This window comes from Ranitomeya variabilis, chromosome 1, assembly GCF_051348905.1.
Source record: "Ranitomeya variabilis isolate aRanVar5 chromosome 1, aRanVar5.hap1, whole genome shotgun sequence".
Taxonomy (NCBI): domain Eukaryota; kingdom Metazoa; phylum Chordata; class Amphibia; order Anura; family Dendrobatidae; genus Ranitomeya; species Ranitomeya variabilis.
This window is the reverse complement of record NC_135232.1, coordinates 624812931-624957109: the sequence shown is the minus strand read 5'-3', so window position 1 is coordinate 624957109 and position 144179 is coordinate 624812931.

Below are 144179 nucleotides of genomic sequence, written 5' to 3'. Positions count from 1 at the left end.
GAGGAACTGTCCCTTAGGGATCCCCCTTTTCAGGGAAGTCGGGTGATGGCTATTCCAATGTAGCAGACTGTTGGTGCTGGTAGGCTTTCTGTATATATTTGTCGTCACTCCCCCGTGTGTCTCTTTTCTAATTTTCAAGTCCAGGAACACCAGCTCCACTTCACTGATCTCTGACGTAAACTTAAGGCCCACATTATTCACATTAAGATGTCCCATAAATGCTCTAAACTCCTCTTTGGTACCTGTCCATATCATAAAAACGTCATCAATATACCTATACCATATAGGTATATACTTAGGCCACCACTTATCCTCATCCCCAAACACAATGGTTTCCTCCCACCAGCCCAGGAACAAATTAGCATATGATGGGGCACAGGGACACCCCATCGCTGTGCCCCTGAGCTGGTGGAAGTACTTCCCGTCAAAAGTAAATGCATTATGGGTGAGGATGTATTCAAGTAGAGTCAGTACAAATTTATTATGCTCTCTACAATTCACTGACCTTTGTTGTAGGAAATAACTAACCCCATCAATTCCTGCTTGGTGCGGGATACTGCTATAAAGTGCTTCTATATCAATAGAAGCCAACCACGCATCTTGCCCCAAATGCACTTCCTCTAACTTGAGTAACAGATCCGATGTGTCCCTCAAGTAGGACGGGATAGACATGACAAATGGCCGGAGAACCTGGTCTATATACAACCCGCCATTCTGTGTTAAGGAGTCAAACCCAGACACAATAGGTCATCCCCGCAAGGGGTGGCACCCCTTGTGCACCTTAGGCAGTGCATAAAAGGTTGCAGTTAAAGGAAATTTTGGTAGCATAAAATCAAATTCGTTCCTTGAAATCAATTGGTGCAATAGAGCCTCCTCCAGAATCGGTCTCAGTACGCTCTTAAATGTCTCAAGTGGGTTTGTAGTGAGTGTCTCATATGTGGTCCTGTCTTGTAGGATACAATTACAGATTGCGCGATACTCTGGATGATTAAGGATGACCAGATTGCCCCCTTTATTGGAGGGTTTTATAATCAACTGGTCATTCCTCTTGAGACCATCAAGCGCTCTCCGTTCATTCGCCATAAGATTATCCTCAAAATTCCAACCAGTTTTTCTTAATTTCTTGAGATCCCTCTCTACCAACAATGCAAATAGATCAAAATTACTCATATCACCTTGTGGTGGCATTCTCTCACTTCTATTTTTCAATGTGGTAAAGGGGCCTTTCCCTACTTCCGGGGTCCTCTCGTTCTCTTGCAGTAGCCCACATAAGGCCTCAAACCCCTCCATATCCTCCTGGTTAAGCCCTAGCCTACCACACTCTTCTCGGGTGTTATGTTTAAAGAATTTTCTCCATTTGAGTTTCCTACAAAAGAGGTTGAGATCTTTTACCCACTCGAAACAGTTGAAATAGTTAGTTGGGACGAAATTGAGACCCCTCTGCAGGACACTATATTCATCCTTAGACAGCATGTGCGAGGACAGGTTGATGATTTGGTCCCTGTTCAATTGAACCGGGTTCTGAGGTCGTATCCCATTCTCGCACTCCGCTCCAAAAAAGAGACCGATGATGAGGAAGACGCCCCAGGTAGTTGACCAGGTCCCGGGCTGGGTGCCAGAAAGGGGGTCAAGGGACCTGCCCCATTCCTGTATTTTCCTCTCCCTCCCTTTCTCCCAGATTTTACTCTTCCGCCCTGCCATCTTTGTCTATTCTGCTGGCCTCTAAAAAATTGTGTGCTACTGCTGCTGCCTGTTCTCTCCGTTCTCTCGGTATCAGATATATCAAGATCAGACGAAGATGCCTCTGATTGCCTCACTGCCGTTGCACTCAGGGCTTGATTTTCCTTTGACTCACTCAGGTCCCTCTGAAACTGTAGATGTTTCCTTTCTTTTAATAAAGCCTGGTACCTTTCCACTGATGTCTGTGGCAGACCCTCCCTCCTGTTGAAGTCAGGATCTGCGTTATGCTTAAGAACCCGTTCTATAAGTTTATTCAATTGATCAGTAGATTTATCAAATACTTTTTTTCTCCTCTTCGAGGAGGATCTTCATAAATTTGATAGATGATTCTATGGATTCTTTTTGCCAGAGGGTCATAAACTCAGGTGATGCAATCCTCTGTGAGGGGACGATGTTAATCCGCAGTCCCCTTGGGACTAAGCGATTCTTAAGATAATTTTCTAATACCCTTATTTCCCACCAAGATTTCAAGTATTCTTTATACCCCCCATAGACCTCATTAAACAGATTTTTCAAAGCTAAGAGACCTGTGCCAACATCTTGTGTGCCACTTAAACTGAATGCCTGATTAGCATCTTCCAACCATAGGTCTGAATTAACAGGTCCGACTAAGAAACTGGCCATACCAAGTTCGGAACCATTATTATTAATCAGATACAAATTTGTACGAGGTAGGAACCATCAAAATCATATGAAAAACCTCAATACTAAAAACACTTTTTATTAATTAAAAACAAGCCAACCAACACCACTTAAAGTGATAAAAAAAACAAAAAACCAAAACAACATGTGCTCAACCAAAAATATAAAAGAGACTGATGGGGAAATCTATAGTACCCTAGTCGAGGCACCTATACTGCCCCTACCTGGCTGCGGATGTAGACGCCCTAGGGGGGACGTATTGGCGCCCCCGCTCCATGACGGCTATCCCTGTAGGTCCTGATGTGCCCTGCAGCCACTAGTGAGAACCTCTACCCGCACACTAAAGGTTCCACTACCGCTATACAATAAGCTACTATACTAGGGATGACCTAGTTCCCCAAAAGAAACATCCTGATATACATACATATGAACACAAATGGCAACAGGCGTAAGCTGGATAACAATTACTACACAGTGGAGAACATATTTCACTCTCTATAAGATGTGGGTTTTGTCCATCTATAATAATGCTAGTCGGGTGGACTGTACAATTTACATGGGCTCACATCCCAATCATGTGTCCCTTTCTACCACATTCCGGTTTTTATGAACACCCCCAGCCACGTGGTCAATTTGCCACATAGAGCAGTGTGTTAAGACCATAGATACTCATCTGTGCCACCATGCTTCACCAAACGCCATCTACAATGCACGCCTGTTGTGAATTTGGTTTTTGGGCTCCCCCGGTGGTCACTGGTGGTACTGGACTTGTGTGCTTCACTTTCTCTGTTCACCTGTTTCCATCAGGATATGGGAGTATCCTATTTAGCCTTGCTGCTCAGTTATTCTAGTGCCGGCCATCAATGTAACCAGAGCCTTTCTGTTGCATGTTCCTGCTTCTAGACTACTATCAGCTAAGTTGGACTCTTAGTCCTAAGTTTGTTTTGCATTTTTGTTCCAGTTCACAGTTATGTTATTTTTCTGTAGCTGGAAGCTCTTGTGGGCCGAAATTGCCACTCCGGCGTCATGAGTTGACACATGAGTCTTAAAGTAATTTCGGGATGGTATTTTAATAGGGTTTTCAGCTGACCGTGAAGTTCCCTATTGTATCTTCTTGCTATCTAGTAAGCGGACCTCGCTTTGCTGAACCTACCTTCATACTGCGTATGTCTTTTCCTCTGAACTCACCGTCAATATATGTGGGGGGCTTCTGTCTCCTTTTTGGGGGAATTTCCCTAGAGGTAAGCCAGGTCTGTCTTTTCCTCTATTAGGGTTAGTTAGTCCTCCGGCTGGCGCTATGCGTCTAGGGATAAAACGTAGGTACGCCACCCGGCCACTGTTAGTTGTGTGGTAGGTTTAGCTCACGGTCAGCTCGAGATTCCATCACCCAAGAGCTGTTCTGTTATTTATGTTCTCTGACGTTCCCTTGCCATTGGGAACCATGACACACGCCTCAACGCGTTTCGCCTATGCAGGCTCATCAGGAGGCCAGATAACATGATATTCTGTGTCACATAGGATAGTGGATAGCTGAATGCCCAATGTCAAATAGCTTACTTTTATACTCGCCGCCAGTGCGCTCCAGCCCAGGTGCCTCCTCTCCACTTCCTGTGGCGTCCCTTGGAGCCTGCAGCGCATGTCTGCACAACCGTGCGCAAAGAGAGCTGATACATCAAGCCACTGCGCATAACGTTCCTCGAACGCTAGGTGCTGCTGGGCCCCTCTGAATTTCCACCGCGCATGCACCGAACGTCTAACATTCCTCAAGCGCTCCGTGCCGCCGCGCATGCCCATAACCGGGCCCCTCTATACCTTCACGGCGCATGCCCAGCGTGGGACTCACAGAGTCAATGACGCTGCTTATCGCCACTCCATCGCAAATCACTGAAGGGAGGAACGCCCCCACATGCTCCGCCCCCTCCGCATGATCGCTAACCACAACCTCCAGTCACAGTTACAGGAGGCGGGGCTTAAACCGCTATGGAACATTATGGAGCGCGTCGGATTGTACCTTTCCACAACATAGGGAAATAGCGCAGTGAATCCTGCCTTTCACGGAGCAGATTAGTCACGCCCCTTTCAACATCTATCAATGATAATCTTATGATATAGACAGCCATATTCCCGCACGTTAGTAATCTGAGGCATTGAGCTCCCAATTATGTCCCTTTGGTGCTGGACTTGTATCTACTCTCCCCAGTACAGAGGGAATCTTGAAGGCAATTCTATTCAACTACATCACATGTCAGCCTTCCTTAGGTAGTTACGCTATGGCTGAATTTCAACTATATCATTATTAATGTATAGATGTGATCTCTGTAGGTGTTTGATATAATATCCAATCATATCAGTTACACACATATATATATAAGATCATAACTGCAAGATATGTGTACTAAATTTCAAACGCTCCAAATCCCATGTAGATTAACGTGTAGGAGAGACACCAAGTACTGTAACCATGGAGGGACATCTATATACATACATTTTTGGGACCTTTGGGGATCCTGAAGGGAAAAACAGGCAGCATGCATAATCAGATAAGATAAATATACCCAACAAATGATGAGCAACTGGATTTCCATGCCAATCCATGTGGGACCTCAGAAAGAGGACCCCATCGAACAATTGGTATCATCATGTAACTCAGCGGACCCATAATACACTTTACCATAACGTCACAACCTAAAATACCAAATAACTAAACGGAGTACACCAGGCTTTTAGCAGAGATCCATGGGAGGCAGGCATATGATATTAACTCATTGATTTCCTTCGATTTTTTGATCACTTTAAGTGGTGTTGGTTGCCTTCTTTTTAATTAATAAAAAGTGTTTTTAGTATTGAGGTTTCTCATATGATTTTGATGGTTCCTACCTCGTACAAATTTGTATCTGATTAATAATTAATTCTGAGTTGGCCACCTTTACCTAGCAGCAGGTTCCATCTCTGCACACTGGACCTTTTACTATTTTTATATTTATTCGGTGTGTTCCGCCAGCCCTAACAAGGTGTAGAGGAGCTTTTTTTTATTATTATTTATTGCCTTACATACAAATAATTATCCCGGAAAGTTTCTTAATATTTTTCCAGTCAAATCCATTTTAAGTGCAGTTTTGTATGTTTTATTGTCAGCCTGCAGAAGTAGCATGAATAGTCTGACAGCTTTGTTCTCAGCAGCGACCTGGGATTCAGAGATGCTACAAGGAGTCTTCTGCATTCTGGTTCCATGCCATTTCAGCACTGTTTCCATCATTTTCTGCAATTTTAAGACCCCCTCCAGACAGAGGCGTAGCTAGGGTTTTGGTTCAGGGGGGGCGAAGCTTCTGAGTGGGCCCCTAACCAGGTAACCTTGATTACAACTGGGTGACGGGCCCTAATAGTGGAGGAGAACCTCAGAAGACGACCGCGAAGTTACTGAAGATAATCTCTATATAACGACCAACATGGATATTACTGCCATATGGTCAGTGGTGGATACCAGTCCTACAGAAAATATAAGAGATCACTGCACAGTTACAGAAAATGACTTAACCCTGATGTCCTTTCTGATGGAATCGTTCATTTTTCCCGTCTTTTCCATCTGGCCCAGACAGACATGACAACTTCTTCCAGCTACAACTCGTCTGCAGAGAATACAACAAAGACACGTTTCACTTCTCACATTCCAGCCCCATCACCATCTATTCCCAACCTGCACAAACTCCTCATCCTACTGATACCCCAATGCTGAGCCGCTGCTGCCGTATGTGACCCTATTACTGCCCCTGATACCCCAATACTGAGCCGCTGCTGCCATATGTGTCCCTATTACTGCACCTGATACCCCAATACTGAGCCGCTGCTGCTGTATGTGTCCCTATTACTGCACCTGATACCCCAATACTGAGCCGCTGCTGCCGTATGTGTCCCTATTACTGCACCTGATACCCCAATACTGAGCCGCTGCTGCTGTATGTGTCCCTATTACTGCACCTGATACCCCAATACTGATCCGCTGCTGCTGCCGTATGTGTCCCTATTACTGCTCCTGATCACCAATACTGAGCCACTGCTGCCGTATGTGACCCTATTACTGCACCTCATACCCCAATACTGAGCCGCTGCTGCCGTATGTGTCCCTATTACTGCCCCTGATACCCCAATACTGAGCCACTGCTGTATGTGACCCTATTACTGCCCCTGATACCCCAATACTGAGCCGCTGCTGCCATATGTGTCCCTATTACTGCTCCTGATATCCCCATACTGAGCCGCTACTGCCATATGTGTCCCTATTACTGCACCTGATACCCCAATACTGAGCCGCTGCTGCCGTATGTGACCCTATTACTGCCCCTGATACCCCAATACTGAGCCGCTGCTGCCATATGTGTCCCTATTACTACACCTGATAACCCAATACTGAGCCGCTGCTGCTGTATGTGACCCTATTACTGCACCTGATACCCCAATACTGAGCCGCCACTGCCGTAAGTGTCCCTATTACTGCACCTGATACCCCAATACTGTGCCGCTGCTGCCGTATGTGTCCCTATTACTGCCCCTGATACCCCAATACTGAGCTGCTGCTGGCATATGTGTCCCTATTACTGCACCTGATACCCCAATGCTGAGTCCCTGCTGCCGTATGTGTCCCTATTACTGCACCTGTTGTGTGGTTTTCTGTGCTCTCTAAATTCTACAGCAACCCTCTATAATATAGTAATGCTGGGTGCAAGTGCCCTAGAAAACAATGCCCATATTTTGCCACCCAGAAAGTAATATTGCCCTGTGTGCCCCTTGGACAGTCACAGTAACCTGAGTTCCCCTATAACAATAAGTGCCCACTTTACATTTAACCCCTTCACCCCAAAGCCTGTTTTCGACTTCCTGACCAGGCCATTTTCTTTTAATTTGACCACTGTTAGTTCATGAGGTCATAACTCTGAAATGCTTCAATGGATCCTGGTGATTCTGAGAATGTTTTCTCATGACATATTGTGCTTTATGATAGTGGTAAAATTTCTTTGATATCGCTTGCATTCATTTGTGAAAACAAAAGAAATTTGGCGCAAATTTAGAAAATTTTGCAATTTTTAAACTTTTAGTTTTTATGATCTTAAATTAGAGAGTCATATCATACAAAATAATTAATAAATAACATTACCCACATGTCTGCTTTACATTAGCACAATTTTGGAAAAAAAAATTGAGTGATCAGCGATTTCTCATTTTTACAACAAAATTTGAAAAACCTTTTTTTAGGGACCAACTCACACTTGAAGTGACTTTGACGGGCCTATATGACAGAAAATGGCCAAAAGTGACACCATTCTAAAAACTGCACCCCTCAAGGTACTCAAAATCATATTCAAGAAGTTTATTAACCCTTCAGGTGCTTCACAGGAATTTTTAGAATGTTTAAAAACAATTGAACATTTAACTTTTTTCACAAAATTTTTACTTCAGATCTAATTTGTTTTATTTTACCAAGGGCAACAGGAGAAATTGGACCCCAAAAGTTGTTGTACAATTTGTCTTAAGTATGCAGATACCCCACATGTGGGGGTAAACCACTGTTTGGGCACATGGCAGAGCTCGGAATGGAAGGAGCGCCATTAGACTTTTCAATGCAAAATTGGCTGGAATTGAGATCGGACACCATGTCGCGTTTGGAGAGCCTCTGATATGCCTAAACAGTAGAAACCCCCCACAAGTGACAACATTTTGGAAAATAGACCCCCTAACGAACTAATCTAGATGTGTCGTGAGCACTTTGAACCCCCAAGTGCTTCACACAAGTTTATAATGTAGAGCCGTAAAAAAAAAATCATATTTTTTTCACAAAAATTATTTTCGCCCAAATTTTTTATTTTTCCAAGGGTAACAGGAGAAATTGGACTTCAAAAAATGTTGTGCAATTTGTCCTGAGAACGTTGATACCCCATATGTAGGGGTAAACCACTGTTTGGGCGCATGGCAGAGCTCGGAAGGGAAGGAGCACTGTTTGACTTTTCAATGAAAAATTGGCTGGAATTGAGATCGGACACCATGTCACGTTTGGAGAGCCCCTGATGTGTCTAAACAGGGGAAACCCACCACTAGTGACCCCATTTTGGAAAGTAGACTCCCTAAGGAACTTATCTAGATGTGTCGTGAGCACTTTGAACATCTAATTGTTTCACTAAAGTTTAATATGTAGAGCCGTGAAAATTAAAAAAATCATTTTTTTCCACAAAATTATCTTTTAGCCCCCAAATTTTTATTTTCACAAGGGTAACAGGAGAAATTGGACTGCAAAAGATATTTGTTGTCCAACTTGTCCTGAGTACACTGACACCCCATATGTGGGGGGGAACCACAGTTTGGGCGCATGGCAGAGCTCGGAATGGAAGGAGCGCTGTTTTGGAATGCAGACTTTGATGGAATGGTCTGCGGGCGTCACATTGTATTTGCAGAGCCCATGATGTACCTAAACAATAGAAACCCCCACAAGTGACCCCATGTTGGAAACTAGACCCCCCAAGGAACTTATCTATATGTGTTGTGAGAACTTTGAACCCCCTAGTGTTTCACTAAAGTTTATAACGCAGAGCCGTGAAAATAAAAAATATATTTTTTTCCACGAAAATGATATTTTAGCCCCCAGATTTTTATTTTCACAAGGGTAACAGGAGAAATTGGACTGCAAATGTTGTTGTCCAATTTGTCCTGAGTACGCTGACACCACATATGTGAGATCGGATGCCATGTTACATTTGGAGAGCCCCTGATGTGCCTAAACAGTGGAAACCCCCCCAATTCTAACTCCAACCCTATCCCCAATGTACCCCTAAACCTAATCTCAACCATAACCCTAACCACACCGCTAACCTGAACACACCCCTAATCCCAACCCTAACCATAACCCTGACCACACCCCTACCGCCAACACATCCCTAACCCTAATACCAGCTCTAATCTCAACCCTAACCAAAACCCTAACCACACCCCTAACCATGACACACCTCTACCCCTAATCCCGACTCTAACCCCAACTGTAAACATAATCCAAACCCTAACTTTAGCCCCAACCCTAACCCTAACTTTAGCCCCAACCCTAACCCTAACTTTAGCTCCAACCCTAACCCTAACTTTAGCCCCAGCCCTAACCCTAACTTTAGCCCCAACCCTAACTTTAGCCCTAACCCCAACCCTAACTTTAGCCCCAACCCTATCCTTAACGTTAGCCTCAACCCTTACCCTAACTCCAATGGGAAAATGGAAATAAATACATTTTATTAATTTTATTTATTTTTCTAACTAAGGGGGTGATAAAGGGAGGTTTGATTTACTATTTATAGCAGATTATTATAGCGGGTTTTTGTTTGGCAGCTGTCGCACGCTAAGAGACGCTTTTTATTGCAAAAAATAGTTTTTGCATCACCACATTTTGAAAGCTATAAATTACCCATATTTTGGGTCATGTGAGGTCTTGTTTTTTGCAGGACGAGTTGGTGTTTTTAGTGGTACCATTTTCGGGCACATTACATTTTTTGATCGCTTTTTATTCCGATTTTTGGGAGGCAGAATGAACAAAAACCAGCAATTCCTGAATTTCTTTTAGGGGGGCATTTATACCGTTACGCGTGTGGTAAAATTGATAAAGCAGTTTTATTCTTCGTGTTAGTACGATTACAGCGATGACCTCTTTATATCTTTTTTTATGTTTTGGCGCTTTTACACAATAAAAACTATTCTATATAAAAAATAATTGTTTTTGCATTGCTTTATTCTCAGAGCTATAACTTTTTCATTTTTCTGCTGATGAGACTGTATGGTGGCTTTTTTTTTGCGGGACAAGATGTCGTTTTCAGCGGTACCATGTTTATTTATATCCGTCTTTTTGATCACATTTTATTGCACTTTTTGTTCGGTAGTAAGATGATAAAGCATTGTTTTTTGCCTTGTTTTTTATTTATTTTTTTTTTTTTTGCGGTGTTCACTGAAGGGGTTAACTAGTGCTATATTTTTATAGAGTGGGTCGTTCCGGACACAGCAATACCAAATATGTGTACTTTTATTGTTTTTTTCTTAATTTACATAAATAAATGGATTTATTGGAAAATATTTATTTCTTTATTTTTTCTTTATTTGGGGATTTTTTTTTTTTATATACATTCTATTGTTTTTTTAATTTTATAACATTGCCCCAGGGTGGGACATCACTTTATTACATCAGATCGCTGATCTGACACTTTGCACAGCACTGTGTCAGATCAGCGATCTGACAGGCAGTGCAGGAGGCTTTCCGGGTCCTGTTCTCAGCAGGCGCCGGGAAGCCACCTCACATCAGGACCCAGAAGGAGCCCCGTGGCCATTTTGGATCCGGGGACTCCTTCCAGAACACCGGAAAAACGCAATAGCATCACCATGAGACCGCACGATTGTGCCGCCGTACTAGTACTGCGGTTTGCGGGAACTCAGTTCCCGCAGAGCAGTACTAGTACGGCGCATGTCAGGAAAGGGTTAATAATGTCCCGAGTCTCCCCTCCCCTTGTACAGCTTCCCTATACACAGCATGATGCTCTCTTATGCACAGTATAATGCACCCACACAGTATACTGACTCCTTAGTAGCCCCCAAACTGTTTGATGGCTCCAACAATGTATAATGACCCCTACGCTGTAATCTCCATACTGTATGATGGCACCCTAGATAGCCTCCATATACAGTAGCATAATGCACCAAAAAGTCCACAATATAGTATAATGCACTCCCCATAGGCAAGCTCTATAGCATACAGCAGCCCCCATAGGCAGACATTGTAATAAGGCAGCACCCCCATATAGGCAGACCCTGTAATAAGGCAGTACCCCCATAGGCAGACTCTGTAGTATAAGGCAGCACCCCCATAGGCAAACCCTGTAATAATGCGACAGACCCTGTAATAAGGTAGCACCCCCATAGTCAGACTCTGTAACAAGGCAGCCCCCATAGTCAGACCCTGTAATAAGGCAGCACCCCATAGGCAGATGCTGTAATAAGGCAGCAGACCCTGTAATAAGGCAGCACCCCCATATAGGCAGACCCTGTAATAAGGCAGTACCCCCATAGGCAGACTCTGTAGTATAAGGCAGCACCCCCATAGGCAAACCCTGTAATAATGCGACAGACCCAGTAATAAGGTAGCACCCCCATAGTCAGACTCTGTAACAAGGCAGCCCCCATAGTCAGACCCTGCAGTAAGGCAGCCACCATAGTCAGACCCTGCAATAAGGCAGCATCCCCATAGTCAGACCCTGTAATAAGGCAGCGCCCCCATAGTCAGACCCTGTAATGAGGCAGTACCGCCATAGTCAGACCCTGTAAAAAGGCATCCTCCATAGTCAGACCCTGTAATGAGGCAGCCCCCTTAGTCAGACCCTGTAATAAGGCATCACCCCTATAGGCAGACCCTGTAATAAGGCAGCACCCCATAGTCAGACCCTGTAATGAGGCGGCACCCCTATAGTCAGACCCTGAAATAAGTCAGCACCCCATAGTCAGACCCTGTAAAAAGGGAGCACCCATAGTCAGACCCTGTAATAAGGCAGCCCCCATAGTCAGACCCTGTAATAAGGCAGCCCCCATAGGCAGACCCTGTAATAAGGCAGCAGCACCCATTAAATAAAAAAAATACTCACCTCTCTTCTTCCTGGTTCCTGCGCTGCTCCCACTGATCTCCTGACAGCGGACGCCAGGCAGTGATGTCATTGTGCCCGCTGTCAGTGACGTCAGACGCCGACACTGACAGGGGGATGATGGTAGAAGGAGCGCAGAACTCCTTCTCCCATCATTGTGATCAGCTGTATCGGCTAAATGCCGGTACAGCTGATCTTCTGATGACGGCGGGGGGGCCCACTGCTGGAACCGGGCCCCCCCGCCTTCTCAGGGACCCATAGCGGTGCCCGCACCCTCTGTCCCCCAGGTAGCTATGCTACTGCCTCCAGACCTCCGGGGGTAAAACGCCAGAAAAATGCTCGAGCTTCCCATTAACCTCCATTATACTCATTACTCGGGTCGCACCCGAGCATAATGATTTGCTCAACTCGAGTAACTAGTATCCGAGCATTTTAGTGCCCACTCATGACTAGTAACAATCTTAAATGATTTCCTGGAAAGTCAGTGCCAATACTGCTGGAACAGAACCGACACCAAGGTGAGTATAGGTGTTCAAATTTTACAAGGGGGAAATATAGGGATTGAGAAGGGGTCGAACAAGTATTGGAAAACCCCTTTAAGAACAGCAAAATATCCACACTCCATTTTCAACCAATTTTTTTTTCTTAATAGAAAATTTCTATTAGATCCCTTGTAATGTGTTTTACATATAAGAGGAAGCTTAAGGGGGAATATTTCTCCTTTTCGAAGAATGACAAGCTGGCGTAAGGAGACATATAGGTCATGCACTGCTCCTGTGGGAATACACATATGCAAATAATCTCTTCAGAGGGGAATAAGAGAGGAACTCTAGTGCCACCTAATTCTAAAAGTCAATATTGGCCCCTAGTCACATTCAGTGTCGGACTGGGGTGCCAAGGGCCCACCAGTAGCATTGACATTAGGGCCCACTTTTCACCTGCATGCAAATATTACACTACGCTCATTCTCAAATTTACCTATATCTCCATATAATAATAAACTGGGTAGCGTGGTTAATGAGTGATGAGATGTTGCTTTTTTTCTGTACAGAATGAATAAATTGAATTATTATTATTATTATTATTATTATTATTATTATTATTATTATTTATTGTTATAGCACCATTTATTCCATGGCGCTTTACATGTAAGGAGGGATATACATAATAAAAACAAGTACAATAATCTTAAACAATACAAGTCATAACTGGTACAGGAGGAGAGAGGACCCTGCCCGCGAAGGCTCACAATCTACAAGGGATGGGTGAGGATACAGTAGGTAAGGATAGAGCTGGTCATGCAGCGGTTTGGTCGATCGGTGGTTACTGCAGATTGTAGGCTTGTCGAAAGAGGTGGGTCTTCAGGCTCTTTTTGAAGGTTTCGATGGTAGGCGAGAGTCTGATGTGTTGTGGTAGAGGGTTCCAGAGTAGGGGTGATACGCGAGAGAAATCTTGTATACGATTGTGGGAAGAGGAGATAAGAGGGGAGTAGAGAAGGAGATCTTGTGAGGATCGGAGGTTGCGTGTAGGTAAGTACCGGGAGACGAGGTCACAGATGTATGGAGGAGACAGGTTGTGGATGGCTTTGTACGTCATGGTTGGGGTTTTGTACTGGAGTCTCTGGGCAATGGGGAGCCAGTGAAGGAATTGACAGAGGGGAGAGGTTGGGGAATAGCGGAGGGACAGGTGGATTAGTCGGGCAGCAGAGTTTAGAATAGATTGGAGGGGTGCGAGAGTGTTAGAGGGGAGGCCACAGAGCAGGAGGTTGCAGTAGTCAAGGCGAGAGATGATGAGGGCATGAACTAGGGTTTTTGCAGATTCTTGGTTGATGAATGTACGGATTCGTGAAATATTTTTGAGTTGAAGTCGGCAGGAAGTGGAAAAGGCTTGGATATGTGGTTTGAAGGAGAGATCAGCGTCAAGGATTACCCCGAGCCAGCGAGCTTGTGGGACTGGGGAGAGTGGGCAGCCATTTACTGTAATGGATAGGTTCATTGGGGGGTTGCGTGAGATGGGGGAAAGATGATGAATTCTGTTTTGTCCATGTTAAGTTTCAGAAATCTAGCAGAGAAGAAGGATGAAATAGCTGTAAGGGGGTGTGTAGGTGGCTGGTTTGAGCCCTGCATTCCTGTGCATTCCTACCTAATGAAACTGGGTACTTTTTGTGTTTTCTGTGTGCCCTGTGTAGTTTATGATATTTGACACTGTTTAATATGATAATGGCTGACACTGTTCTGATATCTGTGTGTTAGGGACAGGGTTAGGGACAGGAATAGGGACAGTCAGTGGCAGTGGTAGGTCAGCACTGGTAAGGGTTATGGCAGTGTAGTTACGGGTTAGTGTTAAGGGGGGCACTGTAGAGTATAAGATTAGATTGTGTTGAGAACTGGTTTCAGTCAGAGTAGTGACAGTTGAGAAAGGGGGCGGAGCCAGTGTAGTGGCAGGGAGAGTGCCTTTCTGAGGTAATTTTTAGGTAGTGGGAGGAGCTAAAGCTGTGTGAGGAGAATTGTTCTAGAAGGACTTGGGACAGAAAGCTGAACAGAGCAACATTGTAGAGTTAAGAGAGCGAGGCAGCCTGGAAGAATCAGTGGCTAGTCTGTGGGTTACCTCCCGTGACGTCTAGGACTTACGGTCTGAACAGGAATTGCGGAGGCAACCTGAATTTTCACCGAAGATGGGGAAAGTGGATGGGGAGCACTCAGTATCAGCTAGCTCGATGGTTCAGGAAGCTGCAGGCCTGGGAGCCACGGTGCAGGAAGAAAAGCTGAGGGAGAAGACCAGGGAAAACGCAGGAAATGGATTACTCATGTATTGGGAAAATGGATGGACTGTAACTGTTATGAAGATGCATGAGTTAAGTAAAGTTTTATTGAAAATGAACTTGGACTTTGAGAACATTTGTGTGTGTCTGCGACGCATGGGAGCCCTGTATGCTGTGAAGGATTCTGACCCACAGGTGGGTGAAATACGTGACACACACAGCACTCCACAAAACGGACATGATATTTCTGTAGCGGAGCATCGGGGTGTGATGAGGAAGCAGCAGCAATCCCTCGGTACGGCTACCACCCTGACCCCCGTTACATAGCGGATAGACATTGAGGGATTCTGGTTAGTAGGGAGGTGATATCTGGTCCAGAGATGTAGATCTGTGTGTCATCAGCATAGAAGTGATACTGAAAGCCATGAGATTCTATCAGCTGTCCCAGGCCAAAGGTGTAAATGGAGAAGAGCAGGGGCCCTAGGTAATTATGCCAATTACTGCCCATACAATGGGGTTGGGGGCCTAGATCTGCACAGGGGCACACTGGGGGATTCCCCTGTTACCCTGTGGGCCAGTCCGAGCCTGGTCACACTTATGGCAGCTTGGCAGTATGCACAAAGAGAAATGTTCCACATTAGATCTCGTGCCAAAGCCCTCTTGCCCAGCCAATTCAGATCTCCTGCTTTTGCACTGAAGAGGGGCAAACACCCTGAAACACCATAACACATGTCTGTGAGTGGAGTTTCTGTTCTTATCCTAAGTTATATAGCAAGGCTCATTAAAGGGTGAAAATTGACTTTTAGGATTGCTAAATCCAATAGGTGGCAAGAGATTTAAAGTTCTCATCCTTTCTAAAGAAGCTATTTGCATTATTGCATATAAAACATACATACCTTATGCTTGAGTATAGCTTTTTTTTCAAGATTTTCATGATAAAATTCCCTTGATAGTGATCTGGTAGCTCAGGATTTTAAAGAGAACCTGCCAGCAGGCTTTCACACCCCAAACTACTTACATGCCCATGTAGAATTTTCAAATACAAATCCAGAAATAATAACAGACTACAGGATGTCTCAGGTAATATATAGAATTATAATTTGATTCCAGAAAAATATCTAATAATAAAATACAAGCCTTTACTTTTTTATTATTAAAACCTATTAAAGTAAAGGCCCCTTAACAACTAAATACATAATAACATACCGTAAATATTAATGGCTGTGACCAAAGGATCTTAATCTAGATAAATGTGAATCAATTTGCTTTTTTTATAGAGAGTTACCTTAAAATTATTGCACCCAGCCATATACAGTGACACACAGGTGTATTTGGCTGCAGAGAATAGCTATTTCAATTAAGACCCTGTAAAAGCCATCCTATCTTCCCCTTGACTGACCAATGGGGTTGGCATCTTAAAATTTTGATGTGATGCCCCCATTCACTGCCAGGTGTCTCTGAGAGTGTCTCTTATTATAGCCCTATTATACAATAACATATATCTACTATATAATTGTCTAAGGGTCACTTCTGTCTTTCTGTCTGTCTGTCTGTCCTTCTGTCTGTCACGGATATTCATTGGCCGTGGCCTCTGTCTGTCATGGAATCCAAGTCGCTGATTGGTTGTGGCAAAACGCCCACGACCATTGCCACGACCAATCAGCGACGCGCACAGTCCGGAAGAAAATGGCAGCTCTTTACTCCCCGCACTCACTGCCTGGCACCCGCATACGTCCCTCCGGTCACCGCTCACACAGGGTTAATGCCGGTGGTAACGGACTGCGTTATGCCACGGATAATGCACTCTGTTACCGCTGCTATTAACCCTGTGTGACCAAGTTTTTTACTATTGACACAGCCTATGCAGCGTCAATAGTAAAAACATCTAATGTTAAAAATAATAAAAAAAATAAAAAATGATTATATACTCACCTACGCCACCTTTCCCGCTCCTCGCAATGCAAGCGGCACATTCCGGTGGCAAGGATGGTCTGGCAGAAGGACCTGCCATGACGTCACGGTCATGTGACCGCGACATCATCACAAGTCCTGCGCGGAAAGGACCTGCCGTGATGTCACGGTCATGTGACCGTGACACGGTCACGTGACTGCGACGTCATCACACCCTGGGACTGGAAGCTGACGCCTGCACCCCACACAGGCGACAGAGCTACAATGCGCCTGCGGAAGGTGAGTATATGTTTATTTTTTATTTTTTTAACCTGTGTCATACATGGCTGGGCAATATACTACGTGGCTCTGTGCTGTATACTACATCACTGGGCAATATACTACGTGGCTCTGTGCTGTATACTACGTAACTGGGCAATATACAATGTAACTAAGCAATATACTACGTCACTGGGCAATATACAATGTAACTGGTCAATATACTACGTCACTGGGCAATATACTACTTCACTGGGCAATATACTATGTCACTGGGCAATATACTATGTGGCTCTGTGCTGTATACTATGTCACTGGGCAATATACTACATCACTGGGCAATATACTACGTAACTGGGCAATATACTACGTGGCTGGGCAATATACTACGTGGCTGGGCAATATACTACGTGGACATACATATTCTAGAATACCCGATACGTTAGAATCGGGCCACCATCTAGTCTACTATATAATCGTCTAATTCTGTCTGCTTATCTGTAACGGAAATCCCACGTCGCTGATTGGTCGCCACATAGTTCATTCACATTTACTGAACAAGTTCTGTCAGTGACAGTGCCACGCAGTTCAGTCATGTTTACTGAACAAGTTCTGTCAGTCACAGTGCCACGTAGTTCAGTCACGTTTAGTGAACAAGTTCTGTCAGTCACAGTGTGATGTAGTTCAGTCACGTTTACTGAACAAGTTCTGTCAGTCACAGTGCCACGTAGTTCAGTCACGTTAACTGAACACGTTCTGTCAGTCACAGTGCGACATAGTTCACTCACATTTATTGAACACGTTCAGTCAGTCAATGTGGTGTACAAAAATATTTTGCATTGATATTGTTAACAAATATATTATAGTTTCGATGTACTTCTTTTGTCCGATGATTTATTTAAATACAGTTAGATATTCATGTAATGGTTTATGTATTTTGATGATCTGTTTAATAATTTTGTTCAGTTCTATTAAGTTCTATGAGCAATAAAATTTAATGATAATGTATATATTTTACCTGGAAAATCCTGTGTATTCATTGCATTATTCTTAAATCTTCATAAATAAACAACATACATATTCTAGAATACTCGATGCGTTAGGATCGGGCCACCATGTAGTCGTATATAAACATTCTGATAAATGTTACACTTAGCTTTAGGAAACAGATCCCTTTTGTGGTTTAGGTTTATAGGATAGTTACAATCTCGTCTCCCCCGTTCCGACGCTTTCCCCCTATTATTAGATAGGTTTCATCAGGAGCCTTGTGTCCTTTCTTTGGCACAATTGCCAATGTATGAACAAAGGTACGGTGTTTTAACAAGAATGCCCCTATTTACATCTATTACCTATGGGAAACACATGATCAAATAAAGTAATCAGGCCATGTGACAGTGGAACGCATAAAGAGTTGTCTTATTTCCAGTGGTATTCTTTGTTGTCTCAGTTAATATATAAACACCCCTTCCACATCTTGGGATCCAATTCCCCTCCTCTTTTTTACATAGATCCCAGCGACAGGAACATTCCTCAAAGAGTTCCATATGTGAAATGCATTAGTCCATCATGCTGTATCCACCTGTGACATATTACTGCTCACCTGCGCCCCATCTACAATTATTCTATGTGTTTCAGTGGCGGAAGGCATGCCGGATATGGGCGTACTCTCCATGTGTGGTTTATTATCTTGGCCACATGCGTTCCAAGGGTGGAGCACAAATCCATGATACTGCACTACACAGGGAATTATGATTGTGTAGCAACTCACTTAGGAAAATATGTACTAAATAAAAAATGAAACTGGCCCTTCTGATGCCTGTAGAGATTAGACATCTTGACCCTAGTGGCCTCTGCAAGAGCTGAGATAGCACTAACCACAGATTAGCTGATGGCAACTCGGACCTATGCTGCCTGAAAGGCGTCAAGCGCTACACGTTCCTACTAACTGCCGGAAGGCAGAGCAAATTGTGAATTACCTGCAGAAAGGAAAGTGTGCTGCAATTGAAACCGATTCCAGAGTGAGTAAAACAAACCACGAAGTACAAAATAAAAGACTAAGTATGTACTGTTAGATAATATGCCGCCTACTTGCTATAAAGAAACAGAAGATAGTTGTAGGTAAAAGAACACAAACAGATAAACTCTAGCTGGTCTTTCACTGACTAGCTTAAACTACAACAGTAAATCTGGGATCCAAGAAGTATCGTTTCTCCTTGCGGAGAGTGACATGTTAAGCATGTCAAGATGAGGAGACTTAAAGCCGCAATGCTCCTCTGAGAAATATGCAAATTGTCTCTTCAGAGAGGAAATCTGGAAATTCAAATGAAGCGATCCAAATGAGACTATCACCAGCAGGAAATACCAGCAAAGGGAAAGTTTATAAATCCGCAGCTGAAAGGTTACAGGGCAGCCAAATGAGTAAATGAGAACACCTGTTACTCTAAAAAGACTGAAGCAAAGAAAACAGAAACTAAACACTCAGAGATAAGGTATATCTGCTGTGGCTCAGTGGACAAAGAAGCTGACCACAAAATGTAGGCTCAAAGGTTCGAACATAGACGCATGATAGGAACCCAAACTTCACAGCTCTGAAATAATAGATTTATATTAATGTGTTCTATTAATGCACAGTTTTATGGGTATCTGTAGATTTTAAACGACATGCGCCGTACTATTACTGCGCATGTCCTGTCTCCCCCTTTGATGTGGGCTCCGGCGGTGAGCCCACATCAAAGTCGCGACATGTGAGCTGTTTTGTATAGCTGACATGTGCGCGCAATAGCGGCGGGTGAAATCACGATTCACCCGCCGCTATTAACCTGTTAAATGCCGCTGTCAAACGCAGACAGCGGCATCTAACTGGCGCTTCCGGCCGGGCGGCCGGAAATGAGCACATCGCTGACCCCGTCACATGATCGGGGGTCGGTGATGCATCAGGATGGTAACCATAGAGGTCCTTGAGACCTCTATGGTTACTAATGCCGGCCTGCTGTGAGCGCCCCCCTGCGCTCACAGCACACCTGCAATTCAGCTACATATCAAAAAGGAGGAGGACAAGGAGCATACCATGAGATAATATATAAACAGATCTTTATTGATATACATACAAAAGTTAAAATTTCAATCAGTAGTGCGTCATATTACATAGGTTCCAATACAAAACAGAAGAGAAACTGCCACTCCAATGTGCCCCAATAGTACTACAACAAAGAACCCACAATATACTCCCCATATAAGATGTAAGGACAGGTAAGCCCAGAGTAGAGGAATAGATCCAGTATGCCAGTTACATGTATAAGCCCATACGTAAAGTGCACATCTATCTAGAGTATTATCTACATAGTAAAAGGTGGGCTTACCAGCAGAGGGGTGCAGAGGGGTACAGAGGAGGGACACAGCCGGAGGAAGGACCCCCGACACGCAGATAAAGAAGGACATGTCCCATGATACACAATTTATGGCTCCATAAAAGAGCACAATGCACGAAGATGTAGGTGGTTATATAGATGCACAGAAGTCTATTAACACATATGGATGTTTATAAACATGGAGGCAGCACATTTCTTTATTCATGATGCAAGTCCATATTTGTAGGTAGCGTAAGTGCGAATCAACGGAGTCCACAAAGAAGGCAAAAGGCGGCCCATAGGGAACATTACTGATAATGAAAGGAAAAACAACCAATTAAAAACATATGAAAACAGAACGGTAACTCCAGACAGAGATGGTGGTACACAACAGATTGGAGGAACGGGAGAACAGGAGAACAATAAACCAATGGGACAATCAAATTATAAATACGGAGCAAAACTCAAAGATTCATTAAGACCTCGAGGGGTCAAAGTGTCCAGCAGGACAATCCACTTGGTTTCAATCTGGGCGAGGCATTTTTTGTTATCGCCCCCTCTAATGCCCAAATGGAGTACATCTATCCCCCTAACAGAGAGTAACCTCCCATCACAGTTATGATGTGACTTAAAGTGATGGGGGATCATCTTTAAATCCAACGTAGTGGGGGCTGTCTTGGCCGTGCCAGTGTCCTGCACATGCTCACGTATACGAACACGAAGTTCACGTGTTATAAGACCTACATATACCTTTGGACACGGGCAAGTGGCATAATAGATAACATTAGTGGTCCCACAGGTTATACATTGTCTTGTTTGAAATTCTTTCAACCCGTCGCTAGAAGTAAAGTTCGAGCAGCGCAGGACATTGGCGCAGGCAAGACAACGCCCACACGGTATGGAGCCTGGACGGGGTCCAATCGTGCCAAAAATATTGCTTGAAGCAGGAATGTAGTGGCTCCTAACCAACATATCGCCCAAATTTTTACACCTTTTGGGAGTTATGAGGGGGAGGTTACCCAGGGTGGCACGGAGAGAGGGTCCAGTTTGCAGGACAGCCCAATGCTTTTTCAAAATAGAGCGCATGCTCTCCCGTTCGTGGTTGTAGGTGGAAATAAACCTAATGGGTGCATTCCCATCAAGAGCACTACATCGTTTAGTAGAGTGTAGTAATTGATCACGGGGGGGGTTTCTGGCACGATCGTATCCAGCCTTAACCGATCTACGGCTATAGCTGTGAGCCAGAAACCTCTGTTTCAGGTCATCAGCCCGTAATTCGAAATTTGCTTCAGAGGAGCAGATGCGCCGCATCCTGAGGAACTGTCTGACCGGGACGGCCCTAATTGTGGCTGGATAGTGAGCAGAGGTAGCGTGCAATAAGGAATTTACAGAGGTAGGCTTCCTGAACACGTCCGCCTGGATGCGCCGGTCAGAATCAACCTCCAGGCGTACGTCCAGGAAGTTAACCGTAACCGCATTAGATGTATATGTAAGTCTTATATTGCAGGCATTGTCATTAAGACCCCTCATAAATTCTTCGAGCCGGCCGACGGATCCTCCCCACAAAAACAGAATGTCATCAATATAGCGATACCAGCACAGCACATGGGCAGCGAGCGGTGGGCCCCCGTCGCCAAAGATGTCCCTCTCCCAGGCGCCAAGGAAGAGGTTGGTGTACGAGGGCGCACACGCCGCGCCCATGGCTGTGCCGCTCTTCTGCAGATAGAAATTGTCTTTAAAGACAAAGAAATTGTGGGTGAGGATAAAGTCAACCAGCTCGAGGATCAGCTCACACAGAGGGCCGTCCAGGTCGGAGGTCCCCAGGAAACGGCAAACAGCACCTAATCCCTGGGAATGGTGGCTACTGGTGTACAGACTCTTGACGTCGGCTGTGACGAGAATTGTATCATGGTCCACAAGGATGCCATCAACCCTCGACAGGACGTCTGTGGTGTCTCTCACATATGACGGTAAGGTCTCTACCAAAGGCTTAAGGTAATAGTCAATAAATTGACAAATGGGATCACAGATCCCGTCAATACCCGACACAATGGGGCACCCTGGGGGGTCAAGGGCATCCTTGTGGACCTTGGGTAACAAATAGAATGTTGGAACCCTTGGCGATTTGACCATCAAGCCCTCAAATACCTGTTGTGTGATGGTATTGGCCTCAAGGGCTCTAACAAGGATACTTTGTAACTCCCGCAAGTAAGGGACCGTGGGATTGGAGGACAGCCTGAGGTATGTATTTGCATCCCTGAGTTGACAGAAAGCTTCCCGCTCATACTTCACGCAGGGCCAGACCATCACATTCCCCCCCTTGTCTGCCGGTTTGTAAACTACGTCATTAAAAGATTGTAGCTGATTAATAGCTTGACGCTGTTTGAAAGTCAAGTTATCATGTTTCCGCCGGGAGGAAAGTTTTTTAAAATCCTCACTTACCAATTTGGTAAAAATTTCTATTGCCGGGGAAAGAGACAAGGGGGGGAACCTGGCAGATCTCGACCGAGCAGAAGGGAGGAACTTACTTATAGTAGGTGTGCATTGTTCCTCAAGCAAGTCCTCCAAGTCACAAAGTGTTTGTCTCTCTATGTCACTCATCTCCTCAACGGTGTCTCTTTTAGTATGGAGCTTCTTGAGGATTAACTTGCGGGAGAACAAATGAAGATCCTTTAACGCTGCAAAGTAATTAAAGGCATTAGTGGGAGAGAAGGTCAAACCCCTACTCATAACATCCAACTGATCCTCCGTAAGGATATGTGCCGAAAGATTAAGCACCTGTATGCCCCCTGTATACACACCTGGGCAACCTTTCCACCCAATGTTTTATTTTTGGTCTATTGCCTCGTGGCCATTCATTTGTTGGTTGGTCCAGAGGTAGATGGAATCCCAGATTGGGACATGGCACCAATATCCTCGTCACCCATAGATCTATTACAGCGTGTGGAAGTAGATCTAGATCTGGAATAATTGGTACTCCTAGATTTGGCCCGAGATCGTCCAAATGGATTTTGCCACCTATACACCCTGGATAACTGTTGATCCTGAACATCACGCTGAAATTTCTTTGCTTTGGTGGATTGGATATCGCCAGCCCATTTCTGGAGCTCGGCGTCCACTTCGTCATTCAATTTTTTGAGGGCATCACTTGTCAAATCTTTTTGTAAAGTGGTCTGTAGGCCATCAATCTCTGTTTCGATGGATTCCAGTGATTCATGGTTCATCTGTTTAAGAAGGACCATAAAGCCCTTAGAACAGGTGTTAGCCAACTCCTCCCATTTACTCTTAAAGTCCTCATTGGTTATGGGAAAAGAGGGGAAGACCTGAATGCGAAGGCCTCGTGGAATGAGGTCTTTTTGTATATATTGGTCCAAAAATTCATGGTTCCACCAAATGCGTGTTCTTTTACGCAGTAAATCCTTGAAACGAAAAATAACCTCCTGTATTTCTCTGTTGGACCCACCATTGCCCCCTTCTGCATTATCATGGAGCACATCGTTAAGCTGTGCACGCCAGGCATGATCACGTGCACGGAAGTCCATTTTTATACTGGGATCAACTGTGAAACACACAGAAACAATTAGTAATATGCAAAATCCCAAAACCATATTGACAGTCTGAGTAAGGGAGCACTAAAATAGTGCACCCCCAGACAAATAAATCCGCTCCATAGAATACATATCAAAAAGGAGGAGGACAAGGAGCATACCATGAGATAATATATAAACAGATCTTTATTGATATACATACAAAAGTTAAAATTTCAATCAGTAGTGCGTCATATTACATAGGTTCCAATACAAAACAGAAGAGAAACTGCCACTCCAATGTGCCCCAATAGTACTACAACAAAGAACCCCAAAGAGAGGGGAGAAGACACAATATACTCCCCATATAAGATGTAAGGACAGGTAAGCCCAGAGCAGAGAAATAGATCCAGTATGCCAGTCACATGTATAAGCCCATACGTAAAGTGCACATCTATCTAGAGTATTATCTACATAGTAAAAGGTGGGCTTACCAGCAGAGGGTTGCAGAGGGTTACAGAGGAGGGACACAGCCGGAGAAAGGACGCCATGCCGCCTTCTCAAGGGGATGTGAGTATAGATCTAACAGGACCTTCTAATAACCCCCAGCGATCTGATGATCGCTGCTATGTAGCTGAGCCGATCGAGTGGTGCCAGCTTCTAGCCTCCCATGGAGGCTATTGAAGCATGGCAAAAGTAAAATAAAAATGTTTTTAAAAGTATGAAAAAAATAAAAAAAATATGAAAGTTTAAATCACCCCCCTTTCGCCCCATCCAAAATAAAACAATAAAAAAAATCAAATCTACACATATTTGGTATCGCCGCGTTCAGAATCGCCTGATCTATCAATAAAAAAGCATTAACCTGATCGCTAAACAGTGTAGCAAGAAAAAAATTCGAAACGCCAGAATTACGTTTTTTTGGTCGCCGTGACATTGCATTAAAATGCAATAACGGGCGATCAAAAGAACATATCTGCACAAATGTGGTATTATTAAAAACGTCAGATCAGCACGCAAAAAATAATCCCTCACACGTCCCCATAACACGAAAATTGGAGACGCTACGGGTATCAGAAAATGGCGCTTTTTTTTTTCTTTTAGCAACGTTTTGAATTTTTTTCACAACTTACAGTAGATAAAAAATAACCTAGACATGTTTGGTGTCTATGAACTCGTAATGACCTAGAGAATCATAATATCAGGTCACTTTTAGCATTTAGTGAACCTAGCAAAAAAGCCAAACAAAAAACAAGTGTGGGATTGCACTTTTTTTGCAATTTCACCACACTAGGAATTTTTTTCCCATTTCCTAGTACAATACATGGTAAAACCAATGATGACTTTCAAAAGTACAACTCGTCCCGCAAAAAACAAGCCCTCACATTGGCTCTGGGAAGGAGGGGAGCGAAAAACAAAAACACAAAAACGAAAAAGGGCCGCGCATGAAGGGGTTAATATAGCTATTAACAATAATGCATGATTTGTTTTAAGATGTGGGTTAGCTCAAGCCCATCACACCATTTAGCAATGTTATTATTCAAATCATTGGAAAAATAGTAAAACAAACAGTAATTAGCCTACTATGTAAATGCAAAAACAACACCCACTATAATTATGGGGTTCAAAGCAACATGATACAACAATTTCTGCATTGGTCCTCTTATTTTTCTTGATGAAAAACAGAAACCACTGTGAACTGCTCTTTTAGGAGCTTCGGTTGTACTGACTGAAAGCGGAAAATCCACTGGCATTCCATCCAGACCACTTTTCTTAATGATGGGGTAAATACTTCAATTACCTTAAAAGATAACTCAAGGAGGTTACCCCGATGTGTAGATCTAAAGTGTTTCACTAATCGGTATCTCTGGCATTTCTGATATCCCCTTAATGTTACCCCACATGCCTTCAGAATTCCCTCTTTGTTTTGCCAATCTAATCCATGGGACAAGCCATATAGATGACTCCCCTGCTTGTACAAATGGAAAAATCACGTATTGTAAAATTTATCCCTATAGTAGCACAAGTTACATTTTACATGGAAAGATCCAGCTACAAAATTTAGAGTGACCACTTCTGTACATACCCAAGATTTTCCTGTACAGCCTTGTCCCCTGTTGTTTTGGCAGTTGATAAAAGCTGTGGTGCACTAATCGGTCACCTATCGATCTTCTCCTTCTGTAGGTAACCATAGCATGGTCATGAATCTCTCAAAATCCAAATCAGCTTTTAGTATACCTCAATGACCAATACATTTACATGGCCAATAAGTTCCAATACCTTTACATGGCCAATAAGTTCCTCTGTTACTGAAAAATTTGATTTTAAAATGAGGCTAAAGAGTTATTATTAGTGTTGAGCGATACCTTCCAATATCCAAAAGTATCGGTATCGGATTGGATCAGCCGATATTCGAAAAATATCGGATATCGTCGATACCGATACCCGATACCAATGCAAGTCAATGGGACCAAAATATTGGAAATAAAATAAACCCTTTCTTTCCTTGTAGGTTCTTTCTACATGAAGGAAAACAACTAAGAATAATGTAGGATGTATTGGGGGAGGTGGAGGAGACATAAAAGGCATAGAGATTTAGCCCAATCAAATGGAATAGCAGGAATTACTATTATTTTTTTTTAAGACGTTCAGAGTTACAAAGATATTGACTATGTTAAGATTTTTTATATTTTGTCAGATATTGATGTTTCACTAATTCCATGCTCTTCACCTTATTTTTTACTTCTCCGACACTTTCTTCCTCATCATCCTCAGCAGCAGCATCTTTTACATCAACTTCTTCTTCACCTTATTCATCTTCTTCTTCACCTTCTTCCTAGTATTCATTTTTGTTACATTCCTCATATTCTTCTTATTAAACTAGTATTCTTCTTCATATTCTACTTCTTCATCATATTCTTATTTGTGACAGGCATTCCTGTAGTTGTTATCTGTAAAAGTTTGAAGATTACACCTTCCGTTCTGCCTGTCACAAAAGAGTTACAACTAGGGTTGAGCGACTTTTCATTTTTTGAGATCGAGTCGGGTTTCATGAAACCCGACTTTCTCAAAAGTCGGGTCAAGTGAAATCGGCCAATCTTATTGAAAAGTCGGGGTCGGGGATCGGCCAAAACACGAAACCCAATGCATTTCAATGAGGAAGCATACTTTTTTAATATTTGCTTCAGCGCGATAATGTTGAAAAGCCGGTAATTCAATTGCCGGCTTTTCATTTTTCCTGCCTAAACCCGACATGATATGAGACATGGTTTACATACAGTAAACCATCTCATATCCCCCTTTTTTTTGCATATTCCACAATACTAATGTTAGTAGTGTGTATGTGCAAAATTTCGGCGCTGTAGCTATTAAATTTAAGGGTTAAATCGCGGAAAAAATTGCCGTGGGCTCCCGCGCAATTTTCTCCACCAGAGCGGTAAAGCCAATGACTGACGGCAGATATTAATAGCCAGGAGAGGGTCCATGGTTATTGGCCCCCCCGTGGCTAAAAACATCTGCCCCCAGCCACCCCAGAAAAGGCACATCTGGAAGATGCGCCTATTCTGGCACTTGGCCACTCTCTTCCCACTCCCGTGTAGCGGTGGGATATGGGGTAATGAAGGGTTAATGCCACCTTGCTATTGTAAGGTGACATTAAGCCAGATTAATAATGGAGAGGCGTCAATTATGACACCTATCCATTATTAATCCAATTGTTTGAAAGGGTTAAAAAACACACACACATGATTAAAAAGTATTTTAATGAAATAAACACACCGGTTGTTTTAATATTTTATTGCTCTCTCAATCCATTTGAAGACCCTCGCTTGGCAAAATAATAAACCCACAATATACATACCCTCTGATGAACTGTCTCGTCCCACGAGGTAAATCCATCTGAAGGGGTTAAAATATTTTACAGGCAGGAGCCCTGCTAATGCAGCTGTGCTCGTGCCTGTAAGCCCCGGCGAATGAAGGAAATGTAGGTCAATGACCTATAGTTACCCTCAGTCGCGGTGATGCGCCCCCTGGTGGATGTCATCATATGACCTGGAGCGTGGGAAAAAGTTCCCAGGCTGCAGTTCATGAGGACATCCAGCAGGGGGCGCTGTTATGACCCGGTGGTTAAGAGGCCGCACTGATATGACCTGGTGGCTAAAACGCAACATGGGACGAGCTCTGAGAAGGTGGTATCTCTACTGACCGCAATCCCTAATCCTAACAACAACACTAGTAATAGCCGTGGGATGTTCCTGACTCTCGCTAGACACCTCTTCACAGCCTAAGAACTAACTACCCCTAAAGAAGGAAATAGAAAGCTATCTTGCCTCAGAGAAAACCCCAAAAGGAAAGACAGCCCCCCACAAATATTGACTGTGAGTGGAGAGGGAAATGACGTACACAGAAATGAAATCAGGTTTCAGCAAAGGAGGCCAATACTAAACTTGATAGACAGAGAGAAAAGGATACTGTGCGGTCAGTATTAAAAACTACAAAATCCATGCAGAGTTTACAAAAATGAACTCCACACCGACTCACGGTGTGGAGGGGCAAATCTGCTTTCCCAGAACTTCCAGCTAGCCTGAATATGACATAGTGACAAGCTGGACAAAAAGAGACATATTTGCAGAGCAATAAAGTCCAAAACAAATGGACAAACAAGGACTAGCAAAAACTTATCTTTTGCTGACAAGGACAGGCCATATGAGAAATCCAAGGAGAGAACCAAATCCAACCAAGAACATTGACAGCTGGCATGAATTAAAGCCCAGAGCAGGTTTAAATAACAAACCCAGGCAAGGCGATTAGTGAAGGCAGCTGCTACAGCCACCTAAAGGAGCAGCAGTTCCACTTGAAACCACCAGAGGGAGCCCAAGGGCAGAACTCACAAAAATACCATTAACAACCACAGGAGGGAGCTCCAGAACAGAATTCACAACAGTACCCCCCCCCCCCTTGAGGAGGGGTCACCGAACCCTCACCAGAGCTCCCAGGCCGATCAGGACGAGCCAAATGGAAAGCACGAACCAAATCGGCAGCATGAACATCGGAGGCAACAACCCAAGAATTATCCTCCTGGCCATAACCCTTCCACTTGACCAGATACTGAAGCTTCTGCCTCGAAAAATGAGAATCCAAAATCTTCTCCACCACATATTCCAATTCCCCCTCAACCAACACCGGAGCAAGAGGATCAACGGAGGGAACCATAGGTACCACATATCTCCGCAACAAGGATCTATGGAACACATTATGAATGGAAAAAGAAGCTGGAAGGGCCAAACGAAAAGACACCGGATTGATAATTTCAGAAATCTTATAAGGCCCAATGTCATGGTTCTCAATGGCAAGAGAACATAGTAAAGCATACAAAAAGGACTAGCTCTTGGAAGATGGGAACTCGAGCTGACTGTGAGTTAAACCTACCGCACAACTAACAGTGGCCGGGTAGCGTGCCTACGTTTTATCCCTAGACGCCCAGCGCCAGCCGGAGAACTGACTGACCCTAGCAGAGGAAAATACAGACCTGGCTTACCTCTAGAGAAATTTTCCCCAAAAGGCAGACAGTAGCCCCCACATATATTGTCGGTGATTTCAGAGGAAATTGACATACGAAGTATGAAGATAGGTTTAGCAAATTGAGGTCCGCTTACTAGATAGTAGGAAGACAGAAAAGGGAACTTCACAGTCAGCTGAAAACCCTTTCAAAACACCATCCTGAAATTACTTTAAGACTCTAATATCAACTCATGACACCAGAGTGGCAATTTCAGCTCACAAGAGCTTCCAGCCTCAGAAATAATCAATCACAGAGAACTGGAACAAAAATGCAAAACAAACTTAGGACTACAAGTCCAACTTAGCTGATAGTAGTCTAGGAGCAGGAACATGCAACAGAAAGGCTTCTGGTAACATTGTTGGCCGGCATAGAAATGACTGAGGAGCAAGGTTAAATAGAAAACTCCCACATCCTGATGGAAACAGGTGAACAGAGGAGATGAAGCACACAAGTGCAGTACCACCAGAAACCACCGGGGGAGCCCAGAAACCAAATTCACAACAGTACCCCCCCCTCAAGGAGGGGGCACCGAACCCTCACCAGAACCACCAGGGCGATCAGGATGAGCCCTATGAAAGGCACGGACCAAATCGGAGGCATGAACATCAGAGGCTGTCACCCAAGAGTTATCCTCCTGACCGTAGCCCTTCCACTTGACCAGATACTGAAGTCTCCGTCTGGAAACACGGGAGTCCAAGATCTTCTCGACAACGTACTCCAACTCACCCTCAACCAACACCGGAGCAGGAGGCTCAACGGAAGGCACAACCGGTACCTCATACCTGCGCAACAATGACCGATGGAAGACATTATGAATAGAAAAAGATGCAGGGAGGTCCAAACGAAAGGACACAGGGTTAAGAATCTCCAATATCTTGTACGGGCCGATGAACCGAGGCTTAAACTTAGGAGAAGAAACCTTCATAGGGACAAAACGAGAAGATAACCACACCAAGTCCCCAACACAAAGACGAGGACCAACACGACGACGGCGGTTGGCAAAATGCTGAGTCTTCTCCTGGGACAACTTCAAATTGTCCACCACATGCCCCCAAATCTGATGCAACCTCTCCACCACAGCATCCACTCCAGGACAATCCGAAGACTCCACCTGACCGGAAGAGAAACGAGGATGAAACCCCGAATTACAGAAGAAAGGAGAAACCAAGGTGGCAGAACTAGCCCGATTATTGAGGGCAAACTCCGCCAAGGGCAAAAAGGCAACCCAATCATCCTGATCCGCAGACACAAAACACCTCAAATAAGTCTCCAAGGTCTGATTAGTTCGCTCGGTCTGGCCATTAGTCTGAGGGTGGAAAGCAGACGAAAAAGACAAATCAATGCCCATCCTAGCACAGAACGCTCGCCAAAATCTAGACACGAATTGGGTTCCCCTGTCAGAAACGACATTCTCCGGAATACCATGCAAGCGCACCACATTTTGAAAAAACAGAGGAACCAGCTCGGATGAGGAAGGCAATTTAGGCAAGGGAACCAAATGGACCATCTTAGAGAAACGGTCACACACCACCCAGATGACAGACATCTTCTGAGAAACAGGGAGATCAGAAATAAAATCCATGGAGATGTGAGTCCAAGGCCTCTTCGGAATAGGCAAGGATAACAACAATCCACTAGCCCGAGAACAACAAGGCTTGGCCCGAGCACAAACATCACAAGACTGCACAAAACCTCGCACATCTCGCGACAGGGAAGGCCACCAGAAGGACCTAGCCACCAAATCCCTGGTACCAAAGATTCCAGGATGACCTGCTAACGCAGAAGAATGGACCTCCGAGATGACTCTACTGGTCCAATCATCAGGAACAAACAATCTACCAGGCGGGCAACGATCAGGTCTATCCGCCTGAAACTCCTGCAAGACCCGTCGCAAATCTGGGGAAACAGCAGATAATATCACTCCATCCTTAAGGATACCTGTAGGTTCAGAATTACCAGGGGAATCAGGCTCAAAACTCCTAGAAAGGGCATCCGCCTTCACATTTTTAGAACCCGGTAGGTAAGAAACCACAAAATTAAACCGAGAGAAAAATAACGACCAGCGCGCCTGTCTAGGATTCAGGCGCCTGGCGGACTCAAGATAAATCAAATTCTTGTGGTCGGTCAATACCACCACCTGATGTCTAGCCCCCTCAAGCCAATGACGCCACTCCTCAAAAGCCCACTTCATAGCCAAGAGCTCCCGATTACCAATATCATAATTTCGCTCAGCGGGCGAAAACTTACGAGAAAAGAACGCACAAGGTCTCATCACGGAGCAGTCGGAACTTTTCTGCGACAAAACCGCCCCAGCTCCGATTTCTGAAGCGTGGACCTCAACCTGAAAAGGAAGAGTAACATCAGGCTGACGCAATACAGGGGCGGAAGAAAAGCGGCGCTTAAGCTCCCGAAAGGCCTCCACAGCAGCAGGGGACCACTCCGCAACATCAGCACCCTTCTTAGTCAAATCAGTCAACGGTTTAGCGACATCAGAAAAACCAGTTATAAATCGACGATAAAAATTAGCAAAGCCCAAAAACTTCTGAAGGCTCTTAAGAGAAGAGGGTTGCGTCCAATCACAAATAGCCTGAACCTTGACAGGGTCCATCTCAATGGAAGAGGGGGAAAAAATGTACCCCAAAAACGAAATCTTTTGAACCCCAAAAACGCACTTAGAACCCTTTACACACAAGGAATTAGAGCGCAAAACCTGAAAAACCCTCCTGACCTGTTGGACATGAGAGTCCCAGTCATCCGAAAAAATCAAAATATCATCCAGATACACAATCAAAAATTTATCCAAATATTCACGGAAAATGTCATGCATAAAGGACTGAAAGACTGAAGGGGCATTTGAAAGACCAAAAGGCATTACTAAATACTCAAAATGGCCCTCAGGCGTATTAAATGCGGTTTTCCACTCATCCCCCTGCTTAATTCGCACTAAATTATACGCCCCACGAAGATCAATCTTAGAGAACCACTTGGCCCCCTTTATTCGAGCAAACAAATCAGTAAGCAATGGCAAAGGATACTGATATTTAACCGTGATTTTATTCAAAAGCCGATAATCAATACACGGCCTCAAAGAGCCATCTTTTTTAGATACAAAGAAAAAACCGGCTCCTAAGGGAGATGACGAAGGACGAATATGTCCCTTTTCCAAGGACTCCTTAATATATTCCCGCATAGCAGCATGTTCAGGCACAGATAGATTAAATAAACGACCCTTTGGAAACTTACTGCCCGGAATCAGATCTATAGTACAATCGCACTCTCTGTGCGGAGGTAGTGAACCAATTTTAGGCTCCTCAAAAACGTCACGATAATCAGATAAAAATTCCGGAATCTCAGAGGGAATAGATGACGAAATGGAAACCAAAGGTACGTCCCCATGAGTCCCCTGACATCCCCAGCTTAACACAGACATTGCTTTCCAGTCGAGGACTGGGTTATGAGATTGCAGCCATGGCAATCCAAGCACCAACACATCATGTAGATTATACAACACAAGGAAGCGAATAATCTCCTGGTGATCCGGATTAATACGCATATTTACTTGTGTCCAGTATTGTGGTTTATTACTAGCCAATGGCGTGGAGTCAATACCCTTCAGAGGTATAGGAACTTCCAGAGGCTCTAAATCAAACCCACAGCGTTTGGCAAAGGACCAATCCATAAGACTCAAAGCGGCGCCAGAGTCGACATAGGCGTCCGCGGTAATAGACGATAAAGAGCAAATCAGGGTCACAGATAGAATAAACTTAGACTGTAAAGTGCCAATTGAAACAGACTTATCAACCTTCTTAGTACGTTTAGAGCATGCTGATATAACATGAGTTGAATCGCCACAATAGAAGCATAACCCATTTTTTCGCCTAAAATTCTGTCGTTCGCTTCTGGACAGAATTCTATCACATTGCATAATCTCTGGCGCCTTCTCAGTAGACACCGCCAAATGGTGCACAGGTTTGCGCTCCCGCAAATGCCGATCAATCTGAATAGCCATTGTCATGGACTCATTCAGACCTGTAGGCACAGGGAACCCCACCATAACATCCTTAATGGCATCAGAGAGACCCTCTCTGAAATTCGCCACCAGGGCGCACTCATTCCACTGAGTAAGCACAGACCACTTACGAAATTTTTGGCAGTATATTTCAGCCTCATCTTGCCCTTGAGACAGGGCCATTAAGGCTTTTTCAGCCTGAATCTCTAAATGAGGTTCCTCATAAAGCAACCCCAAAGCCAGGAAAAACGCATCCACATTGAGCAACGCAGGATCCCCTGGTGCCAAAGCAAATGCCCAGTCCTGAGGGTCGCCCCGGAGCAAGGAAATTACAATCCTGACCTGCTGTGCAGGATCTCCAGCGGAGCGAGATCTCAGAGACAAAAATAATTTACAATTATGTTTGAAATTCTGGAAGCGAGATCTATCCCCGGAGAAAAATTCAGGTAAAGGAATTCTAGGTTCAGATATAGGAGCATGAATAACAAAATCCTGTAAACTTTGAACCTTCACAGCGAGATTATCCAAACCTGTAGCTAAACTCTGAGGATCCATATTATTCAGGTGAAATCAGAACCATTCAAGGATTAGAAGGAGAGAGAGACGAAGGCTGCAGTAAGCAGAGATGCAAGTGAATCATCTAATGAGCAAACTCAGGAAAAAAAAAAAAAAAATTCTCTGCAGAGTTCTTTTCTCTCCTTTCTTCTGCCAATTATTTTAACCCTTGGCCGGCCAAACTGTCATGGTTCTCAATGGCAAGAGAACATAGTAAAGCATACAAAAAGGACTAGCTCTTGGAAGATGGGAACTCGAGCTGACTGTGAGCTAAACCTACCGCACAACTAACAGTGGCCGGGTAGCGTGCCTACGTTTTATCCCTAGACGCCCAGCGCCAGCCGGAGAACTGACTGACCCTAGCAGAGGAAAATACAGACCTGGCTTACCTCTAGAGAAATTTTCCCCAAAAGGCAGACAGTAGCCCCCACATATATTGTCGGTGATTTCAGAGGAAATTGACATACGAAGTATGAAGATAGGTTTAGCAAATTGAGGTCCGCTTACTAGATAGTAGGAAGACAGAAAAGGGAACTTCACAGTCAGCTGAAAACCCTTTCAAAACACCATCCTGAAATTACTTTAAGACTCTAATATCAACTCATGACACCAGAGTGGCAATTTCAGCTCACAAGAGCTTCCAGCCTCAGAAATAATCAATCACAGAGAACTGGAACAAAAATGCAAAACAAACTTAGGACTACAAGTCCAACTTAGCTGATAGTAGTCTAGGAGCAGGAACATGCAACAGAAAGGCTTCTGGTAACATTGTTGGCCGGCATAGAAATGACTGAGGAGCAAGGTTAAATAGAAAACTCCCACATCCTGATGGAAACAGGTGAACAGAGGAGATGAAGCACACAAGTGCAGTACCACCAGAAACCACCGGGGGAGCCCAGAAACCAAATTCACAACAGCCCAATAAAGCGAGGTTTGAACTTAGGGGAAGAAACCTTCATAGGAACATGACGAGAGGACAACCAGACCAAATCCCCAACACGAAGCCGGGGACCAACACACCGACGACGGTTAGCAAAACGTTGAGCCTTTTCCTGAGACAACGTCAAATTGTCCACCACATGAGTCCAAATTTGCTGCAACCTGTCCACCACAGAATCCACACCAGGACAGTCAGAAGGCTCAAGCTGCCCCGAAGAAAAACGAGGATGAAAACCAAAGTTACAAAAGAAAGGCGAAACCATTGTAGCCGAACTAGCCTGATTATTAAGGGCAAACTCGGCCAACGGCAAAAAGGTCACCCAATCATCCTGATCAGCAGACACGAAGCATCTCAAATAGGTTTCCAAGGTCTGATTGGTTCGCTCCGTTTGGCCATTTGTCTGAGGATGGAATGCTGAAGAAAAAGGCAAATCAATGCCCATTCTAGCACAAAAGGACCGCCAAAACCTAGAAACGAACTGGGAACCTCTGTCAGACACAATATTCTCCGGAATACCATGCAAACGAACCACATGCTGAAAAAATAATGGAACCAAATCAGAGGAGGAAGGCAACTTAGGCAACGGTACCAAATGGACCATCTTAGAAAACCGGTCACAAACCACCCAGATGACAGACATCTTCTGAGAAACAGGAAGATCAGAAATAAAATCCATGGAAATATGTGTCCAGGGCCTCTCAGGAATAGGCAAAGGCAAAAGCAACCCACTGGCACAGGAACAGCAAGGCTTAGCCCGAGCACAGGTCCCACAGGACTGCACAAACGAACGCACATCCCGCGACAAGGAAGGCCACCAAAAGGACCTAGCCACCAAATCTCTGGTACCGAAAATCCCAGGGTGACCAGCCAACACCGAACAATGAACCTCAGAAATTACCCTGCTAGTCCATCTATCAGGAACAAACAGTTTCCCCACTGGACAGCGGTCAGGTTTATCAGCCTGAAACTCCTGAAGTACCCGCCGCAAATCAGGAGAGATGGCAGAAAGAATCACCCCCTCCTTGAGGATTCCAGCCGGCTCCAGAACTCCTGATGAGTCAGGCAAAAAACTCCTAGAAAGGGCATCAGCCTTTACATTCTTAGATCCCGGAATATACGAGACCACAAAATCAAAACGGGAGAAAAACAGATACCACCGAGCTTGTCTAGGATTCAACCACTTAGCAGACTCGAGGTAAATCAGATTCTTATGATCAGTCAAGACCACCACGCGATGCTTGGCTCCCTCAAGCCAATGACGCCACTCCTCAAGTGCCCACTTCATAGCCAACAACTCCCGATTGCCAACATCATAATTACGCTCAGCAGGCGAAAACTTTCTGGAGAAGAAAGCACATGGTTTCATCAAAGAGCCATCAGAATTTCTCTGAGACAAAACGGCCCCTGCCCCAATCTCAGAAGCATCAACCTCAACCTGAAAAGGGAGAGAAACATCTGCCTGACGTAACACAGGGGCAGAAGTAAAACGACGTTTAAGCTCTTGAAAGGCCTCAACAGCCGCAGAGGACCAATTCATCACATCAGCGCCCTTCCTCGTCAAATCGGTCAGAGGCTTCACCACACTAGAAAAATTAGCAATAAAGCGGCGATAAAAATTAGCAAAGCCCAAAAATTTCTGAAGGCTCTTTACAGATGTGGGTTGAGTCCAATCATGAATGGCCTGGACTTTAACAGGGTCCATTTCAACAGCCGAGGGAGAAAAAATAAAACCCAAAAAAGAAACCTTCTGATCTCCAAAGAGGCACTTAGACCCCTTCACAAACAACGCATTAGCACGAAGGACCTGAAATACCATCCTAACCTGCTTCACATGAGACTCCCAATCATCGGAAAACACCAAAATATCATCCAAATACACAATCATGAATTTATCCAGATAATTCCGGAAGATATCATGCATAAAGGACTGAAATACCGATGGAGCATTAGAGAGCCCGAATGGCATCACAAGATATTCAAAGTGGCATTCGGGCGTATTAAATGCTGTTTTCCATTCATCACCTTGTTTAATACGCACGAGATTATACGCCCCTCGAAGGTCGATTTTAGTAAACCAACTGGCACCCTTAATCCGAGCAAACAAATCAGAAAGTAAAGGTAAAGGGTACTGGAATTTGACCGTGATCTTATTGAGAAGGCGATAATCTTTACAGGGTCTCAAGGAGCCATCCTTCTTGGCAACAAAAAAAAATCCCACTCCCAGCGGTGACGAAGACGGGCGAATATGCCCCTTCTCCAAGGATTCCTTTACATAACTCCGCATAGCGGCATGCTCTGGCACAGACAGATTGAAAAGTCGGCCCTTAGGGAACTTACTGCCAGGAATTAAATTAATGGCACAATCGCAGTCCCTATGAGGAGGCAGGGAACTGGACTTGGGCTCATCAAATATATCCTGGAAATCCGACAAAAACTCAGGAACTTCAGAAGAAGGGGACGAGGAAATGGACATCAAAGGAATATCACTATGTATCCCCTGACAACCCCAACCAGTTACAGACATAGATCGCCAATCCAGCACTGGATTATGTACCTGTAACCATGGAAAACCCAGCACAACAACATCATGCAAATTATGCAACACCAAAAAGCGAATATTTTCCTGATGTGCTGGAGCCATGTACATGGTGAACTGTGTCCAGTACTGAGGTTTATTCTTGGCCAATGGCGTAGCATCAATCCCCCTTAAGGGAATAGGACTCTGCAAAGGCTCCAAGGAAAAACCACAGCGCTTGGCAAATTCTAAGTCCATTAAGTTCAGGGCAGCGCCATAATCCACAAATGCCATAACAGAAAAGGACGACAATGAGCAAATCAGGGTAACAGACAAGAGAAATTTAGGCTGTACAGTACTTATGGTAACAGACCTAGGGACCCTCTTAGTACGCTTAGGGCAATCAGAAATAGCATGAGCAGAATCACCACAGTAAAAACACAGGCCATTCTGACGTCTGAATATCTGCCTTTCTGCTCTAGTCAAAATCCTATCACATTGCATAGGCTCAGGACTCTGCTCAGAGGACACTGCCATATGGTGCACCACCTTGCGCTCACGCAGGCGCCGATCAATCTGAATGGCCAAAGACATTGACTCATTCAGACCAGCAGGCGTGGGAAACTCCACCATAACATCTTTAATGGCTTCAGAAAGACCCTTTCTGAAAATCGCTGCCAGGGCATACTCATTCCATTTTGTGAGAACAAACCACTTTCTAAATTTCTGGCAGTATACTTCTGCTGCTTCCTGACTCTGACACAGAGCCAGCAAAGTTTTTTCTGCCAGATCCACAGAATTAGGCTCGTGATACAGCAATCCGAGCGCTTGAAAAAATGCGTCAATATTGAGCAATGCAGGATTTCCTGGCTCAAGGGAGAATGCCGAGTCCTGCGGGTCGCCACGCAGCAAGGAAATAACAATCTTCACCTGCTGAATAGGGTCACCAGAGGAACGGGGTCTCAGAGCAAAAAACAATCTGCAGTTATTTTTAAAGTTCAAAAATTTCGATCTATCCCCAGAAAATAAATCAGGAATAGGAATTCTAGGCTCTAATACCGGAGTCTGGACAACATAATCTTGGATACTCTGTACCCTTGCAGCGAGTTGATCCACGCGCAAGGACAGACCCTGAACCTCCATATCAGCACCAAAATCCTGAACCACCCAGAGATTAAGGGGAAAAAAAAGACAAAACAAGCTACAAAGGAAAAAAAATGACTCAGAACTTTCTTTTCCCTCTTTTGAGATGCATTTAACACATTGTGGGCCAGCTGTACTGTTATGACCCGGTGGTTAAGAGGCCGCACTGATATGACCTGGTGGCTAAAACGCAACATGGGATGAGCTCTGAGAAGGTGGTATCTCTACTGACCGCAATCCCTAATCCTAACAACAACACTAGTAATAGCCGTGGGATGTTCCTGACTCTCCCTAGACACCTCTTCACAGCCTAAGAACTAACTACCCCTAAAGAAGGAAATAGAAAGCTATCTTGCCTCAGAGAAAACCCCAAAAGGAAAGACAGCCCCCCACAAATATTGACTGTGAGTGGAGAGGGAAATGACGTACATAGAAATGAAATCAGGTTTCAGCAAAGGAGGCCAATACTAAACTTGATAGACAGAGAGAAAAGGATACTGTGCGGTCAGTATTAAAAACTACAAAATCCATGCAGAGTTTACAAAAATGAACTCCACACTGACTCACGGTGTGGAGGGGCAAATCTGCTTTCCCAGAACTTCCAGCTAGCCTGAATATGACATAGTGACAAGCTGGACAAAAAGAGACATATTTGCAGAGCAATAAAGTCCAAAACAAATGGACAAACAAGGACTAGCAAAAACTTATCTTTTGCTGATAAGGACAGGCCATATGAGAAATCCAAGGAGAGAACCAAATCCAACCAAGAACATTGACAGCTGGCATGAACTAAAGCCCAGAGCAGGTTTAAATAACAAACCCAGGCAAGGCGATTAGTGAAGGCAGCTGCTACAGCCACCTAAAGGAGCAGCAGTTCCACTCGAAACCACCAGAGGGAGCCCAAGGGCAGAACTCACAAAAATACCATTAGCAACCACAGGAGGGAGCTCCAGAACGGAATTCACAACAGGGCGCATCACCGCGACTGAATCTTCCAGATGTGCCTTTTCTGGGGTGGCTAGGGGCAGATGTTTTTAGCCACAGGGGGGCCAATAACCATGGACCCTCTCTAGGCTATTAATATCTGCCGTCAGTCACTGGCTTTACCGCTCTGGCGGAGAAAATTGCGCGGGAGCCCACGGCAATTTTTTCCGCGATTTAACCCTTATTTTTAATAGCTACAGCGCCGAAATTTTGCACATACACACTACTAACATTAGTATTGTGGAATATGCAAAAAAAAGGGGGATATGAGATGGTTTACTGTATGTAAACCATGTCTCATATCATGTCGGGTTTAGGCAGGAAAAATGAAAAGCCGGCAATTGAATTACCGGCTTTTTAACATTATCGCGCTGAAGTAAATATAAATATATATATATATATATATATATATATATATATATATATATATATGTGTGTCTCTCTATGATATATATATATATATATATATATATATATATATATATATATATATATATATATATATATATATAAAAAATGAAACCCGACTTTGGATTACAGATTGTGTACCGCCGACCCGATCCCAGAGTGGGATCGGGTCGGGTTTCACGAAACCCGACTTTGCTAAAAGTCGGTGACTTTTGAAATGTGCCGATCTGTTTCGCTCAACCCTAGTTACAACAGGATTTGTCCGCGTTCAGTTTGGCCTGCAGCAGCAGGCTTTTTCCAGAGGCACCACGAGGAGGAATGGACTCACCCCCATACACTGCTTAGTCTTCTTCTGCTTATAATTTAGATAATATCTTTTGCTCTGATGTTTAGTCTTATGCTTATTGTTCTTCTGCTCTGTGTTCTGCAGCTTCTTGTTCTTCTGCTTCTCGGTCTTCCGGGTCGTCGTCTCCGGGGTCGTCGTCCTCATCGGGGAGTTCTTCAGGGTCGTTGTCTCCAGGGTCCTCATCTCAGAGGTTGTCGTCTCTGGTGTCGTAGTCATCTTAGGGGTGGTCTTCAGGGTCGTCGTCTTTAGGGCCTTGAACTTGGAAATGTAGCAGAAGGTACAAGAAGGCTGAGAAAATGCTGAGAACCAGCTGATGGAACTGGAACCCGGATGGCTACCCGAAGGTCCAAGAGCCAATGGAACTACCGAGGACCAGCTGACATTACTGGAACCTGGTTACTAAGCAGGAGGTACCCGTGCCAGAAAGCACTAGCAAGGACCACCTGACGTTGGTGGAACTCGGATACCCAGAAGGAGACATCTAAGCCAAAGGCTCTGCCCGGAACAAGCTGACGGTTCTGGAACCAGGGTGTTGTGAATTCTGATTTTTGGGTTCCCTCCGGTGGTAGTAGGTGGTAATGCAGTTGTCCCTGGGTTGCAGTTCTGGTCAGGTGTGTCTGCTCATTGCAGTTCTGACTGGGGTATTTAGGTGTGCAGGATTCATTAGTCCTTGCCAGTTGTCAATTGTTGTTGGGAGGTGTTGGACCTCTGCCTGGTTCCTCCTGCCTTTCTGCCAAAGCAGCAAAGATAAGTGTCTGGTTTCTTTTTCTGTGGCACACATGCTGTGTGCTTCACAATTCAGTGCTATTCTTGCGTTTTCTTGTCCAGCTTAGATTGTGTCAGTATTTTCTCAGTCTTGTTGGATTCTCTGGAGGGGCAGATATACATTTCATGTCTTTAGTTAGATTGTGGAACTTTTTGTATTATCTGCTGTGGATATTTTTGGAAGGGTTTTAATACTAACCGCCTAGTAATCTGTCCTATCCTTTCCTATTTAGCTAGAGTGGCCTCTTTTGCTAAATCCTGTTTTTTACCTGCGTGTGTCTATTCTTCTCCTACTCACAGTCATTATTTGTGGGGGGCTGCCTATCCTTTGGGGGTCTGCTCTGAGGCAAGGTAGCATTCCTATTTCCATATAGGGGTATTTAGTCCTCCGGCTGTGTCGAGGTGTCTAGGGTTTGTTAGGCACACCCCACGGCTACTTCTAGTTGCGGTGTTAGTTCAGGATTTGCAGTCAGTACAGGTTCCACCGACTCCAGAGAAAGTTTCATGCGGCTCCAAGGTCACCGGATCATAACAGTACAACTGGCCGATAATGAGTTAAATGCATCTCAGAAGAAGGGAAGGAAGGTGTTGAGCCATTTTTTTTCTGCAGTCTGTTTTGTCTTTTCTTCCCTCTTTATCTATGGGTGGCTGAGGAGTCTTGTGCCAGCATGGATGTTCAGGAATTAGCTTCTCGTGTAGACCAGCTTGCTGCTAGGGTACAGGGTATTTCTGATTATATTGTTCAGACTCCTGCTTTAGAGCCGAAGATTCCTACTCCTGATTTGTTTTTTGGTGATAGGTCCAAATTTTGGGGTTTTAAAAACAATTGTAAACTGTTTTTTGCTCTGAGACCGCGATCCTCCGGTGATTCCATTCAGCAGGTTAAAATTGTCATCTGCCTGCTGCGTGGCGATCCTCAGGATTGGGCATTTTCCCTGGAATCTGGGAATCCGGCCTTGCTTAATAATCGGGCTAGTTCGACTACTTTGGTTTCGCCTTTTTTTTGTAATTTTGGTTTTCATCCTCGTTTTTCTTCTGGGCAGGTTGAGCCTTCTGACTGTCCTGGTGTGGATTCTGTGGTTGACAGGTTGCAGCAGATTTGGGCTCATGTGGTGGACAATTTGGTGTTGTCTCAGGAGGAGGCTCAACATTTTGCTAACCGTCGTCGGTGTGTTGGTTCCCGGCTTCGGGTTGGGGATTTGGTTTGGTTGTCTTCCCGTCATGTTCCTATGAAGGTCTCTTCCCCTAAGTTTAAGCCTCGGTTTATTGGTCCTTATAGGATTTCTGGGATTATTAATCTGGTGTCTTTTCGATTGGCGCTTCCGGCCTCTTTTGCTATCCATAATGTCTTCCATAGATCTTTATTGAGGAAATATGTGGTGCCCGTTGTTCCCTCTTTTGATCCTCCGGCCCCTGTTTTGGTTGATGGGGAGTTGGAGTATGTGGTTGAGAAGATTTTGGATTCTCGTTTTTCGAGGCGGAGGCTTCAGTACCTTGTCAAATGGAAGGGTTATGGCCAGGAGGATAATTCTTGGGTTTTTGCTTCTGATGTCCATGCTGCTGATTTGGTCCGTGCCTTTCATCTGGCTCGTCCTGATCGGCCTGGGGACGCTGGTGAGGTTTCGGCGACCCCTCCTCAAGGGGAGGGTACTGTTGTGAATTCTGCTTTTGGGTTCCCTCCGGTGGTAGTAGGTGGTAATGCAGTTGTCCCTGGGTTGCAGTCCTGGTCAGGTGTGTCTGGTGATTGCAGTTCTGACTGGGGTATTTAGGTAAGCAGGATTCATTAGTCCTTGTCAGTTGTCAATTGTTGTTGGGAGGTGTTGGACCTCTGCCTGGTTCTTCCTGCCTTTCTGCCAAAGCAGCAAAGATAGCAAAGATAAGTGTCTGGTTTCTTTTTCTGTGGCACGCATGCTGTGTGCTTCACAATTCAGTGCTATTCTTGCGTTTTCTTGTCCAGCTTAGATTGTGTCAGTATTTTCTCAGTCTTGTTGGATTCTCTGGAGTGGCAGATATACATTCCATGTCTTTAGTTAGATTGTGGAACTTTTTGTATTACCTGCTGTGGATATTTTTGGAAGGGTTTTAATACTGACCGCCTAGTAATCTGTCCTATCCTTTCCTATTTAGCTAGAGTGGCCTCTTTTGCTAAATCCTGTTTTCTACCTGCCTATGTCTATTCTTCTCCTACTCACAGTCATTATTTGTGGGGGGCTGCCTATCCTTTGGGGGTCTGCTCTGAGGCAAGGTAGCATTCCTATTTCCATCTATAGGGGTATTTAGTCCTCCGGCTGTGTCGAGGTGTCTAGGGTTTGTTAGGCACACCCCACGGCTACTTCTAGTTGCGGTGTTAGTTCAGAATTTGCGGTCAGTACAGGTTCCGACTCCAGAGAAAGTTTCATGCGGCTCCAAGGTCACCGGATCATAACACCAGGGGGACCTATTCAAGATTGTCTTCCTAGAGCCCCAACTAGCGGTGTTGGAGCCCAGGGTCAGCAGGGGGAGCAGAGTGTAGGCCGAAGCCTGCACTTGAGGCAGTTTAACATCTGTAGGAGTGTCAACGTGGCGGTCGCAGGACACATTGCCGGCTACACAGCAGGGGAACAGCTGACATTACTGAACCCCCACTGACACAGTGGCGAGTTTTTTTCTCTGTGCAGCCAGCACTTCTGGGCACCAACTGGCGGTGTTAGAGCACAGGGACAGCAGGAGGAGCAGAGTGTAGGCCGAAGCCTGTACTGGAGGCAGCTTATTGTCTGTTGTGTCTGCGTGGTGTTTGCAGGACACGTTGCCGGCTACACAGAAGGGGAACAGCTGGCGTTGCTGAACCCCACTGACACAGTGGTGAGGCAAGTGTTTTTCTCTGTGTAGCCAGCACTTCCGAGATCCAACTGGTGGTGTTGGAGCCCAGGATCAGCAGGAGGAGCAGAGTGTAGGCCGAAGCCTGCACTGGAGGCAGCTTATTGTCTGTTGTGTCTGCGTGGCGTTTGCAGGACACGTTGCTGGCTACACAGCAGGGGAACAACTGAAGTTACTGAACCCCACTGACACAGTGGCGAGTATTTTTCTCTGTGCAGCCAGCACTTCCGTGCACCAACTGGCAGTGTTGGAGCCCAGGGTCAGCAGGGGGAGCAGAGTGTAGGCCGAAGCCTGCACTCGAGGCAGTTTAACATCTGTTGTGTCTGCGTGGCATTTGCAGGACACTTTCCAGGCTACACAGCAGGGGAACAGCTGGCGTTACTGAACCCCACTGACACAGTGGCGAGTGTTTTTCTCTGTGCAGCCAGCGCTTCCGAGCACCAACTGGCGGTGTTAGAGCCCAAGGACAGCAGGAGGAGCAGAGTGTAGGCCGAAGCCTGCACTGGAGGCAGCTTATTGTCTGTTGTGTCTTCGTGGCGTTTGCAGGACACGTTGCCGGCTACACAGCAGGGGAACAGCTGACGTTGCTGAACCCCACTGACACAGTGGCGAGGCTAGTGTTTTTGCTCTGTGTAGACAGCACTACCGAGCTCCAACTGGTGGTGTTGGAGCCCAGGGTCAGCAGGAGGAGCAGAGTGTAGGCCAAAGCCTGCACTGGAGGCAGCTTAGTGTCTGTTGTGTCTGCGTGGTGTTTGCAGGACACGTTGCCGGCTACACAGCAGGGGAACAGCTGGCATTACTGAATCCCACTGACACAGTGGCGAGTGTTTTTCTCTGTGCAGCCAGCACTTCCGAGCACCAACTGGTGGTGTTAGAGCCCAGGGACAGCAGGAGGAGCAGAGTGTAGGCCGAAGCCTGATTGGAGGAAGTTGAATGGGAACCTTTAACCCCCCAAGGCGTTTGTAGCTGAAAGAGCCATCTTGTGCAGCACTAATGATGCAAAAGGAAAAGGTGGCTGTTTTAATTATGCTCCTTGCAAACGCAGAACTAAACACTAGTCCCCTGATACCGTGAAACCATCCCGGAGGTGGGACTTTCCTTCAAAATGGGACGCAGCACAGCCATCATTCCTACCCCCTTGGCGCCGTGCGCTGCCTCCTCAGCGTTGTTTGAATCTGTCCCGTAGCCTGCGCTGTTATGTTCAACCTTGGCCATGCGCAGTTAGCGCAGCCCGTCTTCTGACATCATTTGGTGTCAGGCTGGCTGCGCCTGTGCGGCCACGCTGCCCGAGATCCCGCCTGGCAGTGTCGTCTAATGTAATCACACTGCGGCCCTGGGATCCCTGGGCATGCGCACTGCATTACTGCTGCCCAAGGTGGCTCTTTCAGTAACAAACGCCTGGGGGAGACAGGTTCCCTTAAATTTCATTAGTTGTGTCAGCGTGGCGGTCGCAGGACACATTGCTGGTTACACAGCTGGGGATCAGCTGACATTACTGAAACCCAATAACACTGGGTCATGTGTTTTTACTGTGCAGACGGAACTTCTGAGCATCAACTGGCGGTGTTGGAGCCCAGGGATTACATTTCAGGCGGTAGAAACATGAACGCAACAGGAGACCTGGATACTGTAGCCAACCAACTTTTTAATCTGGAAGAGGAGTGGCAAATTCCTGCGAGATCCAAGCCTTGTTCATTTTCAGAAAAGTAAGCCGGTCAACGTTATCGGAGGATAGTCGCATGCGACGGTCTGTTAGTACACCACCTGCGGCACTAAAGACACGTTCCGATAATACACTAGCAGCAGGGCAAGCCAGCACCTCCAATGCATACTGGCTTAGCACTGGCCATGTATCCAGCTTTGAGACCCAAAATTTGAAGGGGGAAGAGCCGTCTGGGATTACAGTAAGAGGGCAAGACATGTAGTCTATCACCTTCTGATGGAAACGTTGCCTCCTGCTGACTGGAGCCATATGTGATGGTGTAGACATGTGTGGCGGGCGTGTCACAGTTGGGCCATAGTGGTCTTGCCTTGAGCTGAGGCACTGCTTCTGCTCCCTCTTTGTGCAGAGCTTCCTCCACTGCCTCGACGCACTGAGCTGCTTTGTAATGCACTAGCAGCACTGCTCTCAGTTGGACTGGAGAAGATGATGGAATTCACCAGTGTGTCTTGGTACTCCCACATTTTACGCTCCCGGTTCAACGGTGTTATGAGGTTTTGTACGTTGTCCCGGCAGCGAGGATCTAGGAGGGCGTACACCCAATAATCAGCCGTGTTGAGAATGTGGGCGATGCGGCGGTCGTTTCTCAGGCACTGCAGCATGTAATCAACCATGTGCTGCAGACTGCCAACTGGCCAAGAAACGCTGTCCCCTGCTTGAGGCGTGATCTCTGCCTGCTCTGCATCACCCCACCCTCGCTCTACACACTGACTACTGGAGAATTGTGTAACTCCCTCCTCTGGACCGATGTCTTCCTCCTCCATTGACTCCTCCTCATCCTCCTCACAAAGTGTCCCTTGCCTAGGACTTTGTGAGGAACCACGTAGCACTGACTGTCCAGAAGCTGATGGAATTGGCGACTCCTCATCCTCCACCTCTTCCACAACATCATCCCTTAGTGCTTGCAGTGTTTGTTGAAGCAGGCAGATAAGGGGGACAGTCATGCTGACTAGTGCATCATCTGCACTCGCCATCCGCGTGGAATCATCGAAGGAATGCAAAACCTGGCAGACGTCCTTCAAAGTGGCCCACTCAGTGGTTGTGAAGTCTGAACGGCGCGGAGAGCAATTTCTTTGCGCCTGATGCAGCTGGTACTCCATTACTGCTAACTGCTGCTCACACAACCGCTCCAACATATGTAATGTGGAATTCCACCTGGTGGGTAGGTCACATATGATGCGATGTTCCAGAAGGCGGAATCAGCGCTGCAGAGCTGCAATGCGTGATCTTGCCATGCTGGAACGCCGCAAGTGAGCACACTCTAGGCGGACCTTGTGCAGCAGTGCATTAAGATCTGGATAGTCCCTCAAAAAACTCTGCACAACCAAGTTGAGCATATGTGCCAGACATGGGATGTGAGTGTGGTTGCCTAGGGCAAGAGCTGCCACCAGATTTCAGCCATTGTCACACACTACCATGCCAGGCTGGAGATTCGCTGGCATAAACCACTTGTCGCTCTCCTGCTTGATGGCATTCCAGAGCTCCTGCGCAGTGTGGCTTCAATTCCCCAAAGAAATTAATTTCAAGACGGCCTGTTGACGTTTGGCCACAGCTGTGCTCATGTCGGTTGTAACAGGTAAACGTTCATCACGGGTCCATGTGGAGGTGGACTGTGACTGCTCCTGCAGCGATGATTCTGAGGAACTTGTGTATGAGGAGGAGTCAATGCGTACAGACTGGATTCCTGCAATCCTTGGAGTTGGCAGAACACATCCTGCGCCACTCGCACGATCTGTACCCAGCTCAACAACATTAACCCAATGGGCAGTGAGGGAAAGGTATCGCCCCTGTCCATGGTGACTGGTCCACGCATCGGTGGTGAGGTGGACCTTGCTACTGACGGCGTTCAGTAGCGCGTGTTTTATGTGTCCCTCCACATGCTTGTGCAGGGCAGGGATGGCTTGCCTGCTGAAATAAAAGTGGCTGGGCACATTGTATTGTGGGACTGCCAATGCCATCAAGTTACGGAAGCTGTCAGTCTCCACCAGCCTGAATGACAGCATTTCAAGGGACAGTAGTTTTGCAATGCCAGCATTCAGAGCCTGTGCTCGGGGGTGGTTTGCCGAGAATAGCCACCTTTTCTCCCATGCCTGTGCTACCGATGGCTGTAGACTGGGCTGGGAGTGTGAGGAAGACTGGGAACATGGTGCTGTGGGTGGAATTACAGTGGGTCTCTGGACAACAGTGCCAGAGGTTCTTCCATGGCTATCCTGTGAGGAAGCCGAACCAGCTGTGTGTGAGCTGGAGGAAGAGGCAACAACACGAGCTGAAGAGATGGTAGGTGCCGCTGTTGGTTGGCCAAGGTCTTCAGTGTGTTTTTGTAACTCCACCGCGTGCTTGGTCCGCACATGTTTCCACATATTTGTGGTATTGAGGTTGCTGACATTTTTCCCTCTTTTGACTTTCTGATGACACACCTTGCATTTGACAAAGCAAATGTCATCTGCAACTGTGTCAAAAAAGGACCAGGCACTGCAAGTCTTGGGAGCACCCATTTTGGCTTTTGGAAGAGGCGTGCTCCTAACGGTGCCGAAGTGGAGGCTACAGGCTCCGCAGTATTCCCCCTCCCTCTCCCTCTTTGGCCCATTCGGGGAATCTCTTCCTCAGAGCTGCTCCCACCACCTTCCTGTACCTCACGCCACGATGGGTCAAGGACCTCATCATCTACACTACCCTCTGCCACCAACTGCTTCTCCTGGGTAGTCTCGGCAGCACAGTATGCACCAGAAAGTGGCACCTGAGTCTCATCATCAGATGCGTACTGCGGTGTGGTGACCGGAGGCACTGGCCCACCCGTCTCTTCAGAGTCAGAGAGACAAAGCTGTTAGGCATCACTGCATACTGCCTCTTCTTCCATTTCTCCAATGCTGCTTGGCTGGCCCCCTGTTTCCAAGCCAAGAGATTCAGAGAACAGAAGTAGAGATGGCTCCTGTCCTGGGCTCTCTGACTGCCTGGGCAATTTGGCAGGTGGTGAAGAGACAGATGGGTGCTCTCCAGTGCTCTGTGCCTGAGAGGATGTGGCACTAATTGAAGTCGATGCGTTAGCTGCCATCCATCTGACAACGGCTTCAATTTGTTCTTCACGCAGCAGCGGTGTAAGGCGATCTCCTACAAAGCTGCTCATGAAGGACTGTTCCCTGCTGAAACTGGGTGATGATGAGTCACCGGTGCCCGCAGCAGGCACAGAATCCCCACATCTTCTCCCTGCTCCAAGCCCACTCCCACGCCCACGTGCCTTACTCCCTGCCTTCTTCATCTTGGTTGACTGATAAAGATAAGCAGAAAAGTACTAAGAGCTTAGTGTGCTTATTCCTGAACAGCTCCTAACAGGTATAAGAAACACTAATTTTCTAAAGTGTGGACTAGACTTTAATATGAGCTAATGTGGCCTACACAACTGTAAAGTGGTGTGTTTGGTGAACTTTATTATTTATTTATTTTTTGCAGAACTGACTACAGAGTGAGCTGCACTCACACACAGACCGTGCAGACAGCAGTGAACGGCGCTGCAAGGCCAAAAAGCACTCCTCTATGTAATCCTATATAGTGTTTTTCCACAATCTAGCAGGATACGGAGGGAAAGCCACTAATAGGAAATATTTGAAAAAATGTGCAGCAGGCTGCACTAATTGCAAATAAGGACAATGGATAGAATGGTATGAGGCAGTGACGCACTCTGAGCTGACTACAATCGGCTGTGGCTGCCGACAGACTACAGAGCGATGTGCACACACACACACAGAGACCTTGCAGACAGCTGTGAACAGCGCTGCAAGGCAAAAGCAAGGATCTCACACAGCGGTTGCTAAATTAGCCTGGGTAAAGCACAATGAAGCAAATCACTATCTCTAAACTGGCCCTCAGTCAGAACACAGCGCCCTGTCCCTAACTGAATTCACAGCAGAGTGAGCCCTAAATGGCGGCAGTGACTTTTATAGTGCATCATGACATCATTTCAGCAGCCAATCACAGCCATGCCAGTACTTACATGCCCACCATGCAGAACAGGATGTGCCCACACTTCTAATCATTCCTCATTGGCTGAATTCGGGCACTTTGAATTGTGGGAACTTCCAATTCCGGTATCCGATATACTGAAAATATCGGAACTCGGTATCAGAATTCCGATACCGCAAATATCGGCTGATACCCGATACTTGCGGTATCGGAATGCTCAACAATAGTTATTATAGATCTGAAGTTTCTGTCACTCAAGGTCTCTTGAGCGTCACCCAGCGCCACCTCCGCATGCTTGACTGATGGCACTTTTGCTTGAATTTACACAGCATATATGTTGTTAGCCAACCAGGAGGATCAGCGCTGGGTGGGGAATAGAGCTGGAGTGACAGAGGCTTTAGATCTCTTTTAGCTCTTCAGCATCATTTGCATATTCATTCATATATTAATTTCTTAATAATGGAGGAACAGACTGTATTTGTGAAAGTGTGTGTCTTTGAAAGAGTTATAGAGTGCATTTAAATAGTTTTGGGGTTAAATCCTGCTGACAAAATCCCTTACAAAGGTCACTGATCATCATGGCAATTAATAAAAACCCTGCTATATTTCTACAAGACATACATTACAAGATAAAGGAAAAAAATGAATGGCTGTTACGACTGCAAATATTTATAGGGAAGATAGGTAGGGAATTTTGTCATAGGAACAAAGGCTAACAAATAATTTGACATAGAATAATATAGATCAGCTCTTCATGGAATAACATTGACGGGCGACATTTCCACACTGATATCTGGTAAATGAGACCCGTGATTTTTGCGATTTGATTACAGACAGTAACTCCATCTGAGCAACATACCGAGGACTGTGTACACAACATGACTCCAGGAATATTCATCTCGGCTTTGCTGCTCCCCTTATTGTCAATATAAATATTCCTAAACAATAAAATATTCATAACCTATTTCCCAATTTGAAATGACTTTTTCCTTTTTTGATCTGCTGCCTGTGATTCCTTCTAGTTATTAGCTATTATTATATAGGCTGCACATACAGAGTCTTATGTAATCTGTATTAACATGCTAATAACCATGCCTAAAGGGCCTTATTTTTTAGTTTTTAGCCGTCTCTACAATCATAACTTTTTTATTTTTTCACTGAAGAGAATTTGTTTTCTGAGAGACCAGTTGGATTGTTTTTTACCACTGTCTTCTTATATATGCACATTAGTGATGAGTGAATGTGCTTGATGATACTCGGATATCACTCGAGAATCTGGGTGCTCTAATGTGCTCGGCACTCATCGAACATTAGTCTGGTGCTCGGACTGAATGCTTGTTGGGGAGCTGCAGATGTGACTTTCACCGCATCAAGCGGGATGGAGAGTCTGTACCCCAGTATATTAATGCATTACAGGAGGTGAATACACATATTGTTAAGCAGAATGATGTGGGGGCTATAGGACCACCTGATGTGATACTGAAGGATCAGTTTGTGTCGGGTCTCAGGGATGCGCCGCTTAACCAGGCTTTGCGACAGCGCCTGCGTACTAGCCCACGTATGACTTTCCTAGAAATAGGGGCAGAGGCGCGCATGAGAGAGCAGGAACAAGGAGTGGCAGCCCTAGAAGTGATGGTCCAGAGCAATGAGGTACCCACCCCACCCACAGGTGAGCCGCAGAGGGCGCAGGAAATCCGGAGAGAAATACGAGAAATGTGGAAGAGTGGTCCAGCGTTAGAAGAGTCCTTTCTCCAGCCCAAGACACTTCGAGAGTGGCCCCCTCATCCAGAGGTAGGAGTGATTCTGAAGCTGGCTTGTCCATCGAGCCTCACTAGGGAATGAGACAGTCCAGTGCAGAATGGGATCCGACTTGCTACCGGTGTGGGAACACAGAACACTATGCACGAGGCTGTGCGAAACGAGGACTGTCTCTACCTCAGCAGCCATTAAACTAGTGGGCTCCATGGCTGAGTGACCCAGTCCGGAGCCCAAAAGACTAAGGAAGAGAGACGAGAGTCCCGGAGGTTTAATTCCTGTGAGCCCTACCATCTGGGCTGAAGTAAATGGGCGAACTGTTCATTGTTTAATTGATATAGGGTCGCAAGTGACCACCATGCCAGAAGCTTATTCTAGACATCATTTCCCAGAAGTGTCGCGGCCAGAGTAGGGGCCGTTAATCAGATTGACGGCAGCCAACCAGTTGCCCATCCCGGTTGCAGGAGTAGTCTGGATGGAGATCAGAGTATGCGGAAAGGATGTGGGCTGAAAAGGGGTCAGACTCATATTAATCGCTGGGGATGTTGGCAGCGGGTGCGTAATGACTCTTGGAATGAATGTACTGAGAGAGATTGGATCCATCCTGATTAGTGAGCCACAAGAGGCCTTTTTGGACCGGTGAAACCCCCAAACCCCACAAGGAAAGGTGTTCCAGCAATTGATTTGAGCTGCCCAGGGTCAAGAAACGTTGAGTGAAGGAAAAATCCTGGGGAAGATGATGGTTCCTGCAGCTGCTAAACTTACTCTACTGCCAGGTCAGATGGTACTCACATTGCGGGATGGGCTTGTACGCCCCTTGAAGGAGTAGAGGTGCCGATAGAGCTGACATCGGTGGATCAGGTACCCCTTGGACTCCTCATAGCCTGGACACTAGCTATAGTCCATGACGGTAATATAGTGCGGTGTGTCAACCTGGGAGAAAATAGCCTCACCCTCTCACCTAAGATTGAAGTGGCTCAGGTCCTGGGAATGCTGGAGAAACTGGTACAACCCGTGGCTGTGCAATTGGCAGTAGTGCAAGGAGATCCCTGGACCCTAGCTGTCACAATAGCATCAGAACATTCATCTGGAAATATGAACGAAGGTCGTCAAATCTTAGAGCAGATGCGGGCTGAATTGACAGGACTCTCACCTCAACATGTGCAACAAGTGGAGGCTGTGTTAGAGCGTTACCAGGATGTCTTTGCACACCATAAAGATGACTTTGGGTGCACCAAGGCCATCACCCATGAAATCCCTACGGAATGTGCCACACCAGTTCAGGAAAGATATCAGCAGATACTTCCACAAATGTATAAAGAAGTGAAGGAGATACTGGCTCACATGTTGCATAGCGGAGCAATAAGGGAGAGTCAGAGTCCGTGGGTGGCTCCCATTGTTCTAGTTTGGAAAAAAGACAGAAACATGTGTTTCTGCATTGAAAACAGATGGCTGAATGCTTGCACAGTGCAAGACTCCTATCCATTGCCCAGGATTGAGAAATCCCTATCACCCTTGGGAAAGGCCAAGAACTTTTCCTCCCTTGATCTAGCCAGTGGGTGTGGGCAGATGCCCATGGCTGAACATGACTGACCAAAGAAGGCGTTCATATTGCCCATGGGACTGTTTGAGTTTAACTGGATGCCCTTTGGTCTCACCAAGGCCCCCGGGACGTTTCAGAGGTTGATGGAGAGAAGCCAGGGGGACTTGAATTTTGAAGCTACCCTTATTTACCTCAACGACATCATCGTCTACGCCGCCACGTTAGAAGAACATCTTCAACTGCTGGAACAAGTGCTAAGTCGACTTCAGAGTCTTGGCCTGAAGGTAAAGCCACAGAAATGTCACCTCTAGGGTTGAGCGAATTTTATTTTTATAGGATCGGGATTTTTATACGCCACCGTACTTCCTGCTGGGTTAAGCAGGTGACATTTAATGGGGAATTTTTGTTAATCAGTTCTTTAGTGATTCTTAGTTTAACTCTGGTTTACCTCCCTTTTACTCCCTGCGAGGAGATTCCTCACTGTAATCATTAAATTATCCCTTGGACTGTGCCTCTGTGTCAATGCATCCAGTAACTTTTGTTACACCATTGCGACCAGGTGGTCGGTTGGATAGCAGATAATACTTCCAGCATGCTTGCGAGCACCACCCAGTCTTCGACACGGTCTAGTCTCTCCAGCCAAGAGTCTGAATCACTTAATCCTTTCCCTGATACTTCTTCCTCCCACCATGTCGAGTCCCAGGAGATGTGCAATTGCCCACTAGGACACTCAGAGGAGATCTTTACTTCATTTCTGACATGCTGTTTAGTGATGGACAAAACTTAGAGCAGCCACAGACACGAGAAGATGGTGGTGAGAAATGTCAAATTTTGTCTAAAGAGGTAGATGATGATGAGACACTGTTGCCAAGTAGTCAGGTTGTCATTAAGTCACCAAGTCACAAGGTCCAGGATGTGGATAAAGAAGTCACTAACCCAACCTGGGAAGCTGGCATGCATAATGAGGCCAGCAGCGCTGAGAGGGAGGGATTGGCAGCACCAAAACAGGCAGGAAGAGGCAGTGAAGTTATAGAATAGCAGAAACGCATGATGTAGTGACTAGAAGGAGGCAGAGCAAGAGTTAAAGGGTTTATTACAGGGGATACTCCACGCAGGGAGAGAAAGGGTTAAGAGGGGAGTTAAACTGGATATTATGTCAGGGTAGGAACAAATTGTTATGCAACAGGTAAACTTATCAGTCTGATGGTTTGCGGCCTGTTGAAGCTTGAAATCCCATGGTGGCACCGTAAGTGATGCATGAAGTCTCTGGCCTGATCCTGAAGAAAGTTGATGCACTGTCTCCTGACGGAAGTGGCGTATCCTGGCTCACCGAGGCAAGGTCCTGTGTTACCGGGATGACGTCCATGCTGTGAAGTAGTCTGTAGTACCGCCAAAATGTGTCTCAGTTCAGTGGTGGAGGCAGGGATGACACTACCCGGCTGGTCTGACATAGGCCGGGCATTTGCGGCAGTAAGCGGAATGGTGCAGGACGGATTCCCAGAGACAGGGGTGAGTGGTGTGATGCAGTGACCCATGTTACAGCCAGGGCGCGCTGTGTGTGCGCTTCAGGATTCGCTTGGAGGCATAATTATGATGGTGAATTAGGGACTGGCAATATTGTAAATGGCCAGTATGTGTCGCAGAGGTTCTCTGCGCTGTAAGCCCAAAATGATATGGTTATGCTGGGACTTATAGTTCCACAAATGTTTATTGTGTTTACTTTATAAGGGGGGATTATAGGGTTAGTCAAAGAGCAGGGTGGGAATTGGCTAACCACACATGCACCGCCCATCCATGGGGGGTGGTTACAACCATATAATGTGATTGAGGTCTGGTCACATGATGAGAGTGTTTGGACCTGAATGGTCTGTGTTGTAGGTCCTCAAAGAGGTCAGGTCTGTGTTGGAAGCTCCGGCGAGTTGAGACTTCTTGAAGAGCATGAGGAGAGACCGTGGATCTGAATGGTCGGTGTTGGAAGCTCCTGTGAGTGGAGACTTCCTGAAGCACCTGGTGAGACCATGTACCTTCTGTGTTGGAAAAGACAGGACTGACAAGGAGTCAGCCTGTGGAGCAGGAGCTCCTGAGAGGTAACCCCGGGTATGGGGAAAGAACTATATGCACTGACAAAGGACAGTTACTGAACTGTGCAGTCACCCGGTGACTGGAGAGAGACAGGCATGACTAGTGATTGCTTTGTAAAGCGATACATGATGAAGTAATGGACTTTGTGTAAGCTGGTGATGTGCAACTTGGTTTACGGTGCGGTTTATGACGTTTAAATAAACCATATGGACTGTTTTGTGTGAAAAAACGTGCCTTACTACGTTAATCCGCTGTCAAGCGAGTGTTCCCCAACACAAACAGTAGGTGCAACGCCACATTTGGTGCAAGACTGCTGGCAACGGTTCAGAAAGCACTTATGAGGTGTTTGCTGTGGCTCGGCGGTGTCACAAAGTTGTTTTTCCTCAAGTCAGCTTGCTGTCGCTCGGTAGGATCATGAAGAGTACAAGCATCTGGCTGTAACTTGGTGGGGTTACGAAGAGTTGCTGTGGATCGGCAGGTCCAGGAAGTCTGTGGTGCGGAGCCGTGCAGAGCCTTGTGGAGAGTAGCTGCAGGTGCAGCAATTGGTTCTGCAGCAGCAGGAGCTGCAGTTGCAGCAAGAGGTTTTGCAGCAACCGGAGCTGCAGTGGCGGCAGCAGCGGCTTGTGATCAGTACCCCGGGGTGCTGGTGGTTTGTGACTGCAGCAGGAACTATGGTAGCGCCAGCAGGAGCTGATGAGGTGTCATAAAAACATTGTTGGTCCAGATCGTGCACACTCTTAAAGGGCCAGTGCAAGCCCAGAGACATATTGGTGTACTGTGCGAACTGGGGCCTGAGAGTACCGAGGTGAGTCCACGGGGTGTACTCCAGGGAAGGGATGATGTCCCTACAAGGGGTGGTGTTCCCAAAAAGGGGGCGGTAACCCAAGCAGGGATGGTTGCCAAAAAAGGCGGAGTCCCAAAAGGGGGCAGTATTCCAAAAGGGAGTAGTTGCCCAAAAGGGGGTGGAGACCAAAAAGGGGTGGTGACCCTAAAGGGGGCAGATTCCCAAAAGGGGCGGTAACCAAAATAAGGGTGGTGGCAAAAAAGAGGTGGTGGCGAATGCACCATTGGCTGTAGCTGGGAGCAATGTAGTTCATGCTATGTAGGTCCATGCTGTGCTGTGGGTTGCTTGACCAATAAGGAGTCCTGGGAAGTGGCAGTTACCCAAAAAGGGGCAGAGCATCCCAAAGTTAAAGGGGTGGTAAAGACGAACTGTTGACAGAGATAATGGTACTATGCATATCCAATCTGCCATAAGAACTACCCTCCTGGCCATAGGCTATGTGGGTGTGTTCTTGAGTTAGATACAGAGGTAGAGGATGTATTTTGTCTGGTCTATTCAGGGAGCTCGGTGACCCTGGTAAAGTCTGCGTTGGATCAATTTGTAAGGTCCGAAAAGATTGAGGTCACCTGCATCCATAGGGACACTAAGGTGTATTCAGTGGCCAGTGTGCACCTCAAGACGGTCAGGGGCTATACAAATCTTGACGCCGCCATAATCCCATACCTACCCTGTCCTATGATAGTAGGCCGGGACTCTAAGTTATTCTCAGTCTTATGGGAGGAGGGCGTTCCTCTACAGCAGGAGGATGGAAGTCTCTATACTGTTGCGATGGCATACATTAAGACAGTAATACCTCCCAAAATTGACAGGTCAGACATTGGGTTGACCAGTGGGAAGGGTGCATCTGCCCAACTTACTGACATGATGTCACTTGACGTGTACCACAAGATGACTGCTAGTGATGTGGTAAATAAAACCTGTGGAGCTGACACCCGGTTAGAAAACAACAGGAGGGTTCACCATACTGTGGGGTGTAACACAAACTCCGGGGGTGACAGTGACATGTCATTGTAAGTAGCAACCATTAGGGATAAGTACAATGTTGTGCAGACAGAAGCTTGGACACAAAGGAATGCCAGTGTTTCACAAGGTGAAGACGGGGAACTCTAGGAGTAGGGTTCAACACCGTTAGAAATGGGGGCCGCTGGTTTCAGGATGACCGATCGGGTGGTGGTGACTCCCATTCAGATGGTGACGGCAGTGGAAAAGAGGGCAGTAAAACTGACTCGGGTCTAAATGGCAAGTCTTCCTCCCTTCGCCGGAGGCGTAAAGGCCAAAAGGGGGCTGAACAAACTGCACCAGGTGCCCACAGGCTTAGTGTCCTTTAGAAAGCAGTTATGTTGCCACCGGCAAAATCTAGCACTGAGGTAGTCAAGGACGTGAGAAACATATAACTGACCCAGGGTGAGGGTAGGGTTCCAATAGCTAAAATAGCAGGTGGAGAACAGCTCCCAGACAAAATAGAAAAGCTGCCGGAGAAGCTGACCAATTCGACCGCTGTCACATGGCAACTAGAGGAACAAATCGACAAGCTGACAAAGGAAATGGCATGTGGAAATAGCGGGCTGACAATTTCCACCAGGTAGAAGCACATCTCCAAATCTTGGACAAAAAGCGGGAAGAGGTCTGTCAACAGCTGGCGAAGGAGAGTTTGAAGGTGGCAGCTTTACAGGCTGAAGTAAAGACAATAAAAGAGTATGTCGGACAAGAAAAGGCCCTGAGACAGATGGCTCAGGGCTGAGTGGATTGGCTGGTGAAGAAAATCTCAGAGGTCAGAGGTCACCTGTCAACATGGCAAAGTGTAAATGAGGCCTTAAGGGAAGTTGTGGAAGTGCTCAGAGAAGCCTGAAGAGTGCAAAACTAAGGAAGAGTGTGCGCTGAGAATGGAACAAAACAATCGCCTAGTCATAGTAGAGGTCTTGATGGAAAAGTTCGTGGCCAAGCGGGAGCCTTCCGCCAATGAACAGAGTGAGCAGCCCTTGATCTTCAAGTGCATGATAGAGGTACCCGTAGAGGTACAAGAAGCCTGTACCAGTGAGGGTGTGCATGAGGCCTTTAAAAAGGCGGTTGTAGCATGTAGGGTGCACTGGACACCTGAGACTTAGCAATTGGTCGTACTGTCGACCAGGGAAGACACAGTGAAGCAGGTGGCTGTCCTGAGGGACATGCATATACAATATCTCCACACGAAACAAATGATCATGTTGAGGAATATGAAAGCCGCTCGACATCTGGAGCTTGCGAGGGAAGTTAAAAATCGGCTGGTCTTAGTGGAAGATGTAATTCCGGTACCTAGACAGCTGGTAGGGAAAGTCATTGGAAGGCGTGGAAAAGTCATGTAAGAGCTTGTGAATAGATCCGGTGTGGCGAGAGTGAGGATCCCACCTGATAATAAAGTCCAGGTAGCTGGTGAAGATGGCATGGTTCCAATCATTGTTGTTGGCTCCGTGGAAAGCCTTAGGAACATCCGAATGCTCCTGGAATATCGTGTAACGTACCTGAGGGAGAGGGACCTGAGGGAGCAGCTAAGACTGTACTGACTACAGATTAATAAACAGATGCAGAACATGAGATGGCGGCCGCCTTCAACCCGAGGTATAAGGACCAGAAGGGACCCTCCAAATAATGAAATAGCATGTAGTCGAAGACTTTCAGCAAGGCAAGAACGTCGAGAATCTGCAAGTGGCAGTTCTACTCTCAGACTGAGACTGAGAGACCTAGACAGTAGCTCCTGTGATGTACTAGATGGGTCAGACTCAGACCAGACAGTCGGCTCGACTGTAAGTGGGACTTATGACCGTACCAACCGGGGAAGCCGGCCATAGAGAAAAGTCAGGTGACGGGGCGTTCGGGAAAAGTGTGGAGACTAAAAAGGGTCTGGTGACACAGACAGACTCTGACTTGAGGGCCAAAGCTCAAGGCCTACGTACGGACTGCTAGGGGTGGGGAAAGTTTACCAAAATGACAATGGTAGACTACGTCTCGGGAACAGACATTCGAAGACGACTGAGAAGGCCTTCTTGACAGGCAGGGCAAGGTAACATGTATACCCGGTCTTGAGTCCCCTGGTTTATGTCAAGTGTTCAACCCCACAAGTTTGAACAGAGGGAGAGGATATGTGATGCAGTGACCCATGTTAGAGCCAGTGGGCACTGTGTGTGCGCTTCAGGATGCGCTTGGCATAATTATGATGGTGAAATAGGTACTGGCATTATTGTAAATGGCCAGTATGTGTCGCAGAGGTTCTCTACGATGTAAGCCCAAAATTATGCGGTTATGCTGGGACTTACAGTTCCACAAATGTTTGTTGTGTTTACTTATAAGGGGGGCTTATAAGGGTTAGTCAAAGAGCTGTGCGGGAATTGGCTAACCACACATGCACCGCCCATCCATGGGGGGTGGTTACAACCATATAATGTGATTGAGTTCTGGTCACATGAAGAGAGTGTTTGGACATGAATAGTCTGTGTTGTAGGTCCTGAAAGAGATCAGGTCTGTGTTGGAAGCTCCTGTGAGTGGAGACTTCCTGGAAGCACCTGGTGAGACCATGTACCTGCAGAGCCTTGAAGAAACTATGAACTATGTGCACTGACTAAGGACAGTTACTGAACTATGCAGTCACCGGTGACTGGAGAGAGACAGGCGTGACTAGTGAATGCTTTGTAAAGCCATATGTGATGAAGTAATGGACTTTTTGTAAGCTGGTGATGTGCAACCTGGCTTACGGTGCGGTTTATGACGCTTAAATAAACCATATGGACTGTTTTGTGTGAAAAACCGTGCCCCACTACGTTAATCCGCTGCCAAGCGAGTGTTCCCCAATACAAACAGTAGGCGCAACACCAGATTGGGAACACAGATATGCGTTCCTCATAGTCAGTGTGCTCAAGGGCTGGGGAGCTGCAGTGCAGGCCTCGACTATCGCATCACCCCACAGAGAGCGAATTAACCTTCTCCTGCTGTGTGCTCTGTCTTCCCACCAAATGTCCCGCTTTCCTGCACACCGACCCTTTTATCCCTGACATACCTCCTACAGTTGAGTGCAAAGGTCTGTCCAGGTCAGAAAGCTTTCCCCCCAGCAACAATGGTGACAGCCCCGATAGACCGACCCTAGAGAGGCATCACCGGCCCGTTCCATCTTCCTACAGAGTGACCAGAGGCAGTTCCGCAGGGCATCGACACTTGTGAATTTCTCCATCAAAGAGGTAGGTGTTCCCGAGTCTGGGACTTTATAAAGAGAGTTCTGAGACAAAAAAAGATTATTTGCAATCTGTGCAGTGCCATGAACAGCAGAGTCCTGACCACTAAAAGCCTAACAACCATCGTCATTATGAGGCACATGTCATCAAAGCACCCGCATTGGTGGACCGAATACATGGGTCCACAATTTGTGCCAGTGAGTAACACCACTGCCTCTTCCCCTGTGCTAGGTGCTTGCCAGTCCCATGTCCATGCCAGTGGCGCATATGCCTCCTAACCTGCACCTGGTTGCTAGCGCGACAGATGCTAGTACCCATACGAGCTTTGTCACATCTTTCCTATGTGGATAGGGGAATGAGGGGAATGAGGAAGAAGCAAAAGGGGATGAACAGGAGGTGGAGATAGAGAGTTGTCATCATAGTGGAGACAGAGAAGTAATGCTGCCTTTTTTTCAACCCTCGCTTTATATTCATCTTGGCCAAAAAAGAGTACTGGTTGTTCACTCTGCTAGACCAATGCTACAAGGAAAACCTTGCATGGATGACCCTCCTTTTTTTCTGGTTTCGCACTGTGTGCAGAGCCTTTATGAATGTAAAAGGCACTATAACTGTAGTTCAGTTACAGGGGAAAAATGATTTGTAAAGAAAAACAAAATTTCTGATAGACCAATGTATGTAAATATATATATATATATATATATATATATATACAGTATGTAATGTACATGCTGTATATGTATGTATATATATATTTATTTACTTACATTGGTCTATCAGAAATTTTGTTTTTCTTTACAAATCATTTTTCCTCTGTAACTGGATCAATCATAGGAGCACAGTTGCAAGTAATAAAAATTGCACATCACATTCTTGTAACAGAAACAACTGGTAGTGCTGATTTTGGTCTGCTAGGAACCAGCAGCAGACATCCAGCAATTGTGGTCATGCTAACCATGTTTCTCTACACTACATAACGCTCAGTAAGCACCTTTTAATTGGTGAAATAATAGACAGATGCTATAATAAAACACTTCTGTCTTTTCCTCAGGGTCTCTGGCTTGGTTTGACAGCTGAAAACACAACCTACCTCTGCCAAATTGCAGGGGACAGGAACTGCAACAAATTTACAATGAGGTGGGGTTAATTCCAGGACTAAGAGCTGTATATGGCACGTGGCATTTTTGAGTGTCAAAGATCACATTCAGAGGGGTCGCACTAAACGTACCACACAGTTATCTTTTTGTCATGAACAGCACTCTGCTGCCCTCTATCTTGAGGACAATTACACAATTGACTGAATATTAACGGATGAGAGGCTTCAGGTGTTACCACTAATAGGTCGGTTATTTGAGAAGTAAATGTGAGCGTATGGTATATACACCTTTCAATCCAATGCATGGAATATATAAACCCCGTTGTGGTCACTGATAACTCCACGATCACCTAAAAACGACTCACTGCCACTACCTATCATTTTTTACAGACCGATCAAATGCCTGGTTTCTGGTAGCATATGGCTTTCAGGAGTGTGGTTTACAGAACAAAAGGAACATAATTATTTCATTTTATATTTAATCCAGAATGATAGGCAGTGTTTATAAAAAAATATACAAAATATTTTACAAAGGGTACAAGCAATACAGCATATACAGGTACATAAAATAAAATAGGTTAACAGAGAAGCTTATTCACTGAGATGCCTCAGCTTAGCGAAGAAGAGCACTTCGATTGGAAACATCCAGTGTACATGGATCATGCATATACTAACATGTATCTCTATGCATGGAATCCAGATTATAATTTGCCTTGTCCTTTTATCAGCACCTAAGCTAAACCCTCACACCTCCCCTTGATGACTCATAAAAGAGCTGGTCAAGGGATGTAGCTTCAGATTCAGAAAATTATAATATTCCCAACATTCACAACATCCTCTTTCCTGACGATCACAAGAGTTTGATATCGCCGTCATATTTTTTTATCGGGATTTTTACCCTTTCATAGGAAAGAAACATGGCATGGCTGTTGTCAGTGATCTACTCACTATTGATTTGGGGATTATAGGTTGGTGTCAAAGTTATGAAAAAATATTCTTCCATTATTAGTCCTGAAGTTTAATTTGTATGTCCCATTAATATAGGATCTATACAAACCCTAATCTTCATAACTGCACATTGAAGGCAAAGTCTGGGGGAAGTTCCTTGATCCTAGTAGCTCATCTTGCAGAAGAGCTCACTGCTCCTCCCTTAATCAAGCGAATCCAAGATGTCATGCCCATTCCCTGCAAATATACCAGTCTTAAATATCTGTCCATACCAGGGAGTCTGGATTTCAAAAGTAGTTTGAATTAGTTTTGCAACGACTTAGCTAACGCTGTTCTCCTTTTTCCCCATATGTCAATTCTACTTCAAGGAGGCTCTTAAATTGTAAGCTCTTCTCCTTGAGAGATTCTATGTGAAAGAGGAGGGGGATGAATGCCCCCTCCCTTGAGATGTGTTATGGATTTTAATGTTTTCTATGACAGTGAGGTTAATAAATTGACTATCTAAGGGCATAACTATGGTTTTACAGGAAACACTGCAAAGTTTGGAACTTGTCCTGCATCACTACCAGAATGTTGCTAATATGAATGGGCTTCAATAGCTAGAGTCTTCAAGGATATATGTTCGTCCACCTGTCAAAGGAAAAAAAAAACAATAATAGTAAAACCAAGCTATAAGATATTTTTCTACTTACATTATATATTTCTAAATGTAACAGTTATACAATTGTGAATTAAGAAATATTATTACCTTTCTGTTAGTGAACAATATCCACTATGCTAAGACCAGAATTAACAATAATACTCCTTATAAGAAGGATAAGTAATATTGCCACAACATATCATATTAACATAATATACAGTAGTGACTAAACAATTCCACTTTATAAGACTGTCATGGGACCAATATTCTATATCTAAATACAAAGAAAAATACATTAATCTGAATGGGGATTGGAGATTTTCTGTTGTCTATTGCAAATCTTTTCTTGCATGTATTTTAATCTGGATTTAATCAATTTTCAGAATAGTAGGTCTTTCTATTACATTCTTGCTTTGCCGGTAATGTATTACTGTGTGACATCATTCATCTTCACAGACTATATATACTTTGATTGTAAATTCTGGACTAAGCACACAATTTTTATTGACCAAACTGATAATAATCATGAAAGTCAGTAGCGTAGCTACCGGGGGGCAGAGGGGGCCATCGCCTCGCCCTGGGCCCGGTGCTTGGAGGGGGCCCACCCGGAGCTACGCTACTGTAACTGTATCGGTGCGCGCAGAGCGCTGATACAGTTACCTTCTGCAGCAGAGCAGGGAGAATCAATCTCCCTGCTCTGCCGCCCACCATGGGCGATGCCATTAGTGGGCCCCCCGGTCGTCACCTCACTGATGAGGGAAGGAGCGCTGCGCTGTTTCTCCCATCAACCCCCTGTCAGCTTCTGGTGTCACCGACGCCGATGCTGAAAGTGGGCGCAATGACGTCACCACCCGGCACCCACTGTCAGAAGATGAGCGGGTGGTCGGAGCACCGCTGGAACAAGGAGGAAGAGAGGTGAGTATTTATTTATTTTTTATGGGGGCTGCCTTATACTTCAGGATCTGCCTATAAGGGTGCTGCCTTAAACTTCAGGATCTACCTGTAGGGGGACTGCCTTATACTTCAGGATTTGCCTATAGGGGGGCTGCCCTATACTTCAGAATCTGCCTATAGGGGGCTACCTTATACTTCAGGATCTGCCTATAGGTGTGCTGCCTTATACTTCAGGATCTGCCCATAGGGGGGCTGCCTTATACTTCAGGATCTGCCTATAGGGGTGCTGCCTTATAATTCAGGATCTGCCTATAGGGGTGCTGCCTTATACTTCAGGATCTGCCAATAGGGGGGCTGCCTTCTACTTCAGGATCTGCCTATGGGGGCTACTTATACTTCAGGATCTGCCTATATGGGTGCTGCCTTATACTTCAGGATCTGCCTATAGGGGGGCTGCCTTATACTTCAGAATCTGCCTATAGGGATGCTGCCTTATACTTCAGGATCTGCCTATAGGGGTGCTGCCTTATACTTCAGAATCTGCCTATGGGAGTACTGCCTTTTACTACATGGTCTGCCTATGGGGGGCTGCCTTATACTACAGGGTCTGCATATATGGGTGCTGCCTTATACTTCAGAATCTGCCTATGGGGTGCAACCTAATACTACAGGATCTGCCTATGGGGTGCTGCCTTATACTACAGGGTCTACCTATGGGGTGCTGTCTTATACTACAGGGTCTGCCTATGGGGGTGCTGTCTTGTGCTATAGAGTCTACCTATGGGTGCTGCCTTGTGCTATAGAGTAGGCCTATGGGGAGTGCATTATACTATATGGAGGCTTATGGGGAGTGCATTATACTGTATGGAGACCTATTGGGAGTGCATTATACTATATTTAGGGTGATCTGGTGCATTATACTATATGGAGGCCGTCTAGTGGGCCATCATACAGTGTGGAGATTACAGTGAAGGGGCCATCATACAGTGTTGGAGCCATCAAACAGTTTGGGGGCTACTAAGGGGTCAGTATACTGTATGGATGGTACTATACAGTGAGGGGGCATTATACTGTATAGCGGAGCTGTACAGGGAGCAGACTCGGGACATTATTAAATGTAAAGTGGGCACTTCTTGTTATAGGGGATCTCAGATTACTCTGACTATCAAAGGGGCACACATGGCAATATTATTTTCTAGGGAGCAAAATGTGGGCACTGTTTTCTAGGGCACTTGCACCCGGCATTACTATATTATAGAGGGGTGCTTTAGAATTTAGAAGGCACAGAGAACCACACAGCAGGTGCAGTAATAGGGACACATATGGCAGCAGCAGCTCAATATTGGGGTATCAGGGGCAGTAATAGGGACACATATGGCAGCAGCGGCTCAGTATTGGGGTATCAGCAGGATGAGGAGTTTGTGCAGCTTGGGAATAGATGGTGATGAGGCTGGAATGTGAGAAGTGAAACGTGTCTTTGTTGGGTTCTCTGCAGATGAGTCCTGGGTGGAAGAAGTTGTCATGTCGGTCTGTGCCAGATGGAAAAGACGGGAAAAATGAACGATTCCATCAGAGAACATCAGTGGTAAGTCATTATCTGTAACTGTGCTGTGATCTCTTATATGTTCTGTAGGACTGGTATCTACCACTGACCATATGGTGGTAATATCCATGTTGGTCGTTATATAGAGATTATCTTCAGTAATAGCGCTGTCATCTCCTGAGGTTCTCCTCCTCTATTAGGGCACGTCACCGAATTGTAATGAAGGTTACCTGGTTAGGGGCCCACTCAGAAGCTTCGCCCTTCTGAACCAAAACCCTAGCTACGCCTCTGATGAAAGTTCATTACCATCACATGCTTAGAATAAAGCTGAGGAGCTCTTCTTTTAATATTGAAATTACTGTGTAGACTGGGGGTTTAAAGGCAAAAATAAAGTTTTTGAAAATTTCATAAAACAATATCAGAACATCACAAAGTGGAGTCCATGAGCTCTGACAGCTACAGCATCCAAACATTTTTGGTTCAACAATGAGATGTCCATTTGTGGTCCCCAAGCTAAATTAATGTTGGTCTCTTGATTAGTGATGAGCGAGCACTAGAATACTCAGGTATTCATTACTCGAGTCGAGCAAATCATAATGCTCCGGTGTTCAACTCGAGAAATGATTATAATGGAAGACAATGGGAAACCCAAGCATTTTTCTGGTGGGCCCCCGAAGATCTGGAGGGGGTCTAAAAATTGCTGAAATGGCATGGGAACAGCATGTGGAAGATGCCTGGAAGCATCTTTAAATCCCAAGTCGATGCTGAGAACAATGTTGTCAGAGTATGAATATTACGCCACTTTTACGGACTGACAATAAAAAATACAAAACCGAAGATAAAATGGATTTTACTGCAAAAAAAATGTTAAGAAACATTCTTTGTAGGATCATGACTTGTATATAAGGCAAAGTAGATAAGAGGAAAAAAAATGCTCTTCCACACCTTGGGCTGTGCTCACACGTAGTGTTTTTGCTTCTTTTTCGCACATTTGCATTGCTTTCAATGGTGAAAAAAACATTCAACAGGATATGTAATTTTATCATTTTAATACCTTATTTGTCCATGCGGTGTGTGAAACATGATCAGACACATCCTGTTTAATTTATGAAGGAGGGACTCTGAAAGTCACAATTTTTCTTAGGGCCGTCAGGCGCAATCACTATTTGTAGAGGGCAATCAGGCAGCCCTCACTATTGCCAGTTGGCCCTCACTCTAATTTTTGAAGGCCAGCAGCCAGTCCTCACAAAGCATAGCCGTATATTGCTGCTGCAAAATAATTTATCCATCTGAGGTGGGCAAATATTATTTTCCGTATTAATACTGTAAAGTTTAAAACTTGGAGGGCCAGCAGGCAGCCACCACTATTATTAGAAATGGACACATTAAATCAGTTAATTTTGCCTGCTTTAATGAACTTCTGAGTACAGATTACCATTAAAAAAATAAATCAATCCATGAGTGCATGGAACAAAACAGCACCAAGGCCTAAAATTTATAAGGCAATAATCCTTGACTAGATGGCTGTCATATGCTATACCTACTGCCACAACTCACCCTACACGAATTGCAGATAAGAGCATATTATTATAACAGATTAGAATCTATTTGAATTAAAACTGAAAAAAGCGATTAGTTTAACCTAGCAACATCAAGGACTGTTATTTCATCAACCTTGCTGGAGAATCTAGTGGAGCGTTTCACATCTACTCAGCCTGATATGGAGGAGACAAGGATCTTCTGTACTTACTGTACAAACTCTTCAGTCCCAGCTGTGAAATCCTGTATGCAATGTGAGAACTCCATATGTGATGACCACCTGACAGCCAACAACACGGCACTGAAACATATACTAATAGAACTCTTTTGGTTTCCAAAAATTTTAGCACATCTAGAAGGTGGAGCCTCAGAAAAGCATTTTTTCTCATTAATAAGGAGAGGTTCTCCTACACTGGTAAAGGCTATGCACTAAGTACAAGGGATGGCAAAAATTAGAAGGAGGCACTCAAATACCCCATTGAAGATACATAGTGGAGGGCTTCAGAAATTTTTTCCCATTATTAATGAATGGGTATCCTAGACTGCTAATACCTATGCACTAAGTGCATGGGCAGAAAAAAACAGTTACCAGTGGGGGGTATACATATAAAGGAATGTTCGAGGTAAGTCTCTAAAAATTCAGGCATCATAAACACCCTTAAAAAAATTTATAGTGAGGCTAGCATGATCATCCTGTTGATATAGCGATGGAGGAGGAGGAGGACAACACAAAAAAGATGTAATACTGAAGCGTTTACCCATGTTTGGATGGGAAGGGGTTCATGGAAATAGACGAGAGAAAAAAACCCAAAACACTGGATTTGAGTTTATGTTCTACTGCTGTCATCCGGTGGTGTAGAAAAGTCTGGCCCAATCCAGCCCTTGTTCATTTTGAAAACAGTAAGTCTGTCAACATTTTAAAATAACAGGTGGATGCACCTATTGGATATAATACCCCCGGCTTCACTAAAAACCCGCTCTTTCAAAACGTAATAGGCAGGGCAGGCCAGGACCTCCAAGGTGTAGAGAGACAGTTCTTGCCACATGTCTAGCTTGGATACCCAATAGTTGTAAGGCACAGAGGAATCATGGAGGATGCTGGTATGGTCAGCAAGGCACTCATTCAGCATCTTCCCAAACTTTTCCCTCCTTGTCAGAGTATCCTATGCATCAGGGCCTCATCAGTGGGGAGGTCTGAGAAAACTGTCCCAGACCTTTGAGAGTGTAACTCTGCCTCTGATGCATCTAGTGTGTGTCTCACTTGTCTCATCTTCTTGGTTGTCTAAGGAACTGTGACCTCTGCCGCCAGCATTGTCAGATGTGATTTTTTTAAATAATTCTTCAACTAGTGCCTTCTGGTACTGCAACATTTTATAAGATCTCTCCACCACGGGAAAACGAGATGTAAAGTTCTTTCTGTAGCATGGGCCTAGAAGGAAGACCAGCAGTAATTAGTGTTGGTCAAAATGTGCACAATGCTAGGGTCACTGGAAATGCAGCAGAACATAAACTCAGCCATGTGTGCCAGACAGCCAACAGCCAGGACTTCCATATCCCCACCAAGAGGACGACTGTCCATGTTGTCCTCTTCATCCTCCATTTTCTCTTCATCTTCAGGCCATCCACTCTGAACAGACAGGATGAAGGTGGTGTGGGTAGTACTGTCTATAGTGCAGGCAACCAGCTCCTGTTCCTCCTCATTATCATCTAATCCATGTTGAGAAGATGAGATGAGGCTGGGCTGTGTAGCATCACCAAGTGTAGTTTCTTGCTCCATCTCAACTTGCTCCACCTGCAAAGCCTCCTCTTTAATTGTGAGCAGTGAGTGCTTCAGTAGACAGAGAAGCAGGATGGTGACACTGATTATGGCGTCATCACCGCTCACCATCTTGGTTGTAGCCTCAAAGCTTTGGAGAACCGCACAAATGTCAGACATCCATGACCACTCATCAGCTCATATGCAAAGACTGACCGGATTATCAATGGGCATGGTATAGCTGGTATTCAACTATTACCCTCTGCTGCTCACGAAGCCTTGAGTTCCAACATGTGGTGATATTGCACACCAGTTGGTGAGCTGGAACTTGCAAATGCTGCTGCAGCACAGCCAGGGCAGTGGCAGCTGTAGCTGACTTGTGGAAAAGGGCACACACATGGCTTACTTTCACAAGTAGCTGAGTCAGATCTGGATAGGTTTTGAGAAACCGCTGAAATACTAAGTTGAGCACGTGGGCCAGGCATCATACATGTGCAAGGTTGCCGAGCTTCAGAGCTGCTACCAGGTTATGGCCATTGTGACACACGACAATGCCTGCTTGCAGGTTCAGGGGCAAGAGCCACAGATCAGTCTGGTCTGTTAAACTTTTCAACAACTCTGCAGCAGTGTGTGCTTTGTCACCTTCAGAAGAGCTTGTTAATGCTTGTCTGAGGCAGTGCTGCAGTACTTCCAGCTTGCGACTGATGTTGACTTTTCAGAGATGAAGGGTGAGGAGGAGGTGCAGGTGCAGCAACTGCTGTAGAAGGTGGGAGATACCTTGATTGAACCAGGGCCAACAATCATCGGTGTCACTAGCAAGTGTTCGACTTTCACAGTGTCCGACTGGGTCCCGGCTTCTACAATGTTCACCCAGTGTGCTGTCATAGAAATGTAGTGTCCCTGGCCACAAGGCCACAAGCACTTGTCCAGGTATCCCTGGTTAAGTGGACCTTCCCAGAAACAGCGTTGGTCAGGGCACTGCTGTTTTTTTGGGGACACGTGCTTGTGTAAGGCAGGAATGGCATACAGGGAAAAATAGTGGAGCTTGGGACTAAGTACTGATGGACAGCCACAGCTATGAAGTCGCAGAAAGCTTCATCTCCACAAGCCTAAATGGCAACATTTCCAGGGCAAGAAGTCTGGAAATGTGACCGTTCAGTATTGTGGCCTGTGTGTGGGTGGGTGTGTATTTATGATTGCATTCTAAGCACTAAGGTAGGGACAACTTAATGCTGTGCTGGGACAAGAACATGGACATGGTTGCTGATGGTGATTGCAAGTGTGCAATGACAGGTGAAGGGTGGGAGGTATCTTCGCCTATGTAATGGACAGGGGATTGGCGTGCATGTAGAATAGGAGAAGAGGCAATGGTATCACCTGCAGACACTGTTTGGACCCTGGCGTTCGGCCCAAATAGTCGAGTACTTTGCTTTCATGAGCATGGTGGTGGTCAGGCTGGTAGTTGTGCTGTCCCTGCTGATGCTGGCTGTTATGACCCCAATGGCGAGGGTCTCAGAGAAATAGGTAAGTCTGCGAAGTACAAAAATCCAGCTCATAGGGCAGTGGTAACTGGGTTGACCATATATCTACTCCTAACGCCAACACTAGAAGTAGCCGGGGAACATGCCTACGTTGGTCGCTAGATGTCTCGCGCCAGCCGGAGAACTAACTACCCCTAGAAGAGGAAAACAAAGACCTCTCTTGCCTCCAGAGAAAGGACCCCAAAAGTAGGATACAAGCCCCCCACAAATAATAACGGTGAGGTAAGAGGAAATGACAAACATAGAAATGAGCTAGGTTTAGCAAAGAGAGGCCCGCTTACTAATAGCAGAATGTAGCAAGATAACTTATATGGTCAACAAAAACCCTATCAAACATCCACGCTGGAAATTCAAGAACCCCCGAACCGTCTAACGGCCCGGGGGGAGAACACCAGCTCCCTAGAGCTTCCAGCAAGGACAGGATACAGATAAGTACAAGCTGGACAAAAATGCAAACAAAAACAAATAACAAAAAGCAAGAAAGCAGACTTAGCTTAATCTAGCAGGAACCAGGATCAGTAGACAAGAGCACAACAGATTAGCTCTGATTACAATGTTGCCAGGCATTGAACTGAAGGTCCAGGGAGCTTATATAGCAACACCCCTGAACTAACGGCCCAGGTGAGCATACAAGGGATGACTGACATATCCAGAGTCAAATCACTAGTAACCACTAGAGGGAGCAAAAAAGCAAATTCACAACAGTACCCCCTCCTTAGTGAGGGGTCACCGAACCCTCACCAAGACCACCAGGGCGATCAGGATGAGCGGCGTGAAAGGCCCGAACTAAATCGGCCGCATGCACATCAGAGGCGACCACCCAGGAATTATCCTCCTGACCATAGCCCTTCCACTTGACCAGGTACTGAAGCCTCCGCCTGGAGAGACGAGAATCTAAGATCTTCTCCACCACGTACTCCAACTCGCCCTCAACCAACACCGGAGCAGGAGGCTCAGCAGAAGGAACCACAGGCACAACGTACCGCCGCAACAAGGACCTATGAAATACGTTGTGAATGGCAAACGACACCGGAAGATCCAGGCGAAAGGACACAGGATTAAGGATTTCCAATATCTTGTACGGACCAATGAAGCGAGGCTTAAATTTGGGAGAGGAGACCTTCATAGGAACAAATCGAGAAGACAGCCATACCAAATCCCCAACACGAAGTCGGGGACCCACACCGCGGCGGCGGTTGGCAAAACGCTAAACCTTCTCCTGTGACAACTTCAAGTTGTCCACCATATGATTCCAGATCTGCTGCAACCTATCTACCACAGAATCCACCCCAGGACAGTCAGAAGGCTCCACATGTCCCGAGGAAAAACGAGGATGGAAACCAGAGTTGCAGAAAAATGGCGAAACCAAGGTGGCGGAACTAGCCCGATTATTAAGGGCAAATTCAGCCAACGGCAAGAAGGTCACCCAATCATCCTGATCAGAAGAGACAAAACACCTCAAATAAGCCTCCAGAGTCTGATTAGTTCGCTCCGTTTGTCCATTAGTCTGTGGATGAAAAGCGGACGAAAACGACAAATCAATGCCCATCCTGCCACAAAAGGATCGCCAGAACCTGGAAACAAACTGGGATCCTCTGTCCGACACAATATTCTCAGGAATGCCGTGTAAACGGACCACGTTCTGGAAGAACACAGGAACCAGATCGGAAGAGGAAGGCAGCTTAGGCAAAGGAACCAAATGGACCATCTTGGAGAAACGATCACATATCACCCAGATGACAGACATGCCCCGAGACACCGGAAGATCAGAAATGAAATCCATAGAGATGTGTGTCCAAGGTCTCTTCGGGACAGGCAAGGGCAAGAGCAACCCGCTGGCACGAGAACAGCAAGGCTTAGCTCGAGCACAAGTCCCACAGGACTGCACAAAAGACCGCACATCCCTAGACAAGGACGGCCACCAAAAGGACCTGGCCACCAGATCCCTTGTGCCAAAAATTCCCGGGTGCCCTGCCAACACCGAGGAATGAACCTCGGAAATGACTCTACTGGTCCACCTAGCAGGCACAAACAATCTGTCAGGTGGACAAGAGTCAGGCCTACCAGCCTGAAATCTCTGCAACACACGTCGCAGATCCGGAGAAATAGCTGACAAGATAACTCCTTCCTTAAGAATACCCACAGGTTCAGCGACTCCAGGAGCATCAGGCACAAAGCTCCTAGACAGAGCATCAGCCTTAACATTCTTCGAACCTGGTAAATACGAGACCACAAAGTCAAAACGGGAGAAAAACAATGACCAGCGGGCCTGTCTAGGATTCAGGCGTTTAGCAGACTCGAGATACATCAGATTTTTGTGATCAGTCAAAACCACCACACGATGCTTAGCACCCTCGAGCCAATGACGCCACTCCTCAAATGCCCACTTCATGGCCAACAACTCCCGATTGCCCACATCATAATTTCGCTCTGCAGGCGAAAACTTCCTAGAGAAAAAGGCACAAGGTCTCATAGTAGAGCAACCAGGACCTCTCTGAGACAAAACGGCCCCTGCCCCAATCTCCGAAGCATCCACCTCAACCTGAAAGGGCAGTGAGACATCAGGCTGGCACAAAACAGGCGCCGAAGTAAACCGGCGTTTCAACTCCTGGAAAGCCTCCACGGCAGCAGGAGCCCAGTTAGCTACATCAGAGCCTTTCTTGGTCATATCCGTCAAAGGTTTAACAACGCTAGAAAAATTAGCGATAAAACGACGGTAAAAGTTAGCAAAACCCAAGAACTTCTGAAGACTCTTAACTGACGAGGGCTGAGTCCAATCATGAATAGCTCGGACCTTGACTGGGTCCATCTCCACAGCAGAAGGGGAAAAAATGAACCCTAAAAAGGGAACCTTCTGTACACCAAAGAGACACTTTGAGCCTTTAACAAACAAAGAATTTTCACGCAAAATCTTGAAAACCATCCTGACCTGTTCTACATGCGAGTCCCAATCATCAGAAAAAAACAGAATATCGTCCAGATAAATGATCAAAAATTTATCCAGATACTTCCGGAAAATGTCATGCATAAAGGACTGAAAAACTGAAGGCGCATTAGAGAGCCCAAAAGGCATCACCAAGTACTCAAAATGACCTTCGGGCGTATTGAATGCGGTTTTCCATTCATCTCCTTGCTTAATGCGCACAAGGTTGTACGCACCACGAAGATCTATCTTGGTGAACCACTTGGCACCTTTAATCCGGGCAAACAAGTCTGACAACAGCGGCAAAGGATACTGAAATTTGACAGTGATCTTATTTAAGAGCCGATAGTCAATACAAGGCCTCAAAGATCCGTCCTTTTTGGCCACAAAAAAGAATCCCGCACCAAGAGGGGAAGAAGAAGGACGGATATGCCCCTTCTCCAGAGACTCTCTAATATATGAACGCATAGCGGTATGTTCAGGTACCGACAGGTTAAATAATCTTCCCTTAGGAAACTTACTGCCTGGAATCAACTCTATTGCGCAGTCACACTCCCTATGAGGAGGCAGTGCACTGGACCTGGACTCGCTGAAAACATCCTGATAATCAGACAAATACTCCGGAACTTCCGAAGGCGTAGAAGAAGCAATAGACACGGGCAGGGAATCCCCATGATTTCCACGGCATCCCCAACTTGACACTGACATGGCCTTCCAATCCAAGACTGGATTATGGGTCTGCAACCATGGCAACCCCAAAACAACCAAATCATGCATTTTATGCAAAACAAGAAAACGTATAACCTCCCGATGTTCAGGAGTCATACACATGGTAACCTGTGTCCAAAACTGCGGTTTATTTTCTGCCAACGGCGTAGCATCAATACCCCTAAGAGGGATTGGATTTTCTAATGGCTCAAGAACAAAACCACAGCGCCTGGCAAATGACAGATCCATAAGACTCAGGGCAGCACCTGAATCTACAAACGCCATGGCAGGATAAGATGACAGTGAACAAATCAAAGTTACAGATAGAATAAGTTTAGGTTGCAAATTACCAACGGTGACAGGACTAACAACCTTAGTTAGACGTTTAGAGCATGCTGAGATAACATGTGTAGAATCACCACAGTAGTAACACAAGCCATTCTGGCGTCTATGAATTTTCCGCTCATTTCTAGTCAGGATTCTATCACATTGCATTAAATCAGGTGTTTGTTCAGACAGCACCATAGGTGAATTTGCGGTTTTTCTATCACATTGCCTTAAATCAGGTGCCTGTTCAGACAACACCATAAGGGAATTTGCGGTTTTGCGCTCCCGCAACCGCCGGTCAATTTGAATAGCCAGGGCCATGGAATCATTTAGACCTGTGGGAATAGGGAAACCCACCATCACATTCTTAATGGCTTCAGAAAGGCCATTTCTAAAATTTGCGGCCAGTGCACACTCGTTCCACTGAGTCAGCACGGACCATTTCCGAAATTTTTGGCAATACACTTCAGCCTCGTCCTGGCCCTGAGACATAGCCAGCAAGGCTTTTTCTGCCTAAATCTCAAGATTGGGTTCCTCATAAAGTAAACCGAGCGCCAGAAAAAACGCATCAATATCCGCCAATGCCGGATCTCCTGGCGCCAGCGAGAAGGCCCAATCCTGAGGGTCGCCCCGTAAAAAAGACATAACAATTTTCACTTGCTGAGCGGAGTCTCCAGATGAACAGGGTCTCAGGGACAAAAATAATTTACAATTATTCCTGAAATTTCTAAACTTAAATCGGTCTCCGAAAAACAATTCAGGAATCGGTATCTTAGGTTCTGACATAGGATTTCTGGTAACATAATCTTGTATGCCCTGCACACGAGCAGCAAGCTGGTCCACACTTGTAATCAAGGTCTGGACATTCATGTCTGCAGCAAGCTTGAGCCACTCAGAGGTAAAGGGGAAAAGAAAAAAAAATGAGAGAGAGAAAAAAAAAAAAAAAACTCAGAATTTTCTTTCTTATAATCCCGCTTCTGCAATGCATTTAACATTTAATACTGGCCTGGCAAACTGTTATGACCCCAATGGCGAGGGTCTCAGAGAAATAGGTAAGTCTGCGAAGTACAAAAATCCAGCTCATAGGGCAGTGGTAACTGGGTTGACCATATATCTACTCCTAACGCCAACACTAGAAGTAGCCGGGGAACATGCCTACGTTGGTCGCTAGATGTCTCGCGCCAGCCGGAGAACTAACTACCCCTAGAAGAGGAAAACAAAGACCTCTCTTGCCTCCAGAGAAAGGACCCCAAAAGTAGGATACAAGCCCCCCACAAATAATAACGGTGAGGTAAGAGGAAATGACAAACATAGAAATGAGCTAGGTTTAGCAAAGAGAGGCCCGCTTACTAATAGCAGAATGTAGCAAGATAACTTATATGGTCAACAAAAACCCTATCAAACATCCACGCTGGAAATTCAAGAACCCCCGAACCGTCTAACGGCCCGGGGGGAGAACACCAGCTCCCTAGAGCTTCCAGCAAGGACAGGATACAGATAAGTACAAGCTGGACAAAAATGCAAACAAAAACAAATAACAAAAAGCAAGAAAGCAGCCTTAGCTTAATCTAGCAGGAACCAGGATCAGTAGACAAGAGCACAACAGATTAGCTCTGATTACAACGTTGCCAGGCATTGAACTGAAGGTCCAGGGAGCTTATATAGCAACACCCCTGAACTAACGGCCCAGGTGAGCATACAAGGGATGACTGACATATCCAGAGTCAAATCACTAGTAACCACTAGAGGGAGCAAAAAAGCAAATTCACAACAGCTGGCATGGCAGATGTTGCAAATGAGCTTTTTTGGGTTAATTGAAGTGTCTTTAAAAAAGTATCAGACTTGGGAACACCTGGTGCTCTGGGGAACAGTTGCCAGCCTTGTGTCTCTGGCCACCCCACTGCCTCTTGTTATCTGTTGTGGTGCTGCGGATCCCTCCCCTTGTGCGCTGCTGTCCAGGTTGGGTTAGTGACTTCATCATCTACCAGCTCATCTTCCACTTCCGCACCTTGGTCCTCCTCTTGACTTGCTGATGGAACAACATCACTTGTTGGCAATTGTTTCTCATCATCATCCACCTCTCGGAACAGTAATTGCATTTTCCCACTGTTGCCTTCTTATGAGCATAGCTACTCAAATATTTGGCCATCGCTACATGTGATCTCCTCATGTCCTGCTTGAAATGGGCAGGTTGAGGGGCCAGAATCTATAAATTGAAATGTGAACAGCTCTTTGGAGTGTCTCCAGGCACTCGTCATAGTGGGAGGAAGAAGGATCAAGGTGAGGATTATGCTGTCCAGAAGTACAGCTACTGAGACTGGACTGTGTAGAAGACAGGGTAGTGCAGGCAAAGTGAATGGAAGCATTATCTACTATCCATCAAAAAACTTTTTCACTCTGGTCTGACTTCAACAGTGGTTTTCCCCGCCCTCTGCACAGTGGGATGGAAAGCTAGATCGATATGATGTGTGTGTTTGTTGTGCTCCCGCGGCATGCACAATTTCACCTTGCTCACGGCCGCGGTCTTTCCATTCACCATCAGATTTACGTTCACTTCCCTGTCCCTTACCATGAGCGGTGCCCATTTTAAATTACGCATTATATATCCCTGTTGAGAAAACTTTGCAGTATTACTATCGGAGAAAAATGTGCCCACCTCAAATGGCCTTCTTATTACACAGTATCAAGATAGTGATGATATTCATAATCAACCAAGTCTGTCTTTTTTGTTTTGATGCACAACTGGAGCAGTATAAATCCTGTAAAATATTTCACAGCTGAAAGAACTTTTCAGTATTACTAATGCAGGAAAATTTGCCCACTTCAGATGGACTTGTTACTGTGTCGAACCAATATTACAATGCTGTTTCTAAAAAAACAACCCTGGCCTTTTTATTTCGATGCACAACTTAAGCAGTATAAATGGTGTATAATGTTTGTATGCTGAAAAAAAATTGGCATGGATACTAAAACACACAAATATTCTCACCTCACATGACTTATTACTGTGCCGTACCAATTTAGTGATGCTATTTCTAAAAAAACAACTCTGGCTTTTTTATTTCGATGTAGAACTGGTGCAGTATAAATGATATATAATATTTGTCTGCTGAAAAAAAATGTCAGGAATACTAGAACACACAAAATTGCCCACCTCACATGGACTTACACTGCAGTATCAATATAGTGATGATATTGAGATCCAACCAAGTCTGGCTGTTTGCTTATGATGCACAAGTTTTGCACTATAAATGCCGTATAATATTTTACTGCTGAAAAAATTTACAGCATTACTAAAGCTGGAAAATTTGCACACCTCAGATGGACTTCTTACACTGCAGTATCAATATAGCAATGCTATTAAGATTCAACCAAGTCTGGGTGTATGCTTTTGATATACAACTGGAGCAGTATAAATGGTATAATATTTTCCTGCTCAGAACAATTTGCAGGATTAAGAGCAAAAATAATATTATTAGCTCTGAGAAGGGCTTCTGGTATGAGTTGCAACAGGAAGGAAGTGCAATTAGCCCTGTCTTGTCCTACACTATCTTTTCACAACAATCTTTCCCTAAGTGCTGCTAACAGTGATATTACTATTGATTATCATTAGCCCTAAGAAGGGCAGTCGTTTTAGATGAAAAAATATAAATATGGTTTAATCCCTGCCTATATGCAGCTCCAATTTTGTCCCTCATTCAGCACCACTTCTTCCTGATCTGCCTGTTTCCGGGTTAGTGTGACGACCATGGAGTCCCTGGTCTTATATAGACCCGATGATGCTATACGGGCAGTCAATCACAGTAAGCCGCAACCAAGATAGTCACGGCATTACATTGACTGGCAGGCAATCTCTGCATGTTTATCGGCTGTCTAAAAAGTGCCAAACATATGGGGCGGTGACTCGAGCACTCAGAAAATACTCGCCGATCAACGAGCATCAAAAGCACACTGATGCTCAAATGAATAACAAGTAGTGATGAGCACGCTAGCTCATCACTACCCTTGATACAAAAAAAGATGGTAATCAACTCATCCACCTATTCCCAAATTTAGTCATAAGTAGGAAAGTTTGATGCTCATACACTGTCGCTCTGCACTGAAGTCTTTGGGACTTATAGAGACAACCAACGCAATGGCTCCATTGCTTACAAAAATAGAGTTACAGAGATGTGTTGGTACCAACTATTCCTCAGTCTCATGAGATAGTATCTTAACCCCTTCCCGACATTTGACGTACTATCCCGTCGAGGTGGGGTGGGCCCGTATGACCGCCGACGGGATAGTACGTCATAGCCGATCGGCCGCGCTCACGGGGGGAGCGCGGCCGATCGCGGCCGGGTGTCGGCTGCATATCGCAGCTGACATCCGGCACTATGTGCCAGGAGCGGTCACGGACCGCCCCCGGCACATTAACCCCCGGCACACCGCGATCAAACATGATCGCGATGTGCCGGCGGTGCAGGGAAGCATCGCGCAGGGAGGGGGCTCCCTGCGGGCTTCCCTGAGCCCCCCGCAGCAACGCGATGTGATCGCGTTGCTGCGAGGGTCTTACCTCCCTCCCTGCCTGCTCCAGACCCGGATCCAAGATGGCCGCGGATCCGGGTCCTGCAGGGAGGGAGGTGGCTTCACAGACGCCTGCTCAGAGCAGGCACTGTGAAGCAGCCTGTACTTCTCGCAGATCGGTGATCTGTCAGAGTGCTATGCAAACTGGCAGATCACCGATCTGTATTGTCCCCCCCTGGGGCAAAGTAAAAAAGTAAAAAAAAAAATTTCCAAATGTGTAAAAAAAAATAAAAAAAAATATTCCAAAATAATGAAAAAAAAAAAAAAATATTATTCCCATAAATACATTTCTTTATCTAAATTTAAAAAAAAAACAATAAAAGTACACATATTTAGTATCGCCACGTCCGTAACGACCCAACCTATAAAACTGCCACACTAGTTAACCCCTTCAGTAAACACCGTAAGAAAAAAAAAAAAAAAACGAGGCAAAAAACAACGCTTTATTACCATACCGCCGAACAAAAAGTGGAATAACACGCGATCAAAAAGACTGATATAAATATCCATGGTACCGCTGAAAACGTCATCTTGTCCCGCAAAAAACAAGCCGCCATACAGCATCATCAGCAAAAAAATAAAAAAGTTATAGTCCTGAGAATAAAGCGATACCAAAATAATTATTTTTTCTATAAAATAGTTTTTATCGTATAAAAGCGGCAAAACATAAAAAAAATGATATAAATGAGATATCGCTGTAATCATACTGACCCGATGAATAAAACTGCTTTATCAATTTTACCAAACCCGGAACGGTATAAACGCCTCTCCCAAAAGAAATTCATGAATAGCAGGTTTTTGGTCATTCTGCCTCACAAAAATCGGAATAAAAAGCGATCAAAAACGGTCACGTGTCCGAAAATGTTACCAATAAAAACGTCAACTCGTCCCGCAAAAAACAAGACCTCACATGACTCTGTGGAGCAAATGTGGAAAAATTATAGGTCTCAAAATGTGGAGACGCAAAAACTTTTTTGCTATAAAAAGCGTCGCTGGTTTCACACTTGCGTTTTTGTCTGCAGCGTTTTTTGCACAAAAAAACGCATGCGTTTTTTCCCTATATTTAACATTGAAAACGCATGCGGTTTTTTTGTACGCGTTTGGTCGCGTTTTCAAACGCATGCGGTTTTTTTCTGCATGCGTTCATTTTCAGAAATACAACCTGCAGTATTTTCTTGCGTTTTTAAGCACATGCGTTTGTTTGCGTTAAAAACGCATGCATTTTTATCGAAAAAAAAACAGAAAACACACTGAAAAGCCACCCACCACCATCAAGGTGATAAAGGGATCCAAACCCTAACCCTAACTCTACCCCTAACCTCACCCCTAACCGTTTAATGAACATTTTCTGACAGTCATAGTGCCACGTATTTCAGTGCCACGTATTTCAGTGCCACGTATTTCAGTGCCACGTATTTCAGTGCCATGTATTTCAGTGCCACGTATCACGTATTTCAGTGCCACGTGTTTCAGTGCCACGTATTTCAGTGCCACGTATCACATATTTCAGTGCCACATATTTTAGTACCACGTATTTCAGTTGCACGTATTTCAGTGCCACGTATTTCAGTGCCACGTATTTCAGTGCCACGTATCACGTATTTCAGTGCCACGTGTTTCAGTGCCACGTATTTAAGTGCCACGTATCACATATTTCAGTGCCACGTATTTCAGTGCCACGTATTTCAGTGCCACGTATTTCAGTGCCACGTATTTAAGTGCCACATATCACATATTTCAGTGCCACTTATTTAAGTGCCACGTATTTCAGTGCCACGTATTTCAGTGCCACGTATTTCAGTGCCACGTATTTCAGTGCCACGTGTTTCAGTGCCACGTGTTTCAGTGCCACGTATTTAAGTGCCACGTATCACGTATTTCAGTGCCACGTATTTCAGTGCCACGTATTTTAGTGCCACGTATTTCAGTGCCACGTATTTCAGTGCCACGTATTTAAGTGCCACATATCACATATTTCAGTGCCACTTATTTAAGTGCCACATATTTCAGTGCCACGTATTTCAGTGCCACGTATTTCAGTGCCACGTATTTCAGTGCCACGTATTTCAGTGCCACGTATTTCAGTGCCACGTGTTTCAGTGCCACGTATTTAAGTGCCACGTATCACGTATTTCAGTGCCACGTATTTCAGTGCCACATATTTCAGTGCCACGTATTTCAGTGCCACGTATTTCAGTCACGTTTAGGGTTAGGGTTAGGGGTAGGGTTAGGGTTAGGGCTAGGGTTGGAGGTAAAGTTAGGGTTGGGGCTAAAGTTAGGGTTGGGGCTAAAGTTAGGGTTAGGGTTTGGATTACATTTACGTTTGGATTAGGGTTGGGATTAGAATTATGGGTGTGTCAGGGCTAGGGGTGTGGTTAGGGTTACCGTTGGGATTAGGGTTAGGGGTGTGTTTGGGTTAGGGTTTCAGGTAGAATTGGGGGGTTTCCACTGTCCAGGCACATCAGGGGCTCTCCAAGCGCGACATGGCGTCCAATCTCAATTCCAGCCAATTCTGCGTTGAAAAAGTAAAACAGTGCTCCTTCCCTTCCGAGCTCTCCCGTGCGCCCAAAAAGGGGTTTACCCCAACATATGTGTTATCAGCGTACTCGGGACAAATTGAACAACAACTTCTGGGGTCCAAGTTCTCTTGTTATCCTTAGGAAAATAAAAATTTGGGGGGCTAAAAATCATTTTTGTGGGAAAAAAAAGATGTTTTATTTTCACGGCTCTGCATTATAAACTGTAGTGAAACACTTGGGGGTTCAAAGTTCTCACAACACATCTAGATAAGTTCCTTGGGAGGTCTAGTTTCCAATATGGGGTCACTTGTGGGGGGTTTGTACTGTTTGGGTACATCAGGGGCTCTGCAAATGCAACGTGACGGCTGCTGACCAATCCATTTAAGTCTGCATTCCAAATGGCGCTCCTTCCCTTCCGAGCTCTGTCATGCGCCCAAACAGTGGTTCCCCCCCACATATGGGGTATCAGCGTACTCAGGACAAATTGGAAAACAAATTTTGGGGTCCAATTTATTCTGTTACCCTTGTAAAAATACAAAGCTGGGGGCTAAAAAATCATTTTTGAGAAAAAAAAAAATTTATTTTCACGGCTCTGCGTTATAATCTGTAGTGAAACACTTGGGGGTTCAAAGCTCTCAAAACACATCTAGATAAGTTCCTTAGGGGGTCTACTTTCCAAAATGGTGTCACTTGTAGGGAGTTTCAATGTTTAGGCACATCAGGGGCTCTCCAAACGCAACATGGCGTCCCATCTCAATTCCAGTCAATTTTGCATTGAAAAGTCAAATGGCGCTCCTTCCCTTCCAAGCTCTGCCATGCGCCCAAACAATGGTTTACACCCACATATGGGGTATCAGCGTACTCAGGACAAATTGCACAACATTTTTTGGGGTCCAATTTCTTCTCTTACCCTTGGGAAAATAAAAAATTGGGGGCGAAAAGATCATTTTTGTGAAAAAATATGATTTTTTTATTTTTACGGCTCTGCATTATAAACTTCTGTGAAGCACTTGGTGGGTCAAAGTGCTCACCACACATCTAGATAAGTTCCTTAGGGGTCTACTTTCCAAAATGGTGTCACTTGTAGGGAGTTTCAATGTTTAGGCACATCAGGGGCTCTCCAAACGCAACATGGCGTCCCATCTCAATTCCAGTCAATTTTGCATTGAAAAGTCAAATGGCGCTCCTTCCCTTCCAAGCTCTGCCATGCGCCCAAACAATGGTTTACACCCACATATGGGGTATCAGCGTACTCAGGACAAATTGCCCAACATTTTTTGGGGTCCAATTTCTTCTCTTACCCTTGGGAAAATAAAAAATTGGGGGCGAAAAGATCATTTTTGTGAAAAAATATGATTTTTTATTTTTACGGCTCTGCATTATAAACTTCTGTGAAGCACTTGGTGGGTCAAAGTGCTCACCACACATCTAGATAAGTTCCTTAGGGGGTCTACTTTCCAAAATGGTGTCACTTGTAGGGAGTTTCAATGTTTAGGCACATCAGGGGCTCTCCAAACGCAACATGGCGTCCCATCTCAATTCCAGTCAATTTTGCATTGAAAAGTCAAATGGCGCTCCTTCCCTTCCAAGCTCTGCCATGCGCCTAAACAATGGTTTACACCCACATATGGGGTATCATCGTACTCAGGACAAATTGTACAACAACTTTGGGGGTCCATTTTCTCCTGTTACCCTTGGTAAAATAAAACAAATTGGAGCTGAAATAAATTTTGTGTGAAAAAAAGTTAAATGTTCATTTTTATTTAAACATTCCAAAAATTCCTGTGAAACACCTGAAGGGTTAATAAACTTCTTGAATGTGGTTTTGAGCACCTTGAGGGGTGCAGTTTTTAGAATGGTGTCACACTTGAGTATTTTCTATCATATAGACCCCTCAAAATGACTTCAAATGAGATGTGGTCCCTAAAAAAAAAATGGTGTTGTAAAAATGAGAAATTGCTGGTCAACTTTTAACCCTTATAACTCCGTCACAAAAAAAAATTTTGGTTCCAAAATTGTACTGATGTAAAGTAGACATGTGGGAAATGTTACTTATTAAGTATTTTGCGTGACATATGTCTGTGATTTAAGGGCACAAAAATTCAAATTTGGAAAATTGCAAAATTTTCAAAATTTTCGCCAAATTTCCATTTTTTTCACAAATAAACGCAAGTTATATCGAATAAATTTTACCTTTAACATGAAGTACAATATGTCACGAGAAAACAATGTCAGAATCGCCAAGATCCGTCAAAGCGTTCCAGAGTTATAGCCTCATAAAGGGACAGTGGTCAGAATTGTAAAAATTGGCCCGGTCATTAACGTGCAAACCACCCTTGGGGGTGAAGGGGTTAAAGGTTAAAAGAGCCAAAATTTCCCTGTCAAAATAGTTAACTTTTAGGCATATAGAATATGGTTTGCAAGGCAGATTGAAATAAAATAAACTGGCCTAGCAAAAAGAGTGATGAGGCCCCTTAACATGCTCAAGGTGACGGAGTTATAGATGACCATAAACCTTGTGCTCCAATAGTAATCTGTCTCACAATGGCTTTATTGGAAACATTGTATCAGACATTACCATTAATATATTTAAGGAATGAGCATTCTAAAGAAAGAAACAGTTCCTTGGAAATCAGATCTCAAGTCACTTGATCTCTGATATATATATATACACTCACCGGCCACTTTATTAGGTACACCTGTCCAACTTCTTGTTAACACTTAATTTCTAATCAGCCAATCACATGGCGGCAACTCAGTGCATTTAGGCATGTAGACATGGTCAAGACAATCTCCTGCAGTTCAAACCGAGCATCAGTATGGGGAAGAAAGGTGATTTGAGTGCCTTTGAACGTGGCATGGTTGTTGGTGCCAGAAGGGCTGGTCTGAGTATTTCAGAAACTGCTGATCTACTGGGATTTTCACGCACAACCATCTCTAGGGTTTAAAGAGAATGGTCCGAAAAAGAAAAAAAATCCAGTGAGTGGCAGTTCTGTGGGCGGAAATGCCTTGTTGATGCCAGAGGTCAGAGGAGAATGGGCAGACTGGTTCGAGCTGATAGAAAGGCAACAGTGACTCAAATCGCCACCCGTTACAACCAAGGTAGGCCTAAGAGCATCTCTGAATGCACAGTGCGTCGAACTTTGAGGCAGATGGGCTACAGCAGCAGAAGACCACACCGGGTACCACTCCTTTCAGCTAAGAACAGGAAACTGAGGCTACAATTTGTACAAGCTCATCGAAATTGGACAGTAGAAGATTGGAAAAATGTTGCTTGGTCTGATGAGTCTCGATTTCTGCTGCGACATTCGGATGGTAGGGTCAGAATTTGGCGTAAACAACATGAAAGCATGGATCCATCCTGCCTTGTATGGAGCATCTTTGGGATGTGCAGCTGACAAATCTGCGGCAACTGTGTGATGCCATCATGTCAATATGGACCAAAATCTCTGAGGAATGCTTCCAGCACCTTGTTGAATCTATGCCACGAAGAATTGAGGCAGTTCTGAAGGCAAAAGGGGGTCCAACCCGTTACTAGCATGGTGTACCTAATAAAGTGGCCGGTGAGTGTATATCTAGTTAATGTCACAAGACGATTTTAGCTTCAGTTGACTTTAATTCAGTTTGTGCAGATGGAGGAAGAAATATTTTAACCCTTTTGTGCCCGGGCCTGTTTTTGCCTTCGTGACCGGGCCAATTTTTACAGTTCTGACCACTGTCATTTTATGAGTTTATAACTCTGGAACGCTTCAACGAATCCTGGTGATTCTGAGAATATTTTCTCGTGACAGATTGTACTTTATGTTAGTGCTAACATTTCTTTGATATGACTTGCGTTTTCTTTTAGAAGAAAATCAAAATTTGGTGAAAATCTTGACAATTTCGCAATTTTCAAACTTTTAATTTTTATGCCCTTAAATTACAGAGTCAAATCGCACAAAACAGTTAATAAATAACATTTCCCACATATCTACTTTAGATCAGCACAATTTTGGAGTCTAATTTTTTTTTGTTAGGACGTTATAAGGGTTAAAATTTGACCAGTGATTTTTCATTGTTTCAACAAATTTTACTAAACCATTTCTTTTTAGGAACCACCTCATATTTGAAATCACTTTGAGGGGTATTTATGAAAGAAAATACCCAAAAGTGACACCATTCTAAAAACTGCACCCCTCAAGCTGCGCAAAACCACATTCAAGAAGTTTATTAACCCATCAGGTGCTTCACAGGAATGAATGGAATATGGAAGGAAAAAATAAACATTTACTTTTCTTTCACAAAAATTTTCCTTTAGACCTTATTTTTTTACTTTCGCAAGGGTAAGAGGAGAAAATGGACTATACATTTTGTTTTGCACTTACTCCTAAGCATGATGAAAACCCATATGTGGGTGAAGTCTACTGTTTGGGCTCGGAAGGGAAGGAGCGCCATTTGACTTTTTGAGTGTAAAATATGCTGGAATAATTAGCGGTTGCCATGTCGCGTTTGGAGAGCCCATGGTATGCCTAAACAGTGGAAACCCCCAACAATTGACACTATTTTATTTTAGGAACTAGACCCCTTAGGGAACTTATCTAGATGTGTGTTGAGCACTTTGAACCCACAGGTGCTTCACAGAAGTTTATAATGTAGAGCTTTGGAAATAAAAGAAAATACATTTTTCCCAAATAAATCTTTTTAGCTCCATATTTTGCATTTTCATAAGGGTAACAGTAGAAATTGCTCCATAAAATTTGTTGTCCAGTTTCTCCTGAGTGTGTAAATACCCAATATGTGGGGGAATACTGCTGTTTGGGCACACGGCAGGGCTTGGAAGGGAAGGAGCCCCTTTTTGAATGTAAAATATGCTGGAATAATTAGCAGTTGCCATGTCGCATTTGCAGAGCCCCTGATGTGCCTAAACAATAGAAACCCCCAACAAGTGACACCATTTTGGAAACTAGACCCCTTAGGGAACTTATTTAGATGTGTATTGAGCACCTTGAACCCACAAGTGCTTCACAGGAGTTTGTAACGTAGAGCCGTGAAAATAAAAAAATCTAATTTTTTCCAAATAAATTTATTTTTGCTCCATATTTTACATTTTCATAAGGGTAAAAAGTGAAATTGCTCCATAAAATTTGTTGAGCAATGTCTCCTGAGCACGCCGATACCCCATATGTGGGCGAATACTACTGTTTGGAAGCACAGCAGGGCTCGGAAGGGAAGGAATGCCATTTGACTTTTGGAATGCAAAATTGGCTGGAATCGATAGCAGACGCCATGTTGTGTTTGGAGAACCCGTGACATGCCTAAACAGTGAAAAACCCCAACAACTGACCCCATTTTGGAAACTAGACCCTTCATGGAATTAATCTAGTTTGGTGAGCACCTTGAACCTCCAGGGATTTCACAGAATTTTATAATATTGAGCCGTCAAAATAATAAAAAAAAAACAATTTTACCACAAAAATGCTATTTTAGCCCTCACGTTTTTATTTTCACAAGGGTAGCAAGAAAAAATGGACCACTAAGTTTGTTGAGCAATTTCTCCTGAGTAGGTCAATACCCAGTATGTGAAGGAATGCTACTGTCTGGGAGCATGGCAGGGCATGAAAGGGAAGGAGCACCATATTACGGTGCAGGTTTTGCTGCATTGGTTTGAGGGTGCCATATCACATTGGCAGAGCCCCTGAGGTGCCAGAACAGCCGAAACCCCTGTAAATGATGTCATTTTACAAATTACACCTCTGAATGAGTTCATCTAGGGGTGCAGTGATCATATTGACACCACAAGTGTGTCACAGAATTTGATACCATTGGGCAGTGAAGAAAAAATAATTGCATTTTTACCACAAAAAAATGTTTTAACCCTAGATTTTACCTTGTAACACTGGGGAATGGGTAGAAATGGTGCCAAAATGTATTATACAATTTCTTCTGAACTTGGCAATACCCCATATGTGGCGGTACAGTACTGCTTAGCCACACAGCAAGAGTCTAAAGGGACGAAGCGCTATTTGACTCTTGGAGAACAAATTATTATAGAATAGTTTCCAGACTCTATATAGAGCCCCTAAATGCCAGAAAAGCAGAATCCCCCCTCAAGTGACTCCAGTTTGGAAATTATACCTCTTTAGGAATTTATCTACAAGTGTAGTGATGATTTTGTTTCTATGGGTTTTTTTCCAGAAACAGGCAGCAGTGGATGTTGCTGAGTGAAAAATGCAAACTGCAATTATAGTGATCAGTGCGCTGTAGTGACCAGTACATTGCAGTCATCAGTATGTTACACCCAGCCTGTGCTTCTAGATACATGCACCCATAAATTAGGTGGGCTCTCATCACTACAGAAATGCCAAAAATGTGGATGATATATGTGGTATAGGTACACTGTGGGGCTCAGAAGGGAGGGGGGCATTTGAATTTGGGAGCGCAGAATTTCTTTTAGGGGGGTGAGCAGCCATAACGCTTTTCCAGAGCCTTCGTACTAGCAGTAACGTGGAAGCCCCCTATATTTCCGTTAACAGATGATGGACCAGAGTGGGGACTTGCTTTTTTTGTGGATTGAGTGGAAGCTTTTATTGGGAACATTTTACATAACGTTTGGGATCACAGTTATCTGGCGCTCTACACTGAGCACTTACTTTGGGGTTTCCATCTAAATCTCTGAGTGACATGACAGATGAAACCCCCGATTCAATCCCTATAATGAGGCAGCAGAGTTACGCTGGACTCTCAACTAGCTTAAAAAGGATATCCTTATATATCCAAGTATTCGCGCTGATACAACCCTGAAAGGATGAATGAATACACAAGAAATAAATTAAAAAAAGTAGTAAAAGTCCGTGCAGTGCAATCAGGAATAATCAGAAAAAGCACTGATACAAATGCATATTAATCCTTCACAGGCTGATAGAATATCCCAGATATGGTATGGGAATAATAGCTGGTGCTGTAACATAAAGCACTGATGATTGAAAATAGTCTTACCCGAATAGGGAGTCCATGACAATGAAGAAGTGTGTCAGCTGAAGAAATAGCCTAGCAAGCGATAGTTGTCAGCATATCGCTACTCTGAAGTCCACGTGTAGCGGCGTTTCAAGTAGGCACGTAGGCAAGTAGCGATATGCTGTCACCGGCCGGGACAACTATCGCTTGCTAGGCTATTTCTTCGGCACCAGCCGACTCACACTGAGAAGAGCATGAGAAACGCCAGTGTGACAGGATACTAGGACAAAAAAAATTCTCTCAGTTGGACTTACTTGATGCAGTGGCAGTACTCTTGGGATCACATTGTGATCGCATTCACTTGAATTGCGATGCGATGTAGTAGAGACATAAAGAGAACTTTGACTGTGCGACCAAAGTCTCCATGTAGCCCTAGCCTAAGTCTTAAAGAGGCTGTCTACTATTCAGAAAAACTTTTTTCAATTACTATATTCCCCTATGTCAAATAAAAGCAGCCATTACTGACCTTCGATGTCAGCACTGTTACAGTGACATCAGTGCCATGTCTCACGGTGACTTTTGCCGGTCTCGCTCTTCCTTAAAATGTTAGTGAAGTGACCCATTAGCAGCTGCTGATTGGCTGCAGAGCTCACGTGACATAACAAAGCCTCGGGAGACCCAGGACTAACATCGCTGGAACACCACCAATAACAGAGGTGAGTACAGGCTTTTATTATTATATAGGGAAATATACTATTTGAGAAATGGTTGTCCATGCTGTGGACAATCCCTTTAGAGTCTGCTCTTTTGCCTGTACATGAGGGCTCTGAGAAAGCAGAAAGATCTGACTTACCATATTCTGTTCTCTCTGTCATTCTCCTTCCTTCAGTATAAGATGTGGTACCTTACATCTTTATCTTTAAATATTCACAACGGCTCCTAATTACCTCAACTTGTCATTATATAATATTTGGAAACATGAAAGGCTCCAGATAGCTAATATTATGTATAAAAATAATTGTATCTCTATCTCATGTCATCTCAGGCTCCTTGATCCTACAGATGTAAACATGAAGTGGGAGCAGATGTACCCGGCTTGTCAAAAATTGGTGTAATTAGTTAATGCATTGTACAATCCATACATTATTAACACCTCGTCCTGCCATTGTCACAGAGTGTAAGTAACATCTTTCTAGGTCAACGTGCTGAAAAGTATCTCCATTATTTTTTTCCCATGGAATGAGGCTTTTCATACGAAAACATAATGCAGTATACAATCTCTTTCTAATGACTTCTTGTCTGTGCCCTAATGTCCTGGGGTTGGCTGTTAAGAAATGTTATATATCACATATAAATTAATATAAAGGATAAGGAAAGACCATTATTTTTTATAAATTCAAGGCTTATAAAGAGCCATATTTTATGGTTGTGTCTTTATTCAATCTAATGAAGTGTATAACTACTGTATTTGTAGTTGTGGCCTCCAAGATAGTTTGGATGATGATTGAGGACAATAACCTTTTTTAAACATTTCTAATATCAAGATTATTATTATTAGTATGTTATTACCATTTCTCCTCTGGGACCTGCTCCTGTTACATTTGCTTCTGTTATCAGGCACTGATTATTAATTCTAAGGGTGGTGCTGGTGATGTAGAAGACAATGAAACCTGAAGCTTATGGGTCTAGCTGTCCACTCTGGCAGTATGGGTTTATGTGCTCTCCACATCGATTGTACAGCTACTAAATTTGGCCAGTGGGACAGCATTACTCCATAATAAAACTCCCATATTATAAGGTGTGGTTTACAATGAAAAATATCAAGCTTAACATTCCTTTTGTCAAGCTCTGTCTCAAATTTTTTGGCACTTATGAAATAATGAAGGTTATTAACCCAGTAGGTTTCCGCTTATAACTTACTGTGTCCTTCATAATACCCGGTTTGTTTCAGAAATCCCCGCTTAAGATATATCATTCTTCTGTTCATTTTGTCAGAGATCTTCCTTCCATAATAATCAAATTCAACTTGAAATATGAGGTACAAAAGAGTCATAGATTCAAATGTGGTGAGGGATCCTTATGACATTTGATGCATTGGATACTTTATGATCCAGAGGAGAGTTATTGAATTCCAGATAGATTTATGTTATCAGAAACATCAACAACAACCTAATTTGGACTTTTCATCTATTATCCTGGCTAGACCTGGTCCAAAGGATCTGGAGGCCCCCCCTTAGAAATAGGGGTAATGTTGTAATTGTGGCACAATTCATGGTCATCTAGCAGTTATAAAGATGGCCACAATGAACAGGCTTGGTGTTAGGTACTGCATCTTTCAGATCCCTAGAGTTACTCTGACCTTCAATTTTTAACCCCCTATATAGGTATCTGGACTTAGACAGGAACCCCTAGACTGGAGCTATGATGATAGTTGCTGTTCGATGATGTGGGTCGGCAATAAGCATGGTCCAGTAGCAGAGTATTAGAAGGCTAAAGGGAACCTGTCACCCCCCAAAATCGAAGGTGAGCTAAGCCCACCGGCATCAGGGGCATGTCTGTTATGATCCTTAGTGGCTGAGGATCACAGAACTGACGAGCTAAGTAACTGAACATAGAACGAGCTCTAGGGAGGTGGTAACTGGACTGACCGCAATTCTGATCCTAACCAAACACACTAAAGGTAGCCGGTGAACGTGCCTGAATTCCTAGACGTCACGACGCAGCCTGAGAAACTAGCTACCCCTAGAGATAGAAAGTAAGACCTCACTTGCCTCAGAGAAATAACCCCAAAGATATAGAAAGCCCCCAACAAATAATAACGGTGAGGTAAGGGGAAAATACAAACGTAGAAATGAAAACAGATTCAGCAAATGAGGCCCGCTAGTACTAGATAGCAGAAGACATGAACATCAGAGGCGACAACCCAGGAATTATCCTCCTGACCATAGCCCTTCCACTTAACCAAATACTGAAGCCTCCGTCTAGAAATACGAGAATCCAAGATCTTCTCCACTACGTACTCCAATTCTCCCTCAACCAGCACCGGAGCAGGGGGCTCAACAGAAGGAACCACAGGCACCACATACCTCTGCAACAAAGACTTATGGAACACATTATGAATGGCAAACGACGCTGGGAGGTCCAAACGAAATGACACAGGGTTAAGGATTTCCAAAATCTTATAAGGACCGATGAAGCGAGGCTTGAACTTAGGAGAGGAGACCTTCATAGGAACATACCGAGAAGACAGCCATACCAAATCCCCAACACGGAGTCGGGGACCCACACCGCGACGGCGGTTGGCAAAGCGCTGAGCCTTCTCCTGTGACAACTTCAAATTGTCCACCACATGGTTCCAAATCTGCTGCAACCTATCTACCACAGAATCCACCCCAGGACAGTCAGACGGCTCCACCTGACCCGAGGAAAAACGAGGATGAAAGCCAGAATTACAAAAAAAGGCGAAACCAAAGTAGCAGAACTAGCCCGATTATTAAGGGCAAACTCGGCCAATGGCAAAAAAGTAACCCAATCATCCTGATCAGCAGAAACAAAACATCTTAAATAAGTTTCCAAGGTCTGATTAGTTCGCTCGGTTTGGCCATTCGTCTGAGGATGGAAGGCAGACGAAAAAGACAAATCAATGCCCATCTTAGCACAAAAGATCCGCCAAAATCTGGACACAAACTGGGATCCTCTGTCAGACACAATATTCTCAGGGATGCCGTGCAAGCGAACCACATTCTGAAAAAATAGAGGAACCAAATCGGAGGAGGAAGGCAACTTAGGCAAGGGCACCAAATGGACCATTTTAGAAAAACGATCACACACCACCCAGATGACAGACATTCTCTGAGAGACTGGAAGATCCGAAATAAAATCCATGGAAATGTGCGTCCAAGGCCTCTTCGGGACAGGCAAAGGCAAAAGCAAACCGCTGGCACGAGAACAGCAAGGCTTAGCCCGAGCACAAATCCCACAGGACTGCACAAAGGAACGCAATGAAGCGACGGTAAAAATTAGCAAAACCCAAGAACTTCTGAAGACTCTTCACAGATGTAGGCCGAGTCCAGTCATGAATAGCCTGGACCTTGACTGGGTCCATCTCAATAGTAGAAGAAGAAAAAATAAAACCCAAAAAGGAAACCTTCTGTACTCCGAAGAGACATTTTGAGCCCTTCACAAATAAAGCATTAGCACGCAGGACCTGAAATACCATCCTGACCTGCTTCACATGGGATTCCCAATCCTCAGAAAAGACCAAAATGTCATCCAGATACACAATCATAAATTTATCCAGATATTCTCGGAAGATGTCATGCATAAAGGACTGAAACACAGAAGGAGCATTAGAGAGTCCAAACGGCATCACCAAGTACTCAAAATGGCCTTCGGGCGTATTAAATGCTGTTTTCCATTCATCCCCCTGCTTAATACGCACAAGGTTATACGCACCACGAAGATCTATCTTGGTGAACCAACTGGACCCCTTAATCCGAGCAAACAGATCAGACAATAATGGCAAAGGATACTGAAATTTGACCGTGATTTTATTTAGAAGACGATAATCTATACAAGGTCTCAGAGAACCATCCTTCTTGGCCACAAAAAAGAATCCTGCACCAAGAGGGGATGAGGACAGCCGAATATGTCCCTTCTCCAAAGACTCCTTTATATAACTCCTCATAGCAGCATGTTCTGGTACAGACAAATTAAAAAGTCGTCCCTTAGGGAACTTACTACCAGGAATCAAATTTATAGCACAATCACAATCCCTATGAGGAGGCAGGGCACCAGATCTGGGCTCATCAAATACATCCTGGTAGTCCGACAAAAACTCAGGAACCTCAGAAGGAGTGGAAGAAGCAATTGACACCAAAGGAGCATCGCCATGAATCCCCTGGCAACCCCAACTTGACACAGACATAGCTTTCCAATCCAGAACTGGATTATGGGCCTGCAACCATGGCAGACCCAAAACGACAACATCATGCAAATTATGCAGCACAAGAAAGCGAATCACCTCCTGATGTACAGGAGTCATGCACATGGTCACTTGAGTCCAATACTGAGGCTTATTCTCAGCCAATGGTGTAGCATCAATTCCCCTCAGTGGAATAGGGAATTTTAAAGGCTCCAGGACCAAACCACAGCGCCTGGCAAACGACAAATCCATCAGATTCAGGGCAGCACCTGAATCCACAAAAGCCATAACCGAGTAGGATGACAAAGAACAAATTAAAGTAACAGACAAAATGGATTTAGGCTGTATAGTACCAACGGTGACAGATTTAGCGATTTTTTTTAATCCTTAGAGCATGCTGAGATAACATGAGTAGAATCACCACAGTAAAAGCACAACCCATTTTGACGTCTATGACTTTGCCGCTCAATTCTGGTCAGAATTCTGTCACATTGCATAGACTCCGGTCTCTGTTCAGAAAACACCGCCAGATGGTGCGCAGATTTGCGCTCCCGCAAACGCCGATCAATCTGAATGGCCAAAGCCATTTAGTCATTCAGACTTGCAGGCGTGGGGAACCCCACCATAACATTCTTAATGGCTTCAGAAAGACCTTCTCTGAAATTTGCAGCCAGGGCACACTCATTCCATTGAGTAAGCACTGACCATTTCCTAAATTTTTGACAATACACCTCTGCTTCATCCTGTCCCTGAGATAGGGCCAGCAAAGCCTTTTCTGCCTGGTTCTTAAGATTAGGCTCCTCATAAAGCAGTCCAAGCGCCAGAAAAAACGCATCCACATTCAGCAATGCAGGATCTCCTGGCGCCAGGGAGAAAGCCCAATCTTGAGGGTCGCCACGTAACAAGGAGATAACAATTTTAACTTGCTGAGCGGAATCACCAGAGGAACGAGGTCTCAAGGAAAGAAATAATTTACAATTATTCTTAAAATTCAGAAACCTAGATCTATCTCCAGAAAACAACTCAGGAATAGGTATTTTTGGCTCTGACATAGGACTGTGAACAACAAAATCCTGAATGCTTTGCACCCTTGCAGCAAGATGATCCACACTAGAAGTCAGACTCTGAATATCCATGTCTGCAGCTGAACTGCAGCAAAGGGAGAAAAAAAAAATTGCACTCAGGACTTCTCTTATCCCACTTCTGCGATGCATTAAACACTCTTTGGCCTGCTGTGCTGTTATGATCCTTAGTGGCTGAGGATCACAGAACTGACGAGCTAAGTAACTGAACATAGAACGAGCTCTAGGGAGGTGGTAACTGGACTGACCGCAATTCTGATCCTAACCAAACACACTAAAGGTAGCCGGTGAACGTGCCTGAATTCCTAGACGTCACGATGCAGCCTGAGAAACTAGCTACCCCTAGAGATAGAAAGTAAGACCTCACTTGCCTCAGAGAAATAACCCCAAAGATATAGAAAGCCCCCAACAAATAATAACGGTGAGGTAAGGGGAAAATACAAACGTAGAAATGAAAACAGATTCAGCAAATGAGGCCCGCTAGTACTAGATAGCAGAAGACAGATAGGAAACTGTGCGGTCAGTAGAAAACCCTATACAAAATATCCACGCTGAGAATACAAGAACCCCCACACCAACTAACGGTGTGAGGGGAGAAACTCAGCCCTCTAGAGCTACCAGCAAGCAAGGAAATCACATATTAGCAAGCTGGACAAGGACAGATAATAAACCAAGAAACATATTGAACACTGACGATCAAAAAAAAGAACAAACAGAAACTTAGCTTCTCTTGGAGAGACTGATAACGAAGGTAGTCAGGAGAGATCAAAATAGCACTGAATACATCGACAGCAGGCAACAACTGAAAGTCCAGGTGAGCTAAATAGGAAACCAACTAGCAGATAACGAGACAGCTGATCCCAGCCAACAGACCTGCAGAATGACAAAAAGAGCCACCAGAGGGAGCCCAAAGATAGCACTCACACAGTACCACTTGTGACCACAAGAGGGAGCCCAAAAACAGAGTTCACAACACATGTCTACAGCATTCTGGAATGCTGTAGATCAGCCCCCAATGTATCCTGAAAGATGAGAAAAAGAGGTTAGATTATACTCACCTGGGCGGGCTGTCTAATCTGATGGGCGTCACGGTCCGGGGCCTCCCATCTTCTTACGATGATGTCCTCTTCTTGTCTTCACGCTGCGGCTCCAGCGCAGGCGTACTTTGTCTGCCCTGTTGAGGACAGAACAAAGTACTGCAGTGCGCAGGCGCCGGGCCTCTCTGACCTTTGCCGGCGCCTGCGCACTGCAGTACTTTGCTCTGCCCTCAACAGGGCAGACAAAGTATGCCTGCGCCGGAGCCGCAGCATGAAGACAAAAAGAGGAGGTAATCATAAGAAGATGGGAGGCACTGGACTGGACCACAACACCCATCGGACCAGACCGCAGCAGGAACACCCCTGGGTGAGTATAATCTAACCTCTATTTCTCATCTTTCAGGATACATCGGGGCTTATCTACAACATTCCAGAATGCTGTAGATAAAGCCCCTGATTCCAGTGGGCTTAGCTCACCTTCAATTTTGGGGGTGACAGGTTCCCTTTAATGCAGGGACAAAAAGGAATTCAGGAGAGTAGTCAAAAAAATCAGATATGTCTACTGGGAATTAAAGCAGGATACCCATATGTTCACAAAATCTAGTCAAATTATAACTGACTTAAATAGCTTCCAGTCTCACCTATGTCACTTAGGAAAAGCAAACACTGAAAAAACGTAACCATTAATTCCCTGGCATGAATGCAACTACAAGTCACAGAGGGCACAGAACGAAAGTTTTCACCCCGTGTCACCTGCAACAAGAGTGCGGTGCCATGTTGCAACAGAAGCAGAGTCAGGAAAGACAGGCAATGATACCGATATCTGTTTATTGCAGCCTCTGCTCAGCCACTGAGACTAGGCTACCTAGGTCCTGTAGTGTCACACAGTCTGGCAGCATGGAAGTGTGTTCTGTTTAGCTTAATTATTCAGCTCCCTATTTAGACTAATGGGACAGCTCCACACAATACTATAACCTCCAGCTTACTGCTGGTAGTTGCGAGTTATAGATCATATTAATTCTTGTATATTCTGCTCTTCCCCTACGTTCACTGTTTGATCATCGTTGTAAATTTGGCCCATGTACTGCCAATTCTTCTGACTCATTTTTTGCCCCTCGTCTACTAGTTCTTATCCGTTGACTTGACCATTCCTACCAGCCCACTCAACAAGCCAGTGGCTGCTTTGAAGACTCAACCCATGGTATCTGTCTAAGCCAACATCACTGTACCTGATGGTGTATGAATGTGGCGCCTCTCAAAAGCTTTGTGTTTCTCTCTTAAGTGTCAGCCATTCTTTAAATTCATAGAATTCATTGCCCTTTATAAAAATGACTTTATTTTAGAAAAAAAGAATTATTGCAGATTAATATTAAATTTGACATTAAAATGTAGAGATGTAACGTTTCCACTTGTGATGGTACAAAATGATTTACAGTTTCGAAAACGACAAGTTTGTGAAACTATAAGCGGATTACATCTTCAAAGATCATGGAAATCCAGTTACATCTGATCTGTGGGGAGATGATAATACGTTTTCATCTTCTTTTCCATTTACTTCGTTTCTATTCTTGTCATACAGTTTCTATATCTTTGGAGCATTTTTACCCTGTTTTACATAATGTGTTCATCTCATCAAGATGAGTACCTCTCCTATTGTAATGGACGCTAGACCGAGCCACCAAAGTTTTGCTTTTAAAACATTGTCCAAAAGTAGAGATGAGCTGATCTTTTAAAATTTGAGTTTGCTGGCTTTGCTAAATTTTCCCAAATACATTTTCTTGAATCATATTATTGGAAAGCATGCAATTGCTCAGAAAATACACATGACGGAGAAGAGAGAAAAAAATTACCCTGTTGACTATAAGAGCTTACACTCTACAAGAGAGAGGACCCCGCCAACCATAGAAGCTTACACTCTACAGAAGAGTGAGAGAGGACCCAGCTGACCTTAAGAGCTTACACTCTATAGGAGAGTGAGATAGGACCCCACTGACCATAAGAGCTTACACTCTACAGGAGAGAGGACACCACTGACCATAAAAACTTTCACTCTACTGAAGAGAAAGAGAACACTGCTGATCATGAGCTTACATTCTACACTAGAGGGAGAGAGAGGAACCCTTTACAAGAGAGAGGACCCCGCTAATCATAAAAGCTTACACTCTACAGAAGAGTGAGAGATAGGACCCAGCTGACCATAAGAGCTTACACTCTACAGGAGAGAGAAGGAACCCCACTGATGATAACAGCTTACACTCTAGAGGAGAGAAAGAGGATCTCGCTGACCATAAGAGCTTACACTCTACAAGAGAGAGAAGAAACCCCACTGACCATAAGAGCTTACACTCTACAAGTGAGAGAGAGACAGCCCCACTGACCATAGGAGATTACACTTAACAGTAGAGAGAGAGGATCCGTAAATATAAGAGTTTAAACTCAACAGGAAAGAGAGTGGACCCCACTGACCATAGAAACTTAGACTCTACAGGAGAGAGAAGACCCCGCTGACCATAAGAGCTTACAATCTACAAGAGAGCAGAAGGATAACGCTAACCATAACAGCTTAACTGTACAGGAGAGAGAGAGAGGACTCTGCTTATCATGAGCTTACATTCTACACTAGAGAGAGAAGAACCCAGTGATAAAAGCTTACACTCTACAAGAAAGTGACAAAGAGGACCTTGCTGACCATAAGAGCTTATACTGTACAGGAAAAAGAGAGGACCTTGCTGATCATGAGCTTACATTCTTCACTATCGGGAGAGAGAAGAACCCGCTGACAATAAATCTTACACTCTACAAGACAGAAAGACGACCTTGCTAACCATAAATGCTTTTGCAGCGCCCCAGAGTCCTGGTCGTTGCAGTAATGTTGCTCTGCCACTAAGGGGAGTGATGTTACGTCTGATTGCACTAAAGGAGTTCACCTGACCAGGTATCACACACAATACGCTTCACACTCCGGCCACCAGGGGGAGTGGTTCTATCTAGTAGGCCACTCCTCACACTCTGGTAAAACTGGGGGTTGGACAGGAAGACAGGGAGAAGTAACTGGGAAGAGCTAGAGAGAGGACCTGTCAGGGATGGGATCCTGACAGATTCCTAAGAGAGGACAAGAAGTGAGAAACGGGGATACAGTAAAGAGGTGATAGGACCAGAAGGAGTCGTGCTGTAAGACCGAGGCAACATCCTTCTGAGGCGCAAACAGTCGGTGGCCGGAACGCCGAGCAAGTAAGAGACTCTAATCATTACTTCAAACCATGGCAGGACAGCCAATTATAGGTTGGCTGTCTCACTTAAACACCTAAGCAGACAATGGAGGCAGCTGTGGGAGAGGGGCGACTCTAGGGTCCCGGAAGAACTCCAGGCCTACCCCGTCATACGGGTGCGTCCTACCATATCTTCTGGGGGACAGAGAGAATGAACATCAGAGACAGACACAGCAGTTGTGAGGACTATCCCGGGGTGCTCAGCAGGGAAGGACTACAACACATAGGCGCTAGAAGGTAGACACTGATTCCCACCTGTTAAGGGAACTCCGGATGTGCCTTCGGAACGGCCGGTCTCAGACAGCCCTGTTAACAGTGCTCTGGATTGAGTACCTCGACCTTCAGTAAAGAGGTAAAGAGACTGCAACTCTGTGTCCTCGTTATTCATCGCACCCTGCACCGCACACCATCATCACTCTCCACTTTCACTGGACGCCCCTCAGCAGGGTCACGGACCGGGCCTAGCCACTGTGACAACCCTAGAACTGAGACACAGAGGCCCGGTACCGGGTGACCTGCGGCAGTGGGGGCGCTCCAACTTGGCGTCACGAACAGGATCTACTTAAGCCTGAAGAATCAGGTCATGTGTGCCATGGAACTGTGATTTATTGTGCTTGGACTGTGACTGTGACTGTGCATTGCTATTGCCGCCAAGAGTTCCCGCCACAATTCGCCATTGCCGCGCACGGAGGGAGGAGCCTTAGCTTCATGGGCAAAACCGGTCAAAAGAAGCGCGGAACGAGAAAGCGCAGTAAAGTGCCAACCCCGGAAGAGGAACTCCGACCTCCAGCAGGGTAGTAGAGGGAAGGGACAGCCATGTCTGAGTCGGGAGGAGCGGGGGCGGCGGCCGCAGCCATGGATGCAGAGGCAGCTCCGGTCCCCGCAGCGGACGTAGCCGTGGCCCTAATACCACCATCGGTGGCCGCAGAGCCCACGGCCCCCATCAACCAGTCGGACACTGCCGCTACCACCAAGGCCATATTGCCCTTCTCTATGCCGTACCTGCCCGGAGCAGCCTGGCTCCCGCGATACTCCGGGAGTCACATACATTCACTGACTTTAAAGAAGGGATCTGCAGCCTGCTCAAGTTCTACCACCTGACAGAGCCTCAGAAAGTTCATATGATAATCGGCCAACTCTTTAGGGCGGCTCTGAGAGAAGTGAAGTCCTGGCCCGCTGCGGATAAGGGAACTGCACAGCAGGTTTTTGCAAAGCTTAAAGCCACCTTCGATACCTGTACTGCTACAGAAATTAAATTGACTTTCTATGGATGCAAACAGAGACCGCAGGATAGCTTACGGGACTATGCCCTTAATCTCCAGGAGGCGCTGCAGGCCATTAAGCAGAGTGACCCCGGCAGCATGCAGGATGAGGATAAACTCCTGAAAGAGCGGTTCATTGAGGGCCTCCTGTGCAGTCACCAAAGGGGCCAATTACATTTCCTGGCCATGCAAACTCCAGACTTGACTTTTGTGCAATTCAAGGATAAAGCTATCCAGGCGCTGCAGGAGCGGCAGCCCAGCCGTGCAATGCCGCACAGGCATCCTGCTCTCACATACCACCAGGAGGTGGCGTCGGATGCCCCAGTCGCCGCCGAGGCCGATGCCTAGAGCCTAGAGGACGACTCCCCTGCAGGACTCCGCCTCCAGATGCAGGAGTTGACCAAAAGCATTGCTGCCCTATCCGGGACTGTGCAGTCCCTACAGGAGGCCCCCAAGGAGAAGATCCAGCTGGCCTCCAGACCAGAGGATGTCCCCTGGATGCGACAGAGGAGGACTCCGCCGACCAGAGCCCGGGACGACGATCGCTTCCACCAGGACGGACGACCAATCTGCTGCCGCTGTCACCAGGTGGGCCACCTTGCAAGGTACTGTCCTTTAAACGAGCAACCCCTGGGGCAAAGGGCCAACCCCCAGGAGTAGGACGATCAGGCCCGCAGCATTGGAGAACCAAGCACATTGGAGGGCGACCAGTTCTTCCTGTTGTGATCGACGGTATCCCCATGAACGCTCTGCTGGACACCGGTTCTCAGGTGACGACTATGCCTTACGTGCTTTATAAACGGTATTGGGAGGACACTGATATTACTCGTGGCCCCGATGATGATTTCACCATAATAGCCAGTAATGGTCAGCCATTGCCACAAGTGGGGTATAAAGAGGTCGCCATCAAGGTGGGGCGGGTGGAATTGAAGGCCCAGGGGATTGTAATTGTTGATATTGACCGCCGTGAATGTAATCCCATGATGACTATCGGTACCAATGTTATAGAAAATTGCCTTGCAGAAGTTATTGTCTTGTTACAACAGGTAGCAGAAACCGCTGGCTACAGTGAACAACGCGCCCTGCAAAAAGAAATCAGAGCTCTGATGCAGAGACAGCAGGTAGAGCTGACGGGTGGTGAAATTGGTCGTGTCACTGTGAGTGATTCAAACCCTATCGCGATACCCCCCAGGAGTGAGATGTTGATATGGTGTCGGGCAGCCATAGGCCTCAGGGGTAAGGACTACCAGGCCCTGGTAGAACCCGTATATTCAGACAATCGGCCTACTCTCCTAACAGCCAGGGGGGTGGTCGACGTTCGCCAGGGGAGGGTGCCAGTACGTGTCCTTAATTGCGGGGAGGAAGAGGTCCATCTCACCAAGTATGCCACGCTCGCCAAACTGTTCGCTGTCAATAATAGTGTGATACAGACACCTGGACCCTTGGCCCCGTCTAACCTGGTGGAGGACAACGGTTCTGCAGGGCACTCGAAAGATTGGTGTCGGGAATTGCATGTGGGCACTGACTCTACCCCATCTCACCAGAAACAGGGGGCCTACAGGGTGGTCCACGAGTACGAACGGGTATTTAGCAAACACCCCTTAGATTTGGGGCAGGTGAAAGGGATCCAACATCATATCCCCACAGGAGATCATCGGCCCATAAAAGAGAGATACCGCCCTGTACCCCCAGCTCATTACCAGTGTGCCAAGGACATGTTACGAGAAATGAAGGAGGCTGGGGTGGTAAGAGACAGTTGTAGCCCCTGGGCAGCTCCCTTAGTCCTTGTTAAAAAGAAAGATGGCACAATGAGGATGTGTGTTGATTACAGGCAATTGAATCGCATTACACATAAGGATGCATAACCACTGCCCAGGATAGAGGAGTCTCTGGCTGCCTTAAAATCTGCTAACTATCTCTCTACCTTAGATCTCACCAGTGGGTACTGGCAGGTTCCCGTGGCGGAGGCGGACAAAGAGAAGACGGCCTTCACGACACCGATGGGTCTCTGCGAATTCAACTACATGCCCTTCGGATTGTGCAATGCCCCGGGGACGTTTCAGAGGATGATGGAGTGCTGTCTGGGGCACAAAAACTTTGAAACCATACTGCTGTATTTGGATGATGTCATTGTCTTCTCTAAGACCTACGAAGACCATCTGAAGCACCTGGCTGAGGTGTTTGAAGCCCTGTCCAACTTTGGCTTAAAGGTGAAACCGTCCAAATGTCATCTGCTGAAACCCAAAGTGCAGTACCTGGGCCATGTGGTGAGCGCTGAAGGAGTAGCCCCAGACCCCGACAAGGTCACGGTGATCCAAGACTGGCCAAAGGCCAGCAACCTCCACAAAGTCCGGCAGTTCCTTGGGCTGGTAGGCTATTACCGGAGGTTCATTAAGGACTTCACCAAGAAGGCCGCGCCCTTGCAAGACCTGTTGGTGGGCAAATCAAAGAAGACCAAGGGGAAGAACACCCCATTTGATTGGAACGAGGGGCTGGAAGGGTCCTTCACTTGCTTGAAGTCGGCACTGACGGGAGAAGAGGTACTGGCCTACCCTGAATATGACCAACCGTTTGTGCTGTATACAGATGCCAGCAATGTAGGATTGGGGGCCGTGCTGTCCCAGGTCCAGAACGGCAAGGAGAGAGTAATCGCTTACGCCAGCAGGAAGCTTCGTCCCACAGAAAGGAACCCTGACAACTACAGTTCCTTTAAGCTGGAATTCCTTGCCATTATCTGGGCAGTGACGGAGAGGTTCAAACACTACCTGGCCTCGGCGAAATTCACCGTCTTCACGGATAACAATCCGCTGACGCACTTGTATACAGCCAAACTCGGGGCCTTGGAACAGCGGTGGATGGCCCGGCTGTCTAACTACGACTTCACCATCAAGTACCGGGTAGCACACAAGAATGCGAATGCCGATGCCTTGTCCTGAATGCCCAATTTGCCAGAAATGGGGGAGGACCCGGAGGCACTTGAAGAGGTAGAGCTGCCTGCATTTCATCGCCCCAAAGCCGCTCAGTACTCCCATCATGTGAAGAACAGGCACAAGAACCACCAGGATGCCACGCTGAATCTCCTGCCCCATCATGGATGGGCGGAGACCCAGGATGGTGACCCCGCAGTCCGTCGGGTGAAAGAGCTCTTGACGCAGGCAGGGTTGCATCCTGGCCCAGATGATCCACAGGAGACATGACAGCTGTGGAAGGGGAGAAGCAAACTGTTTATCCAGGATGGCAAGCTGTGCTGTAGGAGCATCGACCCACGTACTCATGAACTGGTATGGCAGATAGTGGTGCCAAGGCGAGATGCGCCCATGGTTCTGGGAGCCTACCACGATGGAGCCGGACACTTCGGATGGAGGAAGCTGGAGAGGCTACTCTGAGGGAGGTTCTATTGGATTGGCATGAAGAGAGCCATTGAGAAGTGGTGTCGGGAGTGCGGTCCATGTAGCCTACGCAGGAAGAACCGTGACAGCCAACGGGCTCCCTTGCAGCCCATCATCACCAAACGGCCGCTCGAACTGGTTGTGCTGGAACATGTGAAGCTGACACCTAGCCGGTCAGGCTATATCTACACTCTTACCATCGTAGATCACTACTCCAGATTTTTGGTGGTTGTACCTGTCAAGGACCTAACGGACAGGACAGCCGTCAAGGCCTTCCAGCAGTACTTTTGTAGGCCCCATGGCTACCCGGAGAAGGTACTGACCGATCAGGGACCAGCATTCGAAGCAGAAGTGTTCCAAGAGTTCTGCCATCTGTACGGGTGTAAGAAGATCCGAACCACACCGTACCATCCCCAAACCAACGGGATGTGCGAAAAGATGAACCAAGTGGTGATCGACTTACTGAAGACCTTGCCCGTAGAGGAACGTGTTATGATCTGGTGGCCTAAGAGCAGCATGAGACGTACTCTGGAGAAGGTGGTACCTGTACTGACCGCAGACCCTGAACCTAACACCGCAACTAGAAGTAGCCGTGGACTGTACCTAGCGCTCCCTAGACATCTCGACACAGCCGGAGGACTAATTACCCCTAGAGATAGAAAAGGGAAAACTATCTTGCCTCATAGAAAATTCCCAAAGGATAGGCAGCCCCCCACAAATATTGACTGTTAGAGGAGAGGGAAAAAACATACACAGACTGAAATGAGAATTTAGCAAAGGAGGCCACTTCTAGCTAAATAGAAAGGATAGGACAGAGTACTATGCGGTCAGTATTAAAACCCTAGAAAATATCCACCACAGAAAATACAAATCTCCACAGCTAACTGAAGATATGGAGGGTATATCTGCATCTCCAGAGATACCAGCTTGGATAAAAAAATCCTTATACAGACCAAGCTGGACAAGACAAAACATAGAAAATAACTGAACAATAAGACCACAGCATGTGGACAGCAAAATCAAGGCCAGAACTTATCTTTGTTGAAAAGAACTGCAAAGCAGAAGAGACCGGGCAGGGATGTGAATCCTCCAGGAACAATGGACAACTGGCACTGACTAAAGGGTGAAGCAAGACTAAATAGCCCAGTCCAAATTGCAAAAAATGAACACACCTGATAAATGCTGTGATTCAGAGACAGCAGCGCTACCACTTACAACCACCGGAGGGAGCCCAAGAGCAGAATTCACAACAGTACCCCCCCTTGAGGAGGGGTCACCGAACCCTCACCAGAGCCCCCAGGCCGATCCGGACGAGCCAAATGAAAGGCACGAACCAAATCATCAGCATGAACATCGGAGGCAACAACCCAAGAATTATCCTCCTGGCCATAACCCTTCCATTTGACAAGATACTGAAGCCTCCGCCTCGAAAAACGAGAATCCAAAATCTTCTCAACCACATACTCCAACTCCCCATCAATCAACACCGGGGCAGGAGGATCAACAGAGGGAACAACGGGCACCACATATTTCCGCAACAAAGATCTATGAAAAACATTATGGATGGAAAAAGAGGCTGGAAGGGCCAAAAGAAAAGACACTGGATTGATAATCTCAGAAATCCTATAAGGGCCAATAAACCGAGGATTAAACTTAGGGGAAGAAACCTTCATAGGGACATGACGGGAAGACAACCAGACCAAATCCCCAACCCGAAGCCGGGAACCAACACAACGACGACGGTTAGCAAAACGCTGAGCCCCCTCCTGAGACAACACCAAATTGTCAACAACATGAGCCCAAATTTGCTGCAAACTGTCAAACACAGAGTCCACCCCAGGACAATCAGAAGGCTCAACCTGCCCTGAAGAAAAACGAGGATGAAAACCAGAGTTACAAAAGAAGGGTGAAACCAAGGTAGCAGAAATAGCCCGATTATTAAGGGCAAACTCGGCCAATGGCAAGAAAGCCACCCAATCATCCTGATCAGCAGACACAAAGCATCTTAAATAAGTTTCCAAAGTCTGATTAGTTCACTCGGTTTGGCCATTTGTCTGAGGATGAAATGCGGAAGAAAAAGACAAATCAATGCCCAGCCTAGCACAAAAGGCCCGCCAAAACCTAGAAAACTGGGAACCTCTATCGGACACAATGTTCTCCGGAATGCCATGCAAACGAACCACATGCTGAAAAAACAACGGAACCAAATCAGAAGAGGAAGGCAACTTAGGCAATGGTACCAAATGAACCATCTTAGAAAACCGGTCACAAACCACCCAGATAACTGACATCCTCTGGGAAACCGGAAGATCCGAAATAAAATCCATAGAAATATGCGTCCAAAGCTTCTCAGGGACCGGCAAAGGCAAAAGCAACCCACTAGCGCGGGAACAGCAAGGCTTGACCCGCGCACAAGTCCCACAGGACTGCACAAAAGAATGCACATCCCGTGACAAAGAAGGCCACCAAAAGGACCTACCAACCAAATCTCTGGTACCAAAAATCCCAGGATGACCGACCAACACAGAACAATGAACCTCCGAAATCACTTTACTAGTCCATCTGTCAGGAACACACAATTTCCCCACTGGACAGCAGTCAGGTTTATCAGCCTGAAATTTCTGAAGGGGAGAACCTGTCGTAAATCAGGGGAGATAGCGGAAAGAATCACCCCTTCCTTCAGAATACCGACCGGCTCAAGGACCCCAGGAGAATCAGGCAAAAAGCTCCTAGAGAGGGCATCAGCCATAACATTCTTAGAACCCAGAAGATACGAGACCACAAAATCAAAACGGGAGAAAAACAGGGACCATCGGGCCTGTCCAGGATTCAGCCGTTTGGCAGACTCGAGATAAATCAGATTCTTATGATCGGTCAAGACCACAATACGGTGCTTGGCCCCCTCAAGCCAATGTCGCCACTCCTCAAATGCCCACTTCATAGCCAACAACTCACGATTGCCGACATCATAATTGCGTTCCGCAGGCGAAAACTTTCGAGAAAAGAAGGCACATGGTTTCATCAAGGAACCATCAGAATTACTCTGAGACAAAACGGCCCCTGCCCCAATCTCAGAAGCGTCAACCTCAACCTGAAAAGGAAGAGAAACATCCGGCTAACGCAACACAGGGGCAGAAGTAAATCGGCATTTAAGCTCCTGAAAGGCAGAAACAGCTGCAGAGGACCAATTCGTAACATCAGCGCCTTTCTTCGTCAAATCGGTCAGGGGTTTAACCACACTGGAGAAGTTGGCAATGAAACGGCGATAAAAATTAGCAAAGCCCAAAAATTTCTGAAGGCTCTTCACGGATGTGGGCTGGATCCAATCATGAATGGCCTGAACCTTAACTGGATCCATTTCTATAGATGAGGGAGAAAAAATGAAGCCCAAAAAAGAAATCTTCTGTACTCCAAAGAGGCACTTAGACCCCTTCACAAACAAGGCATTATCACGAAGGATCTGAAATACCATCCTGACTTGTTTCACATGAGACTACCAATCATCTGAAAAAATCAAAATATCATCCAAATATACAATCATGAATTTATCAAGATAATTCCGAAATATATCATGCATGAAGGACTGAAACACAGATGGAGCATTAGAGAGTCCGAATGGCATCACAAGGTATTCAAAATGGCCTTCAGGCATATTAAACGTAGTTTTCCATTCGTCACCCTGCTTAATACGAACCAGATTATATGCCCCTCAAAGGTCAATCTTAGTAAACCAACTAGCCCCCTTAATCCTAGCAAACAGATTAGAAAGCAAAGGCAAAGGGTATTGGAATTTGACCGTGATCTTATTCAAGAGGCGATAATCAATACAGGGTCTCAAGGAGCCATCTTTTTTGGCAACAAAATAAAACCTGCTCCCAATGGTGAAGAAGATGGCCGAATATGCCCCTTCTCCAAGGACTCCTTAACATAGCTCTGCATGGCGGTATGTTCTGGCACAGACAGGTTGAAAAGTCGGCCCTTAGGGAACTTACAGCCTGGAATCAAGTCAATAGCACAATCACAGTCCCTATGCGGTGGAAGGGAACTGGACTTGGGCTCATTGAATACATCCTGGAAATCTGACAAAAACTCAGGAATTTCAGAAGAGGGGGAGGAGGCAATTGACATCACAGGAACGTCACCATGAACCCCCTGACAACCCCAACTAGTCACAGACATAGATTTCCAATCTAATACCGGATTATGCACCTGTAACCATGGGAATCCCAGCACAATAGCATCATGCAAATTATGCAACACCAGAAAACGACAATCTTCCTGATGGGCTGGCGCCATGCACATGGTCAGGTGTGTCCAAAACTGAGGTTTATTTTTAGCCAACGGTGTAGCATCAATGCCCCTCAAAGGAATAGGACTCTGCAAAGGCTGCAAGGGGAACCCACAACGTCTGGCAAATTCTAAGTCCATTAAGTTTAGAGCGGCGCCTGAATCCACAAATGCCATGACAGAAAATGACGATAATGAGCAGAACAGGGTCACAGATAACAGAAATTTAGGTTGTACAGTACTGATGGTAACAGAACTAGCGATTCTCTTGGTACGCTTAGGGCAATCAGAAATAACATGAGCAGAATCGCCGCAGTAAAAACACAACCTATTCTGACATCTGAATCCTTGTCGTTCAGCTCTAGACACAATCCTATCACACTGCATAGGCTCAGGACTCCGCTCGGAAGACAATGCCATAGTGTGCACAACTCTGCGCTCGCGCAAGCGCCGATCAATCTGAATGGCCAGAGACATAGAATCACTCAGACCAGCAGGCGTGGGGAACCCCACCATAACATCTTTAACGGATTCAGAAAGACCCTTTCTGAAGATTGCCACCAAGGCATCCTCATTCCATTTAGTCAGTACAGACCATTTTCTAAACTTCTGGCAATATGATTCTGCCGCTTCTTGACCCTGAGACAGGGCCAACAAGGTCTTCTCAGCATGATCCACTGAATTAGGTTCGTCATACAATAACCCAAGCGCCTGAAAAAAGGTGTCTACATTAAGCAACGCTGGATTCCCAGGTTCCTGGGCAAATGCCCAATCCTGGGGGTCACCACGCAGCAGAGATATAATAATTTTAACCTGCTGGATGGGATCACCAGAGGAACGGGGTTTCAGAGAAAAAAACAGTTTACAGTTATTTTTAAAGCTCAGAAATTTGGACCTATCCCCAAAAACAAATCAGGAGTTGGAATTCTAGGCTCTAAAACTGGAGTCTGAACGATATAATCGGAAATACCCTGTACTCTAGCAGCAAGTTGATCCACACGAGAAGCCAATCCCTGAACATCCATACCAGCGCCGAACTCCTGAGCCACACAGAGGCAAAGAGGGAAGAGAAAAAAAAACACAACAGACTACAGAAAAAAAATGGCTCAGCACTTTCCTTCCCTTCTTCTGAGATGCGGTTAACTCATTGTTGGCCAGTTGTACTGTTATGATCTGGTGGCCTAAGAGCAGCATGAGACGTACTCTGGAGAAGGTGGTACCTGTACTGACCGCAGACCCTGAACCTAACACCGCAACTAGAAGTAGCCGTGGAATGTACCTAGCGCTCCCTAGACATCTCGACACAGCCGGAGGACTAATTACCCCTAGAGATAGAAAGGGAAAACTATCTTGCCTCAGAGAAAACTCCCAAAGGATAGGCAGCCCCCCACAAATATTGACTGTGAGAGGAGAGGGAAAAAACATACACAGACTGAAATGAGAATTTAGCATAGGAGGCCACTTATAGCTAAATAGAAAGGATAGGACAGAGTACTATGCGGTCAGTATTAAAACACTAGAAAATATCCACCACAGAAAATACAAATCTCCACAGCTAACTAAAGATATGGAGGGTATATCTGCATCTCCAGAGATACCAGCTTGGATAAAAAAATCCTTATACAGACCAAGCTGGACAAGACAAAACATAGAAAAGAACTGAACAATAAGACCACAGCATGTGGACAGCAAAATCAAGGCCAGAACTTATCTTTGTTGAAAAGAACTGCAAAGCAGAAGAGACCAGGCAGGGATGTGAATCCTCCAGGAACAATGGACAACTGGCACTGACTAAAGGGTGAAGCAAGACTAAATAGCCCAGTCCAAATTGCAAAAAGTGAACACACCTGATAAATGCTGTGATTCAGAGACAGCAGCGCTACCACTTACAACCACCGGAGGGAGCCCAAGTGCAGAATTCACAACAGGAACGGAACCTGTGGCCAACAAAGTTGCCTGACTTGGTGGACATATATAATCACATCCCAGTCAATTCCACCAACTGCACTCCAGCGTACCTGATGCGAGGAAGGTCTAGCCAGTTACCCGTTGATCTGGACATGGGGGTCCTAGTCCCCGAAGATACCTCGCCGGATGCAGATTGGGATGCAGAAAGGCAGCGAAGGTACCGCAAAGTACAGGAGTGCGTGGAAAGAAGTCTCGCCCAGGCTAGGCAAAAACAAGAAAGGGACTACAACCAGCACGCTCCTGCGATTCCCTTGTCACCTGGTGAGCAAGTACTCGAACGAAAGAGGAGACTACACAAACTCGATGACCAATGGGAAGCGGAACCATATACCATCCTGCCATCCAATTACAACAACACGAAGGTTTGTCTCATCAGCAAGGACGGAGGGGAGACCTCGACGGCGATATCCAGGGATCACCTTAAGGTCTGCCCTGATAAGTTGAGAGAGAGGGAAACGGCTCCAGGAATCTCCCCTGTTGTGAATTTGCTTTTTGCTCCCTCTAGTGGTTACTAGTTTTTTGACTCTGGTTTTTCTGTCATTCCTTTTATCCGCACCTGGGTCGTTAGTTAGGGGTGTTGCTATATAAGCTCCCTGGACCTTCAGTTCAATGCCTGGCAACGTGGTTATCAGAGCTAGTCTGCTGTGCTCTTGTCTACTGATCCTGGTTCCAGTTATATCAGCTAAGTCTGCCTTTTGCTTTTTGCTATTTGTTTTGGTTTTGTATTTTTGTCCAGCTTGTTCCAAATCTATATCCTGACCTTTGCTGGAAGCTCTAGGGGGGCTGGTGTTCTCCCCCCGGACCGTTAGACGGTTCGGGGGTTCTTGAATTTCCAGTGTGGATTTTGATAGGGTTTTTGTTGACCATATAAGTTACCTTTCTTTATTCTGCTATCAGTAAGCGGGCCTCTCTGTGCTAAACCTGGTTCATTTCTGTGTTTGTCATTTCCTCTTACCTCACCGTCATTATTTGTGGGGGGCTTCTATCCAGCTTTGGGGTCCCCTTCTCTGGAGGCAAGAAAGGTCTTTGTTTTCCTCTACTAGGGGTAGCTAGATTCTCCGGCTGGCGCGTGTCATCTAGAATCAACGTAGGAATGATCCCCGGCTACTTCTAGTGTTGGCGTTAGGAGTAGATATATGGTCAACCCAGTTACCACTGCCCTATGAGCTGGATTTTTGTATTCTGCAGACTTCCACGTTCCTCTGAGACCCTCGCCATTGGGGTCATAACAGTTTGCCAGGCCAGTATTAAATGTTTAATGCATTGCAGAAGAGGGATTATAAGAAAGAAGATTCTGAGTTTTTTTTTTCTTCTTCCCCTTTACCTCAGAGTGGCTATGCTTGCTGCAGACATGAATGTCCAGACCTTGATTACAAGTGTGGACCAGCTGGCTACTCGTGTGCAGGGCATACAAGACTATGTTATCAGAAATCCTAGGTCAGAACCTAAAATACCGATTCCTGAACTGTTTTCCGGAGACAGGTTTAAGTTTAGGAATTTCGTGAATAATTGTAAATTGTTTTTGTCCCTGAGACCCTGTTCATCTGGAGATTCTGCTCAGCAAGTAAAAATTGTTATTTCGTTCTTACGGGGCGACCCTCAGGATTGGGCTTTTTCGCTGGCGCCAGGAGATCCGGCATTGGCTGATCTTGATGCGTTTTTTCTGGCGCTCGGTTTACTTTATGAGGAACCCAATCTTGAGATTCAGGCAGAAAAGGCCTTGCTGGCTATGTCTCAGGGGCAGGACGAGGCTGAAGTGTATTGCCAAAAATTTCGGAAATGGTCCGTGCTGACACATTGGAACGAGTGTGCACTGGCCGCTAATTTTAGAAATGGCCTTTCTGAAGCCATTAAGAATGTTATGGTGGGTTTTCCCATTCCCACAGGTCTGAATGATACTATGGCACTGGCTATTCAAATTGACCGGCGGTTGCGGGAGCGCAAAACCGCAAATTCCCTCATGGTGTTGTCTGAACAGACACCTAATTCGGTGCAATGTGATAGAAAAACCGCAAATTCCCTCATGGTGTTGTCTGAACAGACACCTGATTTAATGCAATGTGATAGAATCCTGACTAGAAATGAGCGGAAAATTCATAGACGCCGGAATGGCTTGTGCTACTACTGTGGTGATTCTGCACATGTTATCTCAGCATGCTCTAAACGTATAGCTAAGGTTGTTAGTCCTGTCACCGTTGGTAATTTGCAACCTAAATTTATTCTGTCTGTAACTTTGATTTGCTCACTGTCATCTTATCCTGTCATGGCGTTTGTAGATTCAGGTGCTGCCCTGAGTCTCATGGATCTCTCATTTGCTAAGAGCTGTGGTTTTACTCTTGAACCATTAGAAAATCCTATTCCTCTTAGGGGTATTGATGCTACACCATTGGCAGCAAATAAACCGCAGTATTGGACACAGGTTACCATGTGCATGACTCCTGAACACCGCGAGGTGATACGTTTCCTGGTTTTACATAAAATGCATGATTTGGTTGTTTTAGGGCTGCCATGGTTACAGACCCATAATCCAGTCCTGGACTGGAAGGCTATGTCAGTCTCAAGTTGGGGCTGTCGTGGTATTCATGGGGATTCCCTGCCTGTGTCTATTGCTTCTTCTACGCCTTCGGAAGTTCCGGAGTATTTGTCTGATTATCAGGATGTCTTCAGTGAGTCTGAGTCCAGTGCACTGCCTCCTCATAGGGACTGTGACTGTGCTATAGATTTGATCCCAGGCAGTAAATTTCCTAAGGGAAGACTGTTTAATCTGTCGGTACCTGAACATACCGCTATGCGTTCATATATCAAGGAGTCTTTGGAGAAAGGACATATTCGTCCGTCTTCTTCCCCTCTTGGTGCGGGATTCTTTTTTGTGGCAAAAAAGGACGGATCTTTGAGACCTTGTATTGATTATCGGCTTTTAAATAAGATCACTGTCAAATTTCAGTATCCTTTACCGCTGTTGTCTGACTTGTTTGCCCGGATTAAGGGTGCCAAGTGGTTCACCAAGATAGACCTTCGTGGTGCGTACAACCTTGTGCGCATTAAGCAAGGTGATGAATGGAAAACCGCATTCAATACGCCCGAAGGTCATTTTGAGTACTTGGTGATGCCTTTTGGGCTCTCCAATGCGCCTTCAGTTTTTCAGTCCTTTATGCATGACATTTTCCGGAAGTATCTGGATAAATTTTTGATTGTTTATCTGGATGATATTTTGGTTTTTTCTGATAATTGGGATTCGCATGTGGAGCAGGTCAGGTTGGTCTTTAAAATTTTGCGTGAAAATTCTTTGTTTGTCAAGGGCTCAAAGTGTCTCTTTGGTGTACAGAAGGTTCCCTTTTTGGGGTTCATTTTTTCCCCTTCTGCTGTGGAGATGGACCCAGTCAAGGTCCGAGCTATTCTTGATTGGACTCAGCCCTCGTCAGTTAAGAGTCTTCAGAAGTTCTTGGGCTTCGCTAACTTCTACCGTCGTTTTATCGCTAATTTTTCTAGCATTGTGAAACCTTTGACGGATATGACCAAGAAGGGCTCCGATGTAGCTAACTGGGCTCCTGCTGCCGTGGAGGCTTTCCAGGAGTTGAAACGCCGGTTTACTTCGGCGCCTGTTTTGTGCCAGCCTGACGTCTCACTTCCCTTTCAGGTTGAGGTGGATGCTTCGGAGATTGGGGCCGGGGCCGTTTTGTCGCAGAGAGGCCCTGGTTGCTCTGTTATGAAACCTTGTGCCTTTTTCTCTAGGAAGTTTTCGCCTGCCGAGCGAAATTATGATGTGGGCAATCGGGAGTTGTTGGCCATGAAATGGGCATTTGAGGAGTGGCGTCATTGGCTCGAGGGTGCTAAGCATCGTGTGGTGGTCTTGACTGATCACAAAAATCTGATGTATCTCGAGTCTGCTAAACGCCTTAATCCTAGACAGGCCCGCTGGTCATTGTTTTTCTCCCGCTTTGATTTTGTTGTCTCGTATTTACCAGGTTCAAAGAATGTGAAGGCCGATGCTCTTTCTAGGAGCTTTGTGCCTGATGCTCCTGGAGTCGCTGATCCTGTTGGTATTCTTAAAGATGGAGTTATCTTGTCAGCTATTTCTCCGGATCTGTGACGTGTGTTGCAGAGATTTCAGGCTGATAGGCCTGAGTCTTGTCCACCTGACAGACTGTTTGTCCCGGATAAGTGGACCAGCAGAGTCATTTCCGAGGTTCATTCCTCGGTGTTGGCAGGTCACCCGGGAATTTTTGGCACCAGAGATCTGGTGGCCAGGTCCTTTTGGTGGCCTTCCTTGTCAAGGGATGTGCGGTCATTTGTGCAGTCCTGTGGGACTTGTGCTCGAGCTAAGCCTTGCTGTTCTCGTGCCAGCGGTTTGCTCTTGCCCTTGCCTGTCCCGAAGAGACCTTGGACACATATCTCCATGGATTTCATTTCTGATCTTCCGCTATCTCAGGGCATGTCCGTTATCTGGGTGATATGTGATCGCTTCTCCAAGATGGTCCATTTGGTTCCTTTGCCTAAGCTGCCTTCCTCTTCCGATCTGGTTCCTGTGTTTTTCCAGAACGTGGTTCGTTTGCACGGCATCCCTGAGAATATTGTGTCAGACAGAGGATCCCAGTTCGTTTCCAGGTTCTGGCGATCCTTTTGTAGTAGGATGGGCATTGATTTGTCGTTTTCGTCTGCTTTCCATCCTCAGACTAATGGACAGACGGAGCGAACCAATCAGACTTTGGAGGCTTATTTGAGGTGTTTTGTCTCTGCTGATCAGGACGATTGGGTTACATTCTTGCCGTTGGCTGAGTTTGCCCTTAATAATCGGGCTAGTTCCGCCACCTTGGTTTCGCCTTTTTTCTGCAACTCTGGTTTCCATCCTCGCTTTTCTTCGGGTCATGTGGAGCCTTCTGACTGTCCTGGGGTGGATTCTGTGGTGGATAGGTTGCAGCAGATCTGGAATCATGTGGTGGACAACTTGAAGTTGTCACAGGAGAAGGCTCAGCGCTTTGCCAACCGCCGCCGCGGTGTGGGTCCCCGACTACGCGTTGGGGATTTGGTATGGCTTTCTTCCCGCTTTGTTCCTATGAAGGTCTCCTCTCCCAAATTTAAACCTCGTTTTATTGGGCCTTACAAGATATTGGAAATCCTTAATCCTGTATCTTTTCGTCTGGATCTTCCTGTGTCGTTTGCTATTCACAATGTATTTCATAGGTCCTTGTTGCGGCGGTACATTGTGCCTGTAGTTCCTTCTGCTGAGCCTCCTGCTCCGGTGTTGGTTGAGGGCGAGTTGGAGTACGTGGTGGAGAAGATCTTGGATTCTCGCCTCTCCAGGCGGAGGCTTCAGTACCTGGTCAAGTGGAAGGGCTATGGTCAGGAGGATAATTCCTGGGTGGTCGCCTCTGATGTTCATGCGGCCGATTTAGTTCGTGCCTTTCATGCCGCTCATCCTGATCGCCCTGGTGGTCGTGGTGAGGGTTCGGTGACCCCTCACTAAGGGGGGGGTACTGTTGTGAATTTGCTTTTTGCTCCCTCTAGTGGTTACTAGTTTTTTGACTCTGGTTTTTCTGTCATTCCTTTTATCCGCACCTGGGTCGTTAGTTAGGGGTGTTGCTATATAAGCTCCCTGGACCTTCAGTTCAATGCCTGGCAACGTGGTTATCAGAGCTAGTCTGCTGTGCTCTTGTCTACTGATCCTGGTTCCAGTTATATCAGCTAAGTCTGCCTTTTGCTTTTTGCTATTTGTTTTGGTTTTGTATTTTTGTCCAGCTTGTTCCAAATCTATATCCTGACCTTTGCTGGAAGCTCTAGGGGGGCTGGTGTTCTCCCCCCGGACCGTTAGACGGTTCGGGGGTTCTTGAATTTCCAGTGTGGATTTTGATAGGGTTTTTGTTGACCATATAAGTTACCTTTCTTTATTCTGCTATCAGTAGGCGGGCCTCTCTGTGCTAAACCTGGTTCATTTCTGTGTTTGTCATTTCCTCTTACCTCACCGTCATTATTTGTGGGGGGCTTCTATCCAGCTTTGGGGTCCCCTTCTCTGGAGGCAAGAAAGGTCTTTGTTTTCCTCTACTAGGGGTAGCTAGATTCTCCGGCTGGCGCGTGTCATCTAGAATCAACGTAGGAATGATCCCCGGCTACTTCTAGTGTTGGCGTTAGGAGTAGATATATGGTCAACCCAGTTACCACTGCCCTATGAGCTGGATTTTTGTATTCTGCAGACTTCCACGTTCCTCTGAGACCCTCGCCATTGGGGTCATAACACTCCCCGCCTGCAGAAGAGGAGAAGATGATTCACCAAGAATAGTGTGTTTTTCCCCAGTCCTGGACTCAGATAAATCAGGCCATCGTGGTACCTGTTATAACGTTCTGTCAACCGAACCCACCAGAACTAATTGTGGTGCCGGATCATCCTGGTCCCCAATCTCAGCAGATCCTACCTGAAGATGCCATGCCAACCGTTGAACCGGCAAGTCCTCCCTCTGCTATTGGTGAATCTGTCGTACCCACTGTTGGTAGCAGCAGCCTTGAGAGCCCTAGCCTGCCAGTGCTACCCAGACTCACTAGAAGCGTAGCTAGAAGACAGTGCACTACACCAGCGGTAGCAAGCATAGCGGGCCCTGTTAGGCCAATAGCAACCCCCGTGCTGCGGAGATCGACACACAGCACCAAGAATCAAACTCCACTCTGCTACAAAACTTGGAGGTATTAATGAGGGCTGCTATTTAGTTGAAAATGTTTGTGTGCATATCTTTTGTTACAGGTTTAAAAATGGACAACGGAGTAATGGACAGTGAATTGCTCCAAAAACTTCTAAAAGGGGACCCCTCACCTCCCGTAAAGGGAAGCACTGTTATGTTTAATTGTTTATGATATTTCAAAATTTTGTGTGTTTTCTGTTAACATGTATTGCTGTTCTTATTTCCCCAGTCCGGGAGTACTGGATTTAACTGGGGGGGAGTGCAGCGCCCCAGAGTCCTGGTCGTTGCAGTAATGTTGCTCTGCCACTAAGGGGAGTGATGTTACGTCTGATTGCACTAAAGGAGTTCACCTGACCAGGTATCACACACACAATACACTTCACACTCCGGCCACCAGGGGGAGTGGTTCTATCTAGTAGGCCACTCCTCACATTCTGGTAAAACTGGGGGTTGAACAGGAAGACAGAGAGAAGTAACTGGGAAGAGCTAGAGAGAGGACCTGTCAGGGATGAGATCCTGACAGATTCCTAAGAGAGGACAAGAAGTGAGAAACGGGGGAATACAGTAAAGGGGCGATAGGACCAGAAGGAGTCGTGCTGTAAGACCGAGGCAACATCCTTCTGAGGCGCAAACAGTCGGTGGCCGGAACGCCGAGCAAGTAAGAGACTCTAAGCATTACTTCAAACCACAGCAGGACAGCCAATTATAGGTTGGCTGTCTCACTTAAACACCTAAGCAGACAACGGAGGCAGCTGTGGGAGAGGGGTGACTCTAGGGTCCCGGAAGAACTCAAGGCCTACCCCGTCATACGGGTGCGTCCTACCATATCATCTGGGGGACGGAGAGAACGAACATCAGAGACAGACACAGCAGTTGTGAGGACTATCCCGGGGTGCTCAGCAAGGAAGGACTACAACACATAGGCGCTAGAAGGTAGACACTGATTCCCACCTGTTAAGGGAACTCCGGATGTGCCTTCGTACCGGCCGGTCTCAGACAGCCCTGTTAACAGTGTTCTGGATTGAGTACCTCGAGACCTTCAGTAAAGAGGTAAAGAGACTGCAACTCTGTGTCCTCATTATTCATCGCACCCTGCACCGCACACCATCATCACTCTCCACTTTCACTGGACGCCCCTCAGCAGGGTCACGGACCGGGCCTAGCCACCGTGACAACCCCAGAACCGAGACACAGAGTCCCGGTACCGGATGCCCCTCGGCCCTGCGGCAGTGGGGGCTCTCCACTTTCACTCCATAGGAGAGTGGTAGAGAGAGAGAGAACCCCGCTGACCTTAAGAGATTACACTCTAAGGAGAGAAAGAGGATCTCATTGATCATAAGAGCTTACACTCTACAGGACTGCGAGAACCACACTGACCATAAGAGCTTACACTCTACAGGAGAGAGAGAGAGGACCTCACTGACCATAAGAATGTACACTGTACAGGAGAGAGATAGAACCCAGATGATCATGAGCTTCTATTCTACACTAGATTGAGAGGACCCTGCTAGCCATAAGAGATTACACTCTGCAGGAGAGAGAGGCTTACGAAATGACTATGAAGATGAAAAACGACTCTGTCGTACAAACTGTGCTCCACTAATCCATGATGAACCAAGTACTGACCACCACTCTGCAAGGTATGATAATTCATAAGATGTCATAGCTGCAGTTCATTATGGGGATCCCATTTGGCAACACATACAATACATTCACCCACTTTTTGATGTTTCAGCAGTTTGGGAAATAGCATCGGGAAAGGTTGTCTTTTATGCAAACCAAAATCTGAATCTCAAAATGTTAGGAAATTTGACTTAAACTCGATCCTCTGCAGATCACAGTTTTATCTAGTAATCAACCACTAAGGAACACTTTCCAATTAGATTTCTTGCTCAGAATGTATTCAAATGAGCTCTTTGGAAGTTTCAATGTTTAAAAGTGGACTTCCATACACAGTGTTTTTAGTAAATAGGTTATTTTTATGTTCCAGATTTACTCCATTACCTAAACGTTTTACATATTACACAGGCAACCTATTCAGTCTTCTATATTACATGACTATCATTAAAAATGATAAAAATCTGATAACTCACCTTACCAGTCTTCTGCACATCTCCTTTCTTATGTCATTCTGTGCCATGAAAAAAGGGGCAAGCAGAGGACTCAACAACATATTTGATAAAAGAGAAATAACAAAATCTACTTGAATTGGGAGTTAGGACAGATTTTTGTACATATTTGCTCCCTCAAATCCATCCCAGATTGTATTACTGCTGCAGCTGCAGCATTGGATTAATCACAGTTCAGGTAAGCTGCAAAACCATGCAACTGTCAATCTTAAGAAGTGACCGACTCCTGGCATACAGGATACTAGGATTCAAAAGTGCCATGTATTCCTGTTGCTGAAAAGTGATAACAACCCATTAAAAGAACATTTTTCGACATTGGTCAGTACTAAATAATAGGACAATCTGAAATAAGTGTTCATTTTCCCTCCGGCACCACCACAGAGGAAATGCAGCATTAATAATAATCTTTATTTTTATATAGCCCTAACATATTCCGCAGCGCTTTACAGGTTGCACACATTATCATCACTGTCCCCGATGGGGCTCACAATCTAAATTCCCTATCAGTATGTCTTTGGAATGTGGGAGGAAACCGGAGAGCCCGGAGGAAGCCCAAACAAACACGGGGAGAATATACAAGCTCCTTGCAGATGTTGTCCAAGGTGGGATTAGAACCCAGGACCCCAGCGCTGCAATGCTATCCACTGAGCCACCGTGCTGCCCTATACATTAGTCCCTATACATACTACCATATGCATTATATAGGGTTCATTAATATCCATATATTTTGTGTGTAATGTAGGACTTGACAGGTCATTAAGAGAGACAATTTCCACTCTGCAACCCCTATTAACTGAAAGTAGTTTTCTAAACCAAACAACCTCTTAAAGCAGCCCTAGATGCAGACTGATAAAAAATAAGAGACCATAAGCCGATCCACTGGTGAGTCTCTGCAGTTGCTCCTGGTGCCTGGCATTGGCGGGGACACTGAAATCACATTGACAGTGCACCAGTCAATCAGTGATCTCAGTGGCTCTGAAGGAGGCATTATGTCTACACTGGCAGAGCCGCTGAGCTCACTGATAGGCTGTTGCTCTTTCGATGTAACATCAGCTCCGTAGCCAATGCCAGGCACAGGGATCGGCGGCAGAGACTCAGCGGTGGACTGGGAAGCGGTGAGTATAATGCGCTTTGTTATTTTTTCACAAACTTCCGTCTGGACAAAACATTTTGTGAAAGAAAACAACCCTTTGAAATTATTTTTTTTGAATGACAAAAACATGTTACTAGTCTTCCAACTTTTTATGACCTTGTAGGATACATATCCCACATACATATATTACACTCTACATTTAGCTAAATTGAAGTCATTATGATTACAGAGCTGTCTTAAGTATCATGCCTTATCTTGAGGATTTTCAGATTAGCTTTACTCAACGGACGTACCGCAGAGCGTTCTCATAAACCGTAAAGCAAATAAGCAAATTAAGATGCGGCTCTTTATAAATCATGTAGCGAAACTAAGGATTATCACATCACAGGGTCATAAAATGGAAGATTCTCAATGTGTTGAGCAGATTATTCCTTTTTGTTTCACGTTGCCGTTAAATACATGTTAAACACTGAAGGTGTGACTGTAGAATTTACATTGTGGGTTGCACACAGCGGTTAGCGCCTGTTTTCAAAGCACTCCCTGTTGGTATTTATTTTATCCTTGCCAAGAAAGAGAAAGACAAAGAGGTATGGAACAGCATGTTGTCGGAGAACCGTTCTCTTTATTCTTTTACCAAATTCCTTTTTGCAGAAATGTAAAATTCCTACAGTATCTTAGCCAGCTGCCCTAGTGGGCTTGTGGTAAGAGAACATGACTGGGAACCTTTTATTTTGTAACTTGTTTCTTGAGTTTGGAACAGGGAAAAATCCCCATACTTTGGGGATACAAGAGCCATACAGAGCAATGATAAAGGAGAGGGGGGCAAAAAGGAAAGTCGTGGAAGGAATGATGGGTTATATCATCAGTGATTGGACATTGCCCTAAAGAACCAAACACTTCAAGAGAACAAAAATCTGAAAGATAGGTCAAGGTGACCGGAAAGATGTAAATAGGAGGTTGTCTGAGATCAAAAATCTACTTCTAAGGAACTCCCACATGCAAATCAGGCTTATCTTTCTTCTGGAGTAGTGATTCTAATTAGTGTTGAGCGATACCTTCTGATATGCAAAGGTATCGGTATCGGATTGGATCGGCCGATACCCAAAAAATATCGGATATCGCCTATACCGATACCCGATACCAATGCATATCAATGGGACACAAAATATCGGAATGGTTCCCAGGGTCTGAAGGAGAGGAAACTCTCCTTCAGGCTCTGGGATCCATATTCATGTATAAAATAAAGAATAAAAATAAAAAATATTGATATACTCACCCCTCGGATGGCCCCTGGCTCTCACCGGTCCAAGCGTCTGCCTCTGTTCCTAAGAATGCAGAGTGAAGGACCTTCGATGACGTTGCGGCTTGTGATTGGTCGCGTGACCGCTCATGTGACCGCTCACGTGACCAATCACAAGCCGCGACGTCATTGCAGGTCCTACACTCACTGCATTCTTAGGAACGGAGGCTGCCGGTTACATCGCTAAGGTCCAGGGTCCGCCGGAGGGGTGAGTATATCCATATTTTTTATTTTTATTCTTTATTTTTTACATGAATATGGATCCCAGGGACTGAAGGAGAGTCTCCTCTCCTCCAGACCCTGGGAACCATACACTGGGAACTTCCGATTCCGATTTCCGATATCACAAAAATATCGGAGCTCGGTATCGGAATTCCGATACCGCAAATATTGGCCGATACCCGATACTTGCGGTATCGGAACGCTCAACACTAATTCTAATCTAAAGTCCCTGATGCTACTCTTATACTCACCTTCCATAGTCCAAGACTGCCACTGAATAGTGACAAATACACTCACCGGCCACTTTATTAGGTACACCTGTCCAACTTCTTGTTAACACTTAATTTCTAATCAGCCAATCACATGGCGGCAACTCAGTGCATTTAGGCATGTAGACATGGTCAAGACAATCTCCTGCAGTTCAAACCGAGCATCAGTATGGGGAAGAAAGGTGATTTGAGTGCCTTTGAACGTGGCATGGTTGTTGGTGCCAGAAGGGCTGGTCTGAGTATTTCAGAAACTGCTGATCTACTGGGATTTTTACGCACAACCATCTCTAGGGTTTACAGAGAATGGTCCGAAAAAGAAAAAAAATCCAGTGAGCGGCAGTTCTGTGGGCGGAAATGCCTTGTTGATGCCAGAGGTCAGAGGAGAATGGGCAGACTGGTTCGAGCTGATAGAAAGGCAACAGTGACTCAAATCGCCACCCGTTACAACCAAGGTAGGCCTAAGAGCATCTCTGAATGCACAGTGCGTCGAACTTTGAGGCAGATGGGCTACAGCAGCAGAAGACCACACCGGGTACCACTCCTTTCAGCTAAGAACAGGAAATTGAGGCTACAATTTGTACAAGCTCATCGAAATTGGACAGTAGAAGATTGGAAAAACGTTGCTTGGTCTGATGAGTCTCGATTTCTGCTGCGACATTCGGATGGTAGGGTCAGAATTTGGCGTAAACAACATGAAAGCATGGATCCATCCTGCCTTGTATGGAGCATCTTTGGGATGTGCAGCCGACAAATCTGCGGCAACTGTGTGATGCCATCATGTCAATATGGACCAAAATCTCTGAGGAATGCTTCCAGCACCTTGTTGAATCTATGCCATGAAGAATTGAGGCAGTTCTGAAGGCAAAAGGGGGTCCAACCCGTTACTAGCATGGTGTACCTAATAAAGTGGCCGATGAGTGTATATGGAACACCACTTTCTTGAGATTTTTGAGGAGACATATTTTGTGAAAATAGGCAAATACTTGTGAGTGTGGAAATGGTAAACCTTTCGTCTGTATGCCAGTGACACGGGGCTATTGGATAGGACTACCTGATATGGAACATTAATACTATTTCTTCACAATTTAGGAAGTCCTAAGTCATAGTAAAATAAGCTTTAAAGGGAATCTGCCAGAAGGTTTTTGCTATAGATTCTGAGAGCAGCATGATGTAGAGGCAAAGATCCTGATTCCAGCGATGTGTCTTACTAGGCTGCTTGTGCACTTTTGATAAAATGTCTGTATTCTATGCTGTAGATGTAACAGCGCTATTAATTACAAGCTTTGTATAAACCCACCCACACTCCTGAATTGCAGTTTCCTGTTTACATTGTCAGCAAGCTGCCAATCAGTGGTGGGGGCGGGGCTACACAGATTAGCTGGACTGCCTTGCATGTGATTACTAGTCCTCTAGTGACAATCTCCTATTGATAAAGCGCTAATTGTGCTGAAACTATTGTAAGGTGTGAAGTAAGTGACACATCCTCGGAATCAGGATCTCTGCATGTATATCATGCTGCTCACAGATTACATTTCAAAAAGCTACTATCTTATTCACTTTTATAACCCAAAGAAGAGATTTTGTCTGAGATTTCTTTGATATTACAAGTGCTTCTCACTAAATTAGAATATCATCAAAATGTTAATTTATTTCAGTTCTTCAATACAAAAAGGGAAACCCTTATATTATATAAAGTCATTACAAACAGAGTGATCTATTAAGTGTTTATTTCTGTTAAAGCTGATGATTATGGCTTACAGCCAATGAAACCCCCAAATTCATTATCTCAGTGAATTAAAATAACTAAAAAACACATACAAAGGCTTCCTAAGCATTTAACCCCTTCACGACCTTGCCCTTTTCCGTTTTTGCATTCTCGTTTTTCACTTCCTTCCTTCCCAGAGCCATAACTTTTTTATTTTTCCTTCAATATGGCCATGTGAGGGCTTGATTTTTTGCGGGACAAGTTGCACTTTTGAATGACATCATTGGTTTTAGCATGTCATGTACTAGAAAATGGGAAAAAATTCCAAGTGCGCTGAAATTGCAAAAAAGTGAAATCCCACACTTGTTTTTAGTTTGGCTTTTTTGCTAGGTTCACTAAATGCTAAAACTGGCCTGCCATTATGATTCTCCAGGTCATTATGAGTTCATACACACCAAACATGTCTAGGTTACGTTTTATCTAAGTGGTAAAAAAAAATTCCAAACTTTGCTGAAAAAAAAGCACAATTTTCCAATACCCTTAGCGTCTCCATTTTTCGTGATCTGGGGTCAGGTGAAGGCTTATTTTTTGCGTTTTTAATTATACCATTTTATGCAGATACGTTCTTTTGATAGCCCGTTATTGCATTTTAATTCAATGTCGCGGCGACCAAAAACTGCAATTCTGGCATTTCGAATTTTTTTCTCGCTACGCTGTTCAGCAATCAGGTTAATCCTTTTTTTTATTGATAGATTAGGCAATTCTGAATGCGGCAATACCAAATAAGTGTAGGTTTGATTTTTTATTGTTTTATTTTGAATGGGGCGAAAGGGAGGTGATTTAAACTTTTATATTTTTTTTATTTTTTTCATATTTTTTTAAACTTTTTTTTTATTTTTGCGATGCTTCAATAGCTTCCATGGGAGGCTAGAAGCTGACATAGCCTGATCGGCTCAGCTACATAGCAGCGATCATCAGATCGCTGCTATGTAGCTGAATTACAGGCTTGCTATGAGCGCCGACCACAGGGTGGCGCTCACAGCAAGCCGGCAATCAGCAACCATAGAGGTCTCAAGGAGACCTCTGGTTGCTATGCCGATGCACCGCTGACCACCGATCATGTGACGGGGGTCGGCAAAGCACTCATTTCCGGCCCGATGGCCGGAAGCGCCGGTTAAATGCCGCTGTCAGCATTTGACAGCAGCATTTAACTAGTTAATAGTGGCAGGTGAATTGCGATTTCACCCACCACTATTGTGGGCACATGTCAGCTGTTTAAAACAGCTGACATGTTCCCAGCTGTGAGGTGGGCTCAGCGCTGAAGCCCACATCAAAGCAGGGGATCCGACCATAATAGTACGGCGGAAGTCGGTAAAGGGTTAAAAAGGTCCCTTATCTGATTGTTTTTTCGTGACATATTGGGCTTCATGTTAGTGGTAAATTTAGGTCAATAATTTTTGCGTTTATTTGTGAAAAAATGGAAATTTGGCTAAACTTTCACAATTTTCAAATTTTGAATTTGAAGAGAGTTATGCGACACAAAATAGTTAATAAATAATATTACTCACATGTCTACTTTACATCAGCACAATTTTGGAAACAAATTTTTTTTTTTGCTAGGAAGTTATAATGGTTAAATTTGACCAACGATTTCTCATTTTTACAACAAAATTTACAAAACCATTTTTTTAGGGACCACCTCACGTTTGAAGTCAGTTTGAGGGGTCTATATGGCTGAAAATACCCAAAAGTGACAACATATTAAAAACTGCACTCCTCAAGGTACTCAAAACCACATTCAAAAAGTTTATTAACCCTTCACGTTCTTCACAGCAGCCGAAGCAACATGGAAGGAAAAAGTGAACATTTAACTTTTTAGTCACAAAAATGATAATTTAGCAACAATTTTTTTTATTTTCCCAAAGGTAAAAAGAGAAACTGGACCCCAAAAGTTATTGTACAATTTGTCCTGAGTTCGCTGATACCCAATATGTGGGGGAACCACTGTTTGGATGCACGACAGGGCTCGGAAGGAAAGAAGCGCCATTTGACTTTTTCAATGAAAAATTGGCTCCAATCTTTAGTGGACACCATGTCACGTTTGGAGAGCCCCTGTGTGCTTAAGATTGGAGTTCCCCCACAAGTGACCTCATTTTGGAAACTAGACCCCCCCAAGGAACTTATCTAGATGCATAGTGAGCACTTTAAACCCCAAGGTGCTTCACGAATTGATCCGTAAAAATGAAAAAGTACTTTTTTTTCACAAAAAAAATTATTTTAGCCTCAATTTGTTCATTTTCACATGGGCAACAGGATAAAATGGATCTTAAAATTTATTGGGCAATTTCTCCTGAGTACACTGATACCTCACATGTGGGGGTAAACCACTGTTTGGGCACAAGGCAGGGCTCGGAAGGGAAGGAGCGCCATTTGACTTTTTGAATGAAAAATTAGCTCCAATCGTTAGCGGACACCATGTTGCGTTTGGAGAGCCCCTGTGTGCCTAAACATTGGAGCTCCCCCAAATGTGACCCCATTTTGGAAACTAGACCTCCCATGGAACTAATCTAGATGTGCGGTGACCACTTTAAACCCCCAACTGCTTCACAGAAGTTTATAACGCAGAGCCGTGAAAATAAAAAATAATTTTTCTTTGCTCAAAAATTATTTTTTAGTCCGCAATTTTTTATTTTTACAACAGTAACAGGAGAGATTGGACCCCAAAAGTTGTTGTCCAGTTTGTCCTGAGTACGCTGATACCCCATATGTGGGGGGAACCACTGTTTGGGCACATGCCGGGGCTCGGAAGGGAAGTAGTGATGATTTGGAATGCAGACTTTGATGGAATGGTCTGTGGGCATCATGTTACTTTTGCAGAGCCCCTGATGTGCCTAAACAGTAGAAACCCCCCACAAGTGACCCCATTTTGGAAATTAGACCCCCCAAGGAACTTATCTAGATGTGTGGTGAGCACTTTGAACCCCCAAGTGCTTCACAGAAGTTTATAACGCAGAGCCATGAAAATAAAAAATCATTTTTCTTTCCTCAAATATTATGTTTTAGCAAGCAATTTTTTTTATTTTCGCAAGGATAACAGGAGAAATTGGACCCCAATAGTTGTTGCCCAGTTTGTCCTGAGTATGCTGGTACCCCATATGTGGGGGTAAACCTCTGTTTGGTTGCACGTCGGGGCTCAAAAGGGAGGGAGCACATTTGATTTTTTGAACGCAAGATTGGCTGAAATCAATGGTGGCGCCATGTTGCGTTTGGAGACCCCTGATGTGCCTAAACAGTGGAAACCCCTCAATTCTAAGTCCAACACTAACCCCAACACACCCCTAACCCTAATACCAACTCTAGTCATAACCCTAATCACAACCCTAACCCCAACACACCCCTAACCACAACCCTAACCCCAACACGCCCTAATCCTAACCCTAATCCCAACCCTAACCCTAATCCCAATCCTAATCCTAACCCTATTCCCCACCCTAACCCTAATCCCAAGCCACAACCCTAACCCCAACACACCCCTAACCCTAACCATAACCCTGACCACAAGCCTAATCTTAACCCTATTTCCAACACTAGCCCTAATTCCAACCCTAACTCTATGTGCCCACGTTGCGAATTCGTGTGAGATTTTTCAACACCATTTTTGAAAAATCCGCAGGTAAAAGGCACTGTGTTTTGCCTGTGGATTTACCCTTAATTTCAAGTTGTTTTTGTGCTGATTTCACCTGCGGATTCCTATTGAGGAACAGGTGTAAAACGCTGCGGAATCCGCACAAAGAATTGACATGCTGCAGAAAATACAACGCAGCATTTCCACGGGGTATTTTCCGCACCATGGGCACAGGGGATTTGGTTTTCCATAGGTTTACATGGTACTGTAAACCTGAAGGAAAACTGCAAAAACTGCAACGAATCCGCAGCGGCCAATCTGCTGCGGATCCGCAGCCAAATCTGCACCGTGTGCACATAGCCTGATTCTAACCCTAACCCTAATTCTAACCCTAGCCCTAACCCTAACTCTAGCCCTAACCCTAACCCTAGTTCTAACCCTAGCCCTAGTTATAACCCTAACCCTAGTGGAAAAATAAAAGTAAATATAATTTATTTATTTTATTGTCCCAACCTATGGGGGTGATAAAGGGGGGTTCATTTACTATTTTTTTATTTTGATCACTGTGATAGGTTTTATCACAGTGATCAAAATGTACATGGAACGAATCTGCCGGCCGGCAGATTCGGCGGGTGCACTGTGCATGCGCCCGCCATTTTGGAAGATGGCGACGACCATGGAGAGAGCCAAAAAATCATCATGATGACTGTTATTTCTGTGCAGTGCAAGTGCAAGGATTCAATAAGCATAAGAAACGAAAATGGGAGTAACATGGAATCTGCAAGAAGGCCTGTCCCTCATTGTGAAGATGTGCCTGTACCTGTGTTTACCATAAATAACAGTCATCATGATGATTTTTTGGCTCTCTCCACACCATTGGAACACCAAATTTGAAGCTTTTTCTTTGTCCTTTGCTCCATTTTCATAATAATTCGATACATGCTTTGCACACTATGTGTGGTGCCCAAAACTTGTCTTGGTCCCCAAGCATAAACCCAAAATAGGCAAAATACACTTTTTTTACGAAGTCTGTTATGTTTCTTCTATGTTTTGGCAGTGTGTATTCACCACAAATGTAACAGAATGAGTCTGGATCGTTAAGACAACTTCTTCTTGATGAGTTCATGCTTTTCACTGGAAAACAGACAACAACATAAAGTTAGTGCAAAAATCAAGCTATGAACAAACTTTTAGAACACTAATTAACACAAAACTATATTGAGAACTGCTCAGTTCAAGTACTAATCCAAAGAAATTAATGAGATGATGCGTCGCATTTACCAACAAGTGCTATAAATAAGATACCAAAAATCTCAAAAACTTGAGCCAATCTGGCAAAACTGATGACATATTCAGAATCAGCACCCCAAAAATACCCTAAATTCGATGAAATATCTTTGGCACCAAAAATGCTGTTGACCAGTGTAATTCACCTCCTTTCCTGATATATTTTCATGACTGTATTTAATTGTTATGGGCTCTAACAAGGCAGAGAATAACATTTCTTACTCTCTCTGCAGCTCATTCCTCTCCTTCTTTCTTCTTTACATTCATCTGTCATTTATATATTTCTCTGATTCTTGATGTTTTTTAAGTGAGAATTTCATTGTGGTTCTGTATGACCAAAGAGATGGGAGTTCCCACAAAGATTCCATGTCTTCTCCTCCGAAATCCTTAACATATTACTAGTGATGAGGGAGCACTAAAATGCTCGGGTGCTCGTTGCTCTGGTCGATCAAATTGGAATACTCGGGTACTCGGCCAGAACAACGAGCCCAATGTGTATAGACACATATGGGAGACTATGGGAGTATTTTTACCGCGATTCCCCCCAGGGGTCCTTTTAAGGTCTAAAAACATCTGAAAATGATGGAAACACTGCTCAAATGACACAGGTACATCATGGGGATTGCCCCTGGCAGCATTCCTGACTCCTAGTTCACAGCTTTAATCACTTTTTTTCCAAGATTCATGCCATTTTCCCGGTGCAACAAAAACACACTAAAACGAAGCCAAAACGGGTTTTGCTGGGAAATATGTTAAGATACATCATTTGCAGGTTAATGACTTGCCTGTAAGGCCAAATAATTGACCCCAGACCGAAAATTTCCTCTCCCACTTAGGCTTAGTTCAGACGTAGCGTTTTTGAAGCTTTTTTCAACTTTAACATTGCTTTCAACCACTACAAATGCATTCACTGGGAAATGTCATTGTAACATTTAACAACCCTAGCTGGCCATGTGGTGTGTGACACATAAGCAGACCCATCTTGTTTCATTTATGAAGGAGGGACTCTTAAAGTCACAGAGCCTAATTTTACTGGTGCATCAGGGGGGCATTAATCTTCTTAAAGGGCCATTATGAAACAGTGGGTCTCCTAAGCTGTTGTAGCCTATGCTGTGAGTGCATGGGCTGCCAAGAATTACGACGCACCACAATACCCCTTTCATAAGATGTCCAGGAGGGCCTCCTGAAAAAGTGTTGCGTTGAATGCAAGGCCTGCCCTGTTACCAATTCATATGCCCCCCCCTTACGCCTAGGAATCCACATACTGGATGGGCCCATGAAAATCCACTTCACAATATGCATTTTGTGCTCCATACTCCTTTGTTTTATACATAGGCAGGAAGGTGAGCCCTGCTGCATAGTCAGTCATATGCACCCCATTACGCCTTGGAACCCACATACTGGATGGGCCCATGAAAATCAACTTCACAATATGCATTTTGTACTCCGTACTCCTTCGTTTTACACATTGGCAGCAAGGCCAGCCCTACTGCATAGTCATATGCACCCCATTAGGCCTTGGAACCCACATACTGGATGGGCCCATGAAAATCCACTTCACAATATGCATTTTGTACTCCTGTACTCCTTTGTTTTACACATTGGCAGCAAGGTCAGCCCTGCTGCATAGTCATATGACCCCATTAGGCCTTGGAACCAACATACTGGATGGGCCCATGAAAATCCACTCGTATTTTGTAATGGTATGATGGTTCCATCTTTGCACAATTATTTGCAGGAGAATTTTGCAATTTTATTTGCCATGTTTTTAACACTAAGGTTCAGATACGGCTTTAAAAAAGACTAATACTTGCAATACAACGCAATTTTATTGCTACCACAATTGTCCCAAATGAATATTGGCACTTCATACTATATAACCACACATAGGAGACTCGTTGGGTGTTCCCCCAGGCTCCAAAGAAGAGAACCAAAATTATTCAACATTACAAATCAATTTTATTAGAACATATAAAAGATAAAAAAGTACAGGACAAAAAATCCAAAGAGTACCCAGGGAAACAATGGGTCACCACCCCAATATATATTGTGAAATATACTGAAAGAATACACAAAATATCATGGTATGCAGTGTCCTCTTGTTTATCCAAGCTGGTTATATAAGGTGCATATGCATATATAAATTCAATATCCCAATTCGGGTATATCTATAGTGATGCTCCCATAGGTTTCCAGCATAAATCTACACAAGGGCACCGCATGAAAAATATAACTGAAGTGCTGGAGCACATGCGTTCCACAATGCAACAGAGTTAACACGACTGGTGCAAAAGGTATATTCTATAATCCAATCTGATGAATAAGATGGCGCTATCCAGAACATCCATTCAATACATGACACATCATACTATTTATAAGATCAGATTACACTCAGCGTATTACCTGATATTGGTGATTCAGCCGATATACAAATGGAGAGTGGTGGCGTGTTCCCCTGCTCGCCCCGACGCGCGAAGCAACATGGAAGGAAAAAATTAACATTTAACTTTTTAGTCACAAAAATGACTTTTGCACAACAATTTTTTTATTTTCCCAAGGGTAAAAGGAGAAACTGGACCACGAAAGTTGTTGTCCAATTTGTCCTGAGTACGCAGATACCTCATATGTGGGGGTAAACCACTGTTTGGGCGCACGGCAAGGCTCGGAAGGGAAGGAGCACCATTTGACTTTTTGAATTAAAAATTGGCTCCAATCTTTAGCGGACACCATGTCACGTTTGGAGAGCCCCCGTGTGCCTAAACATTGGAGCTCCCCCACAAGTAACCCCATTTTGGAAACTAGACCCCCAAGGAACTTATCTAGAAATGGGTCGACCATTTTCAGAAGTCGCCGACTTTTGGCAAAGTCGGGTTTCATGAAACCCGACCCGACCCCTGTGTGGGGTCGGCCATCAGGTCGGCGATCTTCTGAATCTGGTATCAGGATTCCGATACCGAGTTCCGATATGTTTGCGATATCGGAAATCGGTATCAGAATCCACATTTAAGTGTAAAATAAAGAATTAAAATAAAAAATATTGATATGCTCACCTCTCCGACGCAGCCTGGACATCGCCGCTGGTAACCGGCATCTTCCGTTCCTAAAAATGGCGCTTGAAAGACCTTTCGAATGCTTCACGGCTTGTGATTGGTCGCGGCGGCCCACGTGACCGCTGAGCGACCAATCACAAGCCGGTGACATAATTCTCAGGTCCTGTTCTGGTTCTCAGGTACATGAGAATTACATCACGGCTTGTGATTGGTCGCTGAGCGGTCACGTGGGCCGCCGCGACCAATCACAAAGCCGTGACGTCATCGGAAGGTCCTTCACGCGTTCATTCTTAAGAAGGAAGGCTGCCGGAAAGAAGCCAAGGGTGAGTATATTCCTATTAGGTATATACTCACCCTCGTACGCGCCCTGCTTCTTTCCGGCAGCCTTCCTTCTTAAGAATGAACGCGTAAAGGACCTTCCGATGACGTCACGGCTTTGTGATTGGTCGCGGTGGCCCACGTGACCGCTCAGCGACCAATCACAAGCCGTAACGTAATTCTCATGTACCTGAGAACCAGAACAGGACCTGAGAATTACGTCACCGGCTTGTGATTGGTCGCTCAGCGGTCACGTGGGCCGCCGCGACCAATCACAAGCCGTGAAGCATTCGAAAGGTCTTTCAAGCACCATTTTTAGGAACGGAAGATGCCGGTTACTACCAGGGTGCGTCAGAGGGTGAGTATATCAATTTTTTTTATTTTAATTCTTTATTTTACACGTAAATATGGATCCCAGGGCCTGAAGGAGAGTTTCCTCTCCTTGAGACCCTGGGAACCATAGTATCCTATTGCACTGCATTGGGTTTCGCGTTTCGGCCGACCCCGACCCCGACTTTTTTATAGAATCGGCCGATTTCACTCGACCCGACTTTTGAGAAAGTCGGGTTTCGTGAAACCCGACCCGATCCTATAAAAATAAAAGTCGCTCAACCCTAGTGAGCACTTTAAACCCCCAGGTACTTCACAAATTAATCCGTAAAAATGAAAAACTACTTTTTTTTCGCAAAAAAATTATTTTAGCCTCAATTTTTTCATTTTCACATGGGCAACAGGATAAAATGGATCGTAAAATTTGTTGGACAATTTCTCCTGAGTACACCGATACCTCACATGTGGGGGTAAACCACTGTTTGGGCACATGGTAAGGCTCGGAAGGGAAGGAGCGCCATTTGACTTTTTGAATGAAAAATTATCTCCATCGCTCCATGTCAGGTTTGGAGAGCCCCTGTGTGCCTAAACATTGGAGCTCCCCCACAAGTGACCCCAATGTGGAAACTAGACCCCCCAAGGAACTTATCTACAAGCATAGTGAGCTCTTTAAACCCTCAGGTGCTTCACAAATTGATCCGTAAAAATGAAAAAGTACTTTTTTTTCACACAAAATTTTTTTAGCCTAAATTTTTTCATTTTCACATGGGCAACAGGATAAAATGGATCCTAAAATTTGTTGGGCAATTTTTCCTGAGTACGCCGATACCTCATATTTGGGGGTAAACCACTGTTTGGGCGCACGGCAGGGCTCAGAAGGGAAGGCACGCCATTTGGCTTTTTGAATGGAAAATTAGCTTCAATCATTAGCGGACACCATGTCGCGTTTGGAGAGCCCCTGTGTGCCTAAACATTAGAGCTCCCACACAAGTGACCCCATTTTGGAAACTAGACCTCCCAAGGAACTAATCTAGATGTGTGGTGAGCACTTGGAACCCCCAAGTGCTTCACAGAAGTTTATAACGCAGAGCCATGAAAATAAAAAATAATTTTTCTTTTCTCAAAAATGATTTTTTAGCCCACAATTTTTTATTTTCCCAAGGGTAACAGGAGAAATTGGACACCAAAAGTTGTTGTCCAGTTTCTCCTGAGTACGCTGATACCCCATATGTGGGGGTAAACCACTGTTTTGGCACACGTCGGGGTTCGGAAGGGAAGTAGTGACGTTTTGAAATGCAGACTTTGATGGAATGCTCTGCGGGCGTCACGTTGCGTTTGCAGAGCCCCTGATGTGCCTAAACAGTTGGAACTCCCCACAAGTGACCCCACTTTGGAAACTAGACCCCCAACGGAACTTATATAGATGTGTGGTGAGCACTTTGAACCCCAAGTGCTTCACAGAAGTTTATAACGCAGAGCCGTGAAAATAATAAATGTGTTTTCTTTCCTCAAAAATATTTATTAGCCCAGAATTTTTTTATTTTCCCAAGGGTAACAGGAGAAATTTGACCCCAAAAGTTGTTGTCCAGTTTCTCCTGAGTACGCTGATACCCCATATGTGGGAGTAAACCACTGTTTGGGCACATGCCGGGGCTCGGAAGGGAAGTAGTGATGACTTGGAATGCAGACTTTGATGGAATGGTCTGCGGGCATCATGTTACATTTGCAGAGCCCCTGATGTGCCTAAACAGTAGAAACCCCCCACAAGTGACCCCATTTTGGAAACTAGACCCCCCAAGGAACTTATCTAGATGTGTGGTGAGCACGTTCAACCCCAAAGTGCGTCACAGAAGTTTACAACGCAGAGCCGTGAAAATAAAAAATCATTTTTCTTTCCTCAAAAAAGATGTTTTAGCAAGCAATTTTTTATTTTCACAAGGGTAACAGGAGAAATTGGACCCCAATATTTGTTTCCCAGTTTGTTGTGAGTACGCTGATACCCCATATGTGGGGGTAAACCACTGTTTGGGTGCACGTCAGGGCTCGGAAGGGAAGTAGTGACATTTGAAATGCAGACTTTGATGGAATGGTCTGCGGGCGTCACGTTGCATTTGCAGAGCCCCTGATGTGCCTAAACAATAGAAACACCCCACAAGTGACCCCATTTTGGAAACTATACCCCCCAAGGAACATATCTAGATGTGTGGTGAGCACTTTCAACCCCCAAGTGCTTCACATAAGTTTATAACGCAGAGCCGTGAAAATAAAAAATAATTGTTCTTTCCTCAAAAATTATGTTTTAGCAAGTAATTTTTTATTTTCGCAAGGGTAACAGGAGAAATTGGACCCCAATAGTTGTTGCCCAGTTTGTCCTGAGTACGCTGGTACCCCATATGTGGGGGTAAACCACTGTTTGGGCGCACGTCGGGGCTTGGAAGGGAGGGAGCACCATTTGACTTTTTGAACACAAGATTGGCTGGAATCAATGGTGGCGCCATGTTGCGTTTGGAGACCCCTGATGTGTCTAAACAGTGGAAACCCCTCAATTCTAACTTCAACACTAACCCCAACACACCCCTAACCCTAATCCCAACTGTAGCCATAACCCTAATCACAATCCTAACCCCAACACACCCCTAACCACAACCCTAACCCCAACACACCCGTAACCCTAATCCCAACCCTAACCCTAATCCTAACCCTAATCCCAACCCTAACCACAACTGTAACCCCAACACACCCCTAACCCTATCCTTAACCCTAACCACAAGCCTAATCTTAATCCTCTTTCCAACCCTAGCCCTAATTCCAACCCTAACTCTAATTCCAACCCTAACCCTTAGGCTATGTGCCCACTTTGCGGATTCGTGTGAGATTTTTCCGCACCATTTTTTAAAACTCCGCAGGTAAAAGGCACTGCGTTTTACCTGCGGATTTACAGCGGATTTCCAGTGTTTTTTTGTGCGGATTTCACCTGCGGATTCCTATTGAGGAACAGGTGTAAAATGCTGCGGAATCCACACAAAATTGACATGCTGCGGAAAATACAACACAGCGTTTCCGCACGGTATTTTCCGCACCATGGGCACAGCGGATTTGGTTTTCCATAGGTGTACATGGTACTGTAAACCTGATGGAAAACTGCTACGAATTCGCAGCGGCCAATCCATTGCGGATCCGCGGCCAATCCACTGCGGATCCGCGGCCAACCCGCTGTGGATCCACGGCCAATCCGCTGCGGATTCGCAGCCAAATCCGCACTGTGTGCACATGCCCTTACCCTAACCTTACCCCTAACCCTACCCCTAACCCTAACCCAACCCCTAACCCTACCCCTAACCCTACCCCTAACCCTAACCCTACCCCTAACCCTAGTTCTAACCCTAGTTCTAACCCTAACCCTAGTAGAAAAAGAAAAAAAATATTTTATTTATTTTTATTATTGTCTCTACCTATGGGGGTGATAAAGGGGGGGGGTCATTTACTATTTTTTTTATTTTGATCACTGTGATAGGCTATATCGCAGTGATCAAAATATATCTGAAACGAATCTGCCGGCCGGCAGATTCGGCGGGCGTACTGCGTATGCGCCCGCCTTTTTGGAAGATGGCGGCGCCCATGGAGAAGACGGACCGACACCGGGAGGCCCGGTAAGTATGAGGGGGGTGATCGGATCACGGGGGGGGGACCGGAGCACAGGGGCAGCGGACAGGACGACGGGGGGAGCGGACAGGACCACTTAGGGGGGCGGACCACATAACGGAGGACTGGGGAGGAAATCGGTGGGTGTGGGGGGGTACAGATTAGGTTTTCCAGCCATGGCCGATGATATTGCAGCATCGGCCATGGCTGGATTGTAATATTTCACCGTTTTTTGGGGTGAAATATTACAAATCGCTCTGATTGGCAGTTTCACTTTCAACAGCCAATCAGAGCGATCGTAGCCACGAGGGGGTGAAGCCACCCCCCCTGGCCTGAAGCACCACTCCCCCTGTCCCTGCAGATCGGGTGAAATTGGAGTTAACCCTTTCACCCGATCTGCAGGGACGCGATCCCTCCATGACGCATACGCTGCGTCACAGGTCGGATTGGCACCGACTTTCATGATGCAGCGTATGCATCAAAGGTCGGGAAGGGGTTAACACACACAGGTTAATAAGTACATATAAAAACTAAATAAATATAGTGATTATACGTATATATGAAGATTAACTACATACAGTATACTTAGATCATCACCAAGAGGCTTTTAAACATCATCCGTCTCTAATATCAGAGAAGCAACACCAAGACAGAGAACCCCTGGGAGATTACCTACACTGCATGGGGGTCCCCAATTATGCAGGTATCAGCACACTGTACATGTACAGGTACCCCAGTTTTTGCATCTGTCTTAGTCATGTTTTTCTGGTTTTATATAGTGATTTACACTATGTAGTAACTCTAATTTCACCCAGACCTTCAAGTGGCAACTTTTCAAGGTTGGCTGAAACTGAGATATCATGGACTCATCAGATGACGTGCCTTAAACCCCTAGAAAATAAAAACCACAAGGATTTAGATCAAACCACCACCGGCATAATTTCAGTAAAACTTAATGTTTTACAATGACAAACAGCAAACATATAGAGGCTTAGAACTGTTTGTCAAGTGAATAAACAAACATTTATCAAGATTGTGTCACTATGAGCATTGCCTGTCACATCTGTAAATGTTTTACAAGAAATGCAGCTATGTGATTGTCTGAATGCATTCGGTATACAGTATTTAAATCTCGTTTACAAATCGCCATTTGTATATTTGCCATTTGTACATTTGAGGCAGCCAAAGTTATGGCTCTCACGGAGAGAAACTAATGTAGTCGACAAAGAAATATGTGTAATGAACTACTGAGCCAAACTAACAGCATTGCTTTATCAAATTTATATGAAGTGTATTGTGTCCAATGTGAGCAACCAGGCAACACAAAAAGGAGCTTTTTAGGGGAGCTCTTTAAGGTACAGAATTGTTATGAAGTCTTTGCCAACAAGGATGTGGTTTCACCAATGTGGGGTACCGTTTTTAAAAAGATACTAGTGCCATCGCAGGCCCCTTGCCAAAAATTCACCGGCCAATAACCGTACAGAGCACATTCACCCTGGTGATCTACTGACAGGTACAGGACAGATTGCCGGAGACAGAGTTAAGAAGTAAGCCCAAAGTTATTTCAGGCCCAATTCCCCAATGTATTGTCCTTTTTTTTTTAATAAAAGAGTGCCATCACAGCCCCCTTGGCCAAAATGCACCATACAGAGCACATTCACCCTGGTAATCTCCTGGCAGGAACAGGACAGATTGCAGGAGACAGAGTTAAGAAGTAAGCCCAAAGTTATTTCAGGCCCAATTCCCCAATGTGTTGTCCTTTTTTTTTAAATAAAATAGTGCCATCCCAGCCCCCTTGGTCAAAATGCACCGTACAGAGCACGTTCACCCTGGTGATCTACTGGCAGGAACAGGACAGATTGCAGGAGACCGAGTTAAAAAGTAGGCCCAAAGTTATGTCATGCCCAATTCCCCAATGTGTTGTCCTTTTTTTTAAATAAAAGTGTGCCATCACAGCCCCTTTGCCCAAAATGCACTGTACAGAGCACATTCACCCTGTTGATCTAGTGGCAGTTAAAGGACACATTGCAAGAGACAGAGTTAAGAATTAGGCCCAATGTAGCGGTGTGTGCCTCCGAGACTTGTAATGCAGTGCATGATCTGCCAAACAGTTCCCCAGTGGGGTAACCTTTTTTAAAAATAGACTAGTTCCATCGCAGGCCCCTTGCCCAAAATTCACAGGCCTATAACAGTACAAAGCATGATCACCCTGGTGATCTAGTGGCAGTTAAAGGACACATTGCAGGAGACAGAGTTAAGAATTAGGCCCAATGTAGTGGTGTGTGTCTCTTAAACTTGTAATGCAGTGCATGATCTGCCAAACAATTCCCCAGAGGGGTTACCTTTTCTAAAAATCGTCTAGTGCCATCGCAGGCCCCTTGCCCAAAATTCACCAGACTATAACAGTACAAAGCACGTACACCCTGGTGATCTAGTGGCAGTTAAAGGGCACATTGCAGGAGACAGAGTTAATTATTATTATTCCCAATGTAGTGGTGTGCGTCTCTTAAACTTGAAATGCAGTGCATGATCTGACAAACAATTCCCCAATGGGGTTAAGTTTTCTAAAAATAGACTAGTGCCATCGCAGGTCCCTTGCCCAAAATTCACCGGCCTATAACAGTTCTGAGCACGTTCACCCTGGTCATCTAGCGGCAGTTAAATGACACAATGCAGGAGACAGACTTAAGAAGTAGGCCCAATGTAATGCCCAATTCCCTAATGTGGGGTTCTGTTTTTACAAAATAAAATATTGCCTTCACAGCCCCCTGTCAGGACTCTGAACATTTTTTACCTTTTGTGCATTACTGCCCTTTTCCAAGATGGCGTCTTTGGTCTCATGTGCACTGTGTCTCCTGCTATAAAACTCCACCCCAGCTTTCAATCTGTGCTAGAGTATTCTGCCTTGCATCCAGGTCCTGACCTCTGATTACTCCCTGGCTATACACCTGCTCCTGTGAACCTGTGTGGTGATCCTGCTTCTCTGCTCTGAGTTCCTGCTGCATACACAAGTTTCCAGTAATCCTCCTTCATCTGCTGCTCGTGTTTACTTCCATCTGCATTTGCTGGTCATGTAAGCTGTTGCTGCTTTGCAATAACCTTAGACTATTAACCAGGCCTCCCTGGTTGTGCTAAGATATTATTTGAACTGCCTTATAAGCATATCTATCTTTGCCTGGACTAAGACAAGGATTTATTCGTGTCAAGTATCCTCAAGAATAACTGTGCTTCATAGACTTTCTGCTTGATTGCATTTTCCTCTGAAGTTTCCTATAGACTGCTAAGCTGTGTTTATTATTTGCACCAAGTGTTGTGGACTTGAGTTTCTCTCTGCACCTGTTTGAATCACCGTGTGATAATATAGACTTTACCACTAATAAAACTGTGTCCTGTACTTGTCTTGTTCCACGCAAAGAGTCTCCTGAGTTATCCCCTATAATTATTACACCCCCATGCCCAAAAATCACCAGCCTATAACTGTACAGAGCACGTTCACCCTGGTCATCTAGTGGTTCTGGATGATGAGGATGAGGATAAGGAGGAGGATAACAACAAACAGACCACATGTGGAAGTGTATACCCATGTGTGGTTGTGAACAGGTGCATGAGAATACACCTCCCTAAAAGAAAGAATGTATTTGAGGTTATGTTTCGCTGTTTTCACTTGGTGTTGTACAGAAGTCTTTCCCAATCCAGGACTTGTTCATTTTTATAAGAGTCAGCCTGTCAGCATTTTCAGTTGACAGGCGGATGCGCTTTTCTGTTATAATTCCACCAGCGGCACTAAAAACCCTCTCTGACAGAACGATAGCAGCAGGGCAGGCCAGGACCTCCAAGGCGTACAGAGCCAGTTCATGCCACGTGTCCAGCTTGGATGCCCAATAATTAAAAGGCACAGAGGAATCACGGAGGACATTTGTACGATTTGCAAGGTACTCCCTCACCATCTTCCCCAACATTTCACTTCTTGTCACAGCAACCCTTGCCTCTGTGTCGCCACGATGGGAGGGTCTGAGAAAATTGTCCCAGAACTTGGCTATTGTTCTCCTGCCTGAGCTGAATTGTACTTCTGTCTCTCTCGCTTGGACTCCTTGGTTGTACAACAAACTCTGACGTCTGCTGCCAGCGTTCTCACATGGGAATTTTCTAACTAATACCGATACAAGGGCCCTCTGGTACTGCAACATTTTAGTACACCTCTCTGCCTCAGGCAGAAGAGATTGAAAGTTCTCCATGTAGCATGGGTCTAGAAGGTTCACCAACCAGTAATGAGGGTCACCCAAAATTTTGATAATCCAAGGGTCACGTGAAATGCAGCACAACATAAAGTCAGCCATGTGTGCCAGACTGCTAACAGGCAAGACTTCCGTGTCCACACCAACAGGATGACTGACCATGCTGTCCTCCTCCTCCTAATCCTCCTCCTCCTCCTCCTCAATGTCCTCAGGCCATCCCCACTGAACAGAAGCTAATACAAATGTGTTTGTTGTACTTTCTATAGCGCATGACAGTAGCTCCTGTTCTTCCTCCTCCTCCTCCTCATTGCCTACCAATCCACGTTGAGAAGACATGAGGCTGGGCTGAGTGTAATCCCCCTGTATGTTTCCGAATCCTTGCTCCATGTCCTCCTGCTCCGCCTGCAATGCATCCTCTTTGTGAGCAGAGAGGTTTTCAGAATGCTGAGAAGTGGTATGGTGATGCTAATTATGGCGCCATCACCGCTCACCATCTTGGTGCAGTCCTCAAAGTTTTGGAGGATGTTACATATGTCTGACATCCATATCCACTCCTGAGGTCTTATGTGTGGAGTCTGACCTGAAATTCGACGGCCTTATTGATGTTGGTAGTCAAAAACTGCCCTCTTCTGCTCAAAAATCCTTTCCAACATATGCAGAGTAGAGTTCCAGCGCGTGGGGACATCACACAACAGTCGGTGATCTAGAAGCTGAAAACACTGCTGAAGCACAGCAAGGGTGGCTGAAGCTGTAGCTTACTTTCTAAAATGGGCAGACAGATGGCGCACTTTCCCTAGCAGATCCGGCAGCTCCAGGTAGCTTTTTAGAAAACGTTGAACCACGAGGTTAAGCACATGGGCCAAGCAAGGTTCGTGTGTGAGCTCGCTTGCCTCAGAGCCTCCACCAGGTTACGGCCGTTGTCACACACGACCATGCCTGGTTGTAGGTTCAGCAGTGTCATCCAAGCATCTGACTGTTATTTCAGCGCTGTCCACAACTCTTCTGCATTGTGCGGTTTGTCACCTATGCAGACTATCTTCAGCACAGCCTGTTGCCGCTTGGCTGAGACAGTGCTGCAGTGCTTCCAGCTTCTGACTGATGTGTTGATTTCATAGATGGAGGATGAAGAAGAGCAGGAGGTGGTGCAGGAGCTGTAGACGGTGGGGGCAACCCTGATTGACGTAGGGCCAGCAATCCTTGGCGTGGGGAGGATGTGTTCCATCCCAAGGTCCGACTGAGTCCTGGCTTCCACTATGTTAACCCAGTGTGCCGTGATTGAGATGTACTGTCCCTGCCCACAAGCACTTGTCCACGTGTCCGTCGTTAGGTGGACTTTCCCTGTAACAGCATTGTTGAGGGCACGGGTAATGTTGTGGGACACATGCTTGTGTAATGCCGGTACGGCACACTGGGAGAAATAGTGGCGACTGGGGACCGAATACCTTGGGACGGCCGCTGCCATCACGTTGCGGAAAGCTTCTGCCTCAGCAAGCCTAAAAGGCAGCATTTCTAGCACAAGCAGAAGAGAAATATTAGAATTGAGAACTGTGGCCTGTGGGGTGTTGGCTGGGTATTTCCGCTTGCGTTCGAAAGACTGGGTTATAGGCAACTGAACGCTGTGCTGGGACAAGGACATGGACGGGCTTGCTGATGGTGCTGCTTGACTGTGGGCCACAACAGGTGCAGGGCTAGAGGCATCTTCACATGCACGGTGTACTGGGGATTGGCTTCTACGCAAAACAGTGGAAGAAGCAGTGGTGTGACCAGCAGGCAGTGGTCCTGGAGCCTGGGATTCGGCCCACAAAGTCGGGTGGTTTGCTTGCATGTGCCTGATCATGCTGGTGGTGGTCAGGCTGGTTGTTTTGCTACCCCTGCTGATGCGGGCATGGCAGGTGCTGCAAATGGCCTGTTTGGGGTTATCGGCAGAGTTTTTAAAAAATAACCAGACTCGTGAAGTTCTAACAGTTGGAATGGCTACTTCTCTCATGTTGGTGTTACTAGGAACGGATGCATGCCTTCTGTCTGTGGCCACCACACTGCTTCTTCCTGCTTGTTGGGGGGGATATGCCTCCTTCCCCATTTGTGCTGCTGTCCTCGCTATGCATGTCCTCCTGCCAGGTTGGGTCAGTCACTATGTCATCCACCACCTCGTCTTCCACATCCGCACCCTGCTCCTCCTCCTGACTTTCTGGCAATTGTGTCTCATCATCGTCCACCTCTTGTGACACTTTCCCACCATCGCCTTCATGTGACCGGGGCTGGTCAAAGCTTTGGGCAGCTCTACATGCGATCTCATCTTTCCCCACTTGAAGCCTTTGAATTTTTTTTATGCTAAATAGTGCTGCATAGAATTTGAGTAACAGATAGCCAAAAAATAAGTACACCGTAGTACAATGCCCAAACTTGGAGCACAGAGATATATGAGGGCTCTCACAGAAATACCACACTGGCAAATCTGTGGCGTTTGAATTTTTATTTATGCTAAATAGTGCTGTATAGAATTTGAGTATAAGACAGCCAAAAAATAAGTACACCAGCCTACAATGCCCAAAGGTGGAGCACGCAGATATATGAGGCCTTTTTCAGTGAATTTAAAATACCCCCCCAAAAAAAGTGGCACGAGGGTAGCACACACAACTATGCTATGTATGCCTGACAAAATATGATTTTTCAACAGGCCTCAGTCTGACAGAATAGACTGTATATTTTTTTGGGGGGTGAATTTTTGGAAAAAAAAATTGGTATATAGTAAATAAGCTGCAGCAGGCAGTTATGGAGCTTTGAGAAGGATGCAGTGGGAGCAATGGACACACATACAGTGCCTGCAGCCCTTGCACTAATGTGGATATGCGGTGCCCTGCCTGCCTAGCGCTGCAATATCGGGACCCACGAATTAGCCCTAAAAAGGACTGTTGGTTTCTCAGGAGTTGTGGATGTAAAGGTTGCAGACCTACACTACCTCTAAAAACCACGATTCTGACCCTATCTCAGCAGCAGCTCTCCCTACTCTCACTGAATCCAGAGCTGAATGTGGCGAGCAGGGCGGCGCCAGGTCTCGTATACTCGAGATTTTGCTGTGCGGCCAAGCCAATCACTGCACGACCACAACAAAGATGGCTGCGGCATTTCATGGCCTGTCAGACAATCTCTGCACCGTGATTGGATCTCTAAAGTCCACCAAAAAGGCTGGATGGAGACACCAGTTACCGCCGAATAATCCCGGATATGCTCGCTGCTTGCCGAGTACACCAAGCATAGTGATACTCGGGCGAGTACCGAATAGTGGCGAGCACGTTCGCTCATCACTACAGTGGGGCAAAAAAGTATTTAGTCATTCAGCAATAGTGCAAGTTCCACCACTTAAAAAGATGAGAGGCGTCTGTAATTTACATCATAGGTAGACCTCAACTATGGGAGACAAACTGAGAAATAAAAATCCAGAAAATCACATTGTCTGTTTTTTTATCATTTTATTTGCATATTATGGTGGAAAATAAGTATTTGGTCAGAAACAAACAATCAAGATTTCTGGCTCTCACAGACCTGTAACTTCTTCTTTAAGAGTCTCCTCTTTCCTCCACTCATTACCTGTAGTAATGGCACCTGTTTAAACTTGTTATCAGTATAAAAAGACACCTGTGCACAACCTCAAACAGTCTGACTCCAAACTCCACGATGGTGAAGACCAAAGAGCTGTCAAAGGACACCAGAAACAAAATTGTAGCCCTGCACCAGGCTGGGAAGACTGAATCTGCAATAGCCAACCAGCTTGGAGTGAAGAAATCAACAGTGGGAGCAATAATTAGAAAATGGAAGACATTCAAGACCACTGATAATCTCCCTCGATCTGGGGCTCCACGCAAAATCCCACCCCGTGGGGTCAGAATGATCACAAGAACGGTGAGCAAAAATCCCAGAACCACGCGGGGGGACTTAGTGAATGAACTGCAGAGAGCTGGGACCAATGTAACAAGGCCTACCATAAGTAACACACTACGCCACCATGGACTCAGATCCTGCAGTGCCAGACGTGTCCCACTGCTTAAGCCAGTACATGTCCGGGCCCGTCTGAAGTTTGCTAGAGAGCATTTGGATGATCCAGAGGAGTTTTGGGAGAATGTCCTATGGTCTGATGAAACCAAACTGGAACTGCTTGGAAGAAACACAACTTGTCATGTTTGGAGGAAAAAGAATACTGAGTTGCATCGATCAAACACCATACCTACTGTAAAGCATGGTGGTGGAAACATCATGCTTTGGGGCTGTTTCTCTGCAAAGGGGCCAGGATGACTGATCCGGGTACATGAAAGAATGAATGGGGCCATGTATCGTGAGATTTTGAGTGCAAACCTCCTTCCATCAGCAAGGGCATTGAAGATGAAACGTGGCTGGGTCTTTCAACATGACAATGATCCAAAGCACATCGCCAGGGCAACGAAGGAGTGGCTTCGTAAGAAGCATTTCAAGGTCCTGGAGTGGCCTAGCCAGTCTCCAGATCTCAACCCTATAGAAAACCTTTGGAGGGAGTTGAAAGTCCGTGTTGCCAAGCGAAAAGCCAAAAACATCATTGCTCTAGAAGAGATCTGCATGGAGGAATGGGCCAACATACCAACAACAGTGTGTGGCAACCTTGTGAAGACTTACAGAAAACGTTTGACCTCCGTCATTGCCAACAAAGGATATATTACAAAGTATTGAGATGAAATTTTGTTTATGACCAAATACTTATTTTCCACCATAATATGCAAATAAAATGATAAAAAAAACAGACAATGTGATTTTCTGGATTTTTTTTCTCAGTTTGTCTCCCATAGTTGAGGTCTACCTATGATGTAAATTACAGATGCCTCTCATCTTTTTAAGTGGTGGAACTTGCACTATTGCTGAATGACTAAATACTTTTTTGCCCCACTGTACGTAATACATCATCTATCATTAAAGGAATTATAAAGACAGTACCATCCCTTAGAGTGTAATACCCTTTGTATTACTCCATACTACTCTGGAACTGACTTCTTTTTAGACTTCTTTTTTCCCCAATTGACTGTAGTATCAACCGTTTTAATAATGTAATCCAACAAAATGCCAAAATACTGCTCAGAGTAGGTGGCCCAAAATAAAAGTGGGAAGGTGTAAGGCTATGTTCA